The 144,179-nt window shown below is 41.7% G+C and overlaps 4 protein-coding genes and 1 long non-coding RNA gene across 10 annotated transcripts; 2 read left to right on the forward strand and 3 right to left on the reverse strand.

Moving 5' to 3' along the window:
- Positions 1-3,065: 3,065 nt before the first annotated feature.
- LOC129711105 (CTD small phosphatase-like protein 2-B) lies at positions 3,066-23,442 on the reverse strand. Of its 3 annotated transcripts, none has more exons than XM_055658505.1 (11): positions 20,271-23,442; positions 19,055-19,160; positions 17,678-17,818; positions 15,739-15,853; positions 14,302-14,410; positions 12,498-12,584; positions 8,953-9,015; positions 6,717-6,796; positions 5,394-5,520; positions 4,548-4,643; positions 3,066-3,637 (listed from the first exon to the last, which is right to left on the reverse strand). In XM_055658505.1, the coding sequence occupies exons 1-11, from the start codon at positions 20,439-20,441 to the stop codon at positions 3,587-3,589; spliced, it is 1,146 nt and encodes a 381-aa protein (XP_055514480.1). In that variant the 5' UTR covers positions 20,442-23,442; the 3' UTR covers positions 3,066-3,586. The 3 variants fall into 3 exon arrangements, with proteins under 3 accessions (XP_055514480.1, XP_055514479.1, XP_055514478.1); XM_055658504.1 differs by having other exon boundaries at positions 20,262-23,442; XM_055658503.1 differs by lacking the exon at positions 3,066-3,637 and having other exon boundaries at positions 3,645-4,643; positions 20,262-20,459; positions 21,494-23,442.
- A 3,883-nt stretch (positions 23,443-27,325) lies between these two features.
- cope (COPI coat complex subunit epsilon) lies at positions 27,326-46,355 on the reverse strand. Its single transcript, XM_055658506.1, has 10 exons — positions 46,199-46,355; positions 44,056-44,118; positions 42,278-42,378; positions 41,625-41,777; positions 39,309-39,362; positions 36,799-36,880; positions 35,824-35,979; positions 31,105-31,173; positions 28,905-28,979; positions 27,326-27,678 (listed from the first exon to the last, which is right to left on the reverse strand). The coding sequence occupies exons 1-10, from the start codon at positions 46,337-46,339 to the stop codon at positions 27,631-27,633; spliced, it is 942 nt and encodes a 313-aa protein (XP_055514481.1). The 5' UTR covers positions 46,340-46,355; the 3' UTR covers positions 27,326-27,630.
- Positions 46,356-50,874: 4,519 nt separating this feature from the next.
- Positions 50,875-96,195, reverse strand: LOC129711107 (semaphorin-4E-like). Of its 4 annotated transcripts, none has more exons than XM_055658507.1 (15): positions 95,958-96,195; positions 83,210-83,617; positions 81,797-81,942; positions 76,390-76,452; positions 75,788-75,886; positions 72,829-72,928; positions 72,384-72,494; positions 71,417-71,568; positions 69,547-69,722; positions 67,550-67,706; positions 66,073-66,295; positions 64,059-64,174; positions 63,785-63,951; positions 63,537-63,589; positions 50,875-62,149 (listed from the first exon to the last, which is right to left on the reverse strand). In XM_055658507.1, exons 2-15 carry the CDS (start codon positions 83,334-83,336, stop codon positions 61,374-61,376), a joined length of 2,466 nt encoding a protein of 821 aa, XP_055514482.1. In that variant the 5' UTR covers positions 83,337-83,617; positions 95,958-96,195; the 3' UTR covers positions 50,875-61,373. The 4 variants fall into 4 exon arrangements, with proteins under 4 accessions (XP_055514482.1, XP_055514483.1, XP_055514484.1 ...); XM_055658508.1 differs by lacking the exon at positions 95,958-96,195 and adding an exon at positions 95,672-95,793; XM_055658509.1 differs by lacking the exons at positions 81,797-81,942; positions 83,210-83,617 and having other exon boundaries at positions 95,958-96,194.
- On the forward strand, positions 95,879-111,296 carry LOC129711110 (uncharacterized). Its single transcript, XR_008725777.1, has 4 exons — positions 95,879-95,975; positions 97,302-97,426; positions 106,929-107,025; positions 108,644-111,296. It is a non-coding gene; the product is annotated as an uncharacterized LOC129711110 (long non-coding RNA).
- Positions 111,297-112,502: 1,206 nt separating this feature from the next.
- On the forward strand, positions 112,503-114,476 carry LOC129711109 (growth arrest and DNA damage-inducible protein GADD45 beta-like). Its single transcript, XM_055658511.1, has 4 exons — positions 112,503-112,724; positions 112,862-112,963; positions 113,103-113,316; positions 113,581-114,476. Exons 1-4 carry the CDS (start codon positions 112,681-112,683, stop codon positions 113,692-113,694), a joined length of 474 nt encoding a protein of 157 aa, XP_055514486.1. The 5' UTR covers positions 112,503-112,680; the 3' UTR covers positions 113,695-114,476.
- Positions 114,477-144,179: the final 29,703 nt, after the last annotated feature.

The raw sequence follows: 144,179 nt of genomic DNA on the forward strand, positions 1-144,179 counted from the left end.
TAGACCCTCCCACATTGATTCATGTCAATGCACAGCCTTTAGCCCATTGGAGCCCTCTCCCACTTATAGTAATTTGCCACAATGGACAGGCCATGGCCCGGGGATTCCTCAATCCCCATATTATATAATATAATATAAAACATATAATATATGTGCGTGTATGTATATATATATGTACATGTGTAAATATATATGCGTGTGTACATACGTGTGTGAGTGTATATGTGCATATATATATACATGTGTATGTATGTATGTATATGTGCGTGTTGTGTATGTACATTCATATATTGTGTAGACACAAATGATGGGGTGACCCAGCGGGCCAGGCAGCATCTCTGGAGAGAAGGAATAGGAATGGTCAGGGAAGAGGGGAACGAGAGATCTATAGACATGGTATGGAGGGATTATGAACCAAATGCTGGCAGGTGGGACTATTGTAGCTGGGACATGTTGTGGCCGATGTGGGCAAGTTGGGCCGAAGGGCCTGTTTCCTCGCTGTATCACTCTATGACTCTACAAATGAATGGGAGATATGCAAACATAAGTAAGTAAGTTTATTGGCCAAGCATTCACATACAAGGAATTTGCCTTGGTGCTCCGCCCACAAGTAACAACATGACATACAGTGACAGTTGCGAATGACTCAGAAAGCACTAAACATTAATAATAATAAGACATTAATGATAAAACACCGTTGATCAAGCATGTGAACTAACTAAATACCAGATCGAAGGGAGGATACAAATTTTTGGCTGTTGAGTAGAGCAACTACTCGTGGATGCAAGGATAATCAAGGAAATGTGGGGCATATTATATATAATATATAACTCATTATCACCCCCCCTCCCCATATCCCACAGCTAACAATGGCCTATTGTGAACGACAGTTCTCTCTGATATCTGTCGCTGCACAGTGGAGGTGTACAAGGCTTATGAACACTGGCTGCGTCAGCAACAGCCACAGCAAGCGCTCCATCCGTGGAAGCCCCGGGACTGCAGACCCGCTGTGTGGGGAGAATGAAGGCGGAGCAAGGGGGTGGGGGGTGTCTTAAGCGCGGTCCCGGGGTGAGTGGTGAACGTTACCCGGGGCCGGGAGATGGAAGCGATACTAAAAGGGAGAACTCAGCAAAATGTTGAAGTGAAGGGCTAGTGTAACCCTCGGTATCTCCAGCCATTCTGAAAGCCTTTGCAACCAGGGAAGAAAAAGCAAAATACCGCAGATGCGAAATCCCGCATCCCACGCCCGGCGTTCATTAACCCTTCAATGAAGTTCATCCCAAACTCTGACGCGAAACGTCACCCATTCCTCCCTCTCTGCCTGTCCCGCTGAGCTGCTCCAGCGTTTTGTGTCTATCTTCGGTGTAAACCAGCATCTGCAGACGTTCAGAGTGAGAGTGGTCACTTAACAGCATTCAAAATCAATGCAACAACTTTAGATGCGTTTAAGAAGGAACTACAGATGCTGGAAAATCGAAGGTACACAAAAATGCTGGAGAAACTCAGCGGGTGCAGCAGCATCTATGGAGCGAAGGAAATAGGCAACGTTTCGGGCCCGAAACGTTGCCTATTTCTTTCGCTCCATAGATGCTGCTGCTCCCGCTGAGTTTCTCCAGCATTTTTTGTGTACGTACCAACAACTTTAGATATTTGGCTGCTCCTGCCTTTGTATCTCACATTTACACGGTTCCAGTTTTTTTCCCCCCAGACTCTGGTACAGCTACTTCCCCTCTGCTATCAGGTTTGGGAACGGTCCTCCCATAAGCAAGGGTACTGTTTGATTCACCTCTACCCATTGTGGACATTGGACTTTGTCTCTAGAACCGGTGCGCTACAATGCTAAGTTCTATATCCTGCACTCAGAATCATACAGCTGAATACATGCCCCACCTACTGTAGTCCCACCTGTCTGTGTTTGCACCATATCCCTCTAAACCTATCCTACCCATGTACCTGTCTAAATGTTTCTTAAACAGACCAGAGGGCACAGCCCCCAAATAAAAGGACGCACCTTTAGCAAATAGATGTGGAGGAACATCTTAAGCCAGAGGGTGGTGAATCCGTGGAATTTATTGCCATGGTCAGCTGTGGCCTTTGGGCAATTTTAAAGCCTGGATTAGCAGGTACTAGACTAGCAATGGCGTTAAAGGTTATAGGGAGAAGATAGGAGCATGGGGTTAAGATAGATCAGCCATGATTGAATGGCAGAGTAGACTCAATGGGCTAAATGGCCTAATTTCACACCTATAATTTATGAACTTATGAAGGATACTTTCTAGAGTGCATATGTAGAGGTTGTTGGAGTAGACAGTAACATGCCAAACCTCTAAACTTCTAACAAAGCAGAGCTGCTGGTATGCCTTCTTCATTATTGTATCTATGTGCTGTGCTGAGAGAATTAGTGTATTACCTGTTGAAGGCATTGAATGATATCTGGGACAACAAATAATCAAAAGCAAAATACTGCTGCTGGTAGAAATCCAAAGTGAAACAAATAATGCTATTGAAGCCATCAATTTGAAATGTTGACCCTACCTCCGGCTGCACAGATGCTGCATGACCTGTTGAGAATTTGTTTACAGCTGAACTATCTTGCCTCTCCTCAGGTGCCTTCTACATAAGCCAGTCTTTAGTTTAGTTTCGAGATACAGAGTGGAAACTGGCCCCTTAGCCCACCGAGTCCACGCCGACCAGCGACCCCCGCACACCAACATTATCTTGCACAATAGGGACACTGTGAGAACAATTTCTCAAAAGAACTGAGAAGAATATTTCAAATCTAAATAATTCCAACCCTTATTAGTTTACTCCGCATCAAGATTGCCTTTGGGTCTTGAACCTTTGCTCACCAAACATCAGGTTCACAAGAGCTAGAAAGTAGTTGGCTGCATTGATATAGTTATGGGGAATTGAATTATTCTTCTCCCAAGCTCTGCCTGAGCTTAATATCAGTTTCCAATTCAGTCAGAATTGACCTTGTAGTTTTGGCTCTTTTGTGTTTTATTTATTTATTTATTTAAAAAAAAAATTTTTATTAGATGCAAACATGTTATGGTAAAATATAGTTACATATTATAAGCTCCTTCGCTTTTACCCAGAGCATAAACCAAGTTCTGTTTTTCTACATGCAATGCAGCCTTGAGTGTTGATTCAAATTCTAATAGAAATTTCATTTCCATCTTATCTAAAACAATCCACTTTCAGATTCAAATTGACCACTTAACAATCAATTAAGAGACAGCCATTGTGATTAGGCATTAATGCGGTATCCTTTATTTGTAAATTACGGATAAAACTAGTAGAAAAATAATGTAACAGGATGCAAGTGATCACGCACGACTTGGCTAATATTACATCCAACACATAAAACAACTGGGCTTGTGAACAACTGGAGGTAAAGCAAGATGTTGTCATTTACTTCTTAAGTTTACATTATGTTCCAGGCAGGTTTGATAAATCATCATTCTCCAACATTATCGTTGTGAAATGAGATGGGTTTTAGTGCTCAACATACAACTTTAGTTGGGAAGGGGAAAGGCTATTGGTTTTACTGGAGCCCACAGTCCCTTCAAAGGCAGCCTTCTGCCTAGACTCCAACGTTTAGCTGGTTCCTCTGAATCACGGGCCTGACGTCCTCCTGCAAAAGCAAAGATGATTCGTGGTAAGCACAACAACCAAAGCAGACTGTAAAAAAAGGTCAAGAAGATAGACACAAGAAGCTGGAGTAACTCGGTGGGTTGGACAGCATCTCTGGAGAAAAAGAATACGTGATGTTTCGGGTCGAGACCCTTCTTCAGAAAGGTCAAATTTGGTTTGATGGTGAATTACGTGTAGAAGGATCTCCAACTGACCATCCCACCAACAACTAGAGAACAGCCTCCTCATGGAGACCCTCGGACTATCTTTGATCGGACTTTACTGGCTTTATCTTGCACTAAATGTCATTCACGTTATTCCCTTATCATGCATCTATCTGTACACTGTGGACAGCTCGATTGTAAACATGCATTGTCTTTCCGCTGACTGGTTAGCACGCAACAAAATCTTTTTATTGTACCTTCACTGTATACGTGACAATAAACTAAACTTCACTCAAGATCTTTAAATTGCTAATTCGTTAATTAACGTTCAGTAGATTAGAGAAAAACAATTTGCATTTCTATTTTACCTGTCAACATAGTAAGATGTCTGAAGGTGTTTTACAGCAGAAGCAAAATTTGAGAGATGCCAAGTCAGATTGAGGTGTTGATGTAAAAATACTCGCAAAGGGAGGAGGTATTTGCAAGGGAATTCTAGAGAATAAGAACACAGGAGAATGCAGATGTTGGGATCTCAAGCAAAGGACAAATGCTGGAGGAACTCAATGGGCAAGGAGGGAAGTGAAGGCTTGTCTGACGAATACCTCCAGCATTTTTTCATTTTTGCTGCAGTCAAGGGCATTGGCAACTAAAGACACAGCTGTCTGCAGTGCAGATATCAAATTCCAGGATGCACCGAAAGCCAGAGAGAGCAGATCCATCAGTCTTGGATGCCCACCAACGCCTTACCAGTTCTGCCAATTTCTGCAAAAGCGGGATGAGATTGCGGAGCTCCTGGTCGCTGTGACTCTCGAACCAGCTTTTGACTAGAATCCCATTTGCAGTCTTGGAGGAGAAAACAAAGGCATGTCAAAAAGCACATCCGCTGATTAGCAAAACTTGCAGACATTTATTTCAAGAGAAGAATCACTTTCACACAACATAATTTCGTTCAGACCGAAAGGTCTGAATGACAATAAAGGAATCTAATCTAATCTAATCTTTAGTATAGTGCGTTTAATCAGCTGTCAGGCCTATCACAGTTTCTGCTTTAGTATTATGCATTAGAGCTTGCAGCTTTAAGGGAAGAGTGGGATTTAAAGGAGAAGTGTTGGGCAAGTTTTTAGGTTTTTTTTTTAAACACAGAGGGTGGAGAATGCCTGGAATGCACTGCTGAAGGTGGGTGAAGCAGACACGTTAGTGGCATTTATAACACTTTAGGATGGGCAAATGCAGGGAGTAGAGGGATATGGATTATGTGCAGGTAGATAAATGATGGGCTTGGCATCATGTTCAATAGACAATAGGTGCAGGAGTAGGCCATTCGGCCCTTCGAGTCAGCACCGCCATTCACTGTGATCATGGCTGATCATCCACAATCAGTTCCCCGTTCCTGCCTTCTCCCCATATCCCTCGACTCCACTATCTTTAAGAGCTCCATCTAACTCTCTCTTGAAAGCATCCAGAGAATTGGCCTCCACTGCCTACTGATGCAGAGAATTCCACAGATTCACAACTCTCTGGGTGAAAATGTTTTCTATCTTATTCCATATATATATATTTGATAGAATAACAATTTTAAAATCCCCATCACACCTGACCAACAAAAGCTTCAGCAGAACTGTCCACAAACACAGTCTTTGCCAGATCCCTTCCGAGGACCATCAGCTCTTTGACGTAGCTGCCCATGACACTGGTGCAGTGTTTCCGGTGTAGACGATGCCTGGAACAGATTCAGTGTCACCGATTAGTGACTTGGATCAAATTAGACTCAAAATGAAAAATGACAGGGAGGTTTGTTTTTGGTTTTTTTTTGGGGGGGGGGGGGGAAAGAGATGAAGGGTGAGGGGTGGTGTCGTGGGGAAGAGGGATACATCTTTTGTTCCAAAGCACATCACAGCCCACACGTACCACACCCCGGCAGCAGACTCGCCAACGCTTGTCTCCTGCTTGTCCTCCAAATGCAGCACATTGGCACAGCAGTAGAGTTGCTGCCTAACAGCACCAGAGACCTGGGTTCAATCCCGACTACGGGTGCTGTCTGTATGGAGTTTGTACGTTCTCCCCATGACCTGCTTGGGTTTTCTCCGAGTGCTTCAGTTTCCTCCCACATTCCAAAGACGTACAGGTTTTTAGGCTAATTGGCTTGGTAAAGTTGTAAATTGCCCCCTAGTGTGTGTAGGATAGTGTTAGTGTTCAGGGATCGCTGGTCGGCGCGGACTTGGTGGGCCTGTTTCCGCGCTGTATCTCTAAACTAAACCTCGATCCAAATTTTAATATAGTCAAAATTTCTAGCAGCAAAAATAAAGCTGCCAACCTGTCCAATCACTGGGGGAACGGCCACATAATCCATGCTATTGGGTGAGGGGGTACAATTGTGCAGCACATCGGGGAGGACTCCCTACCGCACATTTAAAGACATATATGAAAGCAGGCAATGACCATTAAACTGGAGCCAAGCAATTCACCACACACATTCTGAATACAATATCACCTCAAATACATGAGCAATCCTGACCAGCACTCGAGGCCAATGCTGTTCACTCAGGCATGCAATGGGCGGCACGGTGGCGCAGCGGTAGAGTTATTGACTGATAGCGCTCGCAGCGCTGGAGACCCGGGTTCGATCCCGACTACAGCTGCTGTCTGTACAGAGTTTGTACATTCTCCCCGTGACCTGCGTGGGTTTTCTCCGAGATGTTCGGTTTCCTCCCACACTCCAAAGGCGTACAGGTTTGTAAGTTAATTGGCTTGGTACACGTGTAAATTGTCCCTAGTGTGTGTAGGATAGTGTTAATGTGCGGGGATCGCTGGTTGGTGCGGACTCAGTGGGCCGAAGGGCCTGTTTCTGTGCTGCATCTCTAAACAAAAACAAATAAACTTTAGTGAAGGCTTCCCACACAAGTACAAACAACTTGCCTGATAATCCGCCTTTGCGGGTCCAGTATATCCAACACTTTGTCAGAGTAATCTTTAGTAGCAGAAGTGAAAAGGATAATCTAAGTGAAAGAGCAGAGCAAGGATCAACCCAAACTCCACCAAAAATCACCAGCCGTTTAGTCGTGCATTCACCATTTTGTGTACAAAACAAAACAAGTGGATGATCTAAGATCAGTGACGTGAACTGGGAGAGTTCTCAATCTGTTTGGACCCCAAAAGGCCACATGGATACGAGTCTGGTATTCCAGTTAAGGGTCAGGCTCAGAACTATGAAATTAATAACAACCCCCTTGCCGATTATTTAGAAAAACTCTTCTGAGAGGAAGTTGCGTCAAGGGACCATGCCCTGGCTGGCAAACCAGCCCAGTGGATGGGATATTCTGAGGTAGCATCCATTTCAGGCACAGCCAGCCATTCATTCCATTTCTTCCCCATCCCACGGTCCAAGTTTAAATTCAAGTTCACCTACAGATTAAAAGCGGTCAGACTTTTGCGAGTGCAAGCCAGGAAAAAAAATGTTTTGTTTGCTACAGCTGATATGAGATCATCACTTAGCAACAGATTGGGTCTTTGCCAAACATCCATTAAGTAGCACAATTTTAAGTTTCCAAAAAAAAATGACACAGCTATTCAGGACTATTTGAGTGTTAAATTGAGGCCTATAAGGCTTTTTAATTTACTAAAGTGACCACACAAAAAAACACCCATTGTGTTATTTCATACAAATAATTCACTTCATTAAAAGATTTTATCAAAAGCATGTAGAGGAACACTGTTTCATATCTTTTATATAACACAGGAGGCCTTTCATCCCATCGAATCAATGCTAGTTTTCAGAGCAATCGCATCCTCCCGTTCATTAATTTAGACATTTTCTCTCTCATTTGCCACTTAACTCCCACCCCCCTACACTAGAGATAACCAAATGCCGAATTAACCCATCAAGCCTGAAAGCGCATACCACAAGATTCAAGAACAGCTTCTTCCCCTCTGTTATCAGGCATCTGAATGGTCCTTCCATAAGCTGGGGAACTGTCTGATTCACCTCTACACCGTTGGGGACATTGTCTATGGAACTGATGCACTACAATGCTGAAAACTATATTCTACACTCTACTCCAGTATTTTGTGTCTACCTTCGGTGTAAACCAGCATCTGCAGTTCCTTCCTTCCACCATTACCCTCTGCTTCCTTCCATGAAGCCAATTTTCTACGCAGCCAGCCAGCGCTCCTTCAATCCCAAGGGCCATGAATTCATTTTGGTGATTAATTGATGTGGGGGATTATAGAGGGAGGTGGTGTCGTGGAGTTTTGGATAAGACAGTTCTGTGGACAGGGTTACTTCAAGTGCAGCAATCTTGAACATGTACAGAAAATGCCAAACATTTGCTGTGGGAATTTTCGCTTCGCATTCAGGCAGCATTTACATCAATTTTTGGCAGAGTTTGAATGGAGGGTGAAGATTACACTGAGTAACAGCTGGAGTTTGGCATGTGCAAGGAGGAACTGCAGATGCTGGTTTAAACCGACGATAGACACAAAAAGCTGGAGTAACTCAGCAGGACAGGCACGCACCCTTTCCTTCTCTCCCGAGATGCTGCCTGTCCCGCTGAATTACTCCAGCTGTGTGTGTGTGTCTACCTGGAACAGCTCACATCATTGTCCCTCTCATTCCACGTCAGGCAGCAGAACCACAGAAGGTGCTTGCCTCCTGGCTCAAGAACGTAGAAGCAATTTAATACGAAGCTCAAAATAGTTTCAATGCACCAACTCGCTGCGGTTACCAGGCTGATACTTCTCTGTATAACCCAAGGACATTTTACATGAACGATTTAAAGTGAGCAATGTACTCATCAATAACGCGTTCGCCCAGTGACCCGTTAGCCTCGGAAACGAAACATGCAAAGTTAAAGATATCCCCTAGAACACAAATGCTTGCCTTTAGAATTGCAAATTAAGAGGTCAGATTCAAAAAATCAAATCAAAAGCAGAACAATTAATAACAGTGAAAATACACAAGGAGTTGGGAGTAACTCAGCCGGTCAGGCAGCATCTCAGGAGAACATGGATAGGTGGTGTTTTAGCTCTGGACCCTTCTTCAGACTGACTGTGGTTGGGAGCAGAATGAGGTGGGGGGGGGGGGGGGGGGGGGGGGGGGGGGGTAGAACAAAGCCTGGTACTTGAGAGGTGGATACAGGCAAGGGAGAGGCTTTACCTCGTAGAACTGCGAGATGGTTTCGAGGAATTCCCTGCAGTAAGGCCTCAGCCTCACGTAGACCTGAAAACAGGAAGAAAAATCCTCGTGAAAAATCTCTTCAAACAATCGTTTTAAAACCTTCCCCCCTTTCCCACATATCCCCCCCAATTTAGAGAGAGTTCCCCGTCCTAAACAGGCCCATCCTCCAATGCCAAAGTGAGGACACGGACGGGGACACACACACACACACACACACACACACACACACACACACACACACACACACACACACACACACACACACACACACACACACACACACACACACACACACACACACACACACACACACACACACACACACACACACACACACACACACACACACACACACACACACACACACACACACACACACTCCTATTGCACTTGGTAGCTTACAACTTGACGGCATGAACATGGAATTCTCCAATTTTCAGGTAACTAATACAAACAACCCTCCCCGACCCCCAGTCCTCTCCGTGCCCCACCTGGATTAACACTAATTTCTCCGCTCTGGCCTCTGGCTTCCATCCAACCATCTATCTATCAAAACCCAAAACCCTCACCTGTATCCACCCATCACTTGCCAGGTTTTTGTCCTGCCCCTTCCTCTCCTCCAACCCCCCCCCCCAAATACCCCACGAGAACCAGCCTGAAGGACCCCAACTGAAAACGTCACCATGTTCTCCAGAGATGCTGCCTGACCCACTGAGTTACTCCAGGACCTTGCATCTTCTTTTTGTTTTTTTGTTTTTTGTTTTATTAAAAAGCAATTTTAAAATCTCCATTGTGATTTTCCAATCCTCCCATGGGCCTCCCCTTCTGCCCTCACCAGTCCTACAAATCTTCAAGGCCGCGAACACCTCCAATTCTGCCCCCTTTTTCCAACAGCCAATGTGGTACCTCCATGAAGCCGCCATCCGCCCCAGCTCTTATAGTCTCCCCCTAACGCCTTGCTCCCCCCTGCAAGATGTTCCTTAAAACCCAAAATAAAACACAGAAAAAAAGTGGTGGACAAACACAGGAGGTGGGACAGCGCGTGTGGAGAAGGGAGCAGAGTTAACGTGTCAGCTTGATCTTCATTAGGACTAGGCAAGTACGGAAACCAGCACTTTCAGTGGCAGAGCAGGGCGAGGTGTGGGGAGAATAAGGGAACCTCTGTGACAAGATGGACACCAAGGGAGGCTGCATAGTGCTGATGAATGGTAGTCCTGGGTTTAACCTCATTACTTCAGCTGATCTGTCTGGATAATACATAGAACGAGACGCACCAGGACAGAGAACAGAAGGGGAGACAACAAAGTCCCAACTCCAGACACAAAATACTGTCGCTGCTGGACTGTTCTTTTCTATGTTCCACAACATGCGTTCCTCCAGCACTCGAGTTCACAATGTTAATTGCTTTAGAGATGGATCCGAGCTTCAGCAGGAGGAGATGCCAACTAGGAGGAGCTTGGAACGCAGAGGACTACAGCACAACAGGCCCTTTGACTCACAATATCCATGCCAAATATGACCGACTCTTTAGACTGGAGATACAGCGTGGAAACATGCCCTTTGGCTCACCGAGTCTGCCCCAACCAGTAATCACCCCTTATACTAACACTGCTCCACACACTTGGTCCAATTTACAATTTTACCAAAGCCAATTGACCTACAAACCTGTATGTCTTTGTAGTCTTGGGAGGAAACCGGAGCACCTGGACAAAACCCACGCAGTCACTGGGAGAACGTACAAACCCCACACAGACCCATCACCCACAGTCAGGATCGAACCTGGGTCTCAGGCACTGTAAGGCAGCAACTCTACCGCTGCGCCACTATGCTGCCTTGATCTTATTTGCTTGTGCATAATCCATAACCATCCCCTGCACATCCATTTGCCTATCCAATACGTAAACGTCACTAGCGGTTCTATCTCATCACCTCCGGCAGCACATTGCAGGCACTCACCACCCTGCGTAACAAAGCTTGGCCCCGCCCATCTCCTTTGCCCCCCTCACATTAAACCTGTGCCCCCCGGTATTTGATATTTCCATCTTGGGCTGAGCAAAACTCTTGGGGGTGATCGGCCCCTCTTTTACCGAGGTTGGACTTCTAGATAAAAGCTGCCGAGTGTCACGAATCTCCCTGCCCCCATCCCCGCCCCTTCCCATTCCACACTCGCGTCTTTAGTGAATGCATGGACTTCAGACGGAGCCTGGCCGCAGGTGTCCAGTTGATTGTGCGTGGACCCTGGGGACATCCCACCCGGGCAGTTTCTGGATAATGAACTCCACTATTCCATCCAACATCTGACAATAGTCCATTATCAGGGTTCACAAGAAGGCATTAAATAAATGCAGTTCTGGAGGAGGGCTGAACAAGTGTGCTACAGACTGGCTCTCAGTGAAATCAGTGACAGCTAGCGAATATATTCCAGCAAAAGAAATGTGCAACATTCTGCCATACAACGGGCTTAGTCAATCTGCACAGCATTAAAATTGTGTGCATGCAATATTCATGTGGTACAACCGCATGTCAAAGAGGTGCGTGGGCAGCAGTCTGAGCAAGAGGGTTGGTCACTAACTCTGGGTATGTGGAGAAAGGGTAGTCTGCAGGCTTTACTGGTATGGAGCAGGACAAATAGTTTAGTTTAGTTTTAGAGATACAGCGTGGAAACAAGCCCTTCGGCCCACTGAGTCCGCACTGATCAGGGATCACCCCGTATACTAGTTCTGCCCTGTACACTTAACCTGCAACATCTGCACCTCTTTGGAATTTGGGAGGAAAACGGAGCACCCGGAGAAAACCCACACGGTCACATGGAGAACGTGCAAACTCCGTACAGACAGCACCGCAGTCAGGTCTCTGGCGCTGTAAGGCAGCAACTCTACCGCTGCGGCCACCGTGCCGCCCCAGAGTTGCGTGTGTGACAGTAGGTGTGCACTTATCTGTGGGGAGGGACATTATAGATTCGGGCATCCACCAAATCAGCAGGAAGAACACAGGCTGCATTGTTTTGGGCAAGAATGTTACCATTTTTGGAAACGTCATCAGAAGTCTCCTCTGCAACCTTTGCACTCTAATCACATCTTTCCCACGCGAGCAGTTACTGACACTGTGGCCCCGATGAGTATTCATAAGATCATAAATGATAGGAGCAGAATTAGGCCATTCAACCCATCAAGTCTACTCTGCCATTTAAATCATTGCCGATCCATTTCTCCATCCTAACCCCATTCTCCTGCCTTCTCCCACTGACCCCCAACCAGGTCAACAGCTGAAGGGCCATAAATACAAGAGAGGGAATTCAGGAGAAACCTATATATCCGGGATAATGATGATGAGAATGTTACTAGCCCAGAGTTGCTAATGCAAGTGGCACCTGCAGGGTGGTGCTTGTTCAACAAGAGTGGGGAAAGCAATGGATTTGTCAGTTGAGAGCAGTGGGAAGATGAAGTGAGTCGGGAGTTGGTTTGAGCGCCCCACATACAACACAAGGCACAGAACACTTAGTCCAAGCTCCAAGAGGGACAAACCTGATAGTTTTTATCCTGAAAGTGGACAGAAAATACAAAGTCTGGATTCTCCATGGGAGTCAGCTGGCAATGGACGAGAGTTTCATCCTATAATAAAAAAAGAGATATTATACAGCAAATGCACTTGGGCTACAACTAAACTGGAAATTATTCCCCACCAGCGATGTCCTCCATCTTCGAGTCCTGGAAGAGATAAACTGCTATAGTCTCCAGGACTCAAGGCCCTGAGCTACAGGGAGAGTGTGGACAGGCCATGTCCTTGTTCCTTGAAGCCCAGGGTGATCTTACAGAGGGAGATAGCTTCCTTTTTCCTCCACCCTCGTAATCAGTCTGAAGCAAGGGCCCTGACCTGAAATATCACCCATCCATGTTTTCCTGGGATGCTGCTTGACCTACTGAGTTACCAAGAGCTGAGTTCCTCCCCTTCTCAGCTCTCCCTCAGCCCTCGGGCTCCTCCTCTTCCTTTTTCCTTTCTTCTCCCCGCCTCCTTCCCCACCCTCCATCAGTCTGAAGAAGGGTCTCGGCCCGAAATGTTGCCCATTTCCTTTGCTCCATAGATGCTGCTGCACCCGCTGAGTTTCTCCAGCACTTTTATCTACCACTGAGTTACTCCATATTTTTCACTTTTCCGTGATGTTATAGAGGTATATAAAACCACGAGGGGAATTGTCTGGGTGAGTGATCAGTCTGAAGAAGGGTCTCGACTCAAAACTTCACCTGACCATATTCTCCAGAGATTCTGCCTGACCCGCTGAGTTACTCCGGCACCGAGTCTTCCCCCCCTTCCCCCCCCCCCAATGAAATGCACAAGTTTAAGGGGGTGCTGCATGAGGAGCACGGCAACAAAACACGACGGGTGACCTGTGACCACTCATCCCAGCTCTCGGCTCACACCGCAAACCTGATTCTGTTCTGCCCTGCGTGGAAACAGGCCCTTCATCCCACTGAGTCTACACTGACCGGCCATCACCTGTACACTAGCTCTATCCTACACTCTTGGTACAATTTACAGAGGCCAATTAACCTACAAACCTGCACATCGTTGGGATGTGGGAGGAATCCAGAGCATCTGGAGAAAACCCACGTGGTCAGAGAGGTCGTACAAACTCCGTACATACATCACCTGTAGTCAGGATCTAACCTGGGACTCTGGTGCTGTAAGGCAGCAACTCTACCCCAGTGCCACTGTCTGCTTGGACGGGACTTAAACACAAACTGTGTGGTCAGGGATGAGAGGATGCCAGACAAGGGGATCCCAGGACAAATGCTGTCTAGAACCTCAACACGAAATATTGACATTGCAGCACTAATCAAGCCAGCTGCACTGGGCAGCACGGTGGCGCAGCAGTAGAGTTGCTGCCTTTCAGCACCAGAGACCCGGGTTCAATCCTGACTACGGGTGCCGTCTGTAGGGACTTTGTACGTTCTCCCTGTGAGCGAGTGGGTTTTCTCTAAGATAATTGATTTCCTCCCATACTCCAAAGATGTACATGTTTGTGGGTTAATTGACTTGGAATAAATGGGAAATTGGCCCTAGTGCGTGTAGGATAGTGTTAGTGTACTGGTTGGTACGGATCCGGTGGGCCTGTTTCCCTGCTGCATCTCTAAACTAAACTAGAAAGCCCAAAGGGGGCAGGTCTTCGCCCTCTTCATTCAGCCAATCCATTTGTCAATTCCAGATTAATCTCAACTCAGCAGAACAGTTACATCTTTCCCAGTGAAATTGTGCTTAAAAAAACGACTTACTCTGCAGAATGAATTTGGGCGTTTTACTTTACTTAATGAAGAGCAACAGGAAACTCACCAGCCCCAGAACGAGCGAGTAATCAGGGACGCTGCGGGTTTTAAGCGGAAGAATGGATTTTTGAAGTGAATCTTCTGTCGAGCTTTGAAATTCCTTGAAGAATTTATACCTGAGAAATAATAATAATATCTGAAATTTCAGTTTTAAATTCCAGTACAGTTGATTGATTGAACCTTACGCTGGTATTACTGACTTTATTGTCCAAGTAATACCAGAATAAAGCCTCGTTAGCCCAGACATTTAACTTAGAGACATATAAGTAAGTAAGTTTATTGGCCAAGTATTCACATACAAGGAATTTGCCTTGGTGCTCCGCCCGCAAGTAACAACGTGACATACTGCGACAGTTACGAATGACTCAGAAACCAATAAACATTAATAATAATAAAACATTAATGATAAAACACCATTGATCAAGCATGTGAACCAACAAAGTACCAGATCAAAGGGAGGCTACAGATTTTTGGCTGTTTAGTAGAGCAACTACTCGTGGATAACTTACTAGGGTGAATTCCAAGCTCTTCCAGGTGAAGAGAGGTCATGAGTAGAACACTTCTCCCCTCAGTGTGCACGCAAGTTCAGATCACTTGCATGTGGAGCCTCAGCTCAAGTGACCATTATAGATTTGAGGGCAGAGCTCTCAGTGACCTGATCAGCATTCCTCCCACAATCAACTCTACCAGTTGGGGATATTGGAACACAAAAGTCTTGAACTACTATCTACCTCATTGGCGACCCTTTGACTATCCTTGATCCGACTTTGCTGGCTTTACCTGGCACCAAACATTATTCCCTTATCATGATTAATATGCATCCTGGTACCTTTGTCTACAAAACAAATTCATTGATGAGGGCACTGGGGGATTCCGGTTTTTTCCTTAAACCCAACCTAGTTTGATAAGCTAATTACCAAGAGGTATAAAATCAACATGTTAAGAATTAAATATTTTTGAAATATATACTAAAAACATTTACCAAACCGAGTTTTTAAATGATAGAAGATATTCGAAATCTTGTCCAAGTTGTTGTCAAAAGTAATCTCAGAAGGTCATAAGTCATAGGAGTAGAATTAGGTCATTCAGCCCATCAAGTCTACTCCGCCATTCAAATCATCATTGATCTATCTCTCCCTCCTAACCCCATTCTCCTGCCATCCCCCACTGACCCCCGACTCCCATATTGTCAGGTAAAGAGCTGAAGGGCCATAAATACAAGAGGGGGAATCCATCTATCTCTGCCCATTTCCTGCAGTTGTTCCTTGCTGTTAATCTCGAGGGTGGATCATTGTCCTTTACAGCTGCCCAAGCTGTTTAAGAGCTTGACTGCTTCATTTAATTAATACTGTGCATTTTAGGGCCCAACCTAAAATGTCCAAACTAAACAAGTTTCTTTGCAGATCCGAAGGTCACCAATAGGGAAACTCTGTCCAGTACTTACTGATTAAAGGTTTCTTTCTTGGCACAAAGCGAGGTCGCATCCATTGAGACATTGATGGAGAAAATCCACTCCAGGGGCACAGAGCCTCGGTCCAAATTTCTATTGGTATCCATGTCTGTTGGAACAGAGAAAACTGTTCAAACTGTTGATAGAAGCTAGAAGATTTGTATACCATCTCAGTGTAATAATGCTACACACTTGTACTCTCTGTGAGATGTTTTATCTAAGAGCTTATGCATAGTGATACCTGTACTGAACTGTATACAAAAATGAATTTCACTGAACCTCGGCACACGTGACAAATAAAGTACCATACAATACCAAGACAAAGCTGCAAACTGTTCTTTTAAGTAGGTAGACACAAATAGCTGGAGTAACTCAGAGGGACAGGCAGAATCTCTGGGGAGAAGGAATGAGATGCTGCCTGACCCGCTGAGTTACTCCAGCATTTTGTGTCTATCTAAAGACTGCTGCAATTGATACCCCTCGACCAAATAGTTGACAGGCCCAACTCTCCTTTTAGCTTCTATGATTAAATGGGATCAGGCATTTCTAAGTCATTGCCACATACAGTTGCGGAAACAAAGTCTTTTGGTATTTTTTAAAGCAGAGGCTGATAGATTCTCGATTAGTAAGGGTGTCAAAGGTTGCGTGGAGGAGGCAGGAGAATGGGGTTGAGAGGGAAAGATAGATCAGCCATGATTGAATTACGATAGTTTAGTTTAGAGATACAGAGCAGAAACAGGCCCTTCGGCCCATCGAGACTGCACCGACCGGAGATGCCCGCACATCAACACTATCCTACACACACTCGGGACATTGTTGCATTTTACACCAAGCCAATTAACCCACAAATCTGTGTGTCTTTGGAGTGTGGGAAGAAACCGAAGATCTCGGAGAAAACCCACACAGGTCACGAGGAAAACGTGCACAAACTCCGTACAGACAGCACCCGTTGTCAGGATCGAACCTAGGTCTCTAGAGCTGCAAGGCAGTAGCCTTACCCGGACACCGCCGTGACGAATGGCCCAATTCTGCTCCTATGACTTCCGAATTTATGAGCATCTGCAGTTCCTCGTGATTCCAAACAAGAGATTAATCAACAATCCCATTTCTATTGTATGATCCGGCTGCCAGGACTGCCAGGCATTGAATCAGATCATCCCAAGCCCTTCCTCCTTCAGAAATTCCCTTTGACTTTTGGTTTAGTGAAAATGCATAAATATTTGAAACTAATTAAGATGTGGGACTGCAGAAAGAGAAGAGGGCAGTAAGATTAAACTGACCCAGTACATCCTCTGTGGACATTTACTGAATTAACTTGTTGGTGGCAGAAACATAGAAAAATAGGTGCAGGAGTAGGCCGTTCAGCCCTTCGAGCCAGCACGGCCATTCAATATGATCATGGCTGATCATCTGTTTAAGAAGGAACTGCAGATGCTGGAAAATCGAAAGTAGACAAAAGTGCTGGAGAAACTCAGCGGGTGCAGCAGCATCTATGGAGCGAAGGAAATAGGCAACGTTTCACCTTGCCTATTTCCTTCGCTCCATAGATGCTGCTGCACCCACTGAGTTTCTCCAGCACTTTTGTCTACCATGGCTGATCATAATAATATTAATAATAATAATAATATATTTTTATTGTCATTGCACAATAGTGCAACGAGATTTGGTATGCAGCTTCCATCCGATGTCATAACTTAAATAACTAATACAATTTAAATTTAGATATTTATGATTTAGATTTAGATCATCCAAAGTCAGTACCCCATTCCTACTTCCCCCCACCCCCCCCAATATCCCTTGATTCCTTTAGCCCCAAGAGCTGAATCGAAGGCTCTCTTGAACAGGCAGTAATATCCACGCTTGCCTAATGAATCATACTCAAGATACAAGGCATTTGTACAAATTCCACCTTCTAGTTTCGCATTGAACTTACCAGGAGTTGCTGAAGGGAGGATTGGAAGCGAGGACAATGTTTGCTTGGCATTATGGTTATTCCTGGTTACCGGCCCATGATGTTCCTCATGAAACCTCACCCGTGTGTGGGATTTTGTTGCACAGGAAGTGGAGTCAAACCCTTGAAATTAAAAAAAAAAAATGTTTAAATCAATGTAATATCGCAAGGTGACACTGGGTTAAAAGTCCATCTAGACTCCAATCATCGACATAACTGGTTATGTCTTTGCAAAATTTGAATTAGCCAGACAGGACTTCTATCTCCGCGAGTTCCGCTGTTTATTCCTGCTTCAGCAGATGCTTCAATCACTCCTTTCCCTCAGAATTATCTCTAATGATATCCCCACTGCTGGCTTGAGACTAATTACCTGGCTTATCCCTGTTGTTGAGTAAAAGGGCATCACATCACCTAATCTACTGTCATTCATGGTCACTGCCCCTCCAATCTCTTCCCTTGGCTCCTACAGCATGTTCGGATACATCTCATCAAGCCCAAAAGGTCAGAGAGTCATAGAGTCAGGCCCTTCGGCCCAACATGCCTCATCTCAACTAGCCCGATCTGCCTACATAGGACCCATATCCCTCTAAACCTGTCATATCCAGGAACTATCTAAATGCTTCTTAAACGTTGCAAATGGTACCTCATAAGGTCATATGTGATAAGAGCAGCATTTGGCCATTCAGCCCATCAATTCTATTCCATCATTCAATAATGGCTGATCTATCTCTCCCTCCTAATCCCATCCTCCTGCTTTCTCCCCATAACCCCCGGCACCCGTACCAATCAAGAATTTATCTATCTCTGCTTTAAAAATATCAATTGACAGCCTCCACAGCCTTCTGTAGCAAAGAATTCCACAGATTCACCACCCTGTCTCAACCCGACTACTATCTCCTCCAGCAGCTTGTCCCATACATCAACACCCTTTGTGTAAAAACGTTACCCTCAGTTTCCTATTAAATCTTTCCCTCCTCACCTTATACCTATATCCTCTAGTTCTTGATTCCCCTACTCTAGGGAAAAGGCTGTGCGTTTACCCAGTCTATTCTTCTCATGATTTTGCACACCTCTGTAAGGTCACTCCTCATCCTCCTGCACTCCAAGGAATAAAGTCCTAGCCTGCTCAGCCTCTCCCTATAGCAGGCTGAGTCTATTCCTGCTCTTATTTCCCCTGGTGTTATAATATGAGGGAGTTAGGAGACCATCAATTAATCAATGAGAACAGTGCTCGGATGTCAACCTCGATTCAGATTGGTTCTATACTGGGCGTGATATGTACATGATGACAATTGACAAGTATTTACAAATGAAGTTACAACGCTACAAAATGGACTACCATTACCGAGTTACCCCTACCTCTTTTAAACTCCACCTCCTGCCAGCGTTTTCTTGGTAATCGTTTGGTACTGGGTGTGGTCGAGAAGGAATCGGGTGAATTATCAAACGTCACAACTCGCCTGGCCTGGAGCAGAGAGGACAGAGCTGGAATTAAATTAACTAAACAGTGGAGGTATTTTCACACTCCCTCACCTTTCACCCCTCGCTTGTCAAGAAATCCGTGATTGTGAAAGGAATTAAGATAGGCAGCAGGATCATTCTGAAATGAAGTTTAGTTTATTATTGTCACGTGTACTGAGGGACAGTGAGAAGCCTTTTTGTTGTGTACGAATTATTATTATATCCAGGAGGCAAGTGCTACACTATGCAAGTACTTATAATGCTTTACAGTGCAAATCATAGCTGTGTTTGAAGTGTCAAAATCAATTTAAATTTCTGAAATGATTAATTACATTTTAATATTAGACTCTCTGTCTTGGGTCTCCTCCGTGGCCAGAGCGAGCAACACCGGAAATGGGAGGAACAGCACCTCATATTCCGCTTGGGGAGTCTGTATCCTGGGGGCATGAACATTGAATTCTCCCAGGTACACAAAAATGCTGGAGAAACTCAGCGGGTGCAGCAGCATCTATGGAGCGAAGGAGATAGGTAACGTTTCGGGCCGAAACCCTTCTTCGATTGTGAAACTGTCTCCGGAGAGAGGTGGTAGGAGAACTCTCTTACAAAAAAATGGCATACCTCAGCGAGGCAGCAGCATCTATGGAGCGAAGACAAAGTAACGTTCAAGGAGAAACCCTTCTGCTGGAAAATCTCCGAAGGTAGGACAAAAATGCTGGAAAAAGGCATACTCAGAGGAGTATCGCAGCAGACAATGTACAAGGAGGAACTGCGATGCTGGAAAATCGATAGGCACACAAAAATGCTGGAAAAAACTCAGTTTCGGGCCGAAGGAGATAGGTAACCCTTCGGGCCAAACCCTTTCAAAATTTTGTTAGTCCTTGCTGTCTCCTCCCCTTCCTCAGCCCTCCTGCTGTCTCCTCCCATCCCCCAGCCTTCGGGCTCCTCCTCCTTGTTCCTTTCTTCACACCCCCCCCCCCCCCCCCCCCCCCATCAGTCTGAAGAAGGGTTTTGGCCCAAAACGTTGCCTATTTCCTTCGCTCCATAGATGCTGTTGTACCCGCTGAGTTTCTCCAGCTTTTTTGTGTACCTTTAATATTAGACATACCTTTCTCACCCTTGATGAAGCTCTGGGTGTGGTTTTTCCTGCTGAACGTGCAGTCTTGGAAGGCTCACCACAGTCTCCTCCTGGTGGCGTTTCCAGGAGCCCATCTCGAACCTTAGTGCAGCGTGGAGTGGGGGGAATGAAAGGATTTGCTGACGTGGCTTTGCCCGACCTCAGGTTCATCGTGCAAGTATCGGCTGGCTAGATACAAGGGGAATGGACATGGAGGAAACACCTGGTTGATGGCTAACAAACACTTGGAATTGCAGAGTTCTAATGAATTAAAGATGAATCCACTGTAAAAAGACACAGCACTTTCTAAAATATAAACCAACACTTTCTCTTAAAGTTGCTAAATAAAATCCAGAGAAGATTTTAATCTAATCCAAACAATTTTAGGTCTAGTCTCCTGAAGTTTTATCCTTAAATTCAAACATGAAAACGCAAGGCTATCAACATGCCTAATCATCTAACAGGGCAACACAGAAACATTAATAGGCCCTTTAGTTCCTTGAGCACATTCAATCAGAACATATTAGTGTGCTAGGAGCTTTCCCTCCCCCCCATGTTCATTGAAATTAATACTTAGTTTAAAAATAATCTACTAATAGACCAACACATTTTCAATTGACATATCCCACCCTCTGCTGCACCTCTTCCTGAGTTTTAGTTTAGTTTATTGTCACATGTACCGAGGTACAGTGAAATGCTCATGTTGCATGTTAACTAGTCCTATGGCGTGTCCTAATCTAGTCTTGCCAGTTTGTTTGGGGGTAGTTTGGATTTTCATCCACCTTTGAATGGGGAACATTGTTTGATGATAAAATCCTTTAACATTTAGGAAATATGAATCAGGTTTAACAGCACATAGCTATACCTTCTCTTTGTAAAAGACACCCCACTACATACTCCACTATTCTTCCAACGGAGTCAGGTGTTTTGATATGCAAAGTATAGACCAGTTCCCTTTGAAAGGCAATGTAACTTCCCCAGTATTACCCACACGCTGTGTGGAAAATGTACAATCCTCACACTGGCCACCTCAGAACTCATTAAAAACAGAGCAGGCAACATCCCCATCCCAAGACACAGGCCAAAAGAATATTAAACTTGTACATTGTCTTCAAGTAAATATGCAGCATCATTCATCTGGATGAGAGGCTATGAAGACAAAATTGAATAAATAATGAAATGGGCCTACTTTCAAGTCACATTTCTATCTTTGTATTACCTACCCAATGCCTGGACAACAAGGTGTAACACGGGCCTCACTTCGAGCTTCACTGAGTTTAAACCTAGGTCAGTAAAAACACACACACACTGTCTTCTCTCATTCAACTCCCAGAACATATGCTTAATGACTTCCTCTCTCCACCTGACCTGCTCAACACTTTTGCTTATGTGTGGTTTTTAACCCTTTCCTACTTCACAAGTTTTTTATCTAACAAATTTACGTGGAAATGAACATTCTCAAGGCTGTATGCAGGGAAATGAGAAAAATGTACCACTTTAGATATTCAATTTCTTTCTTGTGTTTGTGAAGTTACCTGCAATCTAATACCCTATGAGTTTGTGTATCAGTGTAATCGGGTGCTTAAAAGGTTAACAAAAATGCCCTCGTGATTATCCTCTGCTGAGGATAGTTAATAACCTTGAAGTTAATAACCAATTAATTGTGTACAACAGCATCTTGTTGGAAGGAGGATTTCTCTAGTGCCCGGAGTTGCAACTGGTTTACTATCATGAGGGACATTGCAAGTGAGTTGATTCTCACATGTGTATGGAGCCTCAAATAGAGAACTTCATGGGGAAAATAAAGTCTTGCAATATGTCTCAGTGTCCTGCATGGAAAGAAAATGGAGTTCCTGTTTCAGGTGAAATGGGGATAGTTACAGATAAAAGAGGCCTTGAGAGGCAGATGCAATGGAGATATAGGGGAACAAATGGGGAAATCTGGGGTGGGTGGAAGGCATGAGATAGTAATAACAACATGGATGATGGGATGAAATAGATAAAATAAATATTCAGAATAATGAAAGGTCAGATTGGAGGAGGTTTAAATGGAGGATAATCAAAATGAAAAAAGCTTCTGATCTGATATTGTTAAATCCAGAAGGCTGCGACTTGGCTCATTGAAAAAGGAAATGTTCTTCCCTGAGTTTACATTGAATTTCTTTGGTTAGTATTGGAGGTTGATGACTGAGGTTAGAGGAAGTGAGACTGAGAATTAGGCATCTGATTCATTGAGTCGTACAGCATGGAAACGGGCCGTTTGACCCAACTTGCCCACACCAGCCAACATGTCTCATCTACACTTGTCCCACCAGCCTGCATTTGGCCCATATCCCTCTAAAAATGTCCTACCCATGTACCTGTCTAAATGTTTCTTAAGCTCTTAGGATTCTCAAGGATTGCATGGCTTGTCCCAGGAACATGTGATTACAATCAAAAGTAATTTAACTCAACATTTTTCTCTTCATTAAAAAAGACTGGACTCAACTCTAGTTAATTTAATACCTAACAGGCACGGTCCTACCCTGAAACTCAGTGGCCCACTAATTATTACAATTTCTGCACAGGATAAAATGTTGACATATTTTGATTGAAAGAGCTATTAACAAATATTTACTTGCCTTCTTTTGTAAAACTTGTTTTTGGAATCTTTGTCGAGTGTATGGATGGGAAGTGTGCCAATGGATCATATCACACAAAATTGGTGCGTTCTCATTACATGCATCTGTAAATGATGGATGGCCATCTGGATCTGTACATGAGTTTCACTGTACCTTAATTGGTACATTTGACAATAAACTGACCTTGAAACCTTGAATGATCCTAATGAAGATGTTGATGAAACCATTCCCATCTGCCACTAAAACATGGGGGTTTAGTTTCTGAACTCGCACCTAGAGGCATGCAGTAGGAGGGTGTATGCCATGCTAATGTTGAGCGTAAGCCCCCTGCTCTCAGTGAACATTGCCTTGAGGATTGGCCTCCAAACTTGCATATTTTAAGTGCCTCGTTGCTGTGGTTTAGATGATCTTCATTCTGGTACGTGGTCATCATAGACAGAAACATTTCCTATTCCACTGGAAAGTTTGCAGAGGTGAAGTACAGCATTGCAGTGAGAAAGATTGAAAGAAGTGTCACTGTACACCACTAACCCGTGAAAATAAATGTTCTCATTTGCACTTTTCACATCGGCCATTTCTCAATAAATGTGACATTTGATTAAATTCACCATCACCTTCAATGTATCAGCATAAGCTACAGTTTGTTGAGGAAAAGGTATTTTGAAGATCAAGAAGTCGAGCAAGGCACAAAACCCATGGTCTAGCGGGCTATAGTAAACTCTGTCTTATATGCTTCTGGGTGACAGAGGGTGGTGGATATATGGAACAAGATGCCAGTGGAGGTAGTTGAGGCAGTCACTGTAACAGCATTTAAAAGACATTTGACCAGGTACATGGATAGGAAAGGTTTAGAGGAAATGGGCCAAACAAAAGAGCAGGAAGGACTAGTGTAGATGGGTCGACATGGGCAAGTTTGGCTGAAGGACCTGTTTCATTGTATGACTTTATGAAACCTACCTACAACAGAAACATCAGCAACTGGAAAGATACCATCAATATTGTGTTTGCAAAGTTGTCCAATTTCCCCAGACATAAATGTAAATCTATGTCAGTGTCTTTTCCCAAGCCAGCATCAAGGCCTGAGTTACATTGAATCCATTCCATTGGGCAGGGAATATTGTTTGTAAACCCCACAGCAGACTCTTGCAACAGACATTCTAGTACGAGCTCTATTTTAGAAAGATTTAGAAAGATAGCAGAGAAAAAGATTTAATGACATGATCAAAGCCTCCTATAAAACACAACAACCCTTGGCAATCCCTGACCCATGACTTCATCAAGGATGAGCATTGGGATGGTATTGAGAACCGAGTCCATGAGTCGCGATCAGAGACTCTATGTTATTTGTATAAGGAGCACATCACCTCATAGACGACATACCCACTGCCTCATCAGGCTAATTGATTCATCAGTACTGGCAATAGGAACGATTCATCCTCCATCCCAAGATCTGCTCAAGATGATGATTCAAAGGATCAGGATAATGATCCAGAGATCTACGTTTGAAACTCACTTGAACCTATTGTGTCATTGTTTACCAATGTCCTTCAAGGAAAGCCAGGTTGCTGACTTGGTGACTTCAGACCCACTAATGTAGTTGATTATTAACTAGTCTCCGGTTCAGCTCCCATTTAGGATGGGCAACAATGCCAGCCCAGTAACGATGACTACTTGTGGTCAACAAATGTACAACGTTCAGCATTGTAAAAGATGAAGAAAAAATCAATATTATAGATCTGACCATGGATTAAACATAAAATGGGGTTTGTTGATCTACTGTGTTAGTCACACAAAATGCTGGAGTAACTCAGCGGGACAGGCAGCATCTCTGGAGAGAAGAAAAGGGTGACGTTCCGGGTCAAGACTCTTCTTCAGAAGTCTGAAGAAGGGTCTCAATCTGAAACATCACCAAATCCTTCTCTTTAGAGATGCTGCCTGGCCTGCTGAGTTACTCCAGCATTTTGTGTCTATCTTCAGTTTAAACCAGCTTCTGCAGTTCCTTCCTAGACATACTGTTTATTTCAGTTTTCCAACTGGTTATTTCCATTTTTAATCTTATACTGCCAACAAAATGTGTCAAATATTTTTTTGATGCCAGTGGTTGCAAATGACCTATATCTGCTATTGTCTCGTTTGCTGTCCTTATCACAATCCTGACGAAAGGTGGATGACCTGAACCATTTCCCACAGATGTTGTTTGTGCTGCTGCTTTTCTAATATTTTGTTTTATTCAATATTCCCAATAATGTTATGTTATATTGTAGCACCAGATTTAGCTGATATATCAGATCATACTCTTGTTATTATCTGGGTCAGTAATATGATGGATTCAAGACCTTCTCCAGAAATTTAAGAATTGAAGTCTAATCTCACACTGCAGTAGACATTGAGGGCGAGGGGGGAGGCTTGTATTGTAGAAGGTGGTCTTTTGCATGGTTAAACTAATGTTTAGTCTGTTCTCTCTTCCATACTAAAATATACACAATTTTGAAGAGTAGCAGGGGAGTTACCACCCAGGTCTTCTGGCCGATATGATGTAGGCCAGTATCAATAACCTGGTTATTATATTACAGTTTAAGGTTAGGGGTGCTTCCACTGCATCAATTGGTTGTCTCACAACAGTGACTTGACTGCAGTATTCCACTGGCTGAAGATTGTGCTGTTCAAGGTCCAACCGTAGCTAGTTGCAGCATGGAAACTGGTCCTTCAACCCACTGAGTCTATGCTGATCATCGATCACCAGTTCATGTGTTACCCCATTTTCGCACCCTCTACACAATAGGGGAAAGGCACAGGTCAATTAATCTCCAAACACGCATGTCTTTAGGATGACAATTGCTTCCTCTGGAACGCTGGAGGTTGTGGGGAGAGCTGATTAGCAGTATATAAAATTATGAGGGGCTTATGATAGGGTAGCTAGTCAGAACCTTTGTCCCAGGATAGAAAAATCATATACGAGAGGATATTGCTTTAAGGTGTGAGGTTTAAAGGAGATGTGCAGGGCAGATTTTTATTTTGACAGAGGGTGGTGCCTGGAACACAGTGCCAGGGTTGGTAGTTGAGGCAGATACGACAGTGGCATTTAAGACATTTTGATAGGTGTATGGATATGCAGGGAATGGAGGTATATGGATGATGTACAGGCAGATAAGTGTTGGTCTTGGCATCATGTCCAGCAGACATTTTGGAGCAAAGGGCCTGGCCCTGTGCTGTATTGTTCTATGTGGGGGGAAACCTACGTGGTCACAGAATGAATGTGGAAACTCGAACAGACAGCACCCAAGATCAGGATCGTACCCGGGTTTCTGGCATGATGAGGCCACAGCATTAAAGGCCCAATAGTGGTACAATTGACACCCCTTTGACTGGAGACATGGAGGAACACAACTATGATTTCGACTCCCAAAATTGTGCAATTGCATTTGCATGGTGGAACAAGACCATCAATCTAATCGTCTTTCCTTTGCAGGAGCCTCTGGAATGCAACCAGCAAACATAGAACTTTGGCACAGGGACCACTCTTGAGTGAAAGAGGAATTAACAATTAAATATCTAATTAAAATTCATAGTGCACCTTAACAAGGGGGCAATTTGATTAATCTCAATTAATGAGAAAAAACATCAAATGATTTACATTAATCTCCACGGGCATCATTTTATTTGTAGCTCACAGCTCCACATGTAGTCTGTTTACACCAACTTCCGAACCTAATCAATTACCTCAGTGCAGTATATTCCATTGGGAATGTGTTTAGAATACTGCTGAAGGCAATGTGGATAATAAGGCTAATTCTTCTTGCGTATGGCATGCACAGCCAAAAATTGTGGGACAACTTGTTCTATTTGATCGTGCACGGCCAGTTGATTGCACTCGTTGAAACAGGGTGGACCACATGAAGGTTGCAATCTCCCACCACAGGCCAATTATTGCTGTGTTCAGAGGGGTGACGCAATCCCATACAGGAAACATCTTCCCCATGGAGATAACCCATGCCATTATTCTGGTGGAGATTATGAAGCACTGTGCAAACTATACGTTGAAACTGGAGCTGGCTTCTGTGGTAGAGGGTGGAATGTAACTAGGCTAAACCAGCCATTTACCAAAGCACTATCACCACAAGGGCAACATTGCATGCAAACCGACAGTTATGGGCAATAGACACAAAATGCTGGAGTAACTCAATGGGACAGGCAGCATCTCTGGAGAGAAGGAATGGGTGACGGTTCAGGTCAAGACCTTTCTTCAGACTGAAGAAGGGTCTCGACCAGAGACGTCACCGATTCCTTCTCTCCCGAGATGCTGCCTGTCCCGCTGAGTTACTCCAGCATTTTGTGTCTATCTTCGGTTTAAACCAGCATCTGCAGTTCCTTCTTGCACAGATATGGGCAACACAAGCAAGCTTAGCAATGCATTTCAAATCTTGTGTATAGATATTTGGGAGCTTAATAAATTTTATTAACAGTATAATTCCACAGTTAATATAACTAACATTTGGGCATTTCATTGTACAGGTTTCAACAAATTTGATGACTTGAATTAACCTCAAATATAACACAGTCTTTAATATTAAACAGCAGAGTCTCAAGCAAGTAACAATTGCTCTTAGGTCACTTTATACAAGGTTTCGGATCATAAGACATGAGTTTAAATACACTTCCACAGTTGGGGGAGCTTAAAAGAAAAATTGGTCCAAGATATTAAATTCTGTTAATCTTCACGGATATTGTTTCCATTCTACTCACGCACTTGGAGCGTACTGCAACGCCAATCGATCAAACTCATTCTCCTGTGGGACAGTTTAGAACACATTTATTTTTGAAGTACGTGAACATATGGGGCAGCTCTTGCATACTGAATACATCTTTAGTACACACACCATAGAGAATTGCATCAGAAACTCAATTCACATCATAAATCACAGAACCCAGAAGGCGATGTCTGCTGGAAGGAGCTCTAACTATCTATAATAAAGGTGCTGTTCTTTTTAATATGTGTGCTACATTCACACCCTTGGGTATTCCCTTTGAGATGAATATAAGAAGGCTGCACTTTGCTCCACATCGGCTGCAGAATTATAAATTATTGTCAATAAACACAAACAAATTATATCAATCTAATGCTGGAAACATCCTTGGAATCTAGCCAGCAAGGTCTTGCTATCTATTGAAATATCGGATCACAGCCATATTTTTCAATTCCATTAATTCAGTGTGACATACATGTCACTAGAATCATATCTGATGTTCTCCAGCATGTCAGTTAGAGCCAGTTACAGTCTGTTGCCGTTGGGAAAATAGTATATATATATAGTAGAGCAAAATTCGACTTATTTCTTGGATAAGTGAATGTGTCTATTGGTTAACATAATCAGAAATGATCTAGTTCTTGTCCAGCTATGTCTTGTGGTGTAAATTGCCTCTTGGATTCCCTACTGCTGCAGGTAACCATGAAGCTAAAGTATTTGTAGAGTGAAGCAATTTGAAATGTCCGATGGGTTTAAAAGGTGATGAGTAAGATATCATTTTGTTAATTATTCAGCATGTTAATGCATTTTGCACGAAGGTGTGGACTAACCTGAGATGGCCATAACAGACATCGTTAAGACAACCTTGAGGATGTATTCAAAATCATGGTTCCACAGTTTAGCAGAATGCTCAGTAATATTGATAAGGGCCCACATACAGTGTCTATTAATCTATAATTAATATTCTGAACCAGAACAGCAAGATCTAATGGTATCTTTAAGGGCTTTTAATTGTAACGTAATTAGTATGAGGCTTACTGAATAGCAAACAAGTACTTAACACTGACACTTCTAACATGTCCTGGCATGACTCAAGTACATCGTGGATTCCCCAAATCACTCTTCTATCCGAATAAAGATTTGAGATCAAAATAGTGACTTCTTGATATTTTACTGGAAATGTTTAAAAACATTTTTTTTAAACCAGACACCTTCATTAAATTTGCTGCTAATGATAATGCAGATTTGATTTACAAGTCTTCACGTACCTTGGTCATATATTCTTTAACAAAAGGGTGCCCTCTGTGTCCATCCTTTAGCTGAGAGAGGTAGCGGTTACTAACCTGTTTAATAAAGACAGTGCACCTTAGTATGAGGAGGCAACACCAACAGCGATGGACTGCATGTGGCATGACCTGAAATCTCACTGTTGGTTATAATTATCATAGGAATCCAGACAATGCAGCAGCAAGAAATCTGAAATAGCAGTTAAAACCAACAGAGCAATTCAAACTTGAAGCCTGTGCCACTTACTGATGAATTTCTTATTGGAGCTCAGGGCTATTTTGTGTACCTGCGTAGGCCATTTACCATTGTCAATATAGGGTTAGGATTATTGTCACATGTACTGAGGTACAGTGAAAAGCTTTGTTTTGTATGCTATCCAAACAGTTCAGATATACTACACAATCAGTTCAAATTAAAGTACAATTGATCGAGCAAAGGGGAAGAAGTGTAGAATATAGTTCTCAGCATTGTAGTGCACAAGTTCCAGAGCAAAGTCAAATGTCCACAATGGGATAGAGTGTTGGGACAGTACCCCAACTTATAGAAGGACCGTTCAGAAGCCTGGTAACAGAGGGGGGAAGCAGTTCCTAAGTCTGGCAGTGTGCGCTTTCATGCTTCTGTACCTTCTGCCGGACAGGACCAGGTGGGAGAAAAATTGTGAGCTATTTTGGGCACCATATCTGAGGAAGAATGTGCTGCCTCTGAAGAGGGTCCAGAGGAGGTTTACAAGAATCTCAGGCATGAGTAGGTTAACCTCTGATGAGTGTTTGTCAGCACTGGGCCTGTACTCGCTGGAGTTTATAAGAATGAGGGGAACCTCAGGGAAACATACAGAATAGTGAAAGGCTTGGATAGAGTGGATGTGGAGAGGATGTTTCCACCAGTGGAAGAGTCTAGGACTACAGGTCATAGCCTCAGAATTAAAGGACGTTCTTTTAGGAAGGAGATAATGAGCAATTTCTTTAGTCAGAGGGTGGTGAATCTGTGGAATTCTTTGCCACAGAAGGCTGTGGAGGCCAAGTTAGTGAATATTTTCTAAGGCAGAGACCGATAGATTAACGATTAGTACAGGTGTGAGAGGTTATGGGGAGAAGGCAGGAGAATGGGGTTAGGACGGAGAGAGAGAGATCAGCTATGATTGAATAGTGGAGGTTTGATGGGCTGAATGGTCTAATTCCACTCCTATTCCTTATGATAACCTTCAAAATGATTTGTATGGGACGTCTTTGATTATGTTGACTGCTTTTCCGAGGCAGCATGAAGTGTAAATGGAGTCAAGAGTGGGAAGTGTAGACTGTGTGATGGACTGGGCTGCAACTATAACTCACTGCAATATCTATGCAGTCTTGGGCAGAGCTATTCTGTCTCTATGTCCATTGTTATCAACTGCATGCTCCTTAACAGAGAATTGTTCATTTGTGACTGTCGGGGCTGACAGGTCCCCATACAAGGCAACACAATCTATTTTACTTTCTCAGTAGCATTGTCAGGTGGAAAGAATTACAAATGCCAATACGTTTGCTTAGAGCCTCAAAGGCCCATCTCCCACTACATTGAAAATTATATTGATGACTTCCTGAAACTTCCTAACAACTTATCAAAAACATATAGAACTTCACTTCTGACATGTGCAAAGAACTGTTTTAACTGTTCTAAACCTACACTAGGCCTGCTTAGTGTGGTTTGCCTGGGGCAAGTGTATTTGACAGCTAGTTTAGTTTAGTTTATTATCATGTGTACCGACGAACAGCGAAAGCTATGGTAGACAAAAATGCTGGAGAAACGCAGCGGGTGAGGCAGCATCTATGGAGCGAAGGAAATAGGCAGCGTTTCGGGTTGAAACCCTTCTTCAGACTATGATGCCTTCCACGGATGATAGGGATAAGAGACTGTGGAAGAGGTGGGACTCTGAACATAGAATCACATGAATTACGTGGACAATTTTGCAATCCCTCCCGAGCCCACTTGAACGTCATCTCTCTTCATCAGGGATGCAATACAAATTTTTGTGTCCCTTGGTTTAGTCAAGGCGTATGCAATTTTGTTCAGAAGAGATTAGGAATTCAACATGGGACAATACTTGTCAGAGCCTTCCATTTCCACAACGCATAAAGTATTTACTGACTGAGCAATGAGGAAAGATCAAATGAATGTCATGCCAATTTTTTTCAGAAGCCTTACCTCAGGAGCCTTGCCTAGATGCTGAGAAAGTGCGATCAGGTTGATGAGTGTTTCTGGATGATTGCTGTCCTATGAGGATTGAAGATATGTATTAATGGTTTAACATTCAAAGTAGATTCCGAACATACGACTCAAGGAAGTGTAGTTGCATTACGACCTCATTGATAAATCAGTATAGATAAATGCACTCAATTCTTCTAGGTAGAAAGAAGCATTGGGACCAGAAGGATTCAAAATACAGCAAATGGCTGCGTTGAACATTCAAAACAAGGCATTAATTCCAAAAAGACAAAGTGCCAGAACAACAGCGGGTCATGCAGCATCTTTAGAGAAGATGGGTCGGGGATATTTCAGGTCATGACCTCTCTTCAGACAGAAGGATCACGTCCCAAAATGTCGTCTATTCATGTTCTCCAGAGATGCTACCTGACCCACTGAGTTACTCCAGCTGTGTCTTTTTTGTAACTAGCATGTGCAGTTCCATATTTCTGCATTTATCGCCAACCTGTTTATTGGTGAAAGCTAGAAATTTCAGCTTGCTTCACATAAAAGGTTAAGCAAAATTAGAAAGAAAATCTTCCCACGTGCTACAGAACACGTTGATAATGAAACATTGGTTTTAAGTTTAACATTAAATCATCCTACTCCACAAATGTCAAAGATGCAGCTGTGTCAATAAGAAGGTTCTAGGTATCATGGCAAGTCTGCAAAGCAGCTCCTGGTACAAGCATACATGTGGAAACGATAGGATTGACAGCAGTAGGTCGGTAATGGAAGAATCAATACGTGTTGTATATAAAGGTTACTCGAGGGAAATCAAGGGCATCTTATCGCATCTATGTGTGGCAGATCCCTGTGAGACTTCGGTGAGTAAAGAGCAAGCGAGAGTAAAGAGCGATGACAAGCGAGAAATCAAGTTAAACAAACCGCTTCAAAAACAGTTTCATTCCCACTGCAATTAACATTTTAAACTCTGTACGGTGAGGAATAAGAATAAGCATGGCCCTTATGTATTATGTAATGCGTCTGTTTGTATGTATATCTATGCTATATGTTTAATGTTTGATGAAATGTTGGAACCTGTACCGAGCTGTACTGATAACAAATTCCACCAGCCTGGCTGTGTGGTCATTAAAATACAATACAATACAAAAAAAACTAAATAGCACAATGGGCTAAGAGTTCGGCTGGTGACCGGAAGGTAGCCGGTTCAAATCCCGCTTGGAGTGCATACTGTCGTTGTGTCCTTGGGCAAGACACTTCACCCACCTTTGCCTGTAATGGAATGTACGGCGGCAGGCGCAGGCACACCGCGACGCCCTGTGTCTCCCTTTCAGGGAGATGCTAAAAATGCATTTCGTTGTCTCTGTACTGTACACTGACAATGACAATAAATTGAATCATTTCATTTCATCATTTCATTTCATTTAAAGCCAAGGTGCTGCATCTGAATAGTTATAATTTATAGGAGATCAACAGAAATATCAATGAAACAATATTAATCTCCATTAATTTTTGTCACTGCTTTAGCATTTAGTAAGATCATGGCTCAGCTGGTTATAACCACGAAATCTGCGTTCACATCTACCAGTGATAATATTTTACTAACTTTCTCACCAAGTATTCATCTCTGCCTCAAAGATGTTTATTTTTCGATAAGGCAGAAATAAAACGATGATTATAGAGTGGGCCAGAGAGGACCTCATTTTAAAGAACACAAAGCAAAGAATATGTAGTTTGGACTCGCATCGGTGACAATGATAGAATCTATAGCTGTCAAGTAAAAGCTGAGTTACGGTGTATTTTCATGAAGGATTTTCATGAGGTAGATGAAATATGAGGAATTAATGCAGTAATTCTGAACCCTGGATATGCAGTGCATGCTGAAATATCTGAACCACCTTTCATTTGAAGTCTTTAGTAGAACATGATTGTAAACGGTGTTTTATTCTCCACAATCCAGACTAATTCAATATTTTTCATTGCAAGGTAGACAAAATTGCTGGAGAAACTCAGCGGGTGCGGCAGCATCTATGGAGCGAAGGAAATGGGCAACGTTTCGGGCCAAAACGTTGCCCATTTCTTTCGCTCCATAGATGCTGCCGAACCCGCTGAGTTTCTCCAGCAATTTTGACTACCTTCGATTCTCCAGCATCTGCAGTTCCTTTTTGAACACTTTTCATTGCAACATCACCACTAGATGGCACCAAATCTCCTTTTGTACATCATATTGTCAGCCCCATACAATCACATTGCACTTAGTTCAACTTTTAAATATTAAAAACATCATTGATTTATGAATGTCACAGGTGACACATCGGATAGTTACATCGGCCATTCATCTGATGCAACCCTAAGCAACACACTGAAAATCCCTACAGCGTCTGTACCAGCTTGCTGATCTCACCTGCCCCATCACCCCTTTCTAGTTCTCCATAACACATGCTCAGTTTGGTGGCAGAAACTTGCCCAGTCAAACCAAGCTTTATCCAAACCCAATTCATCCACTGTTCCGCAATGACAGGAGTGGAGCAGAGCAGGTACTACGCCCGACTCTCCCCACCCTTCCTCACAAGGCCAAGGTGCAGTTTCCTACCGCAAGTGATGATTAACTAACAACGGCACATTAGGGGTTGAAATTTGGACTTTTGATCTGCGTGATCAAGAAGGCTGAGTGCAAAGACAATAAACCATTTATAAATATAACAACAATACCCTTCAAACCTCCGGTCCAATCACCTTCCCCTGTAGATACTATGAATGGCACTTCTGGAAGTGTCAAGAGAAATGCTCATGGTTTAGACTGATCAATTTAGGAACACTGAATATGTAGGTTTGATTTACCAGAGTGACATTCATTCAAAATCTGGGATAATGAGATTATTTACACTGGAAGTGTTTTTTTCCCCATGAAGGTTTTGATGAAAAGGTAAATGTTGCTTCCTCTGGTTGGGGCGTTTGCAAATGAAACATTAATTTTTAATTAATTAGTAAGAGTTTTGATGTTTGGAGATAGGGACTGTCGAGTAGTAATATTCCCCTCCTTCACCTGGTGCACACCTACATCTCCCCTCCCCAGTGACCCTGCTCCTTCATATACTCATCTTTCATTCCCAAGACACCAATTCCCCTTTATCCCTCCTCTTTCTCTGCAGCCCCCAACCATATACCTCCCTCCAGCTGTACATGTCACTCATGCGCCACTCTTCTTTTCACCTCGAGCCTTTGTCACTTACTCCATTTGCCAATGAAACCCCTTCACCTGTATCCACGTGCCAGGCTTTGACCTGCCTCAACCTCTCCGTTTCAGCTTTCTCTCTCTATCAGTCTGAGCAAGGGTCATGGCCTAAAATGTGGCCTGTCCATTCCCTCCAGATGCTGCTTGACCGGCAGAGTTCCTCTATCACTGTTTTTTTTTTTTGCCACAGACTACAGACACTAGAATCTGGAGCAAAAGATTTCTGGAGGTACTCAGTGGTTCTGGCAGTATCTGTGGAGGAAAGCGAATAGTTGACGTTTTGAGTCGAGACCCTTAGAAACATAGAAAATAGGTGCAGGAGTAGGCCATTCGGCCCTTCGAGTCTGCACCGCCATTCAATATGTTCATGGCTGATCATCCAACTCAGTATCCTGTACCTGCCTTCTCTCCATACCCCCTGATCCCTTTAGCTACAAGGGCCACATCTATCTCCCTCTTAAATATAGCCAATGAACTGGCCTCAACTACATTCTGTGGCAGAGAATTCCAGAGATTCACCACTCTCTGTGTAAAAAATGTTATTCTCATCTCATTCCTAAAAGATTTCCCCTTTATCCTTAAACTGTGACCCCTTTTTCTGGACTTTCCCAACATCGGGAACAATCTTCCTGCATCTAACCTGTCCAACCCCTTAAGAATTTTGTAAGTTTCTATAAGATTCCCCCTCAATCTTCTAAATTCTAGCGAGTACAAGCTGAGTCTATCCAGTCTTTCTTCATATGAAAGTCCTGACATCCCAGGAATCAGTCTGGTGAACCTTCTCTGTACTCCCTCTATGGCAAGAATGTCCTTCCTCAGATTAGGAGACCAAGACTGTACCCAAGAACCTGTACAAGTGCAGTAGAACCTCCCTGCTCCGATACTCAAATTCCTTTTGCTATGAATGCTAACATACCATTCGCTTTCTTCACTGCGTGCTGCACCTGCATGCCTACTTTCAATGACTGGTGTACCATGACACCCAGGTCTTGTTGCATCTCCCCTTTTCCTAATCGGCCACCATTCAGATAATAGTCTATATAAGGGATAATAATCCCATCACATAGACTGATTATTTTTTTAAAGTTGGTATATTGGTGCAAAGAATAATTTGACAAAGGTTGTAGCTGAAGCTGATGAACCATTTCATCTCGAAAGAAAGATTAAATATTTCAAGCGAAGAGCAAAAGACATTAGGCAACGAGACAGGTTTGGTGTTTCTATAGCAAAAAGTTGCTACAAATATAGTGGCACAATTTGTCAGGTTGAAAGCTACTATAGTTTTACTCAGCCACTTTTAAGACCCTTGTGTAGAACGCAAAGTGCTGGAGTAACTTAGCGGGTCAGGCAAATTTTCTGGAGAACATGGATAGGTAATGTTTTGGGTCAGGACCCTGACCACTGAGTTACTCCAGCACTGTGTTCGAGGCAAGATTCCAGCATCTGCAGTTTCTTGTGTCTACTCTTTAAGAGTTTCTTACCTTGTCCAGTGCTTCCTGCAGAACTCCTTCTGCATCTTCCCACTTCCCCTGTGCCATCTGGCAAGCAGCTTGTCCATTCAGGAGCAACAAGGTTGCTGTGTACTTATCTGCCATTTCTTGGAAAATATAAAAGGCGTCCTGCAGCTTGTCCCCACCCTGTAGAGAGCAGTCAATAAAATAGATTTGCCAGAGGGACAGCAAATTATACAGCACAGTAAGAATTCACAGAACATTTACAGGTTATTGTAATCGCAACAACAAGTGGTTTCAACCTACCAATGCAGTCAATTACTAATGACGTCATGTGCTTGGACTTTGTAGGGATCTCAATAACAAATCAAGCACACCATTACTCATCCCTGCCCCCAACACTTGACAGCATTTAGAATCATAGAATCATCCAGCACGGAAACAGGATCTTTAGACAAACATACACATCGACAAAGATGTCCCATCTGCACTAGTGCCACCCTCCCGAGTTTGGCCCAGACCCCTCCAAACCTGTCCAAATGTCTTTTATATGTTGTTAGGGTAGGAATACTTTATTGTCACATGTGACTAAGCACAGTGAGATTCTTTGCTTACATACACAATGTACACAAATAGCAACCACCTACGGTGCTGACAAAGTCACAAAGCACGCCGGCTCCCCCTTTTGTCTCCCCCCCCCCCATTTGGCTCAACAAATTCCTCTGGCGGCTCATTCTATTTCCCCGCCACCCTTGGTGTGGAAAAAATTGTCCCCCAGGCTCCCCTCTAACCTTAAACCTGTCTTCAGGTTCATCAGAGATATCAAGCCTTGGAATAAGTTGGAGACATCCCTAAAGCAGAGGTCAATCCCTACTGTAGGTTCACTAACTAAATTGAACTTTCGCTTTATCTCTCCTATCGTCACATCACCAACTCTCTACCCACCCAATATCAGCAAATGTATCCAGGTTGCTAATCCATTACATATCATAAATCTTCACTAACCATAGCGAGGTTCATCCAGGCTGTTGATAACTGTGTCAGGGTGGCATCTTCGTCTGATTCATGCATCTTCTTCAGTTCCTTTCTAAATTAGATATTGTTATTAATTACTCAAAATGAATGACTCGACTATGTAGACTGATAATAACAATGCCATTTATTTTCCTCAAAGTTCCCTTTTCCTCCCATTTGGAGTGCATCCTACTGATGCCATCCAATAAGTCTCAAAAGGTTTCTGTTTTTGATGGGACTCAATGTTCTTCAATTCGCTGGTGGTTAGAGAGAAGTTGAAGTGCCATCCTTTATCCCAATGGGATAAAGGAGGAAACAACTTGTCACTCAATAGAATCAATTACCTGGTCAACCTCCCTCTACCTTGCCCTGTGTCTTGAAGGCCAATTGTGGCATCCATCAACATTCAACAGTAGATATCACAAACTAAGAATCAGGACTGGAAGCTTCTTGGACAAGTCTCAACCTAGCAATAGGTACAAAAAGCAGGAGTAACTCAGCGGGACAGGCAGCATCTCTGGAGAGAAGGAATGGGCGATGTTTCGGGTCGAGACCCTTCTTCAGATGGTGCCTGTCCCACTGAGTTACTCCAGCTTTTTGTGTCTATCTTCAGTTTAAACCAGCATCAATCTAGCATTCCAGAATAATTACATTGTGTCAGTTTCACTATTGGTTTGCTTAACTATCTTTGTTCAAGTTGGGAAAGAGACAATAGGAATGATCCGAAAAATTATTAACTGCAGTGCATCAGTCCCACCAAATCATTTCTTGTTTTAGAGTTCCGTAACATTGTTCTGTCAGTTATTCTTGTGCAAATGCGACGGTTGGATTGGATAAAAAAATAATTTTTTTTGCTTCTATCTGCAGAATTTATCTTGAATAGGTGAGGGCAGGAATGCTATCAATCAATAAATGATCAGAAAAACCTAGAGCATTTGTCAGGATTGCAATGAGAATCCAAAATGTCTTTTTAAATGACAGTGGCCCAATATGAAGTTAGAATTATTCTTTTAATATTGCAAACCTTTTAAGCAATGAATATTTGTTCATTATAAACACTAGGTCTGGTAGACAAATATAGTCCCTGTGGACAGGATGCTTGGGCAAGGTTGATCTTCAATGAGTCAAATAGCTTTTTCCAACTTCATGATTGTTCACACATTAAAGAAAATTCACAGAAAACAAAACAATCATTATCTGGGTTTGCACCCGAGTAAAACAAATTTGTGTGAATTCAATCTTAGACTGAAGTAGAAATTCCATATTTTCATCACCGTCCATTTAATCACAAAACAATAAAGGAGAACAGAAGCCAATAAAATTAGTTCCAACCACTGACAAGAATCTTTAATCCAAAAAATAAAAGAATACCCAAGTCACTGTGGAACTGCTTCACCAAGCTATGTATCTGTTTTCACAAACCCACGCTGCTTTCCTGGAAAAAGACTGGACTGAGCTATTGTTTTTGTCACATGAGGGAGCCAAACCATTATCCAATTATTTGACAGCTGATTATATCCAGCAGCACTGCTACAATAGCATCTCAATGACATAATTCTGATCTGGTTCAAACAGAATGTATTAAAAATGAAAAAGGATGTTTAATTAATTTTTTTTTTTTTTTTAAGTTTAATTAATGTTCTGCAGTGAGGACAATTACTCCATATCAAGAAGGTTGTCCTTTGAGGCAGGGGGAGGAAGGAGAACGAACCAAGGCAAGCAAAATAGGTGGCATTCTTAGCTGTAACTGTTAATCTCATTCAGATCATTTATTTGATTTATAACATTCCTGCCCTCGCCTATTCGACGAATCATGCAGATAGAAGCAAAAAATTACAATTTGCAGAATAATTAATCTTAGTTTTGTTTAAGAGATACAGTGCAGAAACAGGCCCTTCGGCCCATCGATACCGCGCCGACCAGCGTTACCCTCGCACCAGCTATCCTACACACAGTAGGGATAATTTGCAATTTTACCAAGCCAATTAGCCTACAAACCTGTACGTCTTTGTAGTGTGGAAGGAAACTGGAGCAGCCGGAGAAAACCTACTCAGATCATGGGGAGAACATAAAAACTCCATACAGACAGCACCCGTACTCAGGATCAATATGGAACACTTAAACAAGAAATTATTTGGTGAGGCTAGTGCACTGCAGTTGCTACATTTTTCAGGTCAATCTTACTGTCTCATTCACGAGTTGTCATTGAATAATAGGGGTAAATAGGTAATTTGCGATGTAATGATAGTGACAGGCGAGAAAAGATTTTAAGCAGCGATCCTGCAAACCATTCTTTGAAATAACCAAGCTAACTTGATAGGTTAATGTACGAAATTATTCACAATTCCTTAAAATTAACCTTTTCAGTCACCTCAATGAGAGGTGTTTAGAAGTGATAGTTCATTCTACAGCCATGATTTCTCAGAAAAGTGTGCAAAAATTTGAACTTAATCAAGTGATGCAATATATTTTCTTTTGAACTGCTATTTTGATGTATTTACCGAGCTAGATCCAGCCTGTCGAGCTTCAAAAAGATCTGTATTGACATGGCCATGCTGTAGAGGGTGAAAGAGACACAAATTAACCTAGGTTATTGACAGAATGAAAAACATTCTGTTAATAAAACTCCAAGAATTCAAAGGCAAGCAGAGATATTTTTAGTACATAGTTTAAATTCAAGAGAGTGCAATTTAGCTCTTAGGGCTAACTGAATCAAGGGATACGGGGAGAACGCAGGAACGGAGTACTGATTTTGGATGATCAGCCATGATCATATTGAATGGCGGTGCTGGCTCGAAGGACTGAGTGGCCTACTCCTGCACCTATTTTCTATATTTAATATGTTTCTAATTCATTTCCAAAAAATATATGTAAATAACAAAATTCTGCGAATGCACCATCACGATTGCTATTTCAGGAATCCAGATTGGGAAAAGCTGCAACATGCCATTAGTAAAGCAAGTAGCGAATGGAGTAAAACTGTTTCAAATCCATCCTGCTTGCTCTTGGGGTGACTCAATGTCAGCAGTGCTCAATTGATCCCATTGTTGTGTGCGAGTCAGGAAGAATAGTCATAGCAAAAGGATTTGAGTATAGGAGCATTCATAGCAAAAGGATTTGAGTATAGGAGCAGGCAGGTTCCACTGCAGTTGTACAGGGTCTTGGTGAGACCACACCTGGAGTATTGGGTACAGTTTTCGTCTCCAAATCTGAGGAAGGACATTCTTGCCATAGAGAGAGTGCAGAGAAGGTTCACCAGACTGATTCCTGGGATGTCAGGACTTTAATATGAAGAAAGACTGGATAGACTTGGCTTGTACTCGCTAGAATTTAGGAGATTGAGGGGGGATCTTATAGAAACTTACAAAATTCTTAAGGGGTTGGACTGGCTAGATGCAGGAAGATTGTTCCCGATGTTGGGGAAGTCCAGGACAAGGGGTCACAGTTTAAGGATAAAGGGGAAATCCTTTAGGACCGAGATGAGAAAAACATTTTTCACACAGACAGTGGTGAATCTCTGGAACTCTCTGCCACAGAAGGTAGTTGAGGCCAGTTCATTGGCTATATTTAAGAGGGAGTTAGATGTGGCCCTTGTGGCTAAAGGGATCAGGGGTTATGGAGAGAAGGCAGGTACAGGATACTGAGTTGGATGATCAGCCATGATCATATTGAATGGCGGTGCAGGCTCGAAGGGCTGAATGGCCTACTCCTGCACCTATTTTCTATGTTTCCATGAATATTGTGCGCACAACTCCTGCTACAAAGGCTTCAGCAGAGGAGGCTGCACGTATAAAGGCGACTGAGATTTGCCTGCCAGGTACTCCTGACTTTTCTCTTGGACATCTAAATGCCTTGGCAATTTCATTGGCTGGTTAAACAGAACATTGCACAGGGGGGGAAAGAGTCTTGGTGATAAAGTAGCGATGATAGGGAAGGCATGTTGGTTGGAAGGAAAACTATACCCTCTGGCCTTCAGGCAGTTGAGGGGAATCTCCTTGAAATGTATAAAACTTCTGACAGGTTCTGGCAGGCTGAATACAGTGAATATGCTCTCTGGCAGGGCAGGGTTGGAATTACACCTAGAAGCAGTGGCTAGTCTCAGGATGCGGTAAACGTTTTTCAGGACTGATGAGAAATATCTTCATTGAGGGTGAAGCTACAGAATTCTCAACATAAAAAGATCTGGAGGTTAAGTCACTGCATATATATCTAGACAAGAAATAAGGGATGTGGGTGTATGGAGTACTAAAGCAAAATTTTAAAGACATTTTGACAGGTACATGGATAGGAAAGGTTTAGAGGGATAAGGAAACACTGGCACGTGGGAGTAGTGTAGAAAGGATATCTTGGTCGGCATGGCCAAGTTAGGCCGAAGGACTGCTTCCATGCTGTATGACTATTAAGAGGCAGTTTGTGAAAAATTTAGTATCGATATGTCGGGTCAGTCAATATGGTGGAGCAGTCTAGAAAGCCCTTGCTACCTTTTTTTAATTGTTTCAACGCTCTGTAAGTATGAACTCATGAACTGAATAAAATACCGCTGTGACTGTCAGAAGATGATCTTTTAAAGCGAATGCATAGCTGAGAGATCAGTTGTATGTTCAATTGCTCACATAAATCTTAAAAGATCCCATTTGAGGATGAGCATGGTTCTCTGGTACTATTCAACATCTTCCTTTAATTTATTGCATGAGACAATCTTCGCTCATTGCATTTCTGCTCAATGCCGGTTTATGGCACATTTAAGACAATTCAGTGTTTATAAAATACTGATATATGAAAGATGTGGCAAGCGGTGCCTGCACATACATACTCACCATTCCAGACTTTCTCCTTGGTGTAATGTGCGCAGGGCTGCGTCAGTGTTCTGTTCATGTAAAAAGATTGAGGATGCCATCAACAAGAATGTGGTGTTGCTCACATCAACATTCTTTGCCATCTTCTTGTCCAACTCTGAAATAGTGTTGTCCCTGCATATGAGGTAACAGTAAAAGGTTTCTTTTTATATTCTTACACTTACCTTGTTTATAAAGACTAACCATGAGTATTTTTATTAAATGACCAATGTAGTAATTAATATGCCCTGCCAAATTAGATCATGCCAGCCAGAGATTGTCAATTGCTCTCAACATCTCAGGTTAGAAATCGACAGATAGTTCTCCAATATTTATTTCGAAGAAAAATTCAAAGGTATTCATAGGTAATTATATAATTGGACTTGAATGCAATACCCTAAGTTGACAAGAAGCAACCATGCTATTAGAACTTAGCATATTGTATGCTTAAAAGTGAGCTATACTTATTCAGGATAGATCAAACACAAAATGCTGAAGTAACTCAGCAGAACAGGTAGCATCTCTGGAGAGAAGGAATGGGTGTTGTTTTGAGTCGAGGCCATTCAGGACAAATTAAACCAGATTTGCATCATCGCATCAAAAAAATAAACACGGGTTAAAGTATGGTCTCTTACCTGTGATCCTCACTGGACAAATATTCAGCAAACATTTTTACAGCCTGTAATTCGGGGGCAGCTCCTGGTTTGATATCATCCAACACCACACCATACTTTCGCTAAACAGGAAGATAAAAATAATGTTTGTTTCTGAACAGTTCACATTTAAATTCAGTGGCTTTGGCAGATATGTTCACATTGAAAAGCAAGATTAAAAGTCTCCAGTTAAAGCTACAGCAATATACATTCTACACTTTTTATCACCATAACAAAGAAAACCTAGAACCCCTCCCCCCTCCCCCAGGAAATTCTGGTTACGGAAATTCCCCGAGTTAATTTCCTACCCAAAAATTTGTGATACAAAATAAAATTTGATGTCATAAAATGTTTTTTTATATCTGTATCTTATTTTAGTTGCAATATTATACGCCCTTGCAATTGAAAGGCAACTGTCTAATCTCATCTCTCATCAAGCTTGCACAGAAGATGCTCCTCTCAGTCCATTCACAGGAGATAAACGCATTAACCTGATCGAAGGCCAACGCACCATGGGTGAGTTTAAACAATGGGGGATAATATTTCTATAGACACAAATGGGTGAAAAAGCTGGAATCTGGTGCAAACTCAGCAGTATCCGTCAAGCAAGAGGGATGGTCGATGTTTCGAGTCAGTTTTCCAGCAGTTGGTGTTTTGCTCCTTAGTTCTACAATGACAGTGCATGACCCAGCAGTATCAACTGAGAAGTCAAGTCAAGTTTATTCGTCACATACACATACGAGATGTGCAGTGAAATGAAATCAGGTTACATGCCGTGTACATGCCAGGAATTTCTCTACGGGAAGTGTGGAAAATGGAGAAGGCATCAGCCTTGACCCTACCTAGACGATTTTGCACTGGGAGCCTAATAAATCCTAATGGCCAAGAAAACACATCAATGCCTCTACTTCCCTAGAAGACTTAGGAAGTTCAGCATGTCCCCAATAACGCTCACCAACTTCTACAGATGCACTGCAGAAAGCATTTTATTGGGATTCATTCATCACAGCTTGGTTTGGGAACAGCTCCATCCAAAACCACAAGAAGTTGCAGTGAGTTGTGAATGCAGCTCAGATCATCTAGCAAACCAACCTCCATTCCACTGACTCAATCTACGCTACACACGGCCTCGGCAAGGCCACCAGTATAATCAAGGACCAGTCTCAACCTGGTCACTCCCTCTTCTCCCATCAGGCAAGGCACAGAAGTTTGATAATGCATATCTCCAGATTCAGCAACAGTATCTTCCCAGCTGTTATAAGGCAACTGAACGGTCCACTCATCAGCTGGAGTGCTGTCCCAACCACCCATCTACCTCAATGCATACCTTGGAGGAATCTTTAATTGGACTTTATCTTGCACCAAATGTTATACCTTTAATCTGTACACTGTGGGGTGGGGGGTGGTTGTAATCATATATAGTGTTTTATTTGACTGTATTGCACGCAAACAAAAGATTTTCAGTGTCCCTCAGTACACGTGGAGGCCAAGTCAGTGGATATTTTTAAAGCGGAGATAGACAAATTCTTGATTAAGATAGGAGTTATGGGGAGAAGGCAGGAAAATGGGATTAGGAGGCGGAGATCAGCCATGATTGAATGGCGGAGTAAACTCGATGGGCCGAATAGGCCTAATTCTACTCGTATAACTTATGAACGTGACAATAATAAACTAAACTAACTCATAATCTACATCTCTTGAAAAAGGCAAGGTTGAAAATGAACATAGATATTCTGTAATGATCAGAATACTAACCGTACCTGTGCAATATAAGCTCTATAAAGGAAAACATCGCGCTCAACTTCTTTCTCGGGACTAGAGAACTGAAAAACAAATCGACCTGTTATTGCCACAAAGATAAACAGCAACAAAGACATGTAATTAACAAAACCCCTGCCTCCATTATCTGGAAGAAATGATAGTTCGCTGACATAGATCCACTGCTGTTGTTCTTCTAAAACTTTATCTAAATGCCTCATTCTTTGTGGATTCATCCCCAGACAATAAATTGGAGAATTGCTTGACCATGGATGACATCAAATTGATCAAGTTCAATCTCATTCTATTTCATTTTCCACAGATCCATACCTCCATCATTATAACAAGACTGTACCAAGTGAATTCTATTGTCTGAATTGCCAATTCTGGTTAACAGCAGCTAATTCCAAAGTTTCAGTTTCAATGTTGTGTTCTACATCAAGTGGTGCCTTTACTTAGAGCATCAAGTTATTAAGTCACCATGTTTTAAATTGATAATCACTCAAGGAGGAAAATTTAGATGGTGGAATTACACACACCACAAATTAGTTGATCACAATTAAATTCTGTGAGAAAGCTCTGACAAAAGGCAAAAATACATAGTTGATGATAGTATTTTTAGTTAAGGCAGTTCACTTTACTTTGGAATTTGTAAATGTATTTTCTGCTCCATTTAGATGGACTTTTATTGCAGTATAAAGTCAGTGAAAAGATCTACCTATTATTAATATGAATCCAGATAACTTCACCTCATTCTATGTTCTATATTTGCACACACAGTCTACAGTTAACTATTTGAAAATTAGCTCAGATTTTATGTCAACAGAACCAATGAATTGTATCTTATTTTATATGGTTTAACAGGGCTCAATATTAATGCAAATTATATCAAAAAATTTATGGTTTGCTCCAATAGTTTAAAGCTTTTGATAAGTAAACTTTTCTTAATGTTAACTATTGGGCTGGTTAAGTTTAAATAAGACACAAAGTGCTGGAGTAACTCAGCGGGCTAGGTGGCATCTCTGGAAACATGGATGGGTGACATTTCAGGTCAGGACCCATCTTCAGGTTGATTCCATTCATCAGTATGAAGAAGGGTCCCAACACAAAACATTGCCTACCCTTGTCCTCCACAGATGCTGCCTGACCTGCCAAAGCCACGACGCTTACTGGGGCTGAGTGCTACAAAGGTCAAATATAGCACTGCAAAAGAAATATAGTAATAATAATGTAAAAATGAGACAAGTTGATTCACGACAGAATAGTAAAATATAAAGTATTTTAAAATGGTCTTAAAATTAAGCCATAACACACTGTTAGCTCTGACCTTTACTCTGCTTGTTATTCAGTCCTATGTGTGTCAATGCCTCTCCAGCAAGTGTCTGATGCCTGATTAAAGCCCTAGAAACCACCTCCAATATCCCCAATTTATGGTCAACTACACATGAAACTGCATTTTTTAAATAAAGAAGCAAAACTCTACCAAACCAAACTGACCACACAGAACCCACCGGGTAGGGTGCTGAACCTCATGTCCCCCAGTCATAGAAACATAGAAATTAGGTGCAGGAGTAGGCCATTCGGCCCTTCGAGCCTGCACCGCCATTCAATATGATCATGGCTGATCATCCAACTCAGTATCCCGTACCTGCCTTCTCTCCATACCGTCTGATCCCCTTAGCCACAAGGGCCACATCGAACTCCCTCTTAAATATAGCCAATGAACTGGCCTCAACTACCCTCTGTGGCAGAGAGTTCCAGAGATTCACCACTCTCTGCGTGAAAAAAGTTCTTCTCATCTCGGTTTTAAAGGATTTCCCTTTATCCTTAAGCTGTGACCCCACAGTCCTCACCCTTCCTCAGGTATCTCTTCTCCACGCCACCCACCCCCCTATTTTCCTCCCCCTTCCCCACATAATACTCCCTCCCATCCCCACATACCCTATACCCCCATCCTTACATATCTCTCCCCCACATTTCCCTCCCATCTCCACATACCCCTCCCTCCCCACACATCCCACCAGCAAACTCCCTGCTGTCCAGGCTCCCATCGCCTTTCCTGGGCTCCTCGGCCCTCGCCTATCCTCCGAACCCGCGGCTGTTTACGTGCTCGGTTGCCGCTGTCAGGCTGCTCGGCCGCCTCACCTTGAGTTTCTGCGCTTCATTGATGCACTGCTGGTAGCTGCCGATGTAGAAGCTGTTCCTCACATCGAACATTTGATCCGCCTCCCCCTGCTGCATCGCCGCCATCTTGCCCCCGTCGCGTCGAGTGCGCAGGCGCGACATACGTGGCGCCGAAGAGAACCGGCGGGCCCTGCGCATGCGTGGAGGGAGGCGGACACTTCCCTCCCCCACACAGACGCTACCCGACCGGCTCGACCACCCTGTCCCACTGACGATGCCCAACCTGCGTTTCAATCCCGACCCGAACTGTCCCCCCTCCCTCCAGCAAAACCTGAAATGACGCTCCTGTTTGATAGTTCCGGCACCTAAAATATTAGGACTGCAACACTGGTGGTTGCTTTGTACAGATCAAAGATTATAGAGGAGCTCCTCTAAGATCTTTGGTACAGATTGACTATTGGATGGATATTCTACGTTGTGGCTGTGACGACACTTCATTGGAGCTGAAATGCTTTAGGACATTTTCAAAAAGTTGTTAAAGGTGTCATAAAATATAAAATCTCTAAAAAATAAAATAACATATTTTATGTTTGCATGGATGTGGAGTTTTTGGCTGGATAACATGTCTTCAGGTGCTGTTTTACTGTCTTTATTTAATGTCCTTGTGAATCATTCGTTCACCTGACTAACCCCAGGGCAGTGTCTCCAACGATGCATTGTTGCCCTAGAGCATCAATGAAGATTACTGGATCAATTTATTTTATGTGGTTTAAAATGACACCACCTGACAGAAGCAAGTTTCCCGACGACTGAGTGAAGCATATTTCAAATAGACTTATGGGAATTGATAAAAGACCATATCATCTTGGTTTAGTACTCCATTTGTTAACTTCAGAACTGTTCAATCTACTTTGACACTTCAGCTTGCCTATGTTAGGCTTTACTTTGTTCTGGGACAGTAATTGCCTCAGGAATATTTTCTAGAATTTCAAGAGACCAAACCTTTTGAAATCGAGACTATTGATCTTTCTCGGAGTTTGATATCCCATCTTAGAATCTTCCTGAACCTATAGACAAAATCTTTTGATCTTACTAACCAGACTACCTTGTGTAAAAGGACTTACTGCACACACACAAGTCTTTTACTATAACTATTTATTAGGTAACTGTTAATCACCATGCTGTAGCTGTCCGTGGTCATCACTGGAGCTAGAGAGAGAGCTAGAGGTGGGGACACTACAATTATACTGGAGACAATGGGGAGTGGTTAGTAATACAGGAGGTCACTATGGTTAAAGGAACATGCACTGATCTACACCCTTCCTCTGGGAAACAAAAGCATGGCAGGTGCTATACAGAGTGACCACGGCTCATACGCTACGAACACCAACCGCACCGGCAACAGTACAACACTATGCGAATTCCCCGTAGCGGACAGGCGGCCTGACCAGCCGGCCAGAGCGGGTGCGTAAACCGCCCTCCTCCTCATCGTCGGGAACAGAAGGGACGGCAGCCGGGGGATGGGCAGGAGAGGCGGGCGGAGGAGAATGCGGGGCTGCGGGTGGAGAGACAGGTTTGGCAGGGGAGGGAGGTTTTGCGGGCGATGCTGGCTTGACAGGCGAGGCAGGGGAACGGGCGGACAGTTGTGAGGGGAGGGTGCGTGGCATGCGAGGCGTAGACGGGGCCTGAGGGGCCACGGGAGGTCTGGAAGAGATGGGGGGGTGAGAAGGATCCGCGGGAGGTGGAGCGGGCTCATTCACAAGGAGTAAGTGCTGGCGGGAGCGACGGTAGATAGCCCCCTCGTAGTCGACGAAATAGGAGCGCGGAGAACCGGCGTCTCCGACTACGACTGCCAGGCGGTAGTGGCCAGTGGGGGATTGCATCCGGACAACCTGCCCCGGGAGCAGACGTGGAAGTAGGCGGGCAGATTTGTCAAAAGAGCGCTTCTGGGTGTCCTGTTTTTTGGCAATGCGCTCAGTGACAGTGGCAGGATTTTGTACAGAGGGCTTGAGGGACTGCTGGGAAACCGGCAGGGGAGGTCTGGTGGTGCGAGACATGAGGCGTTGGGCAGGGGAACCGAGCGCAGGGTCGCGGGAAATGTTGCGGAGGTTAAGCAGGGCAAGGTGGAAATCGGCACGGAACAGGCGGCAGTGTTCCAGCAGCTCCTTGGCACTACGAACGGCCCGCTCAGCAAGTCCGTTGCTCTGAGGAAACTCGGGGCTGCTGGTGATGTGGTGAAAGTTCCAACGGGCAGCAAAGGTCTTGAACTCGTCGCTGGAGAACTGGCTGCCGTTGTCGGACCGGAGGGTCACCGGGGAGCCGAAGGTGGAGAAGTGGCGGCGAAGTTTCCCGATGACAGCGGCAGAGGTGATGGAGGTCAGCTGGTCGACCTCGAACCAGCTGGAATACGAGTCCACCAGGACCAGGAAGTGCTTTCCGCGCCACTCAAAGAGGTCGGTGGCAACGGCCATCCATGGGAGCTCTGGAGCCGGCGGCTGCAGGAGAGGCTGGCGCTGCTGATGGGGGTGCAGGGTGTTGCAGGCAGCGCAGGCGGAGACCCTGTCACGGATGTCCTGAGCCATGCCAGGCCAGTAGAATTGGCTTTGGGCATGGGAGAGGGTAGCTTCCACCCCAGGGTGGCCGCTGTGAGCAGTCTGGAAATAGTGATCCCGGAGTGCGGCAGGCACCACGACTTTGTGACCCTTTACCACCACGCCGGCGTGAAGCACCAGTTCGTCGCGAACGAGGAAATATGGTGCCGCGCCAGCAGGCAGTTCGGAGCGACGGTCAAGCCAACCACGGCGGATAACGTCCGCAAGTTGTTGCAGGGCAGGATCATCAGCAGTGTGTTGGACCAGAGACTTAAGTGCGATTTAACAGTGAATTATTTTTTTCCATGTTGTGGCCTTTTGTCAGGTGCCAATAAATTACTGCAGTCAAAAAATATAATTGTGTTCAAGTTTATGGGCTCTCAGCAATGCATGCCCATATAAATTAGGGCAACACTTAAATTCAATACTAATCAGTAGCTAAAATAAATACAGATAAAGATCAACCGCAAGAAATGCAACACCTGTCCCTTCACCTCCCCCCTCGACTCCATTCAAGGACCCAAGCAGTCGTTCCAGGTGCGACAAAGGTTCACCTGTATCTCCTCCAACCTCACTACTGCATCCGCTGCTCTAGATGTCAGCTGATTTACATCAGGGAGATTAAGCGGAGGTTGGGCGATCGTTTCGCCGAACACCTCCGCTTAGTTCTCAATATCCTACCTGAACTCCCGGTGGCTCCGTACTTCAACTCCCCCTCCCATTCCCAATCCGACCTCTCTGTCCTGGGTCTCCTCCATTGCCAGAGTGAGCAACACCAGAAATTGGAGAAACAGCACCTCATATTCTGCCTGGGTTGCTTGCGTCCGGATGGCATGAACGTTGAATTCTCCCAATTTTGCAAGCCCTTGCTGTCTCCTCCCCTTCCTTAACACTCGAGCTGTCTCCTCCCATCCCCCCGCCCTCGGGCTCCTCCTCCTCCCTTTTTCCTTCCTTCTCCCCCCCACCCCCCATCAGTCTGAAGAAGGGTTTCGGCCCGAAACGTCGCCTATTTCCTTCGCTCCATAGATGCTGCTGCACCTGCTGAGTTTCTCCAGCATTTTTGTGTACCTTCGATCTTCCAGCATCTACAGTTCCTTCTTGAACACAGATAAAGGTGGATCTGCTGGTCAGGCTGCATCTGCAAATAAAAGAGTTAAATGTTTCTGGTCAAAGCCCCTTCCTTCAGAACAGTGGTGCTGCTGGTAGATTCACTGCCTCGCAGCACCAGAGACCCAGGTTCGATCCTGACCAGTGTGAAGTTTGCAAGTTCTCACTGTGACTGCTTGGGATCTGCGGTTTCCTCCCACCTCAGACTTCAGGGTTTGTAGGCTAATTGGCCTCTGTAATATGTCTCTGGTAGGCAGGGAGTGAGAAAGTGGGATACAGAACTGGTGTGAATGGCTGATCGATGGTCAGCGTGGACTTGGTGGGCTGCCATCAGAACTGCCCCCTCCATCGACTCTTTTAAGTCAAGACTAAAGACATATCTATACTCCCAAGCCTTTCCTGATGTCCTCTGAGTGAGGGCTATATGTATGTAGTTTGTTTTGTTGTGCTATTCGTATAACAAATGTAACCTAGCGAGAGTTGATTTTTAAATGTGCTATATAAATAAATGTGACTTGACTTGACTTGAAGGGCCCGTTTCCATGCTGTAGCTCTAAACCAGGAATCTCCCAGGAATGCTTACCTGAAGAAGGTCTATTCTGCATTCCAATCGGATTTCTGTCGGTCGTTATTGCTTTGTTCACCCTTTTCCATGGGCAGGAATTCTCTGCCTCAGAGGGCGGTGGAGGCAGGTTCTCTGGATGCTTTCAAGATAGAGCTAGATAGGGCCCTTAAAAATAGCGCTGGGGATATGGGGAGAAGGCAGGAACAGGGTACTAATTGGGGATGATCAGCTATGATCACATTGAATGGCGGTGCTGGCTCGAACGGCTTACTCCTGCACCTATTGTCTATTTCCACTTAAGGGTCTTTGACCTGAAATGTTATCACTGTCTCTTATCCTGTAGTTGTGACCTGATCGGCTGAGTATTTTCAAATATTTTCTGTTTTTATTTTAGATTTCCAGCATCTGCAGCGTATTTGATGTCAATCTGATCAGTAGGTATGATGTTGAAAGTGTCATCGATTGGATGAGACCCTGGATTGAAAGACAATTAAGAACATTTAATTTTGTTTTATTGTTTAGTGCAAGAGGTTTTATTAAGAATCCTGGTTGTCAGAGGGTGTTGGTGGGCGAGTATAGGGAGATCGATGCAGTATTTATGAAGAAGGACATCATCATCCTCATCTACAAGTTGGAGAGGGAAAATATTAAAATAAGTGCCCTATCTATTGCTAAATGTCAATATAAGATTCCGTCCGCAGGGATTGCCAGTTGATCAAGGCTACTGTGGGGCAAGTGGTTCACTCCGACAGATCAGTATTGTACATTGCAGACACATCTGAGTCTTGTGCTACTCAGATAAATGGCTGATCGATGGTCAGCGAGGACTTGTTGGCCGTTTATGTGAGGCAGGCAAAAAAATGAGCATTGAAGAGACAATTTGCAATTGGATACCATTGCTTTACACATATGATAGGTGAGGGGGGGAAAGATTTAATGGAAATCTGAGGGGCAACTTTTTTTACCCAAAAGGTGGTAGGTGTATGGAACGAGCTGCCGGAGGAGGTAATCGAGGCAGTTACTATCACAACGCTCAAGAAACATTTGGATAGGTACAATGAGGAGGTGCTTTTTCAAGTTATCATTGATTAATTCACAGAAACATATCCAGCCAACTTGTGCAAAACAGAGGTCCTCCACCTGCCCCCATTGCACTACTGTCTACCGACAACAAAGACTCATAGAAAAGCCTTGGACAACACATTCCATATTTCAGGAGCTACCTCTCGGCAAAGGCAGACATCTATGATTAAAATCATAGTACTAACATAGCATTTCACTGACTGACGAAAAGTGTCTTTGAAGACCAAGACCTTAAACCCAGCATACAACTCTGCCAGGCAGCAATGATGCCTGATCTATTTGGTTCTGATGCTTGTCTACCTGCAACAAGCACATCAAAGTCCTGGAGAGATCCCATCACACTGTCTTTCCAAAATCCTCCATATCCACTAGAGGAACATAAGGAAAGAGAAGCAGGAATGGGCCACTCAGCCCCCCATGCCTGGCCCGCTATTCAATATGATTAGGGTTGATCAGCCCCAAATGTTATCTCCTCTTCCGTGCCAGTTTGCCATGACTCTCAATTCTCCGATATTATAAAAATCATCTACTTCCTTTCAGAATACCCCTAACATCTCACTTCAGTTTTAAATAACTATCGTTCTCTCATTCACGTTTCTCCCATTAGTGGAAACACATCAACATCTACCCTGTGATGCCCACTAAAGATCTTGAATGTTTCAATAAAATCACCCCTCGTTTCCTAGACTCTAAAGGAGTTTATATGAATCAGCCCATGTTCTTTCCAACATCAATTATCCCAGTATTGAGGCCCTTATTACACTCAGTTGACTCATTTGGGCTGGACACACTGCTCACGTATCCTATACCAATTTCCTGAAACAGACATGCAGAAGTCAAGTTCTGGAGTAAGATGAATGCCAGAGATGTAGGTAGGGGTATTAGGATAATTAATTTCCATTATGCTGCTTTAAAGAGAGCATTTTATTGACATAGTTGGATGTGTGTCAGATGCAGAAATCATATTATGCTAGCTTTTCCTTAACTTCAACTACTTAATTTAAAATTCCTCAGTGGCCATGATGTGTTAAACCCAATGGTCTAGAAGTATCGTTACTTCTTGCACAATTTTTCTACAGTATCAATTTACCCCCATATTGCTCACCCCAATATGGAATCAACTGGAGTTTCACCTGTGAATTCTTCAAGTACTGGTCCAAGACTTGAACACACAATCCAAGCTCGCATACGTCTTGAGGGGCTGTTGAACAAGCTTTGGGATGAAACATTATATGGAGGTCATCTCATGTGGACACAAAATGTTTTATTACACAATTCAAGTCAAAGGAATTCTCTCCCCAGTGCCCCGGCCAATAATATTCTTTAATCGCCTTCTAAAATCGATTATTTGGTTAATATCTCATGCTTCTGGGCACATAAGGATTGGCATCTTCCCAACAATAAGAACTACATTTTACGGTGTAATTTAGTGAAAGCCCTTTGGTACTTGGAGATCATGAAAGGTGCTATGAGGTAAATGTAGTTTTCATTCTTCTTAATTTTAGAATAAAGAACAGTACAGCACAAGAACAGGCCCTTTTGTCCGCAAAGTCTGTGCAATACCACTCATGTATTTTTTTGCAATAATGTGGGGCAGATTATTTTCGCAAGGATATGGGAAATTGTAAAATGTGTCCATTAAACCAGTAAAGAAAGCCACTATTTTTCAAAATCAATATTTTCCACTGCTAATTTTATTTTATCTGTGCTCTTCCTAATGCAGGTATCTGGATTATTACTTGGTATTTTGTTCAGATACAAGAGGCATAATTAGCAACAGAGCTCACGTATGAATATTTCCACTGAATTAAAATATACTGATGCTGGTGTTATTTGATGAAAACTGTTTTGTGAAAGCAATAATAACCAAGGCAACCCATTGATTTCCTCTTCCCAGTTTAGTTCACATTATTGAAGTCATTGCTGATTCATATTAAGCCTACACAGCAATTTAAAAAAAGATTAAGGCACTGACTCCCTCGCCCGAGCTGTCATTCTTTACAATGCAGCCTAAATAACAAGTCAATTACTTATTTTTCACAAAAATGGTGGCATCACAATTAAATCCAAATCTGTTCACATGACGCACTTAACACACGCTCACATTATTCTCCCTCTCCGGAAGGGATCCATAGACACAATTCAGGAGTGGGATTCTGAAAGACTTTACAATTTAACATAACAATTAAGATTTTTCATCATGACTCTACTGGTGCAACACTTAAAACTGCACCATGGCTTGAAATCTAAGGCGCTCAGGATCACTTTAGTGTTTCGTTTCTTGGAAAGTATACATTGCAACAATTACTGTAAATCTATGAAACAATCTGCTAATTTGCTGAAGAAGGGGCTTGACCCGAAACGTCACCCATTCCTTCTCTCCAGAAATGCTGCCTGTCCCGCTGAGTTACTCCAGCATTTTGTGTCCACCTGCTAATTTGACAGTGTATCAATAGATTTCAGCATAACTGAAGCAGGGAAAACAGATCACAACTAAAATAACGAGTAGTGCTATTAACGCTTTTGTACAATGAGTCAATTAAGAAGGTAATAGTATGTTGATCTTTATTGCAAAACGAATTGAACACAAGTGAAATAAATTTTGCTCCAATTATATAGGGCCCTGCTGACACTGCAGCTGGAGTATTATTTACTGGTCTGGTGATCCTACAAAAGAATATTAGCAATGGAATTAGTTTGCCATGTGTCTGAAGCTATATTCTTGTGCATTTGGAATAGGTGATTTTTATTGAAAAATACAAAATATTAAGGTGGCCTGACAGTGTGTATGCAGATTCAAAGTTTTTCCTGATTGGTCTGGGCAGAACAGATATCAAAATAAATGTATTTATCCAGAATATGTGAATTATCTCAAGAAGCTTTGAGGTTCAGTCACCAATTATATTTTTAACAAAGATCAATAGATTGTTGGATATTAAAGGAATCAATAGATACAGAGTTAATGCTGGAAAGCAGAACAGATTAACCATGATCTGCTTTAATAGAGGAGCGGATGTGCTGAACCCAACAGCCTATTATTGCTTCCAGTATGTTCTTATGCTTGAAAGGGGTACAAAAAAGAAACACATCTGGCATAAGATTAAATTTTAAAATCTAATTTAATTACATTGTACAAAAAAATTACTGAAATTGTGTTTGTTGGAATACCCCAAATAAAACAAGGCTTTGAATTAGAAAATAGCATTCAGTAAAGATTGTCATTGGACATGTGTAAGATTTATAACAAGATGTTGATGTAGCATCTCTTCATCAACAAGAAGATTTTGTTCCAAAAATGTTTCATTTTAAAATATTCTTTAGAAATATTTGTTTTTTGCAGTACAGGTAGTTGTTTTAAAAGGCAGCCACCATCTTTGCAGACTTTAACACAACAAAAATCATATGATTTTTTTGTTTAAATCCACTTTTCATACAAGAATTGCTTGCACATTGAAAAACGCTAATTTGAAAATGGGTAACTTTTTGATTACAGTATTTACAAAGCAGAGCTGTACAATTTGAAAATAATTCAAATGGTTTTTCACAGAAAGCCAGACTGGAAGAGTTGGGACAATTAGGCTAACTCTTGGGCCAATTTTCATTGTGATTATCTCACGCTCATGTACATTAGATTGTTCTTTGCAGACTATTTTCTTCCCCTGGGTATTACATAAGGCTGACATCTATAACATTATCTTTTCCAAACCAGTTTTCCCTCTATCCATTTGCTCCTGAATACAGATTCCTGCTGGGATACTTTCCCATAAGCACAGCCCCATTGTGCTGCTTCATCAAAATAATCATTTCTCTTATGTGCTTTTGTTCCATTGACCAAAAAGGACATTATAGTCAAATTTAGCCTTGTTCTGATTTTCCATTGCTTTGCTGGCCATGAAGATGCAGAGCTAGACGGTAGTCCTGAAGTTTTGGATTACCTGGTATTCAGTTACATTGTTATATTTGCATATGAAGCCAAAAGATTTTGTAAATGTTTTGTGGACAGAAATTAATGGTTATTTTGAGCCCCTTAAAACAATAGCTCCCTGCAATAAATAGATAGTGATATATTAGTTTAATGTTTCACTATCTATTTACTGCATGGAGCTATTGTTTTATGAGGATGTGTTTTCACAGGATTGGGTGTAGGCCCAAATTATGGTGTTTATAATTTTCATGATAGGCCCATGCATGTGAATTAGATTAAAAATATATATAAACTACGTAAATGTTATTAATCCAATACATATTCAGAAGGAAAACCTGTAATAAGACCTATCTCATAATATGACTTGGTTTTATCAGGATTCTATCCCAGTAATGTTAACAACATGCATTGCTAGTTTTCTGCTCTTCTTCCACTTGTTAAGGCAAACCACAAGAACTCTATCTTGCCTGCAGTCTTTATCTTGCGGCGATTGTCACAATGGCCCCCATTACTCACATTTTTTATTTATAAAAGGACGCATTATGCCCCTCAACTTAACAGCATTGAATTTCTTCTCACTCATCATTACAGAAAAAGATGTGATGTAAACAAGTTGCAAAAAACCTATTTGAGCAAGGTTATAACATAATTCACTGGGTCATGAGAGCCGAAGTACGTAGCACAACAGCTCCTTGACCATGGCAAATAGAACATTACGGCTGTGGCTGATATTATAAGTTCCAGTCCTGATTTAATTATGCTTGTGAGACCAGTGACAGACTGCAGGCTAGACACTTCCTCACAGGAAGAGAAAAGATAAAAAAAAACATACTCTGGGTCAAAAGTCTTTAAGTTGTTAATTCCCTGCTCTCTGCACATTGAATACTTGGGTTTCCTCCTACTCTACTTCCTACATCTTTTTATTATGTAGGACACTATTTGCAAGCTTTGTTCACACCCTACAATATGGTATGCCAAAAAATGAAGGCCAATAAAAAGCATGGAACAGCAGATTTACAGAGAATGATAGCAGAGTTGGGAGCGAGTGGAGTGTCACAAATAACACCTAATATTAATTGTAAAACATATCAGCAAGCGCAGAATCTAAATATCATATTTAACCAAGATGATTATAGTGTCCCACAGATCTACAGGATCATAAATTTTCACTGGGAAATATAATTTTCACCTTTCAAAAATATTGATGGCATTTGACAAATATTGCCCTTCGATGATGTTACAGGATGCATAGCTGAATTGGCACTTGAAAGAGTTCTCATATCTATGTACACGATATAAGCTTACCAAATCATCAACATTTACATGTATAAAAATATAAATTTGGCTGTACAATAAGGATTTTATGTGATATCATCCGATAGAGTGAAAAGCAGCGCTGCATTTACAGCCAAAATATGCACATTGAATGTGAATTTAGTAACAATCAATAAATCCTCCTTCAAGAAAAAGCAAAGGAAAAGTTACATTTTCAATATAAACATGTTGCAATGCATTTTCAAGACTGCTTTGCAGGACCGACCACAATAAAGCAACTTCCATTTGAACGCAAATCCAATCGGCTCAACTGGAATAGCAAACAAATCTTGACACTGAAATCAGGACACAGAACTAAAGTTTCAACAATAGCTAGGTTTCAATATTCATGTGAAAGGAAGAGAGAGCTAGACAATTATTTAGGGAGAGTATTTTTCGGTTTGAAGCGAAGCTGATGAAGATATGCAAGTGGCTGGTGATTTTGGTGATAGGAAAGTGTGAAGACCACAATGGATTGAAATAACTGAATTGAAAGACACCAATAGTCAAAAGTAAATGTTGGGGGCTAGGCAGTGAGTTAAAAAACAGAGCCTTCATGATCATACTTTCAAGATTATTCCCTGTGCCACACACTAGTCTGGCAGGGTATTTTGGGAAAGGGGGGTGGGGGGACGATGACAGGGGTAGGACATAAAGGAGTAGTATCAGAGGAGAGAAATGAAGCAAATATTGAGCTTAAAGTGTGCAAGGCCAGGACATGGAACAAAGAAAGTATGATTATCTGAACATTTATTTTACTCAAGCAGCCTGATTGGTATGGCAAATGAACTCAGCACACAAATCACCGCATGGGATTTTTTAATTATAGCCAATATGGAAACATGGCTGGGGGATGGGCGGGATTGGCAGCACGATGCTCCAAGATACAGCTGTTTCCAGCGCAATAGTGGTAAGAAAGGAGGATGAGTTGCACTAATGATTAGGGAGAACATTATAACAGCATTTAGAGAGGATATCCTGGAGGGAAATGCCCAGCGAGGCCATATGGAACTCGGAAACAAAAAAAAGGGAGATCACTATTATATTATGGTATTATACTTTTGGCCCTCCACTATTCGACAAGAATTGGAGGAGGAAATATGTGAGGAAATCACAGATAGGTGTAGAAATAATAAGGTTATAAATAATAGGTGATTGTAATGTCCCTAATGTTGAATTCTGAAGGAGCACTAAGGGATTCGGGCAACATTTGTTAAGTATACCCAGAAATGTTTCCTGAAACAACATGTAGATGTCCCTATCAGAGAAGCGGCTACATTTGACCTGCTGTTAGGAAACATGGCTGGGTTAGTGGCTGATGTGTGAGTTGGGGAGCACTTTGGGATAAGTTACCATAATTCTGTTCATTTCAAGATCATTAAAGATAGGACTGGTCCACAAGTTAAATGTTCTCAATTGGGGCAAAGCTAATTTTGATGGCATTAAGAGAGGAACTTGCAATGGTTCATTGGAACAGTCTGTTAGCAGGCAAAAAGGAATGTCTGGCAAGTGGGTAGCTTCTACACGCGAGACAGGGTCAGAGTTCAGGGTCAGCAGGCTCCTGTTAGTGAACGGCAAAATTGGCAGGATAAGAAAACCCTAGCAGATAGGGATATTAAGGCTCTGGTCAGGAAAAAAAAGTCACAGGTCAAGGGGGGTCAAACAGGTTCCTTGAGGAGTATTAACATGGTGCGCTGCAGAGAAGGAAATGTAGGTAGATGATCAGTAACTACATATTGATGCTATCGTGGACAGTTAAGAAAGTTGTGTAAGGTTACAATATGATCTAGACCAACTGGGAAAGTGGGCATTGAAATGGCTGATGGAATTTACTCAGCCAAGTGCAAAGTTAAACTAGGTATACATCTGGACCCAGGAAAGTGTGACTGATCAGAAAGTCCTTGGGATATAGTACATAGTTCCCTGAAAGCAGAAACAGAGGTGGACAGAGTAGTAAAGATGTAAAATATAATGTTATAGTTATACAACTCATTGGCAAGATTGCACTTGGAGGATTATGTGCAGTTATGGCTGCCACAGTTTAGAAAGGATGCAATTAACCCGACAAGGATGCAGAAAAAGTTCAATAGATCATTGCCTGAGTAATAAAAAGAAATTGGATAGCTAGGATTACTTTCTCTGGAGAAAAGGAGGTTGAGGGGTGACCTTTCGAATGTTTATAAAATTATGAGGGACATAGATAGGGTAGATAGTCAGGTCTTTTTCCCAGGGTATGGGTGTCCAAAATAAGACCATAGGTTTAAAATGAAAGGGGGAAGTTTTAAGGGGATTTAAAGGGCAACATTTTCCACACAAAGAATAGTGGGTATATGGAATGAGCCGTAAGACGTTGTGGTATAGGCAGGTACAATTACAACTTTTAAAAGACATTTGGTCAGGTACATGAATAGGCGAAGTTTAAAGGAATATGGGCTAAACACTGGTAAATGGAATTAACGTAGATAGGCAATTTTGGTCAGCATGGAAGAGTTGGGTCAAAACGCATGTTTTCTTATTGCATAACTCGGTGAATGAATTGTGTTCGGGTAAATAACTCCATAGGATTTCTATAGAATCAGGAAACCAGCAACACTTAATGGTTTATCACATCCACTGTAGTACTAAACACTAACATTTAGAATAGTTGCAACTTTTCAAAATATTTATTTTATGATTTATTAGAATTGAGAAGCTGTTCAGCCACTTAGATTTGCATCTCACCGTCGATGAAACTGTTCTCCATGAACATTTTTCTGCCTCATTATTTCTCCACAGATAGTCTAACTTATGCAAGATTATGGATTCATGACACCGTTCCTGTAATTTACCATTCAACTGAGTTAACTGATGAATTAGGGTCTGCAACTGGATGCATGCAATCAAGAATGGAATCTCGGCAGCTTTGATTATTCTTGTGTAGTCTAGAATCACTTAAATATATTTAAGTCACTTTTACTATATTTTACCAAATCCTGAAAATTAAATATTTTAATTTCACCTCAAGTTGCAAAAATACCTCAAAGTCATACCTCATGTGTCAATTCTCTGCCCAAAAGACAGATGCATCGATAAGATGGCCAAAATTATCCTTTTTTTTTGTTTAACATTTTGAACAATGAATCTTAAGGAAACTCTAAAAATCATATATTATTTCTATATCCTCAAAAGAGGCTTGGATGCTATGAAATATCTACAAAATTTGAATTTTGTCTGCATTGGAATCAGTAGGCTTACTGGACTGGAACCAGTTCCTACTGGACTTAGGAATCTCTGCAAAGCAAACAGGAACAAAGACTATAGCTCATCCACCACCTTTCCAACAATGTGCAAATGTGACTGAATTGTACAAGTCTGGCTGCTGGCTTAAAAAAATTAAATGTTATTCTCAATAACAAGGATGCACTCCACTAATCACAGAAGGTCCTCCTTCTTTGCGATCCATGCTCAAACATAACCTTGGAAAAGGAGCAGGTAGTCAAGATAGAGAAATTCCTCAACAACCACTTACTGGACCTCTACATCCCACTCTGTCCTTTTCAGGAGCAATCTCATAAATAGGTTCCTCTGAACTCTGTATCTAAAGATCAAGAGCATGGGACTAAAGTGCAAAGAAAGATTTGGGAGCAACCATTTTTAACTGATGACTTAGCTAAAACTACATAAATCCTTGGACATTTTACCCGGTTTAACTCAAGATGAACTCCGTCTAACTGGATCAAGGAAATGTGGGGTTTGTCTGGTGGTTTTGTTCAGAAATTCAATCATTTTCAAGATGTGATTGGCTCACTACCAAAGATCGAAAGATAGAATAAAGACAAAGGGAGCACAATTTCATTAAAAGTATTATTCAAGGGAAGGGATTGATAGATATGATACGAGGGTTGAACTAGCAAGTTTGTTGGACAGTGGTTTTCCCCTGTTCTTAACATTTCTTATTTCCTGCATTAAAATAATTTGTGCCATTGCGAATAATTAAACTAAAAGTTTGTCAAATGTGTATTCCCTGTGATAAAATGGACATTAAGTGTTAATCACACATTTCAATACTTCATGGAAGGGCACAAATGAGAGAAAAACAGATCCAATTGTCAGAACATGTATTTGCATAAAACACACAAAGGAGAAATTCAGTGATTTCCTTCTCCCAGGGATCAGCTAAACTCACCACTTGTGCATGAAAATTAAGGCGACAAAGGTGTATTCTTCACAGTGACAATGAAATTGCAATTCACAGTGCTTTTAAGCAAGCATGTTGAGTACATGAACACTGAGCTAACCCAATAGTACCTACAGTATCTGTTCAAAACCCAGTGCTCTTTTCAGTTGGGTTTATAAAAAAAATGCATAGACCAAAGAAAAAAATATTTTTTTTCCTGAGGTGAAATATGCACAACATATGTAATCTTTTGTGGGACACAGAGGGGTACAGTATATTACTGAATACATAATATGGCTTATTCTTCCACATTTACATTCGTCCAGATATAGAGCCTCATTCATAAGAATAGGAACGTGGAAGATTGGGGCATGTGGGAGGTAGAAAATGCAACATTACATTACCCAATATTCATGACGTGCATTTCTCAAAGAATTAATGTAATTTCCTTAGGCTTATGCGTTTGATTCAGTCTGATCAGCATCAATGTATTCCAATTCGTCAAGAACAAGCAATGGTCTAGCACAGCTGGAGTTTGCATTCTCTAGTAGTATAGAATTATTGTTGCTGTTCTTCTCAAGTGGATCTGCATTGGCAGTACTTGTAAGTGGGAGGTCAACATTGCTCAGTGCACCCTTTAATTGAGGGCCCTCTGAAAGTGATATTTTCTCCTCCACCTCCTGCACTGAGTTGTTCAAAATAATAGCTGATGTTCTTCTTACATTTTCATTTCCAGATGGCCGCAGTGGTATTGGCACATGACCTTTATAAATATTCCATGCAAGAAGAAGTATGAACATCATGATAAAGAGTACCAGGAAACCTTTCAATGTCAATTCAGTTTGAAGGTAATTCTGTATCATTGGCAAGGCAGCCTTGCGACCAGTATTGTCTGGTAAGGTAGGCACACCAAAATGCGCCTTTGTTGGAAATGGATGTTGATCTATTCCATGTTTAGATGTAGATAACTGCAGAAAATAGCTTGCTGCGACTTGTGAAAATTGCTTCCCAGCCACTGTTTCAACAGAAAGGCAGTCATACTGTCCTTCATTTTCCGTAGAAACATTAAATATTAATAATCCATCACTGAAGTGGAGATATCTTGGATCTGTTATTGGAATTTCTCTTTTTTTGTGTAGCCACTGCATTTGAGCCAAGTTGGATGTAGGATAACAATTCAAAACCATATTGTTTCCAGGAATAATAATTTGCTTTTCAGCTTTATAGATTTCTGAAGAAGATAATATTTGTCAGTATATCAGCAAAACAGGATTTCTAAGAAATACTAAACAGCACAAGCTATTAAAGATGACTTCAGTAGAAATTCTAACAAATGCAGAACAATTAAATTCTTTGCCAAATTTGCCAGTTAAAATAGTACTATTTTACTATGCAACACAGTCCAGTCACATCTGGCTATCATATGTGAACTTTGCAACAAGTTTTCTGGGCCAAAAGGTTCAAACCCCATTGTGTCAAGATTTTGCTGGATCATGGCCTTTCAATTTTGTAAATTGCCAATCCTGTTCCAACATCTAAATGTACTTGAGACAGGGCATTGATGGAACAATCTATTCTGATACTATAGTCAGTTTAAAAAAATAACCAAATGGTAGTATACATTTAGTACAATCCACTATTTGAGAATTTTAAAAAGATCAATTATTTCTATGATTGTAAGCAGGCTTAATGATAAATTAATCAAAACAGACTTATCAAATGGTTCACATTATTTTAAATTTAATGTTATTCTCCAAAAATTCATTGGCCATCATTTGGGTAATACAGCATTTGTTGTTTAGTTTAGATTCATAGAGTGATACAGTGGGGAAACAGGCTTTCGGCCCAACTTGCCCACATCGGCCAATATAGCCCAGCTACACTAGTTCCACCTGCACGCGTTTGGTCCATATCTCTCCAAACCTGTCCTATCAAGATCTCCCCTCATCTTCCTGCGCTCCAAGTCCCAGCCTACTGAACCTCTCCCTATAGCTCAGACCCTCTAGCCCTGGCAACATCCTTGTAAATCTTCTCGGTACCCTTTCCAGCTTGATAGCTTTTCTATAACATGGTGCCCAGAAATGAACACAATACTCTAAATGTGGCATCACCAACATCTTATACAAGTGCAACATGACCTCCCATCTTCTATACCAACTTCTAGTTTAGAGATACAGCCCACTGACTCCACGCTGACCTTTTTCAACCGTTCACACCAGTTCCCTGTTATCCCACACTCCCAACCACTCCCTACACATTAGGGGTGTTTTACAGAGGCCAACAAACCCACACGTCTTTGGGATGTGGGAGGAAACTGATCAGTCGCAAGGAGAACATGCAAACTCCACACAGAGTTCATGATCAAACCTGATCCGTTGCAGGTGATAATGTCCCTACTTTGGGAAAGCTTATGAATGTGCAACATTAAATTGTCACAAATATGTGTAAAATCAACAAGTCTGAACTTTTAAGGAAACAATCCTGGGAAGTTAAGGTTTGGGTGAGGTTAATGGGGCAGGGCAGTGGAAAACAAAGGAGAAAGAAGCACAAAAAAAAGGAATGAGCGAACAACCTAGCATTTATGTCATAACTGTGAAAAATATAACTATGGAACATACCATGACTGGGACATTTTGAAGGATCTCCATTTTCTATATTCTGAACTAAGTTCCTAAAAGCATTTAAAAAATGAGAACATTACACACCAAAAATATACTGCACCAACAAATAATAGTCTAAATAAATTGATCAAAACTCTGCAGATAAGCAGTCATGGTCTTATCAATAAACAGCTTTCCAACTCCAAATAATGACAAATAAATGTAAAAATATGGCACAATGATATTCATATTCTTAGTTTACTCACTGTATGTCAAACTTAATCTCTGAAATGTGAATACATTGGCTTGTAGTTTTATCCCATCCACAGTAAGGGTCTCTAGACAGTACACAATCCCAACAAGTGATATGTTTAGTGCAAATGGCAACAGGCACTTGGACCACCAGTGATGGGGATCCAACATACAAATGACCCTAGGAGACAAATGTAAGTTCTGACATTAATACATTGTCCAGTGAAATCCATATTCAAAGTTGAAAACCACAAAAGCAATAAATACTTGACTTTATATTTGTTATACCCTTTTTGAAGAAAGCTGTAAGTTTTGTACAGGCTCTGCAGAAAGGAACAGCTGCACCTCTTCAATAATAAACATATCCTTCTCCAAGCTAAGGGCTTTGTGCAGGTATCCACTATCTGTAAAAGAAAACAACTACATTAACATGCAAGTTTTGAGTATGACTATAAAAATATATGCTCACGATTATAATTGCCTTTGCTCTACCTGGAAATGCCACTTTATATCTCAGAGAGTTGCAGAGAGTTGTCGATGTAGCCCAGTCCATCGAATAGACTAGACCTTCCACCATTGACTGCATTCTCATTTCACACTGCCTCAGAAAAGCAGCCAACATAATGAGAGACTTATCCCACCCCGGTCATTCCTTCTTCTCCGTTCAGCAGAAGGCACACATTGCCAGACTCAGGAATAGCTTCATCCCTGTTGTTAACAAGCTTCTGCAGCTTCCTTCAATTCCCCACTGACGTCAACTACCATGAAGCACAAGGGGCATGCTATTGCATTCCTCTGATGACTTGCATACCCAGGAGACTATTCCCCCCCCAGAGATAATTAGCTTTAGATTATCATTATTGTTTCTGGGTCCATCACACAAGAAAATATATGGTGTTATTTATTTTCACCATTCATAACTTCAAATTCTTTTGGTTCATCTTGCATGAGGAGAAAAATTTAAGTATTTGATCTTCTCCCATCGGGACAACAATGAAATCAGCTTGACTGCCATATCAAATAATGTTCTAATAGTGGAATATGACATAGCACATGTGGCGGAAAATTAATCTTGTGATATCGTTATCCAGCCAATCCCACCTGGAATATAAGCAGTCTTGCAATGTAATTACTTAATAGGATGATAATTATATTTCAGTAGTGCCCTTCGCATCCCTTGCACAACATCCCAAAGCATTCTCTAACCAAGTTGCAATGGTGGAAATAAAACATTAATTTTGTGCAAAGCAAGTTACCACATAAAACAATATAATACCTGTAGTGCCAAAAATCATCAGTTTTAGTAACATGGAAGGAACTGCAGATGTTGGTTTACACCAAAAAACGACACAAGATCAGTTTTCGTAATGTTGCTGTACCTAAATTGTATCTATTTTGTCAGTTGAAAAGACATTGCAATGCAACCTACAATCTGAAACCAAGTCAAATACGTTTATAATAAAAGGACTTCATCAAAATTTTGTATATCACTTCAATATTGCATGTCAGTGATATTGTCGAGTTTCATGGAACAAGGTTAATTGCAGTTCAGGACCATTTCTGCTTAGCACCCAGAGATTCTTGCTTGGAAAAATCAGGTTTCAAATTCATTTATACAGCAAATGATAGTTGGGCTTTCTGAATTAAAACAGCAAATTAAAAATAATCGCACCATGCAATGAAAAATAGATATTGGAATATGAATTTGAATTCATGAAGTTATCAAAAACTACCCACAGCATTAGTAATTCCTCAGTAAAAATGACAAACATATTTCATTTGGTTTACACAAGGGATAGATTATCATAATTGTTTCTGGGTCCATCACACACATAGAGCCTATGATGGTGAGGCACAAGCCATGTTGTACATGCAACCTATTATAAACTTGGCACAATGGAATAAAATTGCTTAGTGCTCAATATACATGACAAAAATAGGGATATAGTTTATTTTCTAACATTTTCTCTCTCACTTTGATTATTACAAGTATAGCAAACTTAGAAGTGAATTTCTACCTAAATGTCAGGTATCTCAAAATGTGAACTCTTCAATCAAAGCAGATTAATTATTTCAGTAAATCAATGCTTTGAAATAATGTATGTTTGCCATTTAGTTGATGCTGTCTCTAGTGCAGGGCTCAGTGTTACGGAAATCTTCAGAGTAAACTAGTTTCAAATCTTTTGTAAGTCACTCTTTTAGAAATACCTGGTTTTGTAGCATTTTCCAATGAACAGCATTCCGATTAACATTGTAAAAGCAGATTATTGACAGTACAGTACATTCGCAGAAATGAATTTACCTGTTCCCAGAAATATTACATCATATTCTTCGAGGTTTGCTGCTATAACTCTGTCTACAGCTATCTGGGTGTATTTTACACCCTGCTTTATTAATTTAGGTCGGTTGTTGATGGGGGTCACTAAATCATCCATTAAAGGATGGTCCCGAACAAACTGGAGTGTTTTGTCTGGCAGATCTAGAGAAGTCTTGATGCCACTCTTACGGATATCATTGTTGATACACTATGTGGAAAGAGAGGAAAGAGATCGCCTGAGTGAACTGGGTCTTCAATTGATACAAACTACACAAAAATGCAAACATTTTGTAATTATTTGTAAAAAGTACGATAGAACTGGAAATCTGGTGTACAATTTTTTCCTTCATACTTGTCTCCTCTATTGATGGGTTTGGCTCATGTGGGCAAGCACAGGTTCTTGAGAGAATCTGGCCTAGCATAAAATCTGTGTTGATAAAGATTCCAACTTCAACCAAGTCAAGTTCCTAATTTCTCAATTCAATTGCAACACCCCATAATAATCCCTGAACCCTGCCAATTACTTTGGCATCCTCTGCGAGAAGCACCTAAACAGTACTGTTAACTGTGGACTAAATAGATTCTCAACAAAAAAAAAAAATGCAGGCAGAAACAGAGTTAGGGTCAGTTACAATTCAAACTTGTTTTAAACTGCAGGAAGAGAATGTTTGCAATAGAGTTGGGACACAGAGAGACAGAACGTTACGTGGTGGTGTTGGCTTGGGGGAGGGCTCATTAATCACAGTTGATCTGTCTGGAGTATTCAGAACATGAAGAAGATATATGAGGATAGGGAAGAGAAGAAAAAAAAACTTTGCTGAAAATGTGGATGTAAAACACTTTCGTCAGAAGAGATTTGAAATAAATGAATGCTGAAGATACTCAGCAGGTCAGGGGGTACTCTGTGGGGACAGAAGGACCCAGTTAACATACAGGTAGGTGAACTTGCGTCAGAACTGGTTATCTCTGAAAAAAAACTGGTAAGCCTGATCATCAGCTGCTTCAAAAGACACATTTCCTTCCTTCAGGCATAAACACTTGGGATTCTAATCTCCTCCAGACCCTTCTCCGACTTCCTCTATTCCCATTTCTACATCAGGTCATAAATCTTGCCAGGTTTTCACCACGTCCTCGGGGTGTGTGGGACTAGTGTAGATGGGACATGTTTCTGAAGGGCCTGTTTCTGAGCTCTATGTCTGAATATCAGTCCTTGTAGGCAACCTTTGCATATTTGGTGCACTGGCTGTTGTGCTGATTACATTCATGCCTTCATTCCTGGGAAAGCTTCTTGAGCAGTGCAATAACTGAGTTTGTCTGAAGAGCCTATGCAGTTGAATTCAAAGTGATTCCTCATGGAATAATAAATCAAATCTGGTATTGAGTAGGAAAGCCTGGAAAAGTACTCCAGCTCTTAAATTACTATGAAGATGGATTTCCTTGCAAGGAAAGCTTGAATACTTACGGCACCTGGACGAGGGACAGGAACTGTTCCACTGTACATCACCCACTTGACGCGAGATTGTTCTACTGTTATAGCTGACTTGAATTTTCCTTCATTGAACACCTCCTGAATTTTTGACATTTTGAAGGCACAAACCGCAGAAATATCCTGTTTCCCCCTGAACAATTAAATGTTATATTATAGCTTGAACATAGGACAATACTTGACCAACACATGCACACAATTTTCTCCCTATCATTATTTTTCCCTCTTATTAAACAGTTGCTGACAGATCCTATTCAATTTTAAAACACCTCTCATTTATCTCATGGTTCACGTAATAGTGAAATGACACAATTCTGACCTTTATTCAATGAAATAAATTTGCAAATGTGCTCTTTTATCTCCACTCAGGTTGCGTTTTTTTTTTTCAAGCTAGAAGGAGAACAACCAGAGAACACCACAGTTATAACACTGTAGTAACACCGTAGTGATGTAACCGCCATATTGTCTCCAGATGCAGGATTTGGCCAGGCCATCATAGCAGAGTCTAACAGAATCCTCCCTAAAATAGGTGATAAAAGAGTCAACACCATGTGCATACTCCAAAGTGCTAGAGGAACTCAGCAGGTGAGGCAGCATCTCTGAAGAGAATGGACAGAATGACATTTCCGGTTGGGACACTTCTTCAGACTGATGGAGTTGGGGGGAAGAAAGCTGGAAAAGAGTAGAAATCACATTGCTGATGACCTATCACCCATATTGGGCCATTCTCATCAGAATGAGTTCCAGAATGATTTGTACAACCTGTTCTAGAGATAGTACACTTCCTTTATGAAGAACTAGTTTCACAACATTTGAACTTTTTCTGATGGATTAAGTGAGTGAATAGTGTGGAAAATACCATATGCATATTTTTCATTGACAGAATAAAGATAATACTGCAATAAAATAAATGGTTAAGAAGCAAGAGATGCAAAGTAGCAAATTATAAATTATTGTAGTAGCCAGAACCCCCCCCACCCAAGAAGTTGGTAACCAGTCATAATCCCTGGTCGGTCCCTGGTTCACTGATCTCAGACAATGACAAATGAAAGATTATAATTGTACTAATCATTATTGCACAATGGAGAAGGAAAATAAATCAACTAGGGATTCCAGTCTGATTCATCACACCAGAACTCCAACAGTTTGCATCAAATATTCCTTTCTCTTATACTTCAACCTCTTTGTAATGAAGGCTAATATATTACTTGCATTTCCAATTATTTACCATACATTCATGATTCCACTGTACAACAATGGTTTTATTATTACACCTACCCCCTTCTTATTTACCTTTTCTGTATCCCATTGCAGTCTATTTGCACTTTCCTTACAGCTCACATTTCCACTTCACTTCCAGAAATCATCAGCAAACTTTCACGTTGTACTCAACTGTCTTTTCAATTATAACAAGAGAATATACTGTGTTTATTTGGGGCCAAGTACTGGCCCCTAGTGTATTCCACTAATCACAGCCTTCAAGCCTAAAATATCCTTCTGTTTTCTGACATAACTGCTATCATATTAAAATATTGCATCCATCTGTGGTCCATATTTTATGCAAGATCTAGATATACCACATTCAATGGTTCCTCTTTGTTCCCGCTAGTTAACTATTAGAGTTTCATATTCTTTTCTCTTTCCTTCGTTTCTTAAATTATATTGGCTATCTATCCACTGGAATTCTGGAAAGTTACTGCTTATCGTTTACTATTTCTGCAGCCACCTCTCTTAGAATCCTGGGATCCAGAACACAAGAGGAATTACTGGCTTTAGTGACCTTCACATCCGGATTATTTTTTCTTCTGTGATGCTAACTGCTCCAGGTTTCCCACAATCATTGGTCCTTGGCTCCCCGTGATTTGAAGAAACAAGACTCTTGGATAACTATTAAAACCATAATTCCTTAACTAGAACTACACAAATTTGGGCAACATTATTTGCTTGGCTTGCAAACCAGTCCTTATTCTTACCACTGCGGAGTAAAAACTGCATAGAAAATATTGTCGCTCCAGTTTGTTGCCCTCATCATAAAGACATCTTGAATAATATTAAATGGAAAGTTTATCTCAGGAGCAGAACACATCAGGCTGGCCTTCAGGAAGGTGGTCCACTTCCTCTGAAGAGTTCGCTGGCCACCTAGATCCCCCTGAAATACACAGCAAGATGCAGGAATCAACAGAAACTCACTTAAAGTTCCCAACTTAGTTTCAGTAAGAAATGTGCATCTTCCCAACTGAGACATCTCTACCAGTGATATTGTACAATTTGCGATATTGCATGATGCCACTAGATCATGAAAAAGAACGATATAAATGCAAGCTCTTTTCTCCCCAGCTTACAATGCTTGAGGCTCTTGTCACCATCATAATTCTTGGCTTTTCTAATGTTATTTTGAAGTATATGCATGTCAATATATGTTAAAACAATAACAGGTGTGCATGGCATAATTTTGTTTGCATTTAACAACCAAAAAAATCCCTCCCTCTTCCAGATTCCTTAATCCATTACGCAAGGCATGGTCACGAAAGGGAAACTAATGTTTAAAAAGTCCTGGTGAATGTTCACATATCTTAACAGTTTATGGCGTTTCTTTCTGTCTCTAAACGCTGTGTAACCCTGCTGACCATATCCAAGATTTTGTTTAGAAATTTTAAATACATTTGAATGCTTGGTCAATTATTATAGGACTGACTCGTATTTTTTTGTCAATGTAAAGGAAATAGTTTCCATCACAGATTTGAATCTAGTTTAATGTGTCCAATGATATTAAGGTTAACATTGTGCAATTTCCAGTTATCTGCAGGGTGGTTTGAAACAAATGCCTTCATTTGAGTCTCTTTTTGTTGGATGGGCAAATGAGCATGCTTAATCGTGATTTTAATTTCCAGAATTAGTTAACTACTGGCAACAGGAGGTAGTATCCCCAAGTGTCAAGACCCATCACATCCACCATTTCCTCCCCACCCTCACAGCATACCTATCACGAGACTACCGCACTGCCAGTAAGTGAGGCTATTTGTGTAATCACTCTACCAGAGCATTTTACACCAAACATTATTTGTTTTAATCGAATAGCTTTTTTTAAAGGTATCTTTTTAAACTAGTATGGAGATCACTAACATTTGAGAATGTGACAGTTTTAACATTCATCTCACATAAAGTAAGATTATCTGCAGAACAGGGCTCAAATCCACAAATTTGCCATAGTTCTAAATACAGTGGTCTCTCCCCTTGTCTCACTTAATGACTCTTCTTTACCAAAATTACCAGTAATAGTGTTTGATTTGGATGGGTTTAAATGGTTTGAGTCCATACTTAGATATAAAAGATAATTCCTAACCCATTCATAATGCATATTATTGGCTGCAGATGGATAGTTTAGTATATTATCTGTCTGGGCAGAATTTGCTCATATGTGGAAGTTCAATCTGGAACTCACTGCAGAACTCTGTCACACTTCTTGATTGCTACATTATCATTAGCAATAAAACTGAAATACTGCAATATTAATACAGGCACCCCGCACATTATGGCCATTTGGGTTACAGAAATTTGTTTGCAAATTCACAAATTGCAACCCATAAATTTGAGATATGCAATAATATTAGATAGATATGCCATTTATTGTCACTATACATGTACAGTGAAATTGAATTCACTGTACATGTATAGGCAAAGATATTACACGTGGAATTTATCTGGGGAGAAAAGTACATAAACTAGCATTAAACTTCTAATTTTTTTTTAACTTGCGATCCTTGACACAACTTCACGTTGAGTTAAATTGTGATATAGCTATTCTCAAACGTTCCCTGTAATGTGGGGTTCACCTGTACCTACCTTACATACTCGGGCAATTCTTGAAACCAGTAGTTTATTGTAGAATTCAAACTCAACAGCTGTCTCACTGAAGAAAAGGTAGATCTTATCATCATCTCCATCAGCAGCAGATTTACTCTCTTCAACCACATCCAAATGTATAAAATTAGGCTCTGTTTAAATTTAAAAAAAACATATCTAACAACTGTGATCAATCTCTTTCCCCACCCAGTTCCATCTTCCATTTATCCCCACCCCATTTGGTTCCACCAATCATCTACCAGCCTCTATTCTATGTGACCCCACTGCAACCCCCAACCCGATACTGTTACACACTGGCAATCTTTTCTGTTCGCTCTCAGTCTTGATGCAGAATCTCAACCCAAAATGTCGACTTATACCTATTGCCTCCATGGATGCTGCTCAACCTGCTGAGTTCCTCCAGCATTCTGTTTTTGTTAAGGCCAAGACACATTGGAGTATTCGAGACAAATTTTCTTTGCAACTATTTGTGCTGTACTTGGGTTAATAGCCTAGCTTTACATTCATTGGCCATTACATTTCTTACCTTGATACAAGATGCAATTAAAGACATCTTTTGCATGTCTAAACTTTCATGATTCAGAGCATTTTTTTTATTTTGTAATAACTAATCCCCAATAAAATTAAACTGGTGTTTAATTCACAAACGCACCAAACAAAAATGGTAGGTTTAATTTCAATACGTTTTAAAATGACATAATGGAATAATGGATACGAGAAGTCTATTTGTACCAGTATTTTTTTGTTTGCAACAAGCAAAACAATTTCAATGAAATTTCCTAATCTTTAGATTACACTCTGCTCTACGGTTGAAACAAATGAATTGTTTCTCCATTCGACCCCTATCCCCCCCCCCCCCCCCCTTTTGCATCTCTCCCCATAAATTAAATCTAAGTAACAAGAAGATTCACTGATGACCTTAGCATAGTACACAAAATGTCCTCACCATTTAGCCATGAAGTTTTGTACTCTGTCCTCAGATTGTTTTTCAGGCTACGGAGTAGAATGGGCTCAGAACCAAGAAAATTATTTGCTGTTGCAGAGTAAAATTCTCCATCTAAAATATATGAAATTAATGAAATCAAAATGGTGCTTTCACTCTTACAAGATTAAAGGCTTTGAAATTATATCTACCACATCTCAAACTCTTAATTGCTGGAAGATAATATTTGTTTGAAATGAATAGAAAAGGGTTTTGGTTTCCATCTTCTACCAAATATATTGTATTCAATACTACTAACTGAACACTTGTGGTACAAAATGTAACACATCAGACGCGAGATGTTTTAATATGCAATAAATATTTTCATTTCTTTTACTAGTTGTAATGTAACAGTTTTAAATTAACAACAATTATTTTTGAAGGTATTGAAGGAAAGTACATAACATACCGACCATTACGGATGCATACTTCTGAGTCGGGTCAAATGGACACTTTCCTTTACTCTCTTCAGGATTATTTTCTAGGTGGATTTTGCCATTGTTAATAACCTGTCAAACAATAAACCCTCATGGTAATGCTTCATTCTACATCTTCTGCTGAGATAATTTCCTGATGACAATGTATCAACAGTTTTGTAAATGTCCAGAACACTAGAGGGCATAGGTATAAGGTGAGAGGGAGAAAATATAACAGAGATGTGTGAGTGCAAGTATTTTTACAGAGAGAGTGGGGGTGGGGGAGGTGGGTGGTGGTGAGGCAGATACAATAGTAGTGTTTAAGAAGGCTTTAGATATGCACGTGAAAATGCAGGGAATATGGGATCATGTGCAGGCAGATGAGATCAGTTCAGCTGGGCATCGCATTTGACACAAACATTACGGACCAAAGGGCCTGTTCCAGTGCTGTACTGTTCTATGTTCCATGGATTGTTTTGTCTGTACAAGTCAGTGACTTTGGGACACTCGCAGCGTGACAACAAAAAAATAATCACAAGAGGGGAGGAAGGGGTTTTGGATAAGAAGTATTGAAAGAGGAAAAAATATTAAAAGTTAAAAAAATTAACAAAATATGAATCACATTTGTAGGAAAGATTTTACTGACAATATTCATGGAATAAGTTATATTTAGGGCATGATTTACCTTACCATTATGTAAAATGATGTAAACATCTCCAGGAAACCAGAAACTGGAGTCTCGAGTATTGAAATTCTAGGTTAAATGCCGAATTCATTCATTCATCATGTTGTGGTACCTATAGCTAACTCCGCAATTTAATTCCGTGTTTTTTTTAAATCCGAAATAAAAACTATTACTTCCAAGTTTCAAATAGACATTGTAATGAGCATCTTCCCATCTCCCCCCATATCTGCCTTCCGCAAAGACCGCTCCCTCCATATCTCCCTTGTCAGTTCTTCCCTTCCCTCTGTTCCCACCCCCTCCCCGGCACTTTCCCTTGCAACCGCAAGAGATGCAACACTTGTCCCTTTACCTCCCCCGTCGACTCCGTCAAAAAAGCAATCGTTCAGGTGCGACAGAGGTTTACCTGCATCTCTTCCAACCTCATCTATTGCGTCCGCTGCTCTAGATGTCAGCAGATCTATATCGGCGAGACCAAGCGGAGGTTGGGCGATCGTTTCGCCGAACACCTCCGCTCGGTCCGCAATAACCAAGCTGACCTCCCAGTGGCTCAGCACTTCAACTCCCCTTCCCACTCCGCCTCCGACCTCTCTGTCCTGGGTCTCCTCCATGGCCACAGCGAGCAGCACCGGAAATTGGAGGAACAGCACCTCATATTCCGTTTGGGGAGTCTGCACCCCAGGGGCATGAACATCGAGTCTCCCAATTCTGTTAGTCCTAGCTGTCTCCTCCCCTGCCTCAGCTCCCCTGCTGTCTCCTCCCACCCTCCAGCCTTCCGGTACTCCTCCTTTTCCCCTTCTTGTCCCCACCCACCCCCACCCCCGATCAGTCTGAAGAAGGGTTTCGGCCCGAAACGTTGCCTATTTCCTTCGCTCCATAGATGCTGCTGCACCCGCTGAGTTTCTCCAGCTTTTCTGTGTAACCTTGTAATGAGCATATACTTGTTCCAAGGATTAGTGTAAAAATTAGCAATTGAGCTTGTGATTGATGGACGTACAAGTGTTGAAGCAAAGGTCAATTAGGCTGGATTGCCACATGAGTGGAGGGGAAGAAAGTGCCATAAAAGGGAAATGTGGGACTTGGGGATGGGAGATAAGCATACGAGGGAGGGAATAGGAACAGGGCGAGTGGAGTGGTGGGAGTTGGTGAGACAAATGTGTCACACCACCTCGGAGGAAGGGGACAGGGGAAATATATTTTTTTTTTTAATGAAATTGGAGAACTCAATGTTCATACCGCTGGGATGTAGGCTACCCAAGTGGAATTTGAATATTTCTTTCCCCCCATCACCTTCCATGTATATAGGTCCCTCCAGCTTTACATTTCACTCCTTCCTTATCTGATACCATACTGTCTCCTTTTCACTTCTGGCCTTTTTCACCCTTCCATCAATCGACTAAACCTATATCCACCCTATCACTTGTCAGGCTTTATCTAACCCCAACCCCTCTTTTTCAGCTTTGATCCCTACCTCAAAGAGTCTGATGAAAGGTCAAAACATCATCTGTCCATTCCCTCTACAGGTGCTACCTGGCCCGATGAGTTCTTCCAGCACTTTGTTTTTTATTCAAGATTCCAAACATCTGCAGTTTATTGTGTCTCTGGTACATAGAGCATTCCATTCAAAATAACTTTCTTTGTGACCTATTATCCTCATATTCCCATCAGCTTCCCTAGATTCTACCAATCACTTCTTCTTCTTATCGAGTCCACACACAAAGATTATTTATTTTTATTTATTGAAATCATATTCTGTCGCTCTTCCAGGGAGATGCTAACTGCATTTCGTTGTCTCTGTACTGTACACTGACAATGACAATTAAAGTTGAATCTGAATCTGAATTTGATTAGAAGTTGTTCAGCCAGAGCTGAACACACTTCTCGGCATCTGCATACAATGGTGTCTGTCTTGTGCTTCTTATGCGTGGTGGTGGAAAGATTGGTGGAAACAGGGCCGCGAAGTGAATGCTGTTTCCTTGACCCCTACCAATCACTCATAGGCCAGTAGAAACCTAAGCATCCAGGGGAAACCAACTTTGTCGGAGAGAGACCGTGTCAACTTCAGACAGACCACGTTGGAGGTTTTGATTGTTTAATTTCATAATTTTGCCACATACTCATTTATAGAGAGATGCAGCACAGAAACAGGACCATAGGCCCAGTGAGTTTTCAGTGAACTTTAAGCAGCCATTTCTACATTCAGCCTATCTTAAATAATGTTATTGATTTACTTTTGGATATATATTACATGTCCCTATATGAGTACTCACCAAGCTATCACATGTTGGTTGAAATGCATTTGTTCCACAAACGTACATTCTAGTTTCACTTAACCAGTGGAGAATGCGTATATAGTTACGGCAATCAATCTGTAATGCAAAAATTAAATATATATCAATAGCGAAACAGTAAACTCTTAAGCCAACTCGCACAGATCATTTGTACATTTTTGATTTTCAATCAGCAGATCAGTCTGTAATCTAGAGGGTGGAAAGACTGAATGTTTCAGGTGTACTATTTCTGTTTAGTATGTGATGGTCATCTCAAAAGCCTACTGAAAGTCGTACCCCAGATGCATCTAAAAATAAACTCTTGTTTTTGTTTTATTAAACAAATTTCAATAATTTTTATCCAAATGATTACATTCATGTTGAAAATCTCACCTTCCGTTTCTGTTGAAAAGACCAAATTTATAGTAATTAATAATTTACAAAAACTTTGCTATTATAAACCTTTGTACAGGTACTATGATATATTCAAGAAGCAGCTGCAATGAACCTAACATAATTTGAAATGCCTGGATTTGCTGTTTTCTGTTTCTCATCCATAGCTACTACATCTGTGCTGAGTATTTAATAATTTTACAACATACCTCTTGTGACTTTCCTTTGTACATGCATTCTTTCTGTTTCTGCTCAGAGACAGTCCACATCACCTGAAAATGGGCAGTTAAATATGTAATTGTGCAATTCTAAGAATGAGGAGAGTCATTATTCAGGCAAGCTTGGAAGACTTTAAATAGAAGTATAAAAAAAATTAAAATTAAACACTCATGAAATTCTGGAAATAAAAAAGTGGGAACAAGATATATTAAGCAGTACAAGTAATACCATGAACCATACCTGGGACTAGATTTTACTGAAAAAATGCATTTATAAAACAAATTCAAGGGAAAAACAAACAAAACATATATGAAAGAATAAGGATAGACATTATAGCAACTATTTAAAAGTCATCAAATGTCTATTTTTAAGTATTTATATTAAATTTAATTTCTATATATAAACAATTAGGTAAATATCAAAAAATAATTGAATTGGGGAGAAATTGAATTTCCACTAATTTTGTCACAAAACAAAATCAATAGGAAGAATGCAAAGAATCGGGGAATTTAAATCCTCATTACAGCATTAAATACTTGAAGCTGGATTTGTCTAACCTTTTACATTGATTCGTAATTCCATTTGCCAGACCTGGAATGTTGGAGCACTAAAGTTAAAATAGCAAAATTGAACCAATTGGGAAACATTTTCAGATTCAGTTATTTTCTTGGGCAGAAGGCATGCAGTACATTTCTGGTATCAAGAAACTGACCAGTGTACCAATAAAAGTAAAACATGATTCAGTATATTTTGGGGGTTCCATTTACAGAGATTTGAAGTCAGGGTTTCTTCTAGATGCAGAACTGGACTCCTAAAAATGCTTATTTTGTGATAAAGCTGTGTTTATATATTTTTTTAAAAGCACCATTTCTTTTTCATAAAAAAGGATGTAGATTTGAATGCAAAGAAAATATTACACTTCTTGAATTTATGGAAACGTTAACCTGAACTATTACGTAACCAGTGTAATTCTGAGTACATTTTGTGACTAACTTCCCAATTGCACCAACAGGTAAATCTCAACTGTATCCTAGCCAAGCTTCTTCTTCAATTCCCCTGCCCCACCCCCATTGATTCCCAATTTTTTGATTAAGTTTATCATAATCTGAATAGTTCCAAGTCCATGGTGCAGAAGGACAACGTTTGACCTTGGTTCCAGCAGACATACATTATTTTGCAGTGCTTTAAATGTGAGAACAGATTGTACAGTTTAATGTATCAGAACATTGTATCAACTTGTATGAAGTTGGAACTACTGGAAATGGTTTGGTTTACTGAAAGTCTCTGTACTTGCTCACTTGATTTTTTATGTTATATTGTGTTTGCTGCATTTCTTATATATTCACCATAAAACCGTGAGCCACTATCAGTCAATTCCCAAAACAGAACCTTACAAGAGTATAAAATCAAAGTACAGGTACAAGTCAATTTAGTGGCCTATTGTACAGGGAAAAAAAAGAGCTGCTCAAGGAACAGCAGCAGGCAGCATCCAAGGAAGGAAATGGGCTCATGATCCTTCATCTGGACTGAAAGAGTCAAGGGTCTTAACCCAAAGCTTCGACTGTCCATTTCCCTCCAGAGATGCCACCTAACCCACAGAGTTCCTCCAGCAGCTCTTTTTTTAAGCGACAGGTTCCTACATCTGCAATCTCCTGTGCTAGACTACAGTAGAGACCGTCTTTTCTATCTTGAAATATGAAGCTTGTCTTTTGAGGATATGGCTATTTAAAAAAACCCAAACTGAAATATTTCTTTCAAGCTGAAATATTCTAAATGTGGGACGTTTTCTTTGGAATGGTAAGAAACAAAGGCACTGCACAGAATATCACCATCAAAGGGATCTACAGGAGTTGCTGCCTCTAAAAGGCGGACAGCATAATCTGAGACACACACCACTCTGGCCACACTCTTGTTTCATTCTTGCCATTGGATGAAGGTATAGAAGCCTGAAAATTGTAATGCCCAATTTGCAGGGGCAGCTTGTTCCCAACAACCATCAGGCCATTAAGCACTTCAACGTCCAAATAAGCTCCAAACTACGTAGACTTGGAGGCATTGATTTTGCCTTTGCACTGTTATTGTTTGTTTGTATATTTTTGTTGGTGTTTATTATGGTGTCTACAGAGTACTATGTATACATTTGTGTTGTGCTGCAACATATAGGAATTTCATTGTTCCGTTTCGGGACATATGACAATAAAACATTCTTTGCCACTTGTTTGCCCACTTTCCCAACCTGTCCAAGTCCTTCTGCAGACTCCCTGCTTTCTCACCTCTATTCCCTTCACCTACCTTTGTATCATCTGCAAACCTGGCCACAAAGCCATCACCGAGATCATTAATATAGAACGTGAAAAATAGCAGACTCAACACCAATCCCTGCAGAATTTATGCTCGCTTTACACTGGAGATTCTGCAAAAACTGTTCATGATCAATTAAAGTTTCATCTTCCTTCTTGTAAATATCCTGATAATAGCAAACCCAACAAGTATGTGTTTTTACATTTTACAATTTCTCATAACTATCCTTTAAAGTTAAATATAGTCTTCCCAAAGGTGCTCCTAAAATAAGTGTTGCCTCGTACCTTCTCAGTAACTACACACCACACTTCTCTAATCCCATGAAAATAACTATTTATTGGCTTGTTTACTGAATTTTACTGAATTGTTGCTGAATTTTATCTGCTCTTTTTTCTAGTCCCTACTATTTCCAAACATATGCATTTGGATTTCTGAAGCAAGATTGGTTTCATGAAATTATTTATTGTTTTAGAAATTACAATTATAACCTAAATGCTTCACCAAAGGCATGTAATCGTAACAACAACAATAACTTGTGTCCCTGTTCCTTCCACAAACAATTAAAACTTGATGAAACACTTCCATAAATCTGAGGTTCTACTTAGCAAGCGGTTCCAAATTAAACCTGAACAAAACAACTTGTTCCCTGTAAGTTAAGTCCTGGCCCCTGACACAGAATTACAGTCAACAGTAACTGACCTTGGTTAAATAAACTCTGCCAAAGTCTAAGAGAGTTTCCAAAACAAAGACATAACAGCACAGCAACTTCCTGCCCTCTGTAGAAAAGGCTCATCCTAACCAGCTGTACAAATGCAACATGATAATCCCATGGTACATTATGTCTGTAATATATTCGTGTAGTAAAATTGTGAATATTTTATTGTTATTCACTTAAATTATTAATTACAAATTAAAACACTAATATATATATATATAGTATATTTATTCTCTCATGATGTTTCCTCACATCTTGTGTTCATATCACTGCCACATATGGCAAACAAATTTTGTAATGAACTTTTAAAAACAAACACTAATCTTATTTCGAATTATATTAAAAAATAATTATTTGGCACTTACCATTTTCCTGTCAATTAAATTACACCAAAGAAATATTTTACAAAAAAAGTACTCAAGTTTCAATATCAACCATTTACTCTTTTAAGATGACAGGACAATGTTTTATTTGCAAGAGTTAGTGGTTAACAAATCATTGTATAACCCAAGGATACAAGATGGAGCTATTTTATTTTGCTATAGAGCAGACTCTTTCAAAATAAAAAGACGAACTATGGGGACTAGAATGTTTGAACGAGATAACCTCTGAAGTAACTCCTTTTGATATCGCCAGATCTATTCACATTTCTCATGTTTTCTTTGAAAATGACATTGTAATCCCTCTCTGCACATTTTTTTAAATCCCTTATAGGATTGACATGTTTGCCATCATACCCTGAAGTGAAAAAGTGAAACTATCCTACAAATCATGTCCCAAAATTAGCAATTCCTTAATGCGCCTATGCTTGCAACTGGACTTTAAAAAATCTCATGGCACTGAAAAATACTCTTGGAAAAAGTCTTGGAAACACACTACAGTAATTTATAATTCTATGGGATTCAGAAGTCCTTCAGTCTGAAACTCAACTGATTGTACATACTTTCCTATTTATTAATTTGCATAGTACAGGTGCACAACCTTTTATCCGAAAGCCTTGGGACCAGACACTTGTCGGATTTCGGACATTTTCGGATTTCAGAATGGAAGATTTTTAGCGTAGATTAGGTAGGTAGCGGCGGGCGGCTTGAAAAGTCTGGAGCGGCTGCCTCCTCCCCGGAGACCGGGAGAATCATTGCATAAATGTTAGTCAGTTAGTTTGGAGGGATTTTATGTGGTGGTGGTGGAGTAGGGGAGAAGGGGGAAACTTTAATTCTTAGTCCCCTACCTACCTGGTCGGCGACTCCCAACCTCGCGGAGCTGGGGGCTCCGTCCGGCCGCGGGCGGCGCCTGTTGCAGCTCCGACCCCGGCAACTCTACCCCTGGCTGCGCGGCTCCAAATCCAGCGACGCTCCGCGATGTTGTGTGTCGGCGGCCACAGCGCTCCGGAGCTTGCCGCACGGCGACCCGGTAAGGCATTGCCCGCTCCCCGCTGGTATCCCAGCGCTGCGACGCTGCCGACTCCCGACATTCGCGGAGCTGGGGCGTCCGGCCGCGGGCCGCGCTGGATTTGGAGCGCCTCGCAGCCAGGGGTAGAGTTGCCGGGGTCGGAGCTACAACCGGCGCCGCCCGCTGGCGGCCACAGCGCTGCGGAGCTTACTGCACAGCGACCCGGTAAGGCATTGACCGCTCCCCGCCTCTCCGACCAGGTAGGGACTAAGAATTAAAGTTTACCCCTTCAACCCCTTCACATAAAAGCCCTCCAAACTAACTGACTAACATTTAAGCAATGATTTACAGATGTTTAAGCGTCTCCCGGTCTCCAGGGAGGAGGCAGCCGCTACAGTAGTACAGACCTGGGTTGACCGTGGGTCGTTTTGGGTCAGGTTTGGCGCCAAACGCGAGCTTTGGTGCGCAGACGACATCTGGAAAAAATGGCCGGTTTTCGGAGCTTTTCGGTTTCTGGAACACCGGATAAAAGGTTGTGCACCTGTATCATTAGAATATGCATGGATATTCTAATAGTGAAGCAATGCTTAGCTTCACTGGGCATTTAAATATTGACATTGAAGCAGAGAAAAGGTAATATGTTGCTTTTCCTGCCATTACATCTTATTCCCATTAAAATGACAGAACACAGTATGACACGGAAATAAAGGACTTTTCTGCAGTTGCACAATAAAGGCAAACAAGGAGCGATATTCACAAAGTTCTTAGAATCAGGAATTTCATGAGCAACAAAAGGCACATAGAAATTTAAAGATGTAAATAGTGTTAAATGGATATAAATATCACAGACTTTAGAGATCATTGAACTTGTGTTATACCCCATTTTGCCATCACTATTTTTCTGTATTATTATTCTTTATTTTTACCAATTTGGGTATTCAGACCAGTGGGGGTGAACCACAAAGTAAAGTGATTTTGCTTGATATTCTTACTTGTGAAATGGAGTTTGAAATATTTTCAATGTTGAGAGCGAAAATGGCATCTCTAGCTCCTACTAACAACAGGCCATGCTCCTCACTTAATAGTAATGTTGAATAATTAGAGATTCCTTGTTCTGCAAATGTTTTCAAGTTTGAATCTATAAAAAGTAAAAAAATAAATCTATGTAAGCTCGCCAAAAATGTTAAATGATAATATTTGAGGTAATTGTTACATCAGATATGCTACTCATTAAATTTGCCAATATACAGATTAGTTAGAATACAAAGTGCAATTTTTGCACAATAGAATTATAAATCCAATCTCGAGGCATTGTAAGAACTTGTATGACCGTGTATGACACACCTACACCTGATATAGGAGAGAAATGTAAATAACGTGTTGATGGATGTAGACATTCAATTTTATTATATTAATCAAATGAACCTGCAGATGTTGGAAATTTAGAATAAAAACTAAAAATGCTGTAAACACTCAGCGGGTTCAGCACCTTCCATGGAAAGAGGAACAGAGTTAATGTTTCGGGTCCTTAATCGGAACTGGGATAGAAAAATTATTAGTTTTCAGTTTCCGAGAACTGATCAAACGGAATATATTTTACAAGACAATACCAAATGTGTTACAGCAACAATTTCAAGCAGATATGCTTACTTGTCTCTGCTTTGTGTTGCTAATACAAACTCTGCGGGTCTTGCCAAGCAGGCTAGTCTACACCAGTGGTGGGGGAAGGACAGGGCAGGGGAAGAGAGGGAATGGGGGTGGGGGGGAGAGAGGGTGTGGGGGAGAGGAGACTGGGGGAGTAGAGGGGGTGGGGGCTGGGAGAGTAAAAGGGGCGGGGGGGGGTAGAGGACAATGGGTAGAGAGGGGGCAGGCAGAGGGGTGAGAGTATAGAGGGTAAAGAGTGAGACGCAGAGGGGGCAAGGGGTAGAGGGGGAGGGGCTGGAGTGTGGATGGTAGTTGGAGTGAGGGCGGGAGAGAGGAATATAGAGAGAGAGAGACGGACAGACATAGAGTGAGTGAGTGAGAAAGATAGATAAAGTGCAAGTTTCCTCAAGTTGAAGTATATGATAGAGTCCAAAAGCTAAAGCATGCCAAGATGATAGATCAAATATCAAATCTGCTTTGGGCCACAGTAGTAGCAATGTAGGAGGGTAATTGTTTTGCAAATTGTGTGTTCAGTCCGCAAGAGTACATCTAGCTTCTGGTTGCCTACAAATTTAATTCACCATCCTAGTCTCATACTGACCTATCTGTTCTCAAATTCACATCCAGATCAGAGGAACCGGATGAGAAACAGACCAATCCATATTATTACAAAGTACCTGTACCATTAGTTTTCGAATGAAGATGAATAGAGTGTCATTTGATATAATAATTATAATGTTAAATACAATAATGCCTCTTACCTTCATAATTTATAGTTTTTCTTGGTGTACAATCCAGTGCATAAGAGGCTTGTGAATGCAGTACAAATCTAATCATCAGATTATAAAATAGAATCCCATAGCCTTTATGCATTTTCAATACATGCATTTTCAGTGTCTGTCTTTCAATATCTAATGCTTTGGAGCTGTACTATTAAGAAACACATTTAAGGTAAAATGTTGTGATTTCTTCAAAAAGTTTCAAGAACCACTTTGCTGAAGAGGGTGCTGATCTGCAGGTCCAGGGTCCACAATTATCACTACCATTGTGCCAAATTTGAACTGTCTTCTCAGGTAAAGGCATTAAAAAGCAGACATCCACATGAAAAACTATTGGCTAGGTTGTATCTTTTCATCACAGGTTGGTGGAATCCTCCATGAAGCATTAACCTGAAATAGAAGCTGATGTTAAGTATCTTGCTTTGAATTTCCATTCTTCAGTGCAAAAAAAATGCCTTAAAATTTAAACCTTGTAAATTTAACCAACTTTATTAAAGCCTTCATAGATGTTATTTATTTAGAAAACATGGAAAAATCTGAATATTTTCACAGCCTTACTTAAATGCAGAAAAATCAAAAATTAATGCATGGAATACCAAGCCTTTCTGCTTTGCATCATATAAAAGGAGAAAAAGCAAGCTATTGTTGCCCCGGTAAGAACTTTCCTTTGAAAGGCTCAAGTGACACGGTCTGAAGAAGGGTCTCGATCCGAAATGTCCCCCATTCCTTCTCTCCAGAGATGCCTGTCTGTCTCGCTGAGCTACTACAGCATTTTGTGTCTACCTTCAAGTAACACTGTGTTTCTTTTTAGTTCAAAGTTTCAAAGTATTTTGCTATTGACAGAGAAATATTCCAATTAAAAGATGATTTGTATTAGTGTACTCTTTAAAAATAATTCTGGCTATCAGAGGGCATTATTGCAGTCCTTTCTTAAACTTTAGTACAGGTATTTTAAAATATTCAAGTTTAATCTACCCTTTACCAAAGTTGTTCTGTAAATAAATTCTAATTCCTGCACATGGCTGTTTGTATAGAGATTCATAGCCTAATCGAACTAAGTCTCCTCTTTATCTTATCTGTTTTCCAAGCAAAAAATTATCCTACATTACAGTTATAGACAATAGTCAATAGATGCAGGAGTAAGTCATTTGGCCCTTCGAGCCACCACCGCCATTCAATATGATCATGGCTGATCATCCACAATCATACCCCGTTCCTGCCTTCTTACCATATCCCTTGACTCCGCTATCTTTAAGAGCTCTATCTGACTCTCTCTTAAAAACATCCAGAGAATTGTCCTCCATTGCCTTCTGAGGCAGAGAATTCCACAGATTCATAGTTCTCTGTGTGAAAAAGTGTTCCCTCATATCCGTTCTAAATGGCCTACCCCTTATTCTTAAACTGTGGTCCCTGGTTCTGGACTCTCCCAAAATCAGGAACATGTTTCCTGCCTCTAGTGTGTTCTATCTATCGTTCGTTCGTTCTATCTATCTGGTTGCCTACATATCTATCTATCTGGTTGCCTACATATCTATCTATCTGGTTGCCTATCTATCTGGTTGTCTATCTATCTATCTATCTATCTATCTGGTTATCTATCTAAAACTCTGTTCTTGACCGGTTTTGGCAAATTGTGCTGCGGTTTCCGAGAGAACGCCGCCACCTACGGCCGTCATTTTTGGCCACCTCGCTCAGAGCCCACCTCCGCCGCATGTGTGCTGAGGATTTTTCCCGTCGATGAAATATTAAAGAGATATTAATGATTTTACAAAATTCCCCATTCTCTCTGCTGCTCCTGCTGGTGGGATGGGGGAGGGACTATAAAACCAGGAAGTGGTGTGCCCCAATCAGTCTCTACAACATGGAGGTCTGAGCTCTGAATGACTGAACAAATGTCTACAAAGCTGTGAGTAAGTACCCTTAATTCGGTTTGAAAATGAAAATATGGTTATGGTTAGTTTGAAGGAAAAAAGCACTGCCTGCAAATGGTTGTTTGGGGGGGGTTTGGGTTCTCTCTCTCCCCCCCCCCCCCCCCCTCTCCTCCCTCTCTCTCTTTCCCCCCCCCCTATTCCCCCCCTCCCTCTTTTCCCCCCCCCCTCTCCTCTCCTCCCCCCTCTTATCCTCTCTCCTCCCCCCTCCCTCTCTATCCCTCCCTCCACCCCCCCCCCCCCTGCTCCCACCCTCTCCCCGTCCCCTCACCTCACCCCCCCTCTCACCACACCCCCCTCTCTCCCCCCCCCTCTCCTTCACACACCCCTCCCCCTTCCCTCCACCCTTCCTGCTCCTCACCTCTCCCTCACCTCCTCCCCCTCCCCTCTCCCCTCCCCCCCTCTCTCTCTCCTCCCCTCCACCCCCACCTTTCCCCTCTCACCCACCCTCCCTCTTCTCCTCCTCGCCACCCCCCCCTCTCCCTCTTGCCCTCTCTTGCCCCTCTCTCTGTGTCTCTCCCCCTTCTCTCTCTGCCCTCACTCTCTACCCCCCCCCCCCCCCCCCCCCCCCCCCCCCTCTCTAGATGTGACTGCAAGTTGGGGGCTATATTGGCGTCAGTAGATAGGGTGGTTATGGGGTAAAAGGAGCAAATTAATAATATTAATATAATATCAAGGGGGGTAATTAGCGTGAGTGCGGGGGGGGAGGGGGAGGATAGTTAGTGTGTGTGACGCTGCATGCCACCTCCCCCCCCCAAAAAACGCACGTTGGGAGAACAGACCCAATGGGTCTGCACTTGGTCTAGTAATCTTATGTTTTAATGAGCCCCTCTCATCCTTCTAAATTCCAGAGTATCCAAGCCCACCCGCGTTATTCTATCAACATATGACAGTCCCGCCATCCCGGGAATTAACCTTGTGAACCTACGCTGCACTCCCTCAAGAATGTCCTTCCTCAAATTTGGAGACCAAAACGGCACACAATACTCCAGGTGAGGTCTCACTAGGGCCCTGTACAAATGCAGAAGGACCTCTTTGCTCCTATACTCAACTCCTCTTGTTATGAAGGGCAACATGCCATTAGCTTTCTTTACTGCCTACTGTACCTGCATGTTCACTTACAGTGACTGATGAACAAGTACCCCCAGATCTTGTTGTACTTCCCCTTCACCCAGCTTGACACCATTCAGATAATAATCTGCCTTCCTGTTTTTGCCACCAAGTGGATAACCTCACATTTATCCACATTAAACTGCATCTGCCATGCATCTGCCCACTCACCTAACCTGTCCAAGTCACCCTGCATCCTCATAGCATCCTCCTCACAGTTCACATTGCCACCCAATTTTGTGTCATCTGCAAATTTGCTAATGTTACTTTTATCCCCTTCATCTAAATCATTAATGTATATTGTAAATAGCTGCGATCCCAGCACCGAGCCTTGCGGTACCCCACTAGCCACTGCCTACAATTCTGAAAGGGACCCGTTAATCCCTACTCTTTGTTAAACAAGGTAGGAAGGAAAAAGAAAAGTCTGGAATTTTCACTAAACCATAATTACCAACTTGGAATGGGAATAATCGGCATTGCACTAGTATAATGGTTTCCCGTTTTTTAAATTTCATCTCGCGGTAAAATATCCTGGCACAAAGTCATTAAAAAAACAGAACTCCCCCACCCCGCCATTCAAGAAGATCATGACTTGTCCAACATTCCTCAAATCTATGTTCCTGCTGTATTTGTATAACACTGGATTTCCTTACTAATTAAAAATCTATCTCAGCTTTGTGTTATTCACGAATTCTGTCTCCACAGCATTCTGGAAGAAGATTTTCTTTCTCACTTTAGTTTTCAATGGACACCCTCTTATTCTGTTACGATGCTTTTTGATCCCTGACATTATCATGTTGGGAAACATTATCCCAGAATTGACCCCATCAAGTCCCCTAACAATGTTATATGTTTCAATCAAATTTCTTCTCATCCTTCCTAACTCCAGTGTGTACAACCCAACCTCTCAAACTTTTCATGACAACCTTGTGATATCTGGAATCATCCTGGTGAATATTATCTGAACTGTTTCCAATGCCGATATATTTGCTTAACCAACGGAACCAAAATAGTATAATGGGCCATTCTTTGGAAAGTGAACCAAAATGCCACACACGTGACCAGATGGCATCACATAAAGTAATACATTAAATAATTGTTGTAAGAGATTAATCTTATTCATTGCTATTTTCCTACCTACAGAACTATAATGCATGTCTGCTAAAGATATGAAAATTTTAGCTTTTTAAAATTCAGAGTTTGTTATTATACTCTCAATGTGATCTCACTAGTTTCTCATGCAATGATAGTATGACTCCCTATTTTATAATAGCCAGCATTCAATTAGCCTTCCCAATGATTTATTGTAGTTGTCTGTTACAATTAAATCCACTCTGCCAAGCTTACTGAAATCCCACAAACTTTCTAGAACTGTAAAGATGCACTCTGTTGGCCCAAAAGCATCAGCAATATGAAAGATGAATGGATTTCATAGTCCTGAATTGGAGACTCCACGCATGAATTACCTGACTCTGCCTTCTTCTGCTCATATTGTGCTTACATATGTAAGGTTTTTGGAAAGTTTGCATTAAATGATCAACCGTTTTGGTCATAGAGTAATTGAGTGATACAGTGTGGAAACAGGCCCTTCGGCCTAACTTTCCCTCACCGGCCAACAATGTGAATGTCCCAGGTACACTAGTCCCACTTGCCTGTGCTTGGTCCATATCCCTCTACACCTAAAATGGATACAAAATGCCTTGTACCTGTCTAACTGTTTCTTAAACGATGGGATAGTTCCAGCCTCAACTACCTCCTCTGGTAGCTTGTTCCATACACCCATCACTCTTTGTGAAAATGTTACCCCTCGGATTCCTATTAAATCTTTTCCCCTTCACCTTGAACCAATGTCCTCTAGTCCTCTATTCCCCTACTCTGGGCAAGAGACTGTGCATCTACCGGATCTATTCCTCTCATGATTTTGTCCCACATCCTCCTGCACTCCAAAGAATAGAGACCCAGCCTACACAACCTCTCACTATAGGTCACACCCTCTAGTCCTGGCAACATCCTTGTAAATCTTTTCTGAACCCTTTCAAGCTTGACAATTTCTTTCCTATACATGGTGCCCAGAACTGAACACAATATTCTGAATGCGGTCTCACCAACATCTTATACAACTGCAACATCACCTCCCAACTTCTATACTCAATACTCTGACTGATGAAGGCCAATATACTTCTTCAATGTTGATGATTTTGAGTCAACATTTTGTGCAAGTAGTTCATCTGTGGTACTAAGAACCATAATAAAAGTCAGAGTAAAATCATAGCAGGCCAGCCTGAACTAGGCTGATGTATATTTATTAAGCCAACCTATTTGGGCTGGGACTTCGGTTTTACAAGGATTGAGGATGCTGCAAATATCCTTAAAATTATAATTATCTAGATTTATCTGGATATTGAAGGGGTGAGAGGAAAAATAATTATAAAGCAAAATAATATCTAATGTCTGGTTAACCATTGGACTGTATTTATACCACACCTTGTTAAAGGAGCATGAATGCAGAGCAATAAAGAAACAGTTTTTTAAAGTTGTTTTCCTTTCTAGTAAAGGGATATGGACAACACTGGCAAGTCAAACATTTTTTTACATTCTAATAACTTTGCTGCAGCGCCACATTTATGTTTTAGTTTGGAATAAATAAACAAAAATGTCATAGGACGATTAAATTATGTTGTATTTTAAACTCTGGTTATGTTAAGATCCAGAAGTCAATAAAGCAGCAGTTTACTGTGCAAAGGTTTAAGAACCTTTATGTGATAAGATGTTATATAAATACTTATACATTTATTCACTGCATCTGTTCCTTTTATTGCATTTAGGCAATGATTTAAGGTTGGGGTAAAACGTAGAAGGCAACAGCAGGCTCCCAAATTAAAATGCTATTACAATGAAACAAAGTGCTGTCACGTTATTAGGTGCTATAACAATGCCTTTGAGACAGATCCTATGCTTTCTCTTCAAGTCTTGAATAAATGGGAACAGTAAGTTACCTAGGCAAAGTACAGAAAGCTAGGATGTGTGAATAACGTAAATTGCTCAGGATTTTAACCACAGCGGACTCCTTACATACTGCAAATTTCTACTATTCCATGGTGCTGCTTTGAAAAATAACATTGGCCTGAAACATTTCAATGGATGGTACACAATAAACTCAGCGGGTGCAGCAGCATCTATGGAGCGAAGGAAATAGGCAATGTTTCGAGCCGAAACCCTTCTTCAGAAGGAACTGCAGATGCTGGAAAATCGAAGGTACAGTACACAAAAAAGCTGGAGAAACTCAGCGGGTGTAGCAGCACCTATGGAGCGAAGGAAATAGGCAACGTTTTGGGCCAAAACCCTTCTTCAGCGTTTCGGCCCGAAACATTGCTAATTCCTTCGCTCCATAAATGGATGTTTGATTGCAAATTAAGGCTCTTGACTTCAAATTCTGTGCACAACAGCATAATATATGTATCCTTTTAACTGAAAGGATTGTTTCCAAATAAGACACGTTTACACTTGGTCTATTTATTGTTTTAATCAGTTATTAACATTTTTATTAAAGTTCCATATATAAACATGTTGCTCCTGCAGGTTTCAACCCTGTGATATTCTCTAAAGTTTTATTCTTTTCCAACTGTTCACAACACAAATACCTGCCATTTTCGTGGTTTTCCAATCCTTTTTTAATATTATCTTTCAGGATTACGAGTAGGAATTTTGAAATTGGATAAGTTTAATCCTTTTAAAACTGGAAGGTTAAATTTAGCTCACAGATTGTGAAAGCTCTTAATGGAAGATAATATATTAAGGGTGATAAATCTTTGAATGATCAAACTTTCTTGCCACCAACCTAAGAAAAGACAGGCAAAAATGGTACCACACAGGTTTGGTTTAGATATTAGCATAAAAATACCTAATTATTTACAATTATCTTGTGGATCTAAAAGCGCTAAACAGATCAAAAAGGTACTCAAACTTGTTTTGCAACATCTCAACCTATTAAAATCTTGGACATTTTTTTAAAGCTTGAAACCTGAAGTGTTTACTGAGCTAACCTTATACGGTTTCATTTTTATTTTATTTCCTGATCTAATTTTAACAGCCAGGCAATGGTTATTATGATTTTTAACAGGTAGAGTAACTGATACCGTTCAGATGTTTAAGAAATATGACACCAGCTACCATACAATGAAACGGTATTGGTAGTGTATTTCTGCTTCACAGAACACCTGAAAAATTAGTTGGGATAAAGAGTCTAAACAGGTAATGATTAACACAGAGAGCGCCACTAAACATTTCCCAAGTTTGAGAAATGCATCAACAACTGAAGAAAAAAAATTGCATCTCAGAAAAGGCAGGCATGGGTAGCAATGAGTTTAAAGAACATAATAGTTTCTTTACCCGTCCAATAACATAACTTCAATTCTATACTGAACTTTAATCCTTAAACCCAAAGGAAATTTAAAATAACTTTAAAATAATGTCCTTACCAATATGGATCATAAGAAAATTATTATTTATTTCAAAGCACCACTAACTAATATGGAAGGAACCAAATAATTTGGCAAGAGTGGCAACATCCAAGTAAATGGAAAGAATATGCATTTAAAGCTCAGCAATACAGATATATTCTAAGACTGCAGACAAAAAAGGAGGTGGTCAAGAGGTAAAAGTTCAGATTGTGTGATAGCTTTAACAACAGAATTAACCCACTCCAGAATAATACAAGACAGCCATTTCATCACAGCAGAACATATTTATAAATTAATTTCAGCACATTTTCTTCTCTACACATTCAAGAAGTTTGTTTGCACTCAAAAGCTTTTCACTGTGCCTTTTCACGTGACAATTAAACTAAACTCAAACTGTTTTGCTGTTAGGTGCTCTGCATGAGGTGAATGTTCTACCGAACCTGCAAATCCTCATTAAACCATTGTAGTTATATGTAGTGTTCAAATTTAATGGCATAACTAGATAATGATAACTTCCTCTTTTTAGACTCCCTTGTTCTGCCATCCACATAATCAGAGAGTTATAGAGCTGTAAAGGCTATTTGGCTCAACTTGTCAATGCCAGCCAAGTTAGCATTCTGGGCTAGTCCCATTTGCCTGCATTTGGCCTACACCCCTCTAGACCCTTCCTGTCCATGTATCGACAAACTCGACAAATTTCTTTCATATTTAAATAAACACTGGTCAATCCCCTGCAGTATGTATGACCTCATTTCTTTTTTTTTTCACATTTTCAGATGCCCAAGATCACACTGATCTGATCTGTGTTTATGCCTAAAATATTCTGGCATACTCCAGCAAGCAAGAATTTCATTGTCCTATCTGGGACACATGACAATAAACTCTCTCGACTTGATTTGACCAAGGTGGGAGAAGATCATTTTAAATACATCCATTTTCATTACTTTTTCTGCCAGTAATATAAGTGGATGGACAAGACCAGGTGTTGCCTTCAAATCAAAGGGGGGGGGGGGGAGGGGGGGGTAGGGGGGGGGGGGTGGGGAGGGGGAGGTTGTGGGGGGGGGGGGGGTTGTGGGGGAGGTGGGGGTAGTGGGGAGGTGGGGGGGTTTTTGCCATCCAAAACACAATACTCTAATGCAGTCTCACCAACGTCTTACACAACTGCAACATTAGCTTCCAACGTCAAAACTCAATACTCTGACTGATGAAGGCCAATGTGCCAAAAGCCTTTTTGATCACCTGATCTACCTGCGACTCGACCTTCAAGGAACCATGCATCAGCACTCCTAGATCCCTCTGCTCTACAGCACTCTCCAGAGGCCTACCATTCTCTGTGTAGGTCCTGCCCTTGTTAGACATCCCGAAATGTAACACCTCACATTTCTCTGAATTAAATTCCATCAACCATTCCTCAGCCCATCTGGCCAATTGATCCAGATCACAACCATCTTCATTATCTGAAAAACCACCCACCTTTGTATCATCAGCAAACTTGCTAATCTTGCCCTGTATGTTCTCATCCAAATCATTGACGTAGATGACAAACAGTAACGAGCCCAGCACCGAACCCCGAGGCACACCACTAGTCACAACCCTCCAGTCCAAGAAGCAACCTTCCACCATCACCCTCTGCTTCCTTCTATGAAGCCAATTTGCTATCCATTCAACTATCTCTCCTTGGATCCCATGCGATCTGACCTTCCAGAGCAGCCTACCATGTGGAACCTTGTTGAATGCCTTACTGAAATCCATGTATACAACATCTAGAGCTCTACACTCATCAACCTTTTTGGTCATGTCTTCAAAACACACAATCAGATTTGTGAGACACAACCTCCCACGTACAAAACCACGCTGACTATCCCTAATCAGCCTTTGCCCATCCAAATGCCTGTATAACCTATCCCTCAGAATACTCTCTAATAGCTTTCCAAGTACAGATGATAAGCTCACCGGCCTTTGGTTCCCAGCATTTTCCCTGCACCCCATCTTGAATAGAGGCACAACATTTGCCACCCTCCAGTCTTCCGGCACCTCTCCTGTATTTAAGGACGACTGGTAAATTTCAACCAGGGCTCCCACAATTTCCTCTCTAGTTTCCCTCAATGTCCTCGGCTATATCTGATCAGCCCCTGGAGATTTATCTACCTTCATACACGATAGTACCTTCAGTACTTCTTCGACAGTAACACTGACTGCTCTCAAGACACTTCCATTAACTGCCCCAATTTCCTCCGTCCTACTGTCTTTCTCCTCAATAAATACAGAGAAGAAATACTCATTGAGGAACTTGCCCATCTCCTGTGGCTCCACAAGGAGGTGACCGTTTTGATTCCTGAGAGGACCCACCCTCTCTCGTTACCCTTTTTCCCATTATGCATTTATAAAATCTTTTGGTATTGTCCTTAATGCCACCCGCCTGAGTTATCTCCGGGCCCTTTTTGCCTTTCTGATTTCCTTTTTCAGTTTACTCCTTAGTTCGCGAAACACCTCCAGCGGTGCACTTGAACCCAGCTGCCTCTTACCCGTCCCATGCAGCCTTCTTGTTTTTGACCAATACCTCAATTTCCCACGTCAGCCAAGCTTCCTTATATTTGCCTGCTTTGCTCTTCACTCTTACAGGGATGTACAAATCCTGAGCTTTTTTCAGCACACTTTTAAAAACATCCCACTTGGCTGATGTTCCTTTTCCCTCAAATAACTTGCTCCAGTCAACTTGTGTCCTCTGTCATGTTGAATCATTGGTAAAAGTGTAAAGGAAGACAATGTTAGAAATAGAAGCAACTATTCTATCATTCAATAAGATCATGGCAAATTATTTACCTCAGCGCCACTTTCCTGTATTCCTCCATTTCCTAAATATCCAAACATTCATTAATCCCTGCCTTGAATAAACTTAAGAAACTAAATATACAAAATCTTCACGGCCATCCCAGATGGAGAATTCCAAAGGTACACTTTTCTCTGGGTGATTCCATTTCATCCCAGGTAACTGGCCCTTCTTTTGAGATTGTGACTCAGCTTCAAGATATCACAATCAGTGCAAGCATCATTCCTGTATCCTGGGTGACCAGGACTGTACATGGTACTCCAAATATAGTTGTTCCAATGTCTTCAGCAGCTGTAACTTGACATCCCAACTCTTGTACTCAATACACTGACCAATGAAGGCAAGCTTTCACCACCCTGTCTACCTGTGTCACCACCTTCATAGAATTATGTAATGGCAGCCAGGGGGATTTGTTTACAACACTCCCCAGAGCCCTACCATTCCTGCCCTCTTGTTTTATACAAAAATGCAACACCTCCCATTTATTTGAATTGAACTCCATCTGCCATTCCTTGCTCATTGGCCCAGTTGATTAAGATCCCATTGTAATCACAGATAACCTTCTTCTCTATCCACTACCACAAGTTTTAGTGTTTTGCATAAAAACTTACTAACAACACCATCTATATTCATATCCAATAAATAACAAACAGCAGCGGATCCAGCACCAATGCATGTGGTTCACCAGTTGTTACAGGCTTCAAGTCCAAAAAAGAAACCCTCTATTAACATCTTGTTTCTTACCTTCAAGCTAATTTTCTATCCAGTCTGCTAGCTCACCCTCAATCCCATGTGAACAACCTTCCAGACTAGCCTATAACACTTACCTTGTCAAATGCCTTGCTGAAGTCCATCCAACAATCTCTACTGCACTACCCTTATCAATCTCCTTGGTCACCTGTTCAAAGATCTCAATCAAATTGATGAGACATAATTTCTCACACACAAATTATTATCCCTAATCAGTCTTTGCTTCTCCAAATGTATGTAGATCCGAACTCTCAGGATCCCTTCCACCATGGATGCAAGGGGTCACCTTGGTGGGAGCTGGAAGAATTGATGCCAACAAAATAGCTGGTCATTTATAAAAGCTTAACATAGTCGAACCGAGCCAACAACGTTTTATGTAGAAATCAAGGAACTGCAGATGCTAGTTTACAAAAAAAGACACAAAGAGCTAAAGTAACTCAGCAGGTCAGGTAGCATCCTTGGAGAACCGGGATGCGGGACATTTTGGGTTAGGATCCTTCTTCATTGATTGATTGTGGGGGTGGGGGGGGGGGGGGGGGGGGGGGGGGGGGGGGAGAAAGCTGGGACAAGAGGAGGCAGGACAAAGTGTGACAGGTTAATAGGTGAATGCAAGTGATGGGGAGTTTTGATGGAAAGATGGTTGGACAAAGACTGGAGATGAAAAAAACATTAGGTGTGAAAAAGATTGAAGTTGCAAATTATGAAGCCAGAGCAAGGAATCTGGGTGGGGGACGAAGAAATAGGTGCAAATTCAGGTGGGGCAAAGGGGAGAATGGGAGCCGTGAGGAAGAAAGGGTTGTTCGAGTATCTCTAAAATTGTATAATTCAATGGTTTTGGCATGTAAGCTACTCAAGCAGAATATGTGGTGCTTGTTCCTCCAGTTTACGTCTGTCCTCACTCTGGCAATGGAGGCGGCCCAGGACAGAAAGGCCAGTATGGGAATGGGAGTTTTAAAGAAAATGTATGCTCAAACCTCCTGGAGTGGTCTTCAACCCTCAGATTTCTGACTTCGTGGTAAGCGGTTTTTCCAAGTGAGCCACAAGTGGGCATCCACATCTACTCTATCACGTCTGGGCACAACTGTCAGACCAAGACCACACTGCCCGACCCGCTGGTTGACCCCACTCCCCAGCTTTAAATAGTCAGTCTAAGAAGACTACGTTGTCAAGTCAGTCTGAACAGGGATCCCGACCCGAAACGTCGCCTATCCCATGTTCTCCTGAGTTCCTCCAGCACTTTGTGTAAATTTTCTCTAATAAGTAGCTGCTTGTCTGGTCACCGGTCTGAGGTCCCGGCCTCGTTTGGCTGTTATTTACCGAACCGACCGATAGAGAAGGGTCACATTTCAGTCAGAAATCCAGTTACCTCCCTCGGGCTGTGTCTGTCCGCGTCGGTGTCGTCGAATAAAACACCGGGGCGTCAAAGCCGCCCTCCGTCGCGGCCGCCACCTTTCCCCGCCCGCACCTGGCGGCACCAACGGCCGGGCGCGCGCGCGAGCGAGCAATACCAGCCCAACGGCTGCAGCGCGGGACCGAGCACGGGACACCCCGGGCGGCGGAGCCAGCGCCCACCCACAACAACCTCAACAGCCTTTCGCCCAAATCTCCTCTAGTCTCAGCCTTTCATTATTATTTAAACAAAAATCTCCTACCTCCGTAACCTGAGACAGGTAAATCATTACGCAAAGCCAAGGCGTTTGCTTGTCCTTTTGTCATTTATGTCTCGTTTTCCTCCCCACACAGCGTGTGAACTTTAAAACTTATATCCTGTTTCCGAGTCAGATGTGATGATCACTTCTCCCAGCTCCCACCAATCCTTCGTAATTGTTCCGAACAAGAGCAAAGTGCAATGCATACACAGGTTCCCATGATTCAAATTGTTGGAGGATGGTGGTGGAAATGGGGGTGGATTTCACACGCCATCAACTGGTGAGAGACTGAAAGATGCCCTGGATTAAAATATATTATTTGCAAGTTAAATACGGCAAATTGCAAAATAGTGTCGAGGGTGGCATTCTCAAATTAAAAAACAGCATGATGGAGAGATTCCGTGGGACAAGAGTGTCTGTGGATATACCAGTGCATGCTGAGATATGAATGTAAAATATTACAGAAATCCTTGTGGAAATCTAAAATTAAAACAGAAAATGCTGTGAGTGCTTGGCATCTGTAGAGAGAGAAAAGGTGTTAAGCTTTCTGGACAACGTGCTGATGAAAATTGTTGACTTGAGATAACATAGAATTTAAACAGGGACAGGAGCAGGCAATTTCTGACTTGGTGATATTCAAATAACTACACTGCCACATTTCAGGTTATGCATTGAAATGGATATTATTTAACAAAGTTATTACTTGGTTTTTTTTGAGGGAATATCAAAGTTCCCTGAATTTTCCAAGAACTGTTCCAGAGCCGCTGCCTGAAAAAAGCACTGAGCATAGCAAAGGACAGATTGCACCCACTCCACACATATCTAGATCTCCTGCCATCAGGAAAGAGATACCGCAGCATCAAAGCCCGGCCAACCAGACTGCTAAACAGCTTCCTTCCACAGGCTGTGAGGCTGCTAAACAGTCATTCCACCTGATTCTGCTGCTTTTGCACTGACAATTTAATAACTGGCACTGAGTAATAACTCTGGCACTGGCTCAGGTCACTTAAATCAGCTGCCCTGGACATTTTATGACTTTTTAAAATTGTATTTTAATGTTGCTTTTTTACCTGCACTTTTAAAAAAAACTATTTGTACTGTTTTTATCAGGAACTGGATTGTTTTTATTTATGTGTGAAATGTTTAAGTTTTTATGTGCGATGCGATTCCCTGAGAAACGTCTTCTCATTTTGCACTGTACAATTTGTTGCTTTGCATGATGACAATAAAGAATGATGATGATGATGATTTAAGATGTAAACTTACCATAGTGTCTGGTCGGCTATGGAGATAGATCATTATTACCTCAGCATTAAATTCTAGTACTGACAACATGTTCCTTTATAGTTTTAGTTTCCAAATTAAATGATGGAAGTGTTTGTCAAAACTGGAAGCTGTGAACTGCATTTCGAAAGGAACAGAACAAAGGGAGAAGAGTGTTAAAATATGCACCTACAAAAATCAGTTTGAAGGTAGAAATCAAATTGTAATAATTAAGTTGGATTTACATGGAACCTTTCAGGATGGTTCTTTACATTAAGGCAGTTAAACATCTTACAACCAACAAAGTTATTTAAAAATAGTAATTGTTGTAATTTTGGATAATAGCCATTTTTTAAGTTTTAAGGCACAACAAATGCAATGAGGTAAAAGGCCAGTTGTCGGGTTAAGTTGTACCGTGTTGCAATTAAAAACAAACAAAATGCTGGAAAATTCAGTGGGTGTGGCAGCACCTGTGGAGGGAAATGGACAGTCAACGTTGCAGGTCAAGATCCTTGTCTGCTGTGCTGATAAATGGTCTTGACCTGAAATGTGACCATTCATTTCCCTCAGCAGATGCTGCTTCGCCTGCTGAGTTCCTTCAGCAGTTTGTTTTTGCACCTGATTTCAGCCTCTGCAGTCTCCTGCATCCACACTGTGTGGCGATGTCACATTAGATCATGCACTTAAGTCATAATCATCTGACTCAGTGGATGCACTCATGCCTCTATGATTAAAGCTGAGGAGCAAGATGATTCTGGTGAGTCAGTTGGAGGCACTGTGCCAGAAAAATAAATTTCAAACTCATTCTGGTCATGCCACTATGTAATTCAATTATTCTTGGAAACACTAAGAGAAGCCATAGAGGGAATGACATATCTCATGTTCTCTATAGATGTCATCTTGTGTTTACTGGATACTGAGATTCTCCACCACTGTACAGCTTAACTCAACTGTTAGTGACACATTTACCATAATAACCATGAATAAATCATCTGTGGGTGTAAATAAATTAGGGTGGGTAATGCAAGGACTCTGCCTGGAATTCTGAAGGTACCAGACAGTCTGAAGCCATTTCCCGGAAACAAAGGTGATTCGGGCAACCTACCATATCCCCACAGACCATTTTCCAAGACTAGGCTATTGACATACAATGTGGTCCACAAGTTTACATCTTTAGTTCAGGAAACTTTGATATACCCTGAAAAAAGTCAAATAATAGCTTTGTTAAATAATATCTATCTCAATGCATAACTTGAAATTTGGCAGTAGTTCTTCGAATAGATTATGAACCAAAATTGTAAAATAGGTTTACAGTACTATTCAACATTTTAAAAACACTGAAAGAGCAACACCTGGAATTAATTAACTTGCAAACTTCAGTGGAACAACACTAAGCCTGCTACTTTGCTTTTAAATTGAGGAAGTAAGCTGTAAAAACAAGCACATTGAAGACTAGTTTATGAGCTGCATACATTTGATGTGGAATAAAGATGGTTGTGAAAGATATGGATATGGCAACAGGATATGGATCGATTGGCCAGGTGGGCAGAAGAATGGTTGATGGAATTTAATACCGAGAAGTGTGAGGTGTTGCATTTTGAGATGTTTAACAAGGGCAGGACCTACACAGTGAATGTTAGGCCTCTGGAGAGTGTTGCAGAGCAGAGGGATCCGGGAGTGCTGATGCATGGCTCCTTGAAGGTTGAGTCGCAGGTAGATAAGGTGGTCAAAACGGCTTTTGGCACATTGGCCTCCATCAGTCAGAGTATTGAGTATAGATGTTGGGAGGTCATGTTGCAGTTGTATAAGACGTTGATGAGACCGCATTGAGAATATTGTGTTCAGTTCTGGGCACCATGTTATAGGAAAGATATTATCAAAGGTTCAGAAAAGATTTACGAGGATGTTGCCAGGACTAGAGGGTGTGAGCTATAGGGAGAGGTTGAGTAGGCTGGGTCTCTATTCCATGGAGCGCAGGAGGATGATGGGGGATCTTATAGAGGTGCACAAAATCATGAGAGGAATAAATCGGGTAGATGCACAGAGTCTCTTGCCCAGAGTAGGGCAATCGAGGACCAGAGGACAGAGGTTCAAGGTGAGGGGAAAAGATTTAATAGGAATCCGAGGGGTAACATTTTCAGACAAAGGGTGGTGGGTGTATGGAACAAGCTTCCAGAGGAAGTAGTTGAGGCTGAGACGATCCCTGGTACATGGATAGAACAGGTTTGAAGGGATATGGACCAAGCACAGGCAAGTGGGACTCGTGTAGCTGGGACATTGTTGGCCGGTTGGGCAAGTTGGGCTGAAGAACCTGTTTCCACATTGTATTATTATATGACTCTATGGCAGACAAATTGAATCAGTTCCATGCATCAGTCTTCACAGCGGAAATTCAAGAGAGTCGGGGGGCAGAGGTTAGTGGAGTTGTTATTACTAAGAAGAAGGTGCTTGGGAAGCTGAAATGTCTGAAGTTGGATAAGTGACTAGGACCAGGTGGACTAGTGGCTGGGGATGAGAAATGGAAAAATAGGGATGGGAGGTGAAGTAGGGGTGGGGGGGAGGGAAGGTAGGGGTTGGAGGAATCTCAAACAGGAAGCTGTGAAAGACATTCATCATTTGAAGGGTTAAGCCAAATTTGTTGTGCAAATTATTGCATGCGGCAGGCAAGATGTGCCTGTACTTCTGGTGAAAACAACTCTCCAATTCATCAGAATTATTGACTCAAACAGCAGGATACCGAGCTAAAACCACTTAAAATGTTTGTGTTGCATTTAGATTCTTGGTAATGGAATCAATGTAGGCCCATTTGAATGGAGTGGAGTATCTTCTCCCATTGTAAAAACACAAAATGCCAGAATTAGCAACCCAGGCAGAATTTGCGAAGCAAAAAACAGAATTAATAGGTCAATTATCTCTTGTCCTGTTTTCTCTTCGACATATTATTTTCCATGGGAAGAAGGTGTATTTTGTTACAATGCAAATAAAAGTAGCAGCTCCGTATGGTTCCTCTAGCATGTTTAAAAGAGACCTCTGAAATAGACCAATGCATCATCCCAACCTCCATGCACTATGAGCTGAAACCACCGCTCTGCTTACCCGGCATTGTCTAGACCAGGATAATAGTCATTTGGTTTTGAATCAGTTAGCTTGGTTTCAAAGGAATGGGTATCCAGTAATTGTGATAATGCCCAGTCAAATGGGAAATGCTTGTTTCATGTTGGTTTTTCCTTTGGTGTAAAAAGTATTTCATCACTTCCATGCACACATGGCATAAACTCTGTTTCATGTGGGATGATGTATTTGCTAGCACAAATCTTTCATGCTTTTTTGTTATACAAAGAAGAGCAGTCATAGAAAATACAACACAACACTCATATGATATCCCTTCCCTATACTAGTTGTTCAGTCATAGATTTCAACCAGGATTTTCAATCTATGAGGTGGATATTTTCCATATTCTGCTCAAATGAATGGGCAGAAAATTGCTGGGGACAAATAGAAAACACTAGATATCTACTCAGGAAAGGGTAAGTAAAACCCTTAAATGGAAACTCTAAACTATCCTTGTCTACTCTGAGGAAGAGAACACATTTGGTAAATTACCAGAAAAATAAGAAGATTGTTGACTACAGCATTAACAAAATGGGTTGAAAGGTTAGAGTGTTTGGTTTGATAAACTATTTACTTACTTTAAGCTGAGGAGAGTTTTCCAATGGTTTAGTGGGTAAAGCACCATCTGGATGATTATTCATTCATTTGTGCTGAGCTGCTTCCTCTCCTCCAGTGAATCAGGCAAACTACAGCAAATGACATTTGCACTCCTGAGATTTAAAAAAAAATTAGGATACCAGCTCAATGTCCCATGGGTATGTGTGCAAATCATTTAATAGGATCATCTATGAGAAAAATATGCTTTCTCAACTTCATTCAGGACAATTCCATAAGATCATGGATGACCTGCTTAGATTTATTTTTTGGGGTGTACTGCAATGGGGGTGGAAGACAATATGGGAACTATAGATCCTTCAACTAATGTGTCAAGTGGTGGTTGACAGAGTGGGCAGCTGGCTAGTCTGTGAGGCAGTGCATTCCTTCCAATTCTTATGCAGGGTTTCCATGTGCTCCCAATGCATGGCCTTGAGGTTTAAAAAAACATCTTGAAAGCTTCTTTACTTTGAACAGTTGTGTGCCAGAGGTTCCTTGGGGATGGTGCACTTGTTCAAATAAATTTTAAGCACAACCTTAAATCTCTTTCTCTGGTAATCTCCTTCATTATAAAACTCAGAATAAAAGGTCTGTTTCAGAAGTCCTGCGTCAGCCATGATGTGGCCAGTGCGATGTAGCAGATTGAGAGTACTCTTAATATTGGGAATGTTGGACTAAGAGAGGGCATTAACTTTAGTTCTCTTATTCTTGCATAGAGTTTGGAGGATTTTGCTGGGACAATGTAAATGTTATTTTCCAAATGCATTGAGATGTCTGCTAGTAGGTAGTCTGGGTCAGAAGAACATAAGAAGGCAAGGATCACTGCTACATGGAAGGTCATAATTGTTTAAGGTAGACACAAAATGCTGGACAAGCAGCGTCTCTCAAGAGAAGGAATGGGTGACGTTTCGGGTCGAGACCCTTCTTAAGACTTTTGTCATAACTTTTGAGCTGGGTTTGAGATCTTGATCAGTAACTCTTTCTTCAATTGACCACGCATCATCTGGGGCCTAATTTGTTAGGGTTCGGATGGTACACAAGAAGAGTTAGTGAGAGACTTTAAACAACTGTGTCTCCAGTATTTAGTAAGGAACTTAAGAAGTACGAGCAGCAATAGGTCATCCTTCCCATTGTGCCTGCCCTATCACTGAACAGTATCATATGTCCCCTCCTAAATCTCAACTCTACTTTCTTCGCCTATTCTTCAATCACTTGATTCCCTTAGTCTGAATTTTTGAATTGGCCCAATATTAAATAGCAGAGAATGCTGTTTCACTTGAATAAGGCAGTTAAGGACCACAGGCAACAACAGAAATGGTGCAAGGATGTGGTCATATCTAGAGATCTAATGGAATGAGTCCTGGCTTTTTGTAAGTTAATAATAATAATAATAATACATTTTATTTGTTGGGCGCCTTTCAGACATCTCAAGGACACCTTACATAGATTAACAGGAATATAAACATATTATCAGAGTAAAATAAATAATAAAGACATCACAGAGACACAAACTAAAAACAGAATTCAGTCCAAAAACAGAAAATCAAAAACACAATGTGAAGAGAGAGCAGCGGCAGCTAAAGCGCGCTAGCGTCCACTCTCCCTTCACGGCAGCCATCTTGGACAAAGACTAACAGGATTACGTAGAGACAGAAAATCATCCCCCCCACAATGGATACCATTGGGGGAAGGCACAATGTCAAGTCCCCAGCCCCAAGTTCACCCCAAAGTCAGGCCTATTGAGGCCACCGCAGTTGCCTCTACGGAGGCCCGATGTTCCTGGCCGTTCTCACCGGGTGGTCTTGCCCCGGCGTCGGGAGAGTCCTCTCCGCGGCTGGGCCACCTGGAACGGCCGCTTCCAAGCTGTAGACCGCGGCTTCCGAAGCCGACAAGGCCGCGCCGGTTTGGAGCTCCCAGGCTCCCGATGTTGAAATCGGCGCCGCCCGCTCCGCTCCACAGTCCCGCAGCCCGGAGGTGTTGCTCTCGGCGGTCCAGCTCACCGGAGCTCCAGCGCGTCGATCCAGCGCGGCGACCCAGGCAAGGCATCGCCCGCTCCGCTCCACGATAGCGCTCCAGCATTGTGCCGCCACCGAGGCCAAGGTGCTGGGCGGTCCCCGCCAGGAAACAGCGCTCCAAGCCCGCTGGTAGGCCATGAGGACGGGTCGACGGGCAGCCCGGAGAAAAAGCTGCCTCACCGACCAGGTAGGGACCTAGAAATAAAATTGCCCCCTACCCCCCACATTAAAAAGCCAATTTCTCCAAACGGACGAGATAGGACTAACTAAATAACTTTATAAAAAAGCAAGTTTAACGGACGGCTGCTGGTTAGATGGCTCCAAGATGGCTCCTCCCCCTGATAGATGTTGGTGTGGGTTTGGGGAAAGAGTGCACTGTGCATTGAACCTGAAGGTTACTTTTTGTTTTTCCAAAGAATGAAATCATTACTTATTTCAGCCTTGCCATTCTTTTTTGCCTGCTTAGGTTTCTCTGCCAAGTTCTCTACACAGGTCATTACAAAAATCAGAGAGTGTAGTTGATATAGAAAATCTTTTTTAATAAGGAGAAGGCATGAGGGTTCAATATACTTATCCTTTTGCATATTTCTTATGTTTATCACAATTCTTGGGTGCATAGATAGCTTCAGGGTTTGGGAGCTGATGATACAGCTGGCTATTAAAGTATCAGGGATAAAATTAATTTTGGGTTGAAGTTTGCGGTCTTTGGAGTGAAATCAATGATAGGGGGATTGGGGTGATAAGGAGGGTGTCGGAGTCTTAGGTGCCCATGACCTTAGGGCTATCAGAGCGTCAGGGTGTCAGGTGATCAAGACCTTGGGGAACTGAAAAACTAGCGAGTTAGTAGGTTTTTAGAGGAAACATCATGGCTCCAATGTATCATAGCCTTCCTATGAATCGGAACCTTTAGGGATCAGGACATTCAGAAGGAATCTCAGGGGACCATTGGTTTGTCAAGGAGTCAGAAGATGAGGTGCAGAGATAATTATTGGGTGATAGACATGTTATAGGGTGATTCACCATTAAAAGATATTTGTCTCCTTGACCATAATTTCTGGGAAAAAATGAACCAGTTTTCCTGGCATGGGGAATAATAATAATCCCTGAATTTGCAAGTCCAATGCCAGTCAAGAAAGGCCTGGTTGCATTTGTGAATTATCCTAAAATGGTCATTGTCATGAATCATTCCACATAATGTTCATGATTCATTCCACATAATGTACATGTTTTCAGTCATGTAGTTCTGAATGAATAAAGCTCTGCATTCTCAGCTAATATTTCTATCTCTGGGGTCAACTATAGGGGGCATAAATATAAAAGTCATGAATAAATCATATAAAGAATTTAGGGGAAACTTAATTATTCAGAGTATAATTTAGAATTTGGAACTAGTTATCATTTAACTGGTTGAGATGAGCATCAAGAACCCAAAAGATAGGAAAAGAGTAAATGTTGATGGAAATCATAGAAACAAAGAAAATAGGTTCAGGAGAAGGTCATTCGGCCCTTCGAGCCAGCACCGCCATTCATTGTGATCATGGCTGATCGTCCCGTATCAATAATCCGTGCCTGCCAATTATGTCATATGAGAGAAAATTCATTTGGTTTGTGCTGCAAAATTATATGTAGCATAATTCCATGTATCAACCATATTGAATTCAAAAGAACAAAATCAACCCATCACCTTTGGGGTTCTATTTGAATATTTCAGCAAAGGCCAACGAGTCACTGTGCAGCCAAATCCCAGAGCAAATTGTAGAAAAAAATACAATTAAAATGTGGAGTAAACAATGTAAATACATTTGAATGACCATCTCACAGTAAATGTATACAGTTTTGGTGCGGTATGCTTGTGAAATCATGAGCAGATGGACTATAGTATGAAATCATTCTCATTATTGCCACATGCCTGTCAATGTGATTCAGCACGAGTAAAGTTCAGCAACACTCTATTGGCCCATATGATCTCACCCCGCACAATGTGACAGCTGCAGCGTAGTGTAAAGAATCTGCAGGTAGCTCCAACTGTTTCAGTCCTTTTCAGGATGGACGACGACAGCGAGGTCAATATTTGTAACAAGATGGAAAGAAGAAGAAAAGAAGAAGAAGAAGAAGGAAAAAGAAGAAAAAGAAGGAAGAAGAAGAAGAAGAAGGAAAAAGAAGAAGAAAAAGAAAAGAAGAAGAAGAAGAAGAAGAAGAAGAAGAAGAAGAAGAAGAAGAAGAAGAAGAAGAAGAGAAAGAAGAAGAAGAAGAAGAGGAAGAAGAAGAAGAAGAAGAAGAAGAAGAAGAAGAAGAAGAAGAAGAAGAAGAAGAAGACATATCCTAGAGAGCATTCTTAACTTTTTATTGCTAAGATTGGTGAAGGGAACTTTTCTTAAAGAGAAAGTTCCCTCAACTGAAATGACACCAGCAAATCACATTCACATGGCATCTTTAATAGTTTTTAAAAAATAGACAATAGGCAATAGGTGCAGGAGTAGGCCATTCGGCCCTTCGAGCCAGCACCGCCATTCAATGTGATCATGGCTGATCATCCCCAATCAGTACCCCATTCTTGCCTTCTCCCCATATCCCCTGACTGCTAACTTTAAGAGCCCTATCTAGCTCTCTCTTGAAAGTATCCAGAAAACCGGCCTCCACCGCTCTCTGAGGCAGAAAATTCCACAGACTCACAACTCTGTGAGAAAAAGTGTTTCCTCGTCTCCTTTGTAAATGGCTTACCCCTTATTCTTAAAACAGTGGCCCCCAACATCGGGAACATGTTTCCTGCATCTAGTATATCCAAACCCTTAACAATCTTATATGTTTCAATAAGATACCCTCGCATCCTTCTAAACTCCATAGTGTACAAGCCCAGCTGCTCCATTCTCTCAGCATATGACAGTCCCGCCATCCCGGGAATTAACCTTGTAAACCTACGCTGCACTCCCTCAATGGCAAGAATGTCCTTCCTCAAGTTAGGGGACCAAAACTGCACACAATACACAAGGTGTGGTCTCACTATGGTCCTGTACATCTGCAGAAGGAGCTCTTTGCTCCTATACTCGACTCCTATTATTATAAATGCCAACATGCCATTCACTTTCTTCACTGCCTGCTGTACCTCCCAAGTCCTGTACCATCCCAATTGATTCACAGCAGCCTCAGCTCTCCAAATAAAGAGTTACTAGAACATATTTTTTTCAGAGAGACATTGCAGAAACAGGCCCTTCAGCCCATCGAGTCCACGTCGACCAGCGATCATCCCATAGACACTATCCTACACACTTAACCTACAAACCTCTAAGTCTTTGGAATGTGGGAGGAAACTGGAGCACCCCGGGAAAAACCAATGCAGACCACAGAGAGAACGTACTAACTTTGTACAGACAGCAACCTCAGTCAGGATTGAACCCGGGTCTCTGGTACTGTAAGGCATCAACTCTAACGCTGTACCATGGTGATGAATTATTATGATAGAATTAACTTCTATGTAAGATCTCAAAGGAGAGGAAAGTTTGGGAAGAGAAATCATCATTTATGTTAAAGCTTATTTTTACTATACTGTGTAGATATTGGCATTATATTTGCTGTGTTCCTTCCAGTTCTTTAATAACCGAGAGGCTAACTACGCCATACTGAGCCAAATGATACTCGTTCGCTAGTTACACATTTGAGTAATAACTAAAAGACAAAGTATTGGAAGGGATCAGGGCTCAATTCAGTCAGTGCCTTCAATGGACAAACGGAAAAATTGGTGGAGTCTAAATGTAATTTCTTATGCAAAAGACAACGCCAACAGTATAACACTATCAAAGGTTAACTGAGAAAATGCAAATCTGATACCTGTATATTGATAACGAGGTTATTTAAAGACAGAGAAAATCTTTCAAAAATTGTGGATTCAACAATATTTATAGCCCTCGCTGCTCCTCGGCCGTGAGAATTATTAGATATTTGTAAAAACAGAACTGGTAATTTAAACTAATCCAATTATTTGTTGCATTCATAGAGACTCTCAAGTCCCAACGGTAATGAAGAAAATTGAGGGCAATTGCTGCTGAGGGCTGAGATACAAGATCAGAAGAGCTGTCAGCTGTGGCTTATAGGTAACATTCTCAGACAATGATGAGTTCACGTTTTGCTTTAGAGGCACAAGGGAAAAAAAACTAGGTTGACTATTCAGTGAAATACTGAGTGAGGTATTGTTGGAGATGCCACTTTTCAGATGAAAGCTTAAACTGATACCCGTTTGCATTCTGACATCTAAGAGGTCCCATGCCACTATTAGGAAGAACTTGCAGGAGAGTTCTTCCTGATATTTTAGCCAATGTTTCTTTCTCAAACAAAATCAATAAAACAAACCAGATGATTTGATCGTTATCACATTGCTATTTATGGGAATCTTGCAACTTATAAATGGACTGCGGTATTTCTGAAAATATGCTGCCACAACAACATCATGATGTAAAGTACTTTGGGACACCCTGCGATCATTAATTTAGAAATCAATATAATACAGCATTATTTTTTTCAAATCCCCATGATGACAAATATGATGTCAATTTATGCCTGTTGCAAAAGACTGCACTTCTGGCGAGATAGCATCAATGTGTACTGCACTAGTATCTCACCATATTTTTTGTGTTGCTGCCCGTCTGCAAAATTTTATTTTATTTAATCTTAAATGAAAGATACTAAGAAAGGACCTAATGGAGAACTTACAATTAAAAAAAGTTAGAACAGTTATTGCTATCTCACTCTTTCACCAAATGTTAAACTTTTCATGAAATGTTAACTTGATTCTCTCTCCACAAATAATGCCTGAGCTAATGTGTATGTCCATCATTTACCGCTTTGGGTTCAAATTTCCAACAAACATTGGTCTTCCCTTTGGTCATTTGTCTTAATGTGTCTTTCTGGGGCTTGGTATCAAATGTTGTCAATTTCTATTTGATAATGCTACTGTTAAGTACCTTGACAGACACCTTGTCAATGCAAATTGTTTCCTATAAATTATTCAGTGACGGTATGGCAGCATATTAAAATGCAAATTTAGAGCTGACGTCTAGCAGTTCTGCACACATTGGATGGATTTTGAACTTGGACTTTAGAAGTTAACAATATCAGAATTAAAGCACATACCTTGCGAAATGAGATGAAGAGGAATTTCTTTAGTCAGATGGTGCTGAACCTGTGAAATTCATTGCCACAGATGTCTGTGGAGGCCAAGTCATTGATGTATTTATGGCAGGCATTGACAGATTCTTGATTAGTAAGTGTGTCAGGGGTTTATGGGGAGAAAGCAGGAAAATGGGTTGAGCAGGAGAGATAGATTAGCCATGATTGAATGGTGGAGTAGACTAAATGGACTGAATGGCCTAATCTTGTCCTATGACATGGACTTTTGAACATTCAGGAAGTAACTGAATTATGGATTGAGAGATTCTTATAACTTTATGAGCTCTGGTAGTATTAACCACATTGATCAAAAATCCCTGTTTAGTTCAAAGTATATGGCATGTTACTTGATTTGCAGTAAATCATTGAAAAGGATGTTATAAATGTTCTCTGTATTGTAAGATTTCATATAATCAACTAGCATTCCTGGTAATTAACAGTGACCCTCCTGGTGGACAAGAAATCATCAAAACTGTATTAAAAAGAAAAATAACAAAGGAGCTCAGCGCAAAAGAGGTTTTGCTCATTGTTTTTTTTCCTCTTCAGTTTGCCAAAATAGAGTACAACCTTGCATAATCCAGGAAATGATCATCTGATGTACTATCATCTCCTTCATTCAACAACTAGGAATATAAAAGCCCAGAATCTCCTAGCAACAGCTAGCTGGAGGAACAATGGGACTAAAGTTGACAGTCTCTGAAAATAGATGCAAATATCACAATTGCTGATTAACTCATGACTCTTGACTGTAGAACAGTATGTTTTTGTTATCTGTTCGTATCAATGCTTTTAGACTCAAGACTGCGCTAGCGCTATTGACTTGACAGGGCAAATCAGCAAAGGAGCGACATTGTGACAAGTCCACACCAGCTACAGGTGGCAAGAACTTCTTAAACCAGAGGTGCAAACACTGGCCATCAAGCAGGAATTAAGCTGACCTGGAAGAGGGCACCGCACTATAGACCTTGGCGTACTAGGTGCAAAGTAACATGTCGATGTGCAGGAAGCCATTATGCTTTCCAGACATGCCCATAAACTATTTCTATTGATGTACATCATCCAGGGTAAGGAGTACCAGCAATTCACTACCCTCTGAAATCTCCCAGTATCTCTCTCAAAACCTACACTACTGCACACATCTTTGTATCATCAGTAAACTTGGATTTATCACATCTGATCCTCTCATCCAAGTCAATGATATAGATTTGTAAATAACAGGACCAACAATACCAATCCTTGTGGCATCTTCTTACTGCATATAGGCAGTGATTGAAAAATACAACTATGACAAAGAGTGCTGTACAGAGCTGGTTGGGGGAGGCATAGGAGTGACTGGAACCGAATGGACAATAGACTGGATGATGTTCTAGACATGGTCCTGAATGATCAGCCATTGTTCAGTAACGATTGGCAATAACACCTCTTCTTCGCTGAGCATAAGCACAAATGCACCCCAGAGCTGTGTGCTCAGCCCCCTGCTCTACTCTACACCCATTATTATAAAGCCAGACACAGCCGAATACCATTTTAAAATTTACCATCATTGGATGAATAACCAGAAACGATTAATCAGAATAAAGATCAATAAACTGTTGAGCGGTGCCAGAACAACAAACTTACTCTTAACGTTAGCAAGACCAAGGAGCTAATTGTTGATTTCTGTAATGAACTAAGACACCATACACCTTCCTTCACAGATGGGGCAATGGTGGAAAGAGTTAACAGCTTCAGGTTCCTGAGCAAGCACATTGTTGAGGATATAGCCTGGGCCCACCACATTGATGCAATCACAAAGAAAGCTCACCAATGCTTCTACTTCCTCAAAAGTTTGAGGAACTTGTTGCCAAATACTCTTCCGAACATCTACAGGTGCACAGAGGAGAGCATACAGACATCATAGCACATTTTGGAAATTAAAAGGTTCAAGAATGAAGAAGGTTGCAGAAAGTGATGGACAACGCCAATTCATCATGGGCACTGATTTCCCCACCATCAAAAGGATCTACAGGAAGTGCTGCCCAAGAAAGCAGCTAATATGATCAAAGACCCATGCAATCCTGGCCATACTCTCTTCTCACTGTTACCACCAGGAAGAAGGTACTGGAGCCTGAGAACTTTTACCTCTAGCTTCAGGAACAGCAAACATAACATTCTTGAACCATCCTGCACAACCCATGGTCAGGTGCATTGATAGTAAAGGTTTAGAGGGATATGGGCCAAACGCAGGCAGGTTAGCTTAGATGGGGCATCTTGGTCAGCATGGACAAGTTGGCCTGAAGGGCCTGTTTCCGTGCTCTATGACTTGATAATCCCAACCATAACCCCACCTCAGCATTGAATTACAGTTGTTCCACATACTTTGAATTGTGCACTATCATGGTCTTGTTTACTTAGAATAAATTATAATTTCTTGTACATTTATTGTTATTGTTGTATCTAATGCAAGGATGCAGTAAGTATGAATTTCAATGTCCCTATTCTTATCTGGCGTATATGACAAACACTCTTGATCTTGACCCCAGTGGTCAATAGACAACCATTAGGAAACTAAATGCATTGACACATGAAAATTAAAGATCTGCTTAAAATGCTCAATGACAACCAGTACATCCTCAAATGATCTATCACACACTCTTTGCAATTGCCAAAATCCAATCATGCCAAAATTTAAACAGATACAGGGTACCTTAATTCTGGAAATCTTACCAATAGTGTGTGCTTCTTCAGTTCAACACTAGATGGAAACGGTGACCCAGTAACAGACGTAGCAGTACTATGATGGGGCTGCCAGGCGGCGCTGTCCGAGTGTTTATTGTTGTAAATGTTTTTATTTCTGCACATGTTTACGAGCTAAGTTATTTTCAACGGCTTTTAGGGTGTAGGGAGGCGCGAACAATAAACGTGCATTCCGTTTGGAATATATATATTTGTTCAGGTTGTCTTAATTTTACACATAAGGAACTGCAGATTCTGGTTTACAAAAAAGACACAATGTCCTGGAGTAACTCAGCAGCAGCATCTCTCGAGGACATAGATAGGCGACGTTTCGAATTGGGACTTCTTCAGAAGGGTTGAACGCCTTCAGAATGCCTGTCCACGTCTTCCAGAGATGCTGCCTGACCCGCTGAGCTGTCCAGCACTTTGTGTGTGTGTGTTTTTCAATTTTACACACCACGTGATTTAAAGATACTTGCAAACACAATTGATCTTTGGAAAAGGATCGATCTGTTGCAGCCAAATACAACGAAGAAATCTAGGACATTTTGTTTACGCGTGGGGACATTTGAAGTGGGGGAGGGGGAAGGGGGGGGGGGGGGGGTCGTTGTTCATGGGTTTGCTCTATGTAACATGCTATGTTACCAACACCTGTTCTTGATGTTAAAGGTAAACAGTCCGAAAGATCACAGGAAAAAATGACAGCGTAAAATGTGAACTATCACCATGCAAAACATGTTTACGATCTTTTGCATAACCCTTTGTAATTATATTAATCATTTTGCTATGGTTTATTTTTTACAAAGTACGTTGTGAGGTCTGCGTGTGATTTTTTTTTAAATCGATACCAATGTCTCGTTAGGCACAATCAATACTCTCCATTGGAAACTAGAGAGGGGGAGACTAGTTATTTACAGTTCAATTTTCTTTTCATCATGCACAGAATGTACTATTAATAACAAGTAAAGTACATTTAGTAATGCTTTGTACTCCAGAACACCAAAGTGCCTTAGATTTCCTAGTGCAGTCAGCTCATACGAGGAAAGCCTTTGCGCAAGTTTAATATTTAGTTTCACCTACAATCCACACACTAAATTACTAGTAGAGCCGGTTGCAGATTAAGTTTGATCAATAAGTGCAAATTGAAATCTCGCAGAATGTTCAAACTACATGTACTAGATGCATAATTATGAGTATCCCTACTTATGTGCAGGAAATAGACAATTAATTTAGAATATTTCTGCAAGATTTCTCGTCAATCATCTTTTAACAACGTCCGGGATGTTTTGTTTTGTTGATTCGATGTTAAGTTTTGCATAACTATTTTGTGTCATTTAAAATTTCGAAATAAATAAGGCATTGTAGACGATATACAGGCGCGTGCACACCTTATTGTCGAGAAATCAAGAGAGTATGTCACATTGCATTATGCGGTTTTCTTCGTGGAGATTTGAATTCATTTCAATCCAATAAAGGCAAGTCTGCGATTTAATAACCCCCCCAGCACGCGAATCTTAGTCACGGAGAAATCTGCAGACACCAGAAAACAAAACCGAGATCGAGAAACAAGGAATTTCCCTCCAAGGCGGAAAAAAAAACGCGACATCTGCTGGAGTGCCCACGTGTTGTTGACTGCCAATTGCGAGAGTAATATGGAAATGAAGCGGTGGGTGGTTCGCACTGAGTATTTAAAGGCTGCCAGCCCTAGCTCCGGAGTCACAGAGAGAATCCGAGTGGAATTTGTATCGACTTGATAAAGATCGTCCTGCGGCGCCTGGGATTGTTACACTCAACTGCGAAGTTTGCAACATATAGTTTCATTGTTGCACTCGCGAGCTCGTTTTAATCTTGGACTTAATTACTGCAATATGACTCTGGAAGATACTATTGGAACTGACAATACCGGCAAAAAGTAAGCACATTTCATCTTTGCTCAATTTTAAAACATGCACTTGTTCTGTATGAGAGGTTTTTATTCCACGATGTGGAAAATACCTTGTCTTGAAAATCTGAAATGTTTTTAAAAGAAAAATGTTTTCTTCTCTCCAGGATGCAGACAATTGACCAAGCTTTAGAAGAGTTGTTGGTGGCAGCGCAACGCCAGGGTTGTTTAACCGTTGGTGTCTACGAGTCGGCGAAACTAATGAATGTGTAAGTATTGTTTAGTTGATTTTTTACAATAGCTGCAACTTGTACAACTTGTTGCAGCGCTGTTTCCCAGATCGATTGAATAGTACTCTTTATTGTTGTCTTCGTCATTCTGAGCATCTCGTTTTCTTGTCCCGTGCAGTGACCCAGACAGTGTAGTTATGTGTCTCCTGGCGGCTGACGATGAGGACGAGAGCGACATCGCCCTGCAGATACATTTCACCCTGATCCAGGCATTTTGCTGCGAAAACGACATCAACATTGTCCGGCTGCGGGGTGTCAAGCGCTTGGAAGAAATTCTGGAGGCAGGGGAAGAGAGCGCCGAGCCCTTGGACGTGCATTGTATGCTTGTCACGGTAGGTTCTCTAATCCCACCAAGACTTGATGTATATAGTTAAATATGTTTTATTTAAATATTACCACTCATCTAAACAATTTTGCAAAAAAACGTAATACAGAATGAAATTGGTTTTAATTCTGCAGCGTTTACTTGCTCGATTGCGGCATTTATTGGGTTAAAACTGTTGCGACAGACGTGAAACTTAGATTGCGTGACGAGGTGGAAGCTGACTGGAATTGACGTGATGGTATGCTGACGCGTTTCTTAATTTTATTTCCAGAATTCTCATACCGATGTTTGGAAATGCGAGGCGCTAGAGGAAATCGGAAGCTACTGCCAAGAAAGCAGAAACAAGAACCAATGGGTTCCTATTGTTTCTCTGCAAGAACGTTGAAAGATCCGGGTGGAGATTTTTTTTTTAAGAGAAGATGCAAAAAATGCAATCTTTCAGAAATATGTGCCGTTTTTGTTTAAAGTAAAAGATGCGGATGGATGAGGAAAAATCTGGTTTGCAGCGGCACTATTTAGAAATGCAAGAAATCGGCGTAGCAGGCGGAGCTTGGCTGTTTTGGAAGCGGCAAGTGGATTGCAACCGCTCCTGGAGCCGAGAGAGGAGCAGCAGAGGAGTTGGAGAGGAGGAAGTAAATATGGATACGGAAGAGAGGTTTCTGAGCAGGACAGTTTATATGTGTATAATTTTCTTTTAAAAAAAAGGCTGGACTGAAACACGGAGCAGAGGAACGTATGGTGTACCAGGAAGGACTATGACGTGATGTTTATTGTACGACTATGCCTCGCACTTGGGAGTTTCACATCATGGAGAACACATTTTAAAAACCAGGCGAGGCTGTACAAAGGATTTTGGGGGCCCGTTTTATTTTACTACTAAGCGGAAAACCTTCCCCAAACTACTGAAGTGTTGCATCGATGAGAATTGCAGCAAATATGGACAAGTTGAAACTGTTACATTTAGTTTCAGACCAGAGACTAATGCAGAGACTCTTGTAATTGTTTAATGGGCATCGTGCAATTTGAAGGAAGATAATTATAACATGTTATTATATTTCACTGGCAAGAGATATGTAATTATAACTGATCTTTTTTAAATTGTTTGAAATATGTACTAAAGTGAACTTACAAATTTATATTTACAATAAATATTTAAATTTAAAAGTACTTTTTGGTCTGACTTGCCTTAATATCCACCGTTTTCAGGTCTGGGTACTTGAAAATACTTGAGTGACATTTTTTTTGAAGAAGGTAGTTGCCATCTGTTGCACAACCTATGATATGAGGTTGCACCTGACTGCATGCCCAGATGTATTGTCTCATTTTCTTTAGTTCCTTTCTCCTGACCACCACCTTCAACCCTGTTTCGTCTACATTCTTGAACATTCACTGCAAAAAAAAATCAGACATTTTTGTGAATGACAGATTAAGTGCAGCCATCTGACTTCTTCAGTTTCAGGTCATCATAAAGAGCATAGCAACCTCTAATTACTGCCTCTAGGCTGGTCATGGACTATCAAAGCTAATTTATGCATGGGGGGGGGGGGGGGGGCAGAGTGACTAATTAAAATACCCTGGAAACACGAACTATTTTAGAGTTGGACAAGACAATGGGGAGAATTACTCTGCTTTTTGAAATTGCTCTACCTATTCACCTAAACAGTGGCCTTGCTAAAGCAACAGGTAGAGCCATTTCAAAAAGCAGACTGCGATCCACTTTTCAGATGTACTTATCTGTCAATTCTACAGCAAAATACCAAGGTAGATTTATGTTCAAGTCTCTGGAATTGGAGGTGAATCCAGAAATATCTGATTTGGAAGGGAGAGCACTCGCTGTGGAGTCGAGGCTACCTGGGAAGAAGAAAACATCTGTTCCAAATGCCCTCCATTCAACACATTACTCATTCAAGTCTGATACGTTACTGGCTTTGTGGTGATTCACACTGCCAGTTTAAAAAAATATATATATAGTTACCATTGATTTTCAGTGCAATGAAATCCACTGGAAATGTTAATTAAGTCAGAACTAATAGGTTTAAAAAAAAAAAGCAATTACAATCTTTTTAAGTGCTAAGCTATGCATCAATACAATCTCAAATTTGGTAGCATGGTTGCTATACTTGTGCTAACATTACACTGCCATTGTGCTCAAGTCAATGGCCGTGCACAATAAGCACAGATCCAGAAACTTAAGTTTGATTCCCATCATGGCAACTTGCTATTCAAAATCAATAATAACTAGATGCACCCGGAATGAAAAGATAAGGTCAGTAATGGTAGCTATTACATTACCAGTTTATTGTAAAAACCTTATCTTTTAACTGATGTCGTTTAAAGAGGAAAATCTGCTGCCCTTAGTTGGTCTGATTTGTGCGATTCCCAACCAACAAATATGATCAACACTTTATTACCTCTGGATTGGCCCAACAAGCCATTTTTCCATGGGGTCTATTAGGGATAGACAGTACATGCCACCAACATCCACATCCATTGAAGGAATATGCTCAAAAAAGGTTCCATTGGTGTTACCTTAAATTAATACTGCATCATTTGGCTTGTGCAAGTATTTCTTCCCAATGAAAGCCAGACAGTGAATAATGAAAGCAGCTACGAGTTCTAAACTATACTGCAGTATGTAGTTTTATGATTTAAACCAAATAGCTGAGATGTCTACAGACTTCAAAGCACACCATACTATAATTGTTTATTATGAACATATTAAGAAAGAATACATCTAAACAAATGGTCTAAAGGCAATTTGCAACTCTTGGCATGCAACTAATTCTCTCAATCATTAGTCAGTTTAGTTTATTGTCACATGCGCCGAGGTACAGTGGAGAGCTTTTTGCTGCGTGACACCCAGTCAATGAAAAAGCTATACATGATTACTATTAAACCGTCAACAGTGTACAGATAAAGGATAAAGAGTATAACATTTAGTGCAAGATAAAGTTCATTAATAATAGTTCAAAGGTTTGCAATGAGGTAAATGGGAGGTCAGTTATGCACTTTAGCTGGTGAGAAGATGGCCCCATTGCCTGATAACAGCTGGGAAGAAACAGTCCCTGAATCTGGAGGTATGCATTTTCAAACTCGACTAAATAAATTGTCGGGGATCCTGTGGACTAAGATTCCATTATTTTTAAGATGCTAATACTTATTAAGAGGCTAATGAGAAAATGTTCACCATCTTTATTACTTTGGTCCACAGGGCCACAGAAGCCTCAGACCCCTGTTTCCAAAGGCACCGAGTATACCATTGTACAAGGGATAATTTCCATCTAGACTACAGCTATCATAATGGATTGCTTTTGAATGGCAATGTCTCCTGATGATTGACCACTTAGCCAAAGATTATTTTGGATGCAAGCCAGAAACAAAAAAGGTATGAGACAGAAAGTAGGGAAATATAGGCCAATCTGTCATTAGGAAAATGCTGGAATCCATCATTAAGGAAATAGTAGCAAGAGACTGATAAAATTATAATAAAATTCACCAGTCAATACAGTTTTATGAAGTGCAAACATGTTTGATATATTTATTTGAGTTATTTGAAGATGTAACTCTAATGTACTTAGATATTAAAAAACTGATATAATGCCATGTGAAAGCTACTATAAAAACTCATGACATCGGAGGTAATATTTTGGTGCAAATTGTGGATTGGCTAAACAATAGAAACAGAGAGTTGGGATAAATAGGTAATTTTCAAGTTAACAAGCTGTAGCTTGTGGGGTGCCACAGGGCTCCATTTACAATTTGCATTAATGACTTGAATTAAAGGACTTAGTGTATTGAAGCCAAGATGCTGACAATAGATGGAAAAGCAAATTCTGAGGAAGACAGAAAGTCTGGGTGGGTTAAGTGAGTAGGTATTTTAATAAGAATATTTTTTTTAAAGATCATATTTAAAAGGTGTCTAACAACTTCACCTAGCTGAATATGGCACATGCAATCATGCCACTTCTGAGACTCCCTACAAACCATAGATCATTTTGACATGGAAATACATTGTTAATTCTACTTTGCTCCTTGATCAAAATACTCAAAACTCCCTGCATAACAATATAGCGATTATCTCTTCTCTAAACTAACTGTGTATTTCAAGAAGGTGGCACATCATCTCTTTGCGCTTAATTAGGGCTGGACACCATGTTTTGGCCATGCCAGTGGCATTAATGTCACATGAACACATTTATTAAAAACTGCACACTGGAAGTTAACATTATATGAAGTCTTTTGCCATTTCAATTAGGCTCAGCAATCAAATGGTTAATTACTTTGTAAGTAGGTAGCTCAAACTTTAGAAAGGAGATGAGAAGGAATTTATTTAATCCGAGGGTGGTGAATCTGTGGAATTCATTGCCACAGAAGGCTGTGGTGGCCGCGCCAATGGATATTTTAAGGCGGAGATTGATAGATTCTTGATGCATACGGGTGTCAGTGGTTATGGGGAGAAGAAAGGAGAATGGGGTTGAGAGGGAGAGATAGATCAGCCATGATTGAAGGGCAAAGTAGATTTGATAGGCAGAATGGCCTAATTCTGCTCCCATAACTTATGAACATGAAGCAAAGAAGAGCATTTTGGTATGAGTTTGTGCCTAAAGGCTATGCATTGCAGAAACCACCCATAAGTGGCAGAAGGAGCACCCAACCTCACAAACTACCCACCCATCTCATTAAATACCTCCTGCACCATTTGTGGAAGAATTTGTAGTTTCCACATTGGCCTCAGAACCCACAAAACCAGAATGAAATGAAGGCATCCTTGATCCTCTATGACTATCTAATAATGTAAATATTTAAGCGAAACTTGTAAACTCTGAGTGAGAGATTAAATACTTGCAAGTGTATCATGACAGCAAATGACTATAAAATTCAACTGAGTCTCTTCAAATTCTTTTCAGAGACCATGCCTGGTATATAGTTTTTAGTTTTGGTCACTTTATTTAAGAAATAATATTATAGCTCGGAGGATGTTCAGAGAAGTTTCACTGAATTGATTCCTGAGATTAAGGGGCTGTCATCTGATGAACAATTCAGCAGGCTGGGTAGATGCTTGGAGGTTATTTACTCTGGCAGAGGAAGTTAGAACCAGGAGGCATAATCTTAAGATAAGGACCTTTTCATTTAAGACTGATATGCGATCGACTTTCTTCTCCCAAATGGTGATGACATTTTGAAATTCTCTACTCCAGTGAGATGTGGAGTTTAGGTTTAGGTTTATTGTTGCAATGTGTGTCGAGGTAGAGTGAAAAGTCCTGTTTTGCATGCTATCCAATACTATATATAAATACAATAATGCCTAACTCAAGTACAGTAGGTAGAGTGCAGGAAAATATATAGGGTGCAGAATATAGTTCTTAGATGCACAGTCATTAAAGATATTAAAGCTGAGAAATATTTTATACTATAGGGCCTTCAAGGGTTATGGAAAATTGGAGTGGAGTTTGGACCAAAGTCAAATCAGCCATGATCTTACTGAATGATAAAATAAGGCTGAGGGAAGATACAGTTGACACTGTACTATTTCTTATGTTCTGTTTATAGTTCCAATAAACTGTGGCAATGTTTATTTTCAGATGAACTCTACAAACTACTTGAGGAAGCTCCCTTCAAATCTATAATCCTATTGCATTTGCATGTTGAGTTGATGAGATATAGTTCCAAATCCCAAGATCCATTAATCTCAAGCTAATAAATTCTTCTTAAACACTCACACGCTGACAAGGTCATTTGCTCTTTGAGGGCAAGAGTGTTAATGATATCACCAAAAAGCTTCACACAATAATTGATTTTCAGAGTACAGGCTTTTCTTTATTCATTTATCGGACATGGACATCACTGGCAGGGCCAAGATTTATTTTTCAGAGATGGTGGTAAGTTTTCTTGAGCTATGCAGTCAATGTACTGAGGTTATGGCCACAGTGTTGCTATGCAGGGAGTCCCAGCATTTTGACCCTGCAAAAAAAGAATTAGTAACATATCTCCAAGTGAGAATGATGTGTGGTTTATAGAGTGTTGGAGGTGATGATGGGACAGCTGCCCTTGTTCGTCTAGGTGGGACATTCCTATTGTGCACATACAGCCAAGGTTGCAATTGCAGGTCTCAATCCAAACACCAGCTGTTGGTATTATGTCTTCCTTCCTCTCAGGGTGCCAACAGCCTCCAGTAACTTCAACAAAGAGATAACCTGCATTTGCGTAGCATCTTTGGCAACACAATGCAACATCAGTAGTCACTAGTAATCTAGAAAATACAGCAGTCAGTTTCACACTGAACTCCAACATATCGCAATCAGATACGAAACGGGTAATAAATTGGCTGAGGGATAACAAGTGGCCAGGATACAGAAATTGTGCATTTATGTGCAGAAGTGCAGTGGGTTGGGTTTAATACCTTGGCTGAAAAATTACATCTCAGCCAGTTCAGCACAATCTCAGTATTCACTGCAATGTCAAGCTAGATTTTGTGATCAAGTATCTTGAGTGCAACTTGAATCCAGCACGATGACAATTTTTCTGAACATGCCAGTTTTAAAAATAAGTTTATCTAATCCTGGACAGAGTGAGGAACTGAGCCTTATGCATTAAAAAGCTCCAGATTCATTGGCAACCTGAAACGCCGCCTATCCATTCCCTCCACAAATGTAGACAAGGAACTGCAGATGCTTGTTTATTTTTTTTAAAAAGGCAGGAAGTGCTGGAGTTTCTCATCGGGTCAGGTAGCATCTCTGGAGAACATGGATAGGTGATGCTTTGAGACAGGACCCTTCCTCAGCCCTGTAAAAGGCCCACCTCACAGATGCTGCCTGACCTGCTGAATTACTCCAGCACTTTGTGCTTTTTCACAAATTTTATTGCGAGACTGCTAATCGAGAGAAACAATTACACAACTTAAATTTCTAGAGCTATTCAAAGATCCTCCATGCATAGAATCTGACTCAAAAGGGAAACCAGATCGTATTTAAGTTGCAGCCAAAGCAGGACATTTATCTCAAGTGCTTGCCCCATTGATGGCCGTGGACTTGCTAGCGCCCGCCGGGGGCTCCAACATCGGGACCCGGAGCAGGGCCTTACATCGCCCGGCGCGGCTTTAAATGGCCGTGGGACTTGCTAGCGCCCGCCGGGGACTTTGACTTTGACTTCGGGAGAGGAATGGAGAGCAGGGGAGAGACAAGACTTTGCCTTACATCACAGTGAGGAGGAGATTCACTGTGATGGATGTTTGTGTAAATTGTGTTGGTGTGTGACTTGGTTCTTTTCTTGTATGGCTGCAGAAACCAAATTTCGTTTGAACTTTATGTGAGGTTCAAATGACAAATAAACGGTATTGTATTGTATTGTATTGTATATTCTGCAATTGACCAGGACTCTGCATCTTGTGGAGGTAGATTATAGTCATAATTTAATAAAATGTATATATATATTACTAACACTTGATCAAGTGGGGGGGAGGGGGGGGGGGGGGTGATGGGATTACACCTTGTTGGATATTTGTCTGCAGAGGTCAGTTTATTACCTCATTATTCACTAACTACTGCTGTCTAGCCAGGATAGCATGTGTACTTAAAAGGCCCACCTCGACTGATAAGTTATCTCACATGCCCTTTATTTAGCAGGTCAAAAAAATAGTAGATGAGGGAACATCATCAGGGTGTCTGAGATTAGGCACAAAATGTGAGCACAAATAAATCATCTGGGGTTATTGTGTAAAGGATCCTTTGCCTTCAAATTAGAGGAAAATCACACATTGGAAGACAAAGAAAATGCATTTGGGTTTAAGGCTATTTAATTCAATAAAAGAACAAGTCTCAGGACAGGTACAATTGATTGAATGTTCTCCTTTTGTGATAACATGTAACAAGATGAAAACTCAAGCCTTGGTGATGGCTGTATTGAAGGTTGGTGCTAATATAGACCAGAGTTTACCACCTTCATCAAGCAAGCCCATAGTCGAGGCTCTGCATTCTTGAGGTGTAGTGCAAACCATTTTTTTTCAACGACACAGTATGGAAATAGGCCCTTCAGGTCACTGAATCCACTCTGACTAGCTTCTATCCTCCACACCAATGACAACTTACAGGAGCCAATTAAACTACAAGCCTGCACGTCTTTGAAATGTGGGAGGAAATCGAAGCGCCCAGAGAAAACCCACATGGTCAAAGGGAGAATGTACAAACTACGTACACACAGCACTTGTGGTCAGGATCGAACCCGGGTCTTTGGCCCAGTAAGGCAGCAACTCTACCGCTGCGCCACCGTGCCGCACAAATATACAAGACATGCATTTCTCTGCCACCATTGAATGGCCTTTCAGAGCGACTCAAAGTATTGTATGGACAATTAAATAGTTACTTGAAGTTTAGTCACTTAGAAAGGTAGGAAGTGCAGCAGAAACGTTGCGCACAGCAAAAGCTTCCACAAGCAATGATGTGATAATGATCAGTTAATCTGTTTGAAAAGCCGCAAATTAGGGAGAAGTTTTGAACAGGTCTCTGAGGAGAACTGTCCTATTGATCTTTGATATAGTGCTATTTGTATCCAGGAGAAGGGGATAGGGGCTTAGTTGAATCCAGAAAAGAGGGCATCTCTGACTGGGTAGCTCAGCACAGCAATCAGTGGCAGCCTCAAATTTTGCTCCCAGGTCTGGAGTGGGACTTGAACCTGGAACGTAGAAACAAGGAGCTGCAGGTGCTGGTTTACAAAACAAGTCACAATGTAGCTGGAGTAACTCATCGGGTCAGGCAGCATCCCGGGAAGAGCATGGATATGTGACGTTACAGGAGGTGAAAGAGGAAGAGTCCCGAGCTGAAATGTCACCTATCCACAGATAGACACAAAATGCTGGAGTAACTCAGCGGGTCAGGCAGCATCTCTGGAGAAAAATAATAGGTAATGTTTTGGGTCGAGACCCTTCTTCAGACTCACCCTCCTTTCACCTACCCATGTTCTCCAGGGATGCTGCCTGACCCCGCTGAATTACTCCCTGCACCTTGTATCTTGAACCTAGAGCTTTTAGATAAGTTTCCGGATACTGGCTGAAAGATAAATAATGATCTAAGATACTTCGGAGGACTCGCCAAATCTTGATAATAATGCCATGGACTTTTTTTCTGACCATGCTCTTCAAATGGCCAGTAAATCTTATACTGTAGGCTCTCACATGGCTAGACGTTAAGCTGAGTAAGGACTGGAACATACTGGCAATGCTTATGAATCTGTCCATATTCCATTGTGTGTCATGACTTCAAAGGAGGAGAGGCAAACATCCAAGAGAAAACTTCAACACTGAACCTAACCAAGTCCCACATGAGACATCACAAATCCTCTGGGTTGTTTCTTGTAGTAGTAAAAAACAACCATTTATCTCCACACACAAATGAAATTGTGAAGGGAGATTAGAATGAGTCATAATTCAGGAGACCAGCTCAGATACGTAGGCGTCTCAGTAATTCTACAGAAAGTTTGTTTCAGTAATGCAAGCTGAGTGTGCCTGACCTTTTACACAGCATGTTTGTTGAAAACACCCATTGATACAACTTAGCACTCTGGTGCTGAACAATTAGCATCTGGTTGTAGAATCTAAAGTATTCTGCAATAACTAGCAGTCCCTCCTGTTGCATTTATTAGATTTAAATATAAAAGCATGAAGCAGAAATGGACTGCAATGTATCCCCAATAACAAAACATGTACTCTGGATCATCAGTTATTTGCACCTTTATTTTGCAGATTAGATCACGATTCCACTGTGAAAGTAAAATAGAACAGTGTGCAGATTGCAATTGCCAGCTTCCGTTCTCTTCCTGTGGACATTGACCATCTTGGTCTTTTTGGCAACTTTCACCAAGTGATCAAGTATATCTCTTGTTGGTGAATGCTTCAGAATATTTGACTGCAACAGCATCTCTCAGTCTGAAGAAGGGTCACGATCCGAAACAACGTCACCTATTCCTTTTCGCCAGAGATGCTGCCTGACCCGCTGAGTTATTACGTGTCTGACTTCAGCATCATGGTTAAGGCAGACCCCGTCCTTCCCTGATGATCCTTTGTGGAATATTTCCCAACTCGGGATTGTGCGGGATCTCTGTCGGTTTCTCTTATTTTCACCCCAATATATTTGCACCCCAGTTGTAGTGCCCCCCTCATATCAGTCCTTTGAGATAAAGAAGCTCAAAGCAGATTAAGAATTCCCTATAGCCATCACCCTCGCACTGAGGGTGTTGGATATATGAGGTTCACACAGCGGGTGGTGGGTGCATGGAATGAGCTGCCAGAGGAGGTAGTTGAGGCAGGCTACGACAACATTTAAAAGACCTTTGGACAGGTACATGAAAAGGAAAGGTTTTGAGGGATATGAGCCAAACCCGGGCAGAAGGGACTAGTGTAGATGGGGTATGTTGATCAGCGTGGACAAGTTGGGTCAAAGAGCCTGTTCCTTGCTGTATGATTCTATGACCCTATGATTCTAAATTGGGGACTTTGTTGGGTTTGTACAAGTCAGAAGATGGGGAGAAATAAAACATATGACCACAAAATCCCCTCCACAACACCTCCATTTAAAAAAAAAACCCTCTGGTTATACTTTACATTCAGCACTGAATGTGCAAACACTTATTAATTCCCTAGGTAGTACAGTGAAACTCTAATTGTAAAAGATATTGGTATAATGAGCTTGAAACTAGCTGGGTCGAAAGTAACTTTTTATTTCTTTAGCTTGAGGTTTTTCAGAGATTAAACCTTCTCAGAATACATCGCTGCAACAGAATGTGAACCAGATTTCACAAATGTGTGCATAAGGAATCAGAGCTCAGCTTAATTTTCATTTACTCGTGATTTTAAGCTACTTGCTGCAGACTGTTCTAAGATTGCCAAAACCAATCCCATTGCTGGCATTTGATCATTTTAATTTAAAGTCTCTTTCATCCATACTTTGATATCTCTATAGCTATGTTCACCTTTCCTTCCCATTAATTGCCCCAGTCATAACATGTAATGCACAATTAGAATATTCTCTTAAAGCAACACTAAATGCTGGAGTAAGGCAACATCTCTGGAAATCTTGTACAGGCGACATTTTGGATCGGGATACTTCTTCAGTCTGAAGAAGAGGTCTCAACCTGAAACATCACCTATCGAGAACCAGAGGATTAAGATTTAAGGTGAGAGGGGAAATATTTGATAGGAACCAGAGGGATAACATTTTCACACAAAGGGTGATGGGTGTAAGTAATGGGCTGCCAGAGGAGGTAGTTCAGGCAGGTACTATCGCTAGTTTAAGAAATATTTAGACACAGACATGGACAGGATAGGTTTAGAGGAATATGGGACAAACTCAGGCAAGTTGGACCAGAGTAGATGGGACGTAGGTCGGTGTGGGCAAGTTGAGCCGAAGGGCCTATTTCTACGCTCTATGACTATACGTGCACCCAAGAATAGATGGAATCAATAGATTTTATATGCATTTAGAAAATTATGGACGATATTTTGAAAGCAAAATGAGTAACGTCAAATCGGCCTCACTGATGTTCATTGTCAGCACAGAGTTTTAATGGCTAAAAAGATACAAAAAAATATATGAGTAGGCCTTTAGGGTTCTTTATTTGTTTGTGTTAATTGTTTAAAGATGAAAAATTCAAGCTCTCGTACCAAACAGCCACAGTAAAGTTTAAATATGGATTTACTTTGAGCTTTCAAGCTTTGAAGCAATGAGTTTATTCTAAAGAAGTAAGTTCCTTGGGAGCAATTAAACTGCGTGAGATGGATTCACATAACGAATATAGTGTTGTATTGTGTTCATGCAGTCCACTCACATCCTTCCTATGTGGAGAAAGTTACACAGTAAATGAGAAGTTGGCAAGCTTGAAAGCAGTTGAGGGAAATACTGGGAATCTGCTTTGCTAATTTTGCATATGTTTTAAATTACACGGTGTTTATGTCCGGTTACAGCTGGGTGCAACATGCAAAATGGACTGTAACTGAGGATTTCATAGAAACGTGGAATATTGCAGGGTGTAAGTCTGCATGGAAGGAAGTTCATTTTTGTCTGCACTAGTGATTTGAAATGTCGCCCAGTTCATCGCACTTCTTTCCCGTTACCATGCTGCTGCAGTCAATTAACCACAAGGCAAAAAATAAATAAATCATGTACTAGATGCTGTGAAGATATATTATGCTGAAAATACTCAGCACTAGGGGAGGCTTTGAAAATGAGTCAGTGTTTCAGGTTGGTGGGGGGGTAACACAAAAACAAACGACCAGAATTACTGGAAATCTGAAATAAGAATTGTAAATGCTGGAAATACTCAGCAGTAGCTACTTTTCTTCCCTGAAGGAATGGGTGATGTCCAATTCAAAATAAAGATTTGCAAAGCATAGTGAATTAATGAAATAAACAGACTCAGAGATGACAGTTTCAGTAATAAAGAACTATAGGTGGTGGAAATCGGAAATTAAAAACAGAAAATGTTGGAAATTCTCAGCAGGTCATGCAGCATCTGTGGAAAGAGAAACAGTTAATGTCACCTCTCAACCAACCCCCCCCCCCCCCCTACACCTGTGCCAACCTTTTACCTGCCACACTTTATCCTGCCCCTTCTCTCTTTTAGCTTTCATCCCCCCCCCCCCCCCCCCCACCTATCCACAATCAGTCAGAAGAAAGGTCCTGACCCAACACATCAATTATCCATATTCGCCAGAGATGTGTAGGAAAGAACTGCAGATGCTTGTTTACACCGGAGATAGATATAAAAAGCAAGAGGAGCTTAGCAGGTCAAGCATCATCTCTGGAAAAAAGGAATAGGTGACGTTTCGGGTCAAGACCCCCGCTGAGTTACTCCACCACTTTATGTTTTTTTCATAAACCAGCAATTCCTTGTTTCCACAGGAATCTCTTCAGTTCTGACAGGGAATCGTGGATTTGAAACGCTAACTGTTTTAGTTCCATCGGATGCGGCAACATCTGCTGGTGTTTCCAGCCTTGTCTATCTAGGTTCAATATCTTTGCTGTACTTATAGATCCCAGCTGGGACAGTAACTGGGGTGTGCGACTTTTCTTGACATGCATCATGCTCTGTTTATTGTGCACCAAACAGTTTGACCGGTTATTTGACATCCATTATTGTATGAATTGGCCTCCTTTACAAATTACAGCAGAACAAGTCAAAGAGCTTTGTAGTTGGAAGAGAGCCACAAAATGGTTTAAAACATCTTATCCACTCCAGAAATCAAAGTTGTTGGATTCATGTGATGGGGTGTGAGTCTCAGTGTGACTGATCGGAGATAAAACATAGAATGTAGGACATGGAACAGGACAGCACAGGAACAGGACCTTCGGCCCAGAACGTCTGTGCCGAACATGATGCAAAGACATAGAACAGGACAGCACAGAAACAGGACATAGACACAAAAATGCTGGAGTAACTCAGGCAAACATATCTGGAGAGAAGGAATGGGTGATGTTTCCGGTCGAGATCCTTCTTCAGGAACAGGACGTCTGTGTCGAACATGATGCTAAGATACACTAATCTCATTGCATATGATCCATATCCCTCTATTCCCTCATTTCCATGTACTGTTCCAAAAGCCTCTTAAATGCCACTGCTGTATCTGCTTCCACCACCAGACCTGGCAGTACTTTTCAGGCACTCACCACCGTGAAAGAAACTTGCTCCACACACTTTTTTCAAACTTTGCCTCTCTCACCTCTCACTGTTATGCCCTAAGTCTTTGACATTTCCACCCTGGGGGAAAAAAATATCTTTGCCTATCTTTTCTGATTTTATATACTGATATTTCATTGTTCCATTGTCGGTACATACTGTATGAAAATGAAGTACTCTTGATTCAGGTTCCCCCTCAACCTCCAACTTTTCGGAGAAACCAACGTTCCTGACTCTCAGTATCAAGTAGGGCCTCGACCTGGAACATCATCTATTCCTTTTCGCCAGGGATGCTCTCTGTCCCGCTGAGTTACTCCAGCTTTTTGTGTCCATCTTCTCTACGTTTGTCCAAACTCTCCTTGTAGTTAATACCCTCAAGGTAAGCAGGGGTGGGTGGGGGGGTGGGGGGGCGAGGACAATACCCCCTTAAATGACATATAGACAGTGCCCACCATCATTGAGAATATAGGAAAATCTGATTAATAAATGAGTAGGAAAAATGAGTTAACTGAGCCACCATTAACAAATCATGCTGGGGGCTTCGTTCACATATCTATTACATTGTGGGAAAAAGATTTTGAATCTCTGTTTTGCTTCAGGCTTGTCAAGTTTGTACTCAAATCCTCTTGTTCTATGACCTCTACTTTGACTAACCTGTTCACATGTATTACCTATATGATCTTTCATAATTTCAAAGCCATCTCCCAACTACTTAAAGGCCTGATCATAGACGCTCTATGAATGATTATTTCTTATGCTGGGCTTCCTGACGTCAAAGCATATTAGTGCTAGTTTGAAGGCTGGTATTACTTTAAAGTGAGCTTCAGTTTCAAAGCTATAGTTCTGCCCCATGGCTTAGTAGTACAATACCTCACAAGCTAATCACCTGTGCACAACAGCCACCTCCGGCCCTATCTGCAGAAGAGAACTTGGTTCTCATGTTGGCCTTATTGATCGCCTCAGAATTGGAGTGAAATCAGGTAATCTTTGATCCTAAGAGACTGCCTGAAGACGAGGTGGGGAATGTTAAATACACTTGCTCATTTAGCACAGACATTCTTGTTTTTTTAGGTTCTAGAAATACAGCATGTAAACAGGCCCTTTGGCCCACCAGTCCACGCCAACCTTTCGATTGCCTGTACACTAGTTCTATGGTATCCCATCCTACACGCTAGGAGCAATTTACAGAAGCCAATTAAACTTGCATGTCGGAGCACCCGGAGAAAGTCCACACGGTCTCAGGGAGAATGTACAAACTCTGTACAGAAAGCACCCGTTGTTAGGATCGAACCCGGGTCTCTGGCGCTGCACCACTGTGCAGTCCTAGTTCTTTCATCTGCTAATCACTCCAACAACTACAATCCATTTGCATTCCACTACAAGAGCTTTGCATAATCCATGATTTTCTTCAACTCAGTGTTGGCATCTATGACTTTAACCACCAAAACCCTGAGCTCTGAAATTCATGCCTAAAGCTCTCCACTATCCTGTACCACCCTATGACTCTGTGGTGCCACATGTGCCTACAGAAAAGTAATTATCGGAGGCTCCCTATTTCCACTGTTTAATGTATTACAATTAGATTCTGCCTACCAGGCAAGAGAGGGGAAAACTGGCTAGGATATTTACTCTTTATTCAGATAGAAAGTGTGATGACATGGGGTTCGGGCACAGTCCACTTCAAACCATCACCTGTGTTGCTGAATAAACCTCTTAAAGGCCCTGACAGGACTCATGTGCAAAGAGTGGCCTTGTGAGTGAGGGCCATAGGAGCCAAAGGCTGTACATAGAATATCGGACGGCATGGTGGCGCAGCAGTAACAGTTGCTGCCTTACAGCGCCAGAGACCTAGGTTCAATCCCGACTACGGGTGCTGTCTATAGGGAGGTTGTACGTTCTCCCTGTTACCGCGTGGGTTTTCTCCGAGATCTTCTTTTTCCTCCCACACTCTAAAGACTGGTTTGTTACTGGTTTGTAAGTTATTTGGTAGAAATCTAAATTGTCCCCTAGCGTGTGTAGAATAGTGTAAATGTGTGCGGGGATCGCCGGTCGATGCGGACTTACTGGGAAGAACGGCCTGTTTCCGCTCTGTATCTCCAAACTAAACAAGACAAGGAGTAACTCAGGTAAATGTTGCTTGTTTTTAGACACGCTACTTTATCATAAAATCACTGATTATTTGTTGTGTTTCAAACTGTTCCTGGGATCTGTGGCAGTTTTATTAACGAGGGAAGTTATAGAAACTGAACAAATATTGCAAGGCAAGCTGGTGCTAATTTGTGTCACTTCTCATAGATTGATTATGCCATTCATCTGCCTTTGTTTCTTGAATAACCGACTCCCTTGGCATCCTTCTGCTTTGCAGGGAACAGGTTCCAAATTTCCACCACCCTCTCTGCCGAAAAAAAAATGTGTTGCCTGATTGACTTCCCTTCCAAATGGCATAACTATCATTTTAAGATTACATCTTTTTGTTTTGGACTTCTGCACCAGTAAAAATAGTTTCTATTTATTCACCCGGTCAAAAGCCTTAATCATTAAAAAAAATTTGCAATTAGATCACCCTTAAACTTCTAGTCTCAAGAGAAAGTTCCACGTTTAAGTGGAATGACCTCATAATTTAACGCTTTAAGTCCTGTGACATTCTGGTGAACCTATAACCATACACTTTCTATATTTTGACATAAAATTGATGGTGGGGGAGGGGGGGGCTGACAAAAATTTAATACAACTGAAGGTAGACAAAAGTGTTGGAGAAACTCAGCTGGTGCAGCAGCATCTATGGAGCGAAGGAAATAGGTAATATTTCTATTTCTTATTTCCTGCGTTGCCTATTTCCTTCGCTCCATAGACACTGCCGCACACGCCGAGTTTCTCCAGCACTTTTGTCTACCTTCGATTTTCCAGCATCTGCAGTTCCTTCTTAAAAACTCAATACATAGAAATATAGAAACATAGAAAATAGGTGCAGGAGTAGGCCATTCGGCCCTTCGAGCCTGCACCGCCATTCAATATGATCATGGCTGATCATAAAACTGCCACAGAATACAACTGAATATATGTAAGCAAAAAAATGCTGGCGTAATACTGTATGTAAAACTCCACTCCTTGAGTAAGATTAGCCCATATAAATATCCTTGTAAGCTGTTGGAAATTTTGGTCATGGTTCAGTTGTGTTTTTTTGCTTCCTCTGACGTGGAACGAAGCACTTCCATTGTTTTATGAACCTTTTCATATCTCCCGGTTCCCTCTCCCCTGACTCTCAGTCTGAAGAAGGGTCTCGACCCAAAACGTCACCTATTCCTTTTCTCCAGTGCTGCTGCCTGTCCCGCTGAGTTCAGCTTAGTTTAATTTTAGAGATACAGCGCAGAAGCAGGCCCATCTGCCCACCGAGTCTGCACCGACCAGCGATCCCTGCACATTAAAACTACCCGGCATACACAAGGGACAATTTTACATTTTTTAATATACAATGCCAATTAACCTACAAACCTGTACGTCTGGGAGGAAACCGAAGATCTTGGAGAAAACCCATGTAGGTCATGGGGAGAATGTACAAATTCCATACAAGCATCAGTAGTCAGGATTGAACCCGGGTCTTTGGCACTGTTTTGCAATAGCTATACCTCTGTGCTTCCATGCCGCCCTGTTAGTCCAGGTATTTGTGTCCAACCTCAATCAGCATCTGCAGTTCCTTCCTACACACTGGGCTGGATTATCTGAACTGGCTATTGCTAGTTGTTACTGATATCAATGTTGTGACTTACGTCAGTTTCCAGCTAGAACGTGGCTGGATTGGTGGAGTGATTAGCTGATTGTTGTGTCGACCACCTTCTGACCCTCTGCTCCATGATAGTTCCCCACTATGTCATGGTCAGTTAGGATCTCCTGGCTTTTATGCCCACGAGTGGACCCACCATTCAGAGCTCCTGCCTCACTGGGAGTTATTGAAGCAACTGGATCGCTGAGTGGCAGGCAGATATATAGTATCATTGGACCGTGGCCACTTCCTGGGTCTCTGGCTTAGCATTGGCATCAGGCATGGGTGTGTGGGGATGAAATGAATGTTATAAATATGAAATGCCTGTACAATTAGTCATCGAGTCATAAAGCGTTGAAACAGGGCCTTCGGCCCAACTTGCCCACGTTGACTAACATGCCCCATCTACACTAGTACAAGCTGCCTGCTTTGTTTGCACAAAATATCAGCCATCAAGACAAATAATTGAAAAGGCACGCAATGTAACAGTAGACGTTATGCCTTGTAACTTTTTAAATATTGTTTGACTCCTGCTTATTCTATGATGATTGACATTAATGTTTCTCAGCCATCTCCATATCTGCATTGAGGGGGGGGGGGGGGGGAAACAACATTACACCCCCAACACAAAAATAAAACATCTAAGAGATATCTGAGAGGGCGGTACGGTGACACAGCGGTAGAGTTGCTGCCTTACAGCGCTTGCAGCACCAGAGACCCGAGTTTGATCCAGACCCGGGGTGCAGTCTGTACGGGCGTTTGTACATTCTCCCCATGACCTGCGTGCGTTTTCTCTGAGATCTTTGGTTTCTTCCCACACACCAAAAACGTACAGGTATGTAGGTAAATTGGTTTGTTAAATGTAAAAAAAAAATTGTCCCTAGTGTGTGTAGGATAGTGTTAATATGCGGGGATCGCTGGTTGGCACGAACACGATGGGTCGAAGGGCCTATAACCCCGCTGTATCTATAAACTAAAAAAAAAAGAAAAATCAACGAAGATTTTCTGTGTCAGTCAACAGTGAGGCAAAGGAAGTGATCAAGAGAAGAGCACACACCTTTGATCCTGCAGTGAATAAGGGCAAGTGTATTGGAATATACCATGGGGTTGGTCTGACAAACTCGCTGAGTTACTCCAGCATTTTGTGTCTAAACTCGGTCCGGAGTTCTGTGATGACTCCCGAGCAGCAAATGTTGTGGTAGCAACTGCAGGGCAGAGGTCAGACCAGGCAACTGAGATAACTGTAAGTAAATGGTGGTACAGTGAGCAGCTGCAGGTCAATGTGAATGGTGATACCACAGGCCGAGGCAAGTCACCCTACTGCAGGGAGACTGGGGAAACATAACCTAGAAGTAAATGAAAGAGCTAATATACTACATTTATAATACAATAGTTAAATGAAATTAATAGGCTCATGGATGAATCACCACAGATTAATAGTTTCTTGCCCAGAGTAGGGGAATCGAGGACCAGAGGACATAGGTTCAAGGTGAAGGGGAAAAGATTTAATCAGAATCCGAAGGGTAACCTTTTCACACAAAGGAGTGGTGGGTGTATGGAACAAGCTGCCAGAGGAGGTAGTTGAGGCTGGGAATATCCCATTGTTTAAGAAACAGTTTGACAGGTATATGGATAGAACAGGTTTGGAGGGATATGGACCAAGCGCAGGCAAGTGGGACTAGTGTAAGTGGGACATTGTTGGCCGGTGTGGGCAAGTTGGGCCGAAGGGCCTGTTTCCACACTGTATCACTCTATATGACCACAGGAATTCTAGGTATTTTTGCAGAAGGTGATATTTAGCAGAGCTGAGGGCATGACTCACTCATGCTAGTAATATACCAAGGAAATATGCTGCTAATTTGTGCAATGCAAGTGCACCTTCATGCACAGAACATTGCACCCTCAATGGTTCAGTTAGTAGAATATTATCTACTGTTAAATCAGGCCATACAATCCTGGATCTGCAATGAACAGCTGATGATGCCTGGGATTAGGGACGTGGGGGGAAGAAGACTCCAGCAGTAGGGGTAAAGATAACCAAGTCCCAAATCCAACCCTTCTTGTGACTCAGGCTTACGATGTCTGCATGCACATGATGCCAAGACCAACTCTTATTTGCCTGCATTGAATCCATATCCCTCAATTCCCTGCACATCTACAGTGCCCCTCCATAATGTTTGGGACAAAGACCCATCTTTTATTTATTTGCCTCTGTACTCCACAATTTGAGTTTAGTAATAGAAAAATATCACATGTGGTTAAAGTGCACATTGTCAGATTTTATTATAGGACATTTTTATACATTTTGATTTCACCATGTAGAAATTACAGCTGTGTTTATACATAGTCCTCCCATTTCAGGGCACCATAATGTTTCACACAGCAATTTAATGGAAATGAAAGTAGTCATGTTTAGTATTTTGTTGCATATCCATTGCATTTACACGACATTGCTGTGTCCCAAACATTATGGTGCCCTGAAATGGGACGATTGTAAATTCCACATGATGAAACCAAAATGTATAAAAATTACCTTTATTAAAATCTGACAATGTGCACTTTAACCCCATGTGATTTCTTTTCTATCACAAATCTCAAATTGTGGAGTACAGAGGCAAATAAATAAATGATGGGTCTTTGTCCCAAACATTATGGAGGGCACTGTATGTGCCGATCCAGAAGTCCCTTGAATGCCACTACCGTATCTAGAATAGCATGAAGACGTTTCTCGGTGAATAATTGCCACTCTTGTGAGCTACCATAGGAATAGGGGAGTGGCTGGAGTGGATTACCTCACATACGACTCCTGTCAGCTCTGTGCCTGAGCTTGTAATTCGTCAAATAGCCTCATTAGCCATGCAGAACCTATATAACCAAGGTGCAAAGCAATTCAGTATCGATCCTGAGCGACTGCTTAAGAAGAAGAATAGCCCTTGCAGCTACAGGAGATGCAACACATGTTCCTATACCTCCACCCTCGACTCTGTCCAAGGACCCCGACAGTCTTTTCAGGTGAAGCAGAGGTTCACTTGCACCTCCTCCAACCTCATCTGCTGTATCCGCTGTTCCAGGTGTGGACTTCTGTATATCGACGCGACCAAGCTCAGGTTCGTTTCGCTGAACACCTTCGCTCAGTCCGCCTAAACCTACCTGATCTGCCATGAACACATGATCAACCATGATCACAATGAATGGCGGTGCTGGCTTGAAGGGCCGAATGGCCTACTCCGGCATCTATTATTTATTGTCTATCTCCCGGTTGCTCAACACTTTAACTCCGCCTCCCATTCCCACACTGACCTTTCTGTCCTGGGCCTCCTCCATTGTTAGAGTAAGGTCCAGCACAAATTCGAGGAACAGCACCTCATATTTCGCTTGGGTAGCTTACACCCCAGCGGTATGAACATTGACTTCTCTGACTTCAAGTAGCCCTTCCTTTCTCTCTCTGTCCATCCCTTCCCCCTTCCCAGTTCTCTGACCAGTCTTACTGTCTCCGATTACATTTTATCTCTGTACCGGTCACTCCCTGACATCAGTCTGAGGAAGGGTCTTGACTCAAACGTCACCCATTCCTTCTCTCCAGAGATGCTGCCTATGGAGATGCTGCCTGAGTTTCTCCGGCATTTTGTGTCGAGCCCTTAAACGATTGGACTCCTAGAAAAGATGCAGTGACCTGGAGAGAAATACTGGAACAAGTATCAACAGGAACATAATTATTAGGACACTCTGAGTTATTAATTGTGGCATAACACAGTTTGGAACTGGACCAAAGTACAGTTGTTCCTATTTGTAAATAATTAATTCAATGACTACAGTGCGGTGAAAAGGTGACACTTGGCTCTCTATACACTACTCTCCCAGTTGAAAGAATACTTTATTTAATATGGCTGGAAAATTCAGCCAGGGATTGACTTAAAATAAATTTAACGAATCAGAACAGGATAGGTTCGGATTTGATCTGGTTTATTATTATTCTCAGGTGTACCAAGTTGCAGCGAAAAAATTTGTTGAACATGCTATCCAGGCAAACCATACCATACATGAGTACAACAGATGGTGCAAAAGAGAAAGGAAAAAAAGTGCTGAATAATGATACAGCTACAGAGAAAGGGCAAATTAAAAAAAGTGCAAGGGCCACTATGAGGTAGATCGAGAGATCGTGTATACACTCTTAGCTTATGAGAAATCTGTTCAAGAGTTTAAAGCGGTCACGGTGGTGCAGCAATACAGTTGCTGCCTTACAGCGAATGCAGCACCCGAGACCCGGGTTCAATCCCAACTACGGGTGCTGTCTGTGCGGAGTTTGTATGTCCTCCCCGTGACCTGCATGGGTTTTCTCTGAGATCTTCGGTTTTCTCCCACACTCCAAAGATGTACAGGTTTGTAGATTAATTGGCTTGGTAAATGTAAAAATTGTCCCTATTGGGTGTAGGATGGTGTTAATGTGCAGGTCGGCGCGGACCCGGTGGGCCGAAGGGCCTGTTTCCGCGCTGTATCTCTAAACTAAACTAAACGGCGGGGAAGATGATGTTCTTGAAGGCGATGTATGTGCTTTCAAGTTCATGTATCTTCTAACTGATGGGAGAGGAGAGGAGAGAGAATGGCCAGAATGTGAGTGGCCCTTGATTATGTTGGCAGCTATCCCGGAGTGCAAATGGAGTCAACGTTGGGGGAGGAAGCTGGTTTGTGTGATGGACTGACACCTCTCTCTCATTTCTTGTAGTTTGGGCAGAGCAATTGCCGTATCAACCTATGATGCATCCCGATATGAAACTTTCTGTCGTGCATCTGTAAAAATTGGTACGAGTCATTGGAGACATGCTGAATTTCCTTTGTCTTCTGAGGACATAGAGGCATTGTGAGCGGCTGTAGCAACGACGTGGTTGCTAAATTCTTGGTGTCATTAATGAAATACTCACAATGCCATTCTGACTCATCGCAAATAATACCTTTCTATTCTGAGCAAATTCATTCTTCAGAACTTATTATATGATCAGATCTCAGGGACGATGGATCGTCAATAGACTACAATTGGAACAGGTGATGACCTCGTAGTACTACTGCTTCATTCCAGCGCATCCTAACAAGTACATATGTGCTCAGAGTAACTCAGTTGGAAGGTTTGGGATTGGATAGCAGGGTAGAAACAATAACACATAAAAGACCACAGGTGACAAAGAAACGTCACCTATTCCTTTTTTCCAGAGATGCTGTCTGATCCGCTAAGTTACTCTAGCATTTTGTGACTAAGTGCTGAAGTAAGTCAGCTAGTCAGGCAGCATCTCTGGAGGTCTTGGATAGGTGATGTTTTGGGTCAAGATCCTTCTTCAGACCTTCAGTAAAGAAGGGCTCGAGCTGAAACGTCACCTATCCGTGTTTTCCAGAGATGCTGCCTGACCTGCTGAGTTACTCTAGCACTTTGTGCCCTTTAGGCTAGAATGGTGATTGAGAAGCAGTGTGATTACACCTCAGCCAAGCAGTCAATGCGAAAGCTGGTGGGAGAGAGTACTGCAAAGGGAAAGGTTGGAGACTTGGATCAGTTGAGCTACAATTTGAGGGCATTGTGGAGTGGGGAGATAGTGCCGATAAGGATTGACAGGCTGCCTGAGTGATTGAAGAGGATGCCAATAACAAAGCACAGAGTGTGATGCAGAATGAGGATTTATGGTTGGGAAATGTGCAGACTGTTTAACCGCAATGGAACAAAAGATTCTGGAACCGACTGTACTTTGTGTTTAGCAGGGAGCTCGGTCAGGGTGGGAGGCAGAGGAAGGGGGCTTGACAACTGCTATATTTGACATCGGACCTGAAATTCCGCTCAAACACAAAACATCACAAACATACAGGACAATCTACCACTATTACAAGCCAAGCAAAAAACTGACTGTGCAGAGCTGCCAAGTTGCAGCAGTTAACTTTCTGCACAAGATTAATGCTCAGAAGGTTTGCCAACCTCAACTTCCCCCAACTCGTCTCCAACAGAAAATTCATAGTCCTGAACACCCTGTAGCTTAGGAATACTGACAACTTTACCCTACAACTTGCATCCCTGTCCTTCACTCCACCGGTTCTCCCTTTATTCCCAGTTACTGCATTACGGAGGTCGAATTCCATGTTTGTTGACCTTACTGTATACTTGTGATCCCGGATGCTTATGAAGCCTTGTATTTACATAGCATCTTTCACAACCTCAGGATATCATCAAGTGCTTTACAACCATTGATGTTTTATCGATGCAATGTCGAAAAAGGCTTGGATAGAGTGGATGTGGAGAGGATGTTTCCACTAGTGGGAGAGTCTAGGACTAGGGGTCGTAGCCTCAGAATTAAAGGATGTTCTATTAGGAAGAAGGAGAAATTTATTTAGATAGAGGGTGGAGAATCTGTGGAATTCTTTGCCACAGAAGGCTGTAGATGCCAAGTCAGTGGATATATTTAAGGCGGAGATAGATAGATTCTTGATTAGCACGGGTGTCAGAGGTAATGCGGAGGAGGCAGGAGAATGGGGTTAGGAGGGAGAGAATTGAATGGCGGAGTAGACTTGATGGGCAGAAAGGCCTAATTCTGCTCCTATGACTTATGACCTTATGAAAAGTTCCCAACCAATTTCTTTATAGTGAGCTCCTACAAACAGCAATGTGTCAAGATCCAGAGATGATGAAGATTGATGAGGGCAGAATGGTAGAAGTTGTCTCCATGGACTTCAGCAAGACTCTGACAAGATATATTGTTTGTTATTTATATTAACAATTTGGATGTGAATGTAGATAGTGTCGTTAGTAAGTTTGTGGATGACACAAAAATGGTGTTATAATGGACAGTGAAGAGGATTATCTTTGATTACAAAGGGTTTTGATCAAATGGCCACTGGGCCGAGGAACGGCAGATGGAGTTTAATCAAATGAGTGGGAGATGTTTCACACATCAGGGCAGGACATTCAAGTAGGTGGTAGGGCCCTGGCGAGTGTTGCACTAGAGAAAGAATCAGAGGTAAAGGTAAAAATAGACACAAAGTGCTGGAGGAACTCAGTTGGTCAAGGCAGCATCTCTGGAGAACATGCATAGGCAGTTCGGGACCCTTCCTCAGATTGATTGAGAAGAGGGAGAGAAAGTTGGAATGGAGTTCGTCCAGCAGTTTGTTTCTTAGTTCCAGATTCCAGCTTCTGCAGTCTCTTGTGTCTCTTAACCTTTTCTTTTAATTACCTTATTGCCGAGCCATGTGGTACCTGTGGTTTCCTGAGTGTTTGACCTAATGTGACCATAGGTTTTTACAAAACTTACAGAAGTGGATCTATTGTACTAATGTATGGTATGATATGATGGCGAGCAAGCGGAACATGCATTTCACTGTATCTCTGTACAAGTGACAATAAATAAACTATTGAAGCATATCAACAATTAATGCTTTTTAATTAAGCGGTCTCCATATTAAATCTCAAACTGCTCGTGACCAATATTCACAGCTCGTCGAGTGTTGCTGTATGTTGCCGTGCTGTACGACTCTATGCTCTAGACCCTCCTTGGCATTGAAGTGGGACAGTTGTTTTGTGTGAATGTAGAGTACCGTGTACACGAGGCATGCTGAGGTTTTGCAGTGCGGTACTGGCATCTCTGTCAGCTTTGGACACTTTCCAATTTCTTCACAATTACCTGTTTTAACCTGTGGGCAATGCTCTCGTTGTTGAGTCAGAAATATCAGAATGTACCAGAGTGTTCAGAATAACATTCTATGCTGGCATTCTCATGCGGTTTAGTTTAGAGATAACAGGCCCTTCGGCCCACCGAGTCCACGCAAACCAGCGATCCCCGCACACTAACACTATCCTACACACACTAGAGACAATTTACAATTATACCACTGGAGTTTAGAAGGATGAGGGGATATCTTATAGAAACATATAAAATTATAAAAGGACCGGACAAGCTAGATGCAGGAAAAATGTTCCCAATGTTGGGTGAGTCCACAACTGGGGCCACAGTCTTAGGTGTTAGGCCATTTAAGACTGAGGTGAGAAAAAACCTTTTCACCCAGAGAGTTATGAATTTGTGGAATTCCCTGCCACAGAGCGCAGTGGAGGCCAAATCACTGGATGGATTTCAGAGAGAGTTAGATAGAGTTCTAGGGGCTAGTGGAGTCAAGGGATATGGGGAGAAGGCAGGCGCGGGTTAATGATTGAGGACGATCAGCCATGATCACAATGAATGGCAGTGCTAGCTCGAAGGGCCGAATGGCCTCCTCGTGCACCTGTTGTCTATGTTTCTACCATGCCAATTAACTTGCAAAACTGGAGTGCGGGAGGAAACCGGAACTCTCGGCGAAAACCCACGCGGTCATGGGGAGAACGAACAAACTCCGTACAGACAGTAACCATAGGCAGGATCGAGCCCAGGTCTCAGTAGCTTTAAGGCAGCAACCCTACTGCTTGCTGCATTGCCCTCTGCCGCATTCTGGAGAGGCGCTGCACTGTGAGAAGTACCATGTTTCAGTTCAGTCACCTGCTCTCTCAGGTAGATATAAAAGATCAACGGTGCTATCTGAAGGTGTGTGGTATCCAGGAAAATATTTTCCTTTCCTTCAACATCAATTTAAAAAAAAACTGTTTATCCGTTGACTGACTGCTGTTTAGGCAAGTTTGCTTTCAGGAAATTAATTCCGGCAAATCCTTGGAAAAGCAAAAAAAAAACGCTGATGCTGGAAATGTGAAATCAAAACAAAAAAATACTGAAGATGCTCAGCAGAATACTGCGTGACCGGCCGAATTTCTCCAGCATTCTGTGGTTTTAATTCCTGTGGTTTCTTGTGTTACAAGGATTCCTTGCATGACTGGACTAATTTTCTTTCTTTATTGTACAGCACTTTGTGTTGTCCCGAATTGCAAGACAAATTTAGGTCTCTGTCACTTCCAACCGATGTTGCATTCTGTGGGGTTCTAGTGTATGTTGGCTTGACCAAGAATTGAGGACCAGGATCGATGATTCAGCTCAAATCGGTTCTAATATTCGTGAGTTTGAGGAATGTAGGAGTACACTTTTAAGAAGGCATTCAGGAGGGCAAAACAAGAACATGAAATGAAGCTGACGGGCAAAGTAAAGGAAAATCCTAAGAGATTCTATAGTTATGTTAAGGGTGGTTAGGATAGGGATATAATCCCTTAAAGATCAGCATGGCTGTATTTGTGTAGAACCACAAGAGATGGGAGAGAGATTATATGAATATTTCTCATCCGTTTTGAGAAAAGATCGTGGAAGCTATTGAAGAATTGAAGTTGTCCAAATTACATGGAAGAGGAATTGGCGATTGTAAGATGCTTTAAGGTGGATGAATCCACAGGGCCTGACCAAGTGCATCCTTGGACCTTGTGGGAAGCTAGAGGGGAAACTGTGAAGACACTTGCAGGGGATTTATGCATCATCTTCAGCCACAGGTGATGTTCTAGAAGACTGGAGGGTGTCTAATGTTCTTGGCTTGTCCTTGCGGCTCCTTAAGAAGAGCAGCACAAAGACCAGCCAAGAAACTAGAGGCCGCTGAGCCTGATGTCAGTGATGGGAAAGTTGTTGGAGGAGGGACAGGATCTACTAACATTAGAATAGGCTGATTACTGATTACGGATAGTCAGCATGGTTTTGTACATGGGACATTATGTCTCACAAACCTGAGTTTTGAAGAAAATTGATGAAGGCAGGGCAGAGGACATGATCTATTTGGACTTTAGCAGGACTCTTGGCAAAGTCCCGCATGTAGGCTGGTCTGGAAGGTGAGAGCGCATGGAATCCAAGGTGAGCTAACTATTTGGATTCACGGAATAGGTGACGTTTCAGGTTGAAACCCTTCTTCAGACATGCATCCCTATTCTCCAGAGATGCTGCCTGACCAGCTGAGTTACTCCAGCATTTTGTGTCTATCTTCAGTGTAAACCAGCATCTGCATTTCCTTCCTACACAATTAGATTCAAAAGTGGCTTGGAGGAAGGGTAGTTGTGGAGGTTTGTTCTTCCGTTTGGAGGCCTGTGACCAATGAAGTGCCACAGGGGTTGATGCTGGGCCCACTGTTGTTTGTTACCTACATTAACAATTTGGATGACAAAGTAGTTCATTTGTGGTTAACTTGCTGTTCCGCAACCATCATGTTCCTGAACTGACCTGCACAACCCTGATCCTATTTCAGCACTAACATGGACTTGTTTAGTTTAGTATAGAGATACAGCGCGGAAACAGGCCCCTCGGTCAACCGAGTCCGCACCGTCCAGCAATCCCCGTACACTAACCTACACACTAGGGACAATTTACAATTATACCAAGCCAATTAACCTTTACGTCTTTGGAGTGTGGGAGGAGGCCGAAGATCTCATGTGGAGAATGTACAAACTCTGTACAGACAACAACCCGTAGTCGGATCTCTGGCGCTGTAAGGCACCAACTCTACTGCTGCACCACTGTGCCGCCCCTGTATATAATTGCTTTATAATTGTGTTTTTGTACTGTCTTTCATTTCTCTGTCCCGTATAATTTATACTTTGTGTGTTGTGTCAGTCTGTTTGCATGCGAATGCAAGATTTTCACGCCATGTTACCACATGCACAAGCACCTCGCCATTCTTGTGCACACAACAACAAACTCGACTTGACTTATCTTTAGCCAAGTGGGAGAAAGAGTTTATTTCTGTGTGTCCTGATGGTTCCTCTCAAATTTGTGACTCCAACATCATGCAAGTGCACGCAGGGCAACGGACATAGTGCATTTGGGCCAATGGCAGATTAATGGTTTCACAATGCTGCAGGATTTTGTTTAACAAATGTCAAACATCAAACAACCAGCCTTGGCTGCAGTCCTCTTGTTTAAATGCTCCTTGCATGAAGTCTACAGAGGACCAGGCACAATGGCAGGCAATCGGGCTGCCAGAGCTCCACAGCGTTCTTTATGCCTCCATCCAAGCCAAGTTATTAAATATCTCTTAAGATCTATTTGGCCACCATGTACTGGGCAATTGACATATTAATGTACAGGGAGTCTTTCATAGATTAGCACTGACCTGGAACTAAGCCTCTGAAATACATTGCACCTTACTGTGTGACAAATTGTAACTTAACCAGGACTGGCCTGTGGCTTTGTGCTGGCACTGGGTTTGATATATATTGCACTATAATTGATGATGGGATCTGACCGACATTCACTTTCATTTGTGTCACCAATTCTAGCAGTCAAGTTGTTGTGTACTACCCTAATGCCCTGCACCATCCTTCACCAGTAACAATGCTTCACACCCCTCTCTCAACCCATCACACACACCCATTCTTCATCCCAGTTTACTGACAAATATTAATGTATATAACTATGGGAACAGGTTATTCAGCCCAACTGATTCTTGTTTTGTTTAGTTTAGAGATACAGCGCGGAAGCAGGCCCTTCGGCCCACCGAGTCCGCACCGACCAGCGATCCCCGCACATTAACACTATCCTACACACATTAGGGACAATTTACACATACACCAAGCCAATTAACCTACATACCTGTACGTCTTTGGAGTGTGGGAGGAGACCGAATATCTCAGAGAAAACCCACGCGGTCACGAGGAGAACGTACAAACTCCCTACAGACAGCACCCGTAGCCGGGATCGAACCTGGGTCTCCTGAGCTGCATGCGCTGTAAGGCAGCAACTCTACCGCTGCGCCACCAGTAATTCAGTGGCACACTTCTTCAGACAAAAGAGGGGTTCAGACCCGAAATGTCACCCATTCTTGTTGTCCAGCGATGCTGCCTGACCAGCTGAGTTACTCCAGCACTTTGTGTTCTATGCAAGAATCCATCATCTGCAGTTCCTTGCATCTCAGATTTTTGTTAGTATTCCACTCAAGCGAGTTTTACCCATCTTCATTTTACACCATCAATATATAGAAACATAGAAACATAGAAACATAGAAATTAGGTGCAGGAGTAGGCCATTCGGCCCTTCGAGCGGCATATCTGTCCATTTTCCCATTTTTGTTTATTCAGCTACCCGCCGAATATGTTTGAAATGCTGGGGCCTCTCATTGGAGCAACCTTCAGCGAAAATAGTAGAATCAAGGAACTGCAGATGCTGGTTTATACACAAGAGGACACAGAGTGCTGGAGTAACTCGGTGGGTCAGGCCGCATCATGGATAGGTGACATTTCAGGTCTGGATTCTTCTTCAAACTGACCTGAAACGTCGCCTATTTGTCTTCACCAGAGATGTTGCCTGACCCGCTGAGTTACTCGAGCACTTTGTGTCCTTCAGAGAAGAGAGATGTCCAAAATGAAACTGCCCGGCAACAACACTTAATGGGATTTGACGTGTTTGAGTGTCAGTCAAAGTGCCCTTATTTACCCAGTGAAAAAGCTCTGTGTTTGAACCCGCACAAAGAGCTTTTTCCCTGAGTAAATATGGGCATTTTGACTGACATGCAAACACTTGAACTTCCATTCAATTATAGCAATGGTGACAGGCAGCCATTGAGGGGAATTGAAGGGGTTACAAATAATGCACAACTATCTCAAAGGTTGTAAGCTTTTAAAATTGATGTTTTTTTATTAAAATGCTCAGTTCTGAATGTACGTAGTGGATTATGCAGAAACCTCCAGATCAAGCAGTTTTGTCGTGTTATTGTTTTTATTTCTAATCCCTCGGGGCAGTTTTCTCACAGGGTCAAGGGGAACCTCCGTGTAGCCAACAGGCTGAGTGCGGCATCAAATGGCTGTTATCAATGTTCCTAGAGGATCTCCAACTATCGGCTCCAAGCCAGGACACTAGTTAGCAGTCAGTGCAGTGACACTGACGGTAATTGAAATGGTTGAGTCACGTCATTCCTCATGATCAGTGAGCCACCGCGATATCGCCTGTTCCCTCGCCACAGGTGAGGTCTAGCACACACTGGACTGGACCAGCGAACTTTGCAGAACACCCTGCCTCCCTCCCTCCCTCCCTCGCTGTGAACCTTTAGTCAACACTTGTACTGAAGCTGCTGCCAGAAATCCCCAGAGTACACAGACTGTGCGAGTTGGGAAGGGGACACCGAGACTCTGTATGTTGATCATTTTAATTATCAGTCTCAGGGCAGTAACATCATGAACTGAGATTACAACCATCGGCGAGCATTGAGATCTTTTCAAACATTACTCACAGAGAGGATGTTATTGTTATTTGTGGTGAGAGGACAAAATAAGGGGTCATAAGCATAGGATGATCATTGATAAATTCTATAGGGGAAATGTCAATACAGAAAGGTAGCAAGAAACTAGACAGTGTTTGTGGTCATTCACTTGGAGGGGAGGATGCATAAACATGGGAGTAGGAAAAGAATACGTTGATATATTGTTGGCTTGAAAGGAAGTTGTGTGCGGAAACACAAAATGCTGGAGTAACTCAGCGGGACAGGCAGCGTCTCTAAGAGAAGGAATGGGTCTCGACCCGAAACGTCACCCATTCCTT

The sequence above is a fragment of the Leucoraja erinacea genome, chromosome 29 (assembly GCF_028641065.1).
Source record: "Leucoraja erinacea ecotype New England chromosome 29, Leri_hhj_1, whole genome shotgun sequence".
In the NCBI taxonomy this organism is placed as follows: Eukaryota; Metazoa; Chordata; class Chondrichthyes; order Rajiformes; family Rajidae; genus Leucoraja; species Leucoraja erinaceus.

Excerpts from the sequence above, each read along its gene's own strand:
- LOC129711105 (XM_055658503.1), bottom strand. The coding sequence starts at position 20,441 with ATGAACCTGAGGTCGGGCAAAGCCACGTCAGCAAATCCTTTCATTCCC. Across the intron at positions 17,819-19,054 it reads GGAGGTGGAGTTTAAAAGAG|GGTTTGACTCCACTTCCTGT; the intron begins GTAGGGGTAACT and ends TTTAATTTCAAG. Across the intron at positions 4,644-5,393 it reads CTGAAGCTTTTGTTGGTCAG|ACTGCAAATGGGATTCTAGT; the intron begins GTGTGATGGGGA and ends TTCTCCTCCAAG.
- LOC129711107 (XM_055658507.1), bottom strand. The coding sequence starts at position 83,336 with ATGCATGTATTGAAAATGCATAAAGGCTATGGGATTCTATTTTATAAT. Across the intron at positions 72,495-72,828 it reads GTATGCATCCGTAATGGTCG|ATGGAGAATTTTACTCTGCA; the intron begins GTATGTTATGTA and ends CATATATTTTAG. Across the intron at positions 62,150-63,536 it reads TTCAAAATGTCCCAGTCATG|AAATCTATAAAGCTGAAAAG; the intron begins GTATGTTCCATA and ends TATCTTCTTCAG.
- cope (XM_055658506.1), bottom strand. The coding sequence starts at position 46,339 with ATGTCGCGCCTGCGCACTCGACGCGACGGGGGCAAGATGGCGGCGATG. Across the intron at positions 35,980-36,798 it reads CCTGGATGAACCTCGCTATG|GGTGGGGACAAGCTGCAGGA; the intron begins GTTAGTGAAGAT and ends TGCTCTCTACAG. Across the intron at positions 31,174-35,823 it reads TGCAGGAAGCACTGGACAAG|GACAGCAATCATCCAGAAAC; the intron begins GTAAGAAACTCT and ends CAATCCTCATAG.
- LOC129711109 (XM_055658511.1), top strand. The coding sequence starts at position 112,681 with ATGACTCTGGAAGATACTATTGGAACTGACAATACCGGCAAAAA. Across the intron at positions 112,725-112,861 it reads ACTGACAATACCGGCAAAAA|GATGCAGACAATTGACCAAG; the intron begins GTAAGCACATTT and ends TCTTCTCTCCAG. Across the intron at positions 113,317-113,580 it reads TGCATTGTATGCTTGTCACG|AATTCTCATACCGATGTTTG; the intron begins GTAGGTTCTCTA and ends TTTTATTTCCAG.